This window comes from Chroicocephalus ridibundus, chromosome 2 (genome assembly GCF_963924245.1).
Source record: "Chroicocephalus ridibundus chromosome 2, bChrRid1.1, whole genome shotgun sequence".
NCBI classification, from domain to species: domain Eukaryota; kingdom Metazoa; phylum Chordata; class Aves; order Charadriiformes; family Laridae; genus Chroicocephalus; species Chroicocephalus ridibundus.
Window position 1 is genome coordinate 24,206,247 of NC_086285.1, and position 144,179 is coordinate 24,350,425.

Consider the following 144,179-nt stretch of genomic DNA (forward strand, 5'->3'; position numbering starts at 1 on the left):
AAGCCCACAACTTCACAGACGCTTAGTGGGCTACAAGACTCACTCGGGTGGTCCTGAACTCCGCTGACAGGTACCGAGTGAGAGGACCGGGACGTTTGGCAGAAGGGGAGGGCAAGAAGCCTCCCACAGACGCCCCTCCTCTGCACCTGGCGGAGCGCTTCCCCTTCCTCAGCCGGGAAGGCGACCCCGCCACCGCCATCGCCATCGCCATCGCCACCGCCATCGCCATCGCCATCGCCATCGCCTCAGGTGCCGCCAGCGCGCTACCCTCCCGCCCGCGTCCGTTAGCGGCGCGCGCCCCTCCGGAGCGTCGGCCGTCGGCGGCGCCGCGCCGCGCCCCTCCCGCGCGCTGATTGGCTGGCGGCGCCGGCGCTCTGCGGCGCTGTGATTCCGAGGCGCTCTGGCCGCCCGGCTGCCGGCAGCGGAGCGGAGCGGGGCGGGGGGTGGCCGAGCCGCCCCCGCCGTGGGGACCTTGGCGCCTTCTCGGCCGACTGCCTCGGATCGGGCGGGGGGAAGGAGGAGGCGCGGGGAAAACACGGGGGTCTCCTCCTCTGCGTGCGGCGGCGGGCGCAGCATCCCCGAGAGCGGGAGGCCGGGAACAAAGGCTCGGCGCCAGCCCCGGCGGCTCCACCTGCCCCCGGCGGAGATGGCATCCCTCGGCTTAGGGGGGCTCAACGTCGCCGCCCGCAGGAAGAGCGTCCCGGCTCGCAACGCCGCGGTGGAGAGGCGGAACTTGATGACAGTCTGCAGGTGAGCCGCCGGGCCCGGCCCGGCCCTGCCCTGCCTGAGGGGACCATTCCTCTCGCTCTCCCCGCTCTGGGCGCTGGCAGCCCCGCCTGAGGGGGCCGTTCCGCCTCCTCCCCGTGCAGGTGACGGGCGGCCCCTGCTCGTGGCGGCCGCTCGGGGGCGGGAGCGCGGGCGGCAGCCCCGCCGCAGCCCGCGGCCGCCCTGTCAGCGGGGGCGCCGGCCTCCGGGGAGGTTGTTGCCGGCCTCTGGGGGCACGTAGGGGCGGGAGAGGACAATCTCCTCCGTCCTGACTCAGCTTCTTGGGGAGTGTTTGCCTGAGGGGTGTTGCCGCGGTGCCGGAGCACACCTGGCATCGGGGCCTTAAATGGTTCTTTGAGGGGTGGAGGGTGGTGGTGTGTGTGTGTGGTTTCGGCACCTCGATGGCATTGCTGGGCCAAAGCCGTGTGGCGGGCAAGGCATGGCAGACTGAACTCTCGGCAGCGTTGGGCTGAGGTTTTTCATCTTCGCGCAAATAGAATTTGGGGTTTCGTCGATTTCTCTTAAATCGATGCGGTACGGACGCTTTTAAAATTTAGAGTTGGCACGTATTGGACGTGAAGCGAAACCTAAAACTGTTCTTCCAGGCAGCTGTGGAAGTGTCTCACCCCCTGCTCTTGTTATCGCACTGGTGCCGCAAGAGCGGTCCCAAGGAGGCTGCGTTCAGGGGATATTTTTATCTCCAAAATCTAGTTCAGGAGATCTGCAGTACAGGCTGGAGCTAGTGAATTCAAATTTTTTTTAGCATCTTAGCGCTGAGCTTATAGAAGCATAATAATAATACTTCCTGTGGCTGTACTTCTAAGCATTTCCACTCCTGTCATTGTTGAATTCATGCAGCATTTCCAAGCGTGCAGTACTGACCCATTACATCATGGCAAACTTTTAAATACATGAATATGCTGGTAGCAATGACTTTGTTAGTTCATGTGTTTCAACTACTAAATTCTTAAGTTATCAAACTAGACTATTATCTGGAGAAGGTCTTCAACAGCTTCATACGAGCTATGATATAATTTTTGGTCTCAAAAGTTTTAGTAATATACCAGGACAACTGTTAGATAATTTTGTACCCTCACCACTTCATGCTGTAGCAGTATTTTAAAAAACAGTTTGGGACCCCATATTCTTCTTTTTTTTTTTTTCTTCTATTGTTAATGGGTTTTTAAAAGTGTGACTGTCTCTCTGGCTACTGAAAGAAATTTGCTTCAATACTCCTTCAAGTCCTAGTATCTGGGTTTCAGAGTAGCATCGATACTGTTCTGTCTTTTCCCAGGCTTTTATACATACCTCTACTTTTAATTGTGGAAAATGCATGCAATAAAAACATAGAAAAAGAAGGCTTTTATCAAACTTGCTGAAGCAGAACAAATAGAAGAAACAAAAGTTTTCAGTTTCACTGTTGTTACAGAGATATAGATATTGCTAATGTACAGGCTTTTGAACATACCAGCTTTATCATGTAATGACATCATTGTATAGGATATAAACAGTTCTTTTAAAAGGAGTATGTTGTATTCTGCAGAGCTGGCTATTTTTTTCTGCCTCCTCATTTGAGAAGAACTCTTCTGTAGTCTGTGCTGTTACATTTTATTTTTTAGTTTCTTTATTTCATGTCCTTGTCCTGCAGTTGAAATGATGTTGTAACATATTCAAAGATGCTTAGAAATCTGAGGGAATTCAGTCAAAGACATATGAAACAAAGAGCTACTGCAGAAACTACTTGAAATTGTCATATTTTAATTATTTTCGGTAAAACAATTTCATTTTTCTGTGTCTTCACAAAACCTGAAGTTCCTAGTGTGTGGATACACCTTAAAATTTGGAAGGGATGATGAGGAAAGAAGATTTGTGTTATACTTTCCATACATGTGTTTATATTCTTATTCTGCCAGTATAAGAGTGAATGTTTAAAATATTTCTGTTCTTTACTGTAGTTATCACACATTTTCTATTATTGAAAAGTGTTATTTGTTAGGAATAGCCAAATTAGTATAAAAACCAGTAAGATAATAGACCTTTCCAATCAAAATCCTATGAGAAGGTGCAGAATTTCTGGTAAAAATTTCTCCAATTAATTGATTCAATTAAATTTGGATGGTATGGCTTGCTACCCAGTGAAGGTGAGAGATCACAAGGAAGATATTCTTCTGAATTACCATCTGTTTACAGTGTCAAATAATGAACTATTTTTGTCAAAGCTTCGATTTAGCAGATTTTAACTTAATATATTAAGTTATTATAAATATATAAATAAATATATTAATTTTCTTACAGTGATGATATCTAACTCCTCATGTGGATGTGGATAGCTTCTTATTTTCACAGCTTTGGAAGGAACAGTTTGTTTCCACTAAAATTCTGAGTGGCACTGTAGCCATGGGAAGTAACGTAGTTAACTTAAATTCCATAAACCAATTGCATGTGAAAATACACGGTTATGTTTGTGTTACTGCACAGCTGTGATTTAAATTGCAATAATTCTTAGGATTTTTTTGTTTGAATAAGTAATAGATGTCCTAAGCTCTGTCTCTCTCCCTACCTTTTTTCCCTAAAGTTTGATGCCTTCCATTTTCTAGTAAGTGCTGGGATTTTGAGGTTGTACTAGGTTGTTCACCTTGTTTTAATCTAGTCTTCCCTAAGATTCATAGATCAAAGATCCATATAGCTACAGAACCACCAAAAAAGTAGAGACAGGCCTTGGAAGTGAGGGTCATAGCTCAAATACAGAATGTGAACGCAGAATTGAACAATTGTCAGGAAACATATTTTTAAAATAGTGATTTTGCTAATATGCAGAAGAGCTGTTGCAGTGACATTGACCCTTATCTAAACTGTCTGATTTCATGTCCAAGCCATGTCTTCCAGCATAAGAGATATTAGTTTATAATCTTGGGGATTATTCTATATTAATAGTTTATGTTCTTTAAAATGGCATTTTATGACGTTTCCCAAATTGAAAGCTAAATAAATCTGACAGAATCCTTCCATTCATTTGAAAACTGAGAGGAGCAGAACCTGACAATGAAAAGTGACAAATTCATATAGCAGTCAAATTTTCTACCTATTTGCTTTTTGATTATAGAGGCTTGTTGTTGTTCTGAAAATAAGCCTATGGACCTGGAATATATCCACAAAAGGCTTGGCTTTGGTTTGGAGTTATTCAAGAAATTTGGGAGATCTTTTTGTGCATTTTGCAACACAGTGGAAGAACCTACCCCAAAAAGATTGCTATAAGTCTTTCTTATTAAAGAGTGTTTTCCTCTTACATAATTCAGGTGGTCTTTTTAAGGTTGGAAAATGCTACTGTTTCTTCATCTTTTTTTTTTTTTGTCTCAAGGAAGACTAGATTCATGACAGAAGAATATTTAAAAAACTGAAAATATCAGCGTTCACAAAGGTTGTTTAGATGATATTGGAATCTCTTCAACGGCAGTTACCATATGGAAAAAAAACCCCAAAACCAAAAAACAACCCTGTTGTTGCCATGACACAATGGGAAATGATTGGATAAAAGACGTTTTTTAAAGAGTCTTGAAGCAACAGGTATTGGAGCTATATTACTCCTCTGCTCCTACAGTCCACCAGAAAGTTCATCTTAGAAAATTTTAAGTTTGTTTTTGAGCCGCTTCATTTTCTCATGCCTTTTTGTTACCATTTCTCTGTTAACCTCTGGTGTGTAGGTAGACTGTCGCTCTGGAGGGCGGTGCTGCTGTAGCAGCCCGTTGGAGAGAAGATGAAGGTGGCAGCAACAAAGGGAAACAAGAAAGCTGCTCTAACTCTACTTGGATGTCTTTTCTTTGTAGCCCTTGTGTTCTTTAGACCTGACCTGTTCTCTCTTGACTTTCAGTTCCCATGTCGTTCCACATAACTGTGTAAAAGCATAGGTCTCCTTTTCTGGGGTGCCATACACTGGAAAGAACATAAGAGGCATCTTTCATGACTGAGTAAAATGGCTTACCCAGTGCTTACTGTGTAACCTTTTTTCAAAGGCATCGCTTCTACATACCTTAAATCCTTCTTCCAGTCTGTGTGGTAAGCACGGTGAAGCGTGACTATTATGCAAAATGTGTTTGTGACTTTTAATTTAGACTTATAGATATGTTTGTCTCTCTGTAGTACTGGAGAAAAAAAGAAAACCACAGGAGTATTTGCCTAAGAATTTTTTAAAATATCCCCAAAAATATTTCCTGTAAATCAAATTTTGTATGGTAGCACTGTTATCTTCCTGGTCTATGGAAATTAAGTGTACATACTTGCACTCCCTGTCTGTTTTCTTAAAAGCCAATTTCACCCAAACTTGACATAGCTATAAAAGTTGTTCAGTTTTTTGGTGAAAGTGTAGAGTAGAGAGATGGAAATAAATCTTTCTGTGGAGGGCGTGGTGGCAGTAACATGAGCACTTAAAAGACTACCATTAACGATGATGAGCTGTTAGACTGGCTTTTCTAATAAGACCCTACGTATTTAACAATTGTATCCTTAAAATCTAGGTATCTTTATCTTCAATAGAATTGCAGAATGCTTTAAAACTAAAAAAAAAAAAAAAAAAAAAAAAAAAGAAATTACTTATATGTGATTTTTAGAAATGTATGTGAATTACTTGTTTTTTCTTGAATATATCTCCATTTATGAATATGTGTCCCATACAGTATTAACCTGTGAACTTGTAAGTAGGGCTCTGAATAGAGAAAAAATAGGCATAGCTACATATTATACACTACTTTGTTTTGCAGTTTATGGATGATCGTGTCTCTTGAGTTTTAAGATGATATTCCTATATATAGTCCAGTACATTACACTGCTAACTCACTTGTCTCTCTTGTGTATATCACCAGTGAGTGAGTGATATGCTGCACCTTCTCTTTTTCAGATCTGCACGATGTGGGAGGAGTCTTCTTGTTACAGTTAATACTGTATAGCCTTGCTATATGGTTTTTTTTTTTAATTAAGAAGTTTTTTTATAGATAATTTCACTGCTCTTGTATAGCTTTGAGGCAGCAGTCATTACTGCCATTAGAGTAGACAATAACAATAATACTGAGCAGGTAGAAATTTACTGGTGGGCATGCATGTCTCTCACTTACTCAAAATTGGTTAAAAATGTGGAGGAGTTCAAAACTGAGTCATAACTTGGCGCTGCAGAAGCAGCTTCCTCCCCCACCCTTCTCACTCCTAATTCCTGTCCTGCTAAAACCACTACATCAACAGAAACTGCAGGAAAGGTAGGACAGGGAGTCTTTATTCAGAAGTTTACTTAGTATAGCATAATTGAATTGAAACTCTTGAAATTTACATGACAATTTAGTTGGAGCATAATTAGTTTCATTTAGTAAATGAGCATCAGGAGGCTGTGCTGACTCCACTGAGGATGCGGTTTAGTTACTTTTAAAATACAAAACATTTGAAAATAGTACTGTTGGTTTAAGGAGTCTCATTTCTGCCCATGCCTATGTAGTGTGCTGCTTCTGCAGCTGTGCCATAGAACTGTTTGTGTTGAGTACTAAAAATCTAGATCAGTTCATAGTGAGCCCCATTAAAATAGGACTGGCACAACTGAGGGGACAGTGTGCCCAGGTATAAAGCCTGGGATGAGCCGGCAGAGTGACAACTTCCTAAACTGGTACTGTTGAAGTTTGGGTGTTGTGAAAACCATCGCCTCAGGCTCTAGTATGGCTCCATTAATACAAGTAAGGATTGTTGCAAAAAACACAATAAATAAAATAAACATTATTTTCAAAGTTGAGGACATATGAAACTTGCCTTGAATCTGAAAACTGAAGAACAAGGAGAAGAAAGTAAAATAAAAATGGATTGTGATTAAAATGAGAAGGCAAGAGAAAAATCAATTTTTGTCATGTTTCTTGAGATTTAAACTCTTCTTCTGAATGAGAATGAAATTGTGTAAGTTCAGGTGTAACTAAACACAGTTAACATTGTCTAATTGACATCTTGTCTGCTTTTTACAGTGGCTTGATTCAGCCTTTCCAATTTCAAATGTTAGATCATTTAAATTGATAGCTTTTCTGGCATAATAATGAAATAATATGATGCTGAATAGGGATTACCCCCATTCACAGGGAAATCAGCCTGTCCAAGTTAATGCACAGAGTTAACAGTGCATAAAAATTCACTGTTTTGTAATACGTTTGGATTATTCTTGCATTAGGATGAAGTTACAGTGTTCTCGTAATAGGATAGAGTTTATACTTCTGATTCGTGGGCATGGATTTTGAGAATAAAAGGAGCATTGAGTGAAGTGTCAAGCGAAAATCATGATCTTTAGGATTACAAAGAGAAACTAATGTTGGATGCTTTTGAATGCTTGTTTTTCTACAGTTTTATAACAATAATTTAGAGAAAAGGAAAATAATTAGAAAATAACTAGCTCACTTCTACATAGAAAGCATGGGGATTTTTGTTTTGGTTTTGTTTTTAAGACTTTGTGCTTAAGACCAACAATGATGATTGCATTTCCAGGCCATTTCTCAATGTGGTATGTGTTTGCATTGCTCTGACTGAACTTGAAATCATCAAGGTGCTTTTCTGGTTCTTTGCTTGTTTGATTTATACAAACTACTGTCCTGCTATAGAGGACCCATAGCTATCCATATAATTTATGATTGTCCTGTACTTTTGCTCTAGGTTTTCAGTCAAGACTCTGATCGACCGTTCCTGTTTTGAGACTATAGATGATACTTCCCCTGAATTTAATAATTTTGCAGCCATTCTGGAACAGATTCTAAGTCATCGACTGAAAGGTATGTTAATTAGCTTCCTTACTGGTGATGTTTTTGCCATGAGAATTTGTTTATATGAAACCAGTGTACATCTGTAGAAACTCCTTGGTGCTGAATAAAGGTTTGGCTTGCTTTGTGTGTCTGTCCCTTTGCTGTTGCCTTTCTATTGTTTGCATTACTGTGGAAAAGTCAAAGAAACAGTTTTTGTGAAACGTTTCCAATGTTCCTGTTGGAAGCCTTCTTGGCTGGTAATTAAGCAAGTGGATGTTGCCATGGTGCTGAGCTCTGTCTGCTTTTCTGCTGTATGATAAGGCTTTGTCTTATGAGTCTGAAAGACAATTGTAGTGTTTTCTGCTTTAACAGAAGCTATAGAGAGCGTATGTGTGGTGCTGCTCCCTTTTCTTTCTCCCTTCCCTGCTTTCATTGCCTTTTCCAGATAACTGTGTTTAGGTCCTTTCATGACCATCCCCCCACCCCCTTAGTGAAGCTGGTTTTTGCTACTGGAATGTAATAGATCTGGATTAAGTTGCTTTTGAGAAAGGTCAGTTGTTGATTTTCCTCTTGTATCGGTCAGATGTTGTTCTAATTCAAGAAAATGTCTGTTTGCTTTTTCTGATTGTTCTAGAGGAAGCTTTCTTGCTAAAAGAACAAACTGTTCCTTAGCAGTAACAGTCGCTAGAAAAGGACTATGAGCTTCTCCTCGTTTCTCAGTTCTGTGTATGGTTTCTGAAATTGAGGAATATGAAGGACATCATAATCATCTAATATAGATGTGTAAAATGACAACCTACTCCTTTTCATACTTTTGCTTTTTAATATTCGTAAATAAGCTTTGTGAACAATATTGTGTGTAGGCTGACGTTTGAGTAGCACAATTACTACCTGCTGTCGTTCTGTCAGAGAAGGGTGGGGGGAAAAATCACGCAGTGGGGTTAGGAACATAGTGTTTGTCACATTGTGACAAAGATTATTGAAGTGATTATGGGTATTTAGCAACTTGACACTGCAGAGAAATTGCTCTGTTTTCATCTCACCCAGCTTCAGTGATATTTGAGCAAAAATCAGTATCAAATTTTTTTATTCCCCCCCAACATTCTTTCGCTTCACAGTCTATTATTGAGGACAGGCAGTACAGAGAAGCCTTGATAGGCTGGCAAATGGGTTGCAGGCAAATGGAATTTGCAAGTAAAAAATTATTTCAAATAAGAAATAGCAAAAATCAAAAAGCTAAATTGTTGTTTCAATCTTCCTCTTGTAATTTCCAGTATGATTTTCTAAGTTTGCAGAGTTAAATAAAAATACAGAAAACACAGCAACTTGTGCGTTGTATTGCAAACAGGAACACTTTGGTAATAAGCTAGATCACTATCTATTCTTTAAAACTTGAAAGGGAAATTGAGATAATAAATGTACCGTGACAATTCAAATTTTAAAAGGGTACATATTATACAACACAGGGCTTGAAAGAAATTGCATTTTATCGATGGAAATGACTAATATATTCTGAATGCATACTTCGTGTCAGTACAAACACACTAGAAGCAGACTGGTGATTGCAGCGGGTTGTATAAAATGTTTTAAAGCAGGCAGAACATACATGATCTGCTTGTCTATGGTAAGATAAATGGCTTCATTGTATTAAAGTTGTCAGGGTAATCCCATGGCAGTGTAGTTAAATGGATGGTACAGATTTGAAAGTTTGAGTATATAGACCTTTACTTTCTTAATGCCATGGCAAATAACATTTCTTAATCTTTAACTTCCTTCAGAAGTACTGGGTGAGGAAGGAAGAATTAAAAAAAAAAAGTATTTAATTTGCATTGTAAAGGACTAAGTTTACTTTTATTAGAATGCTTTTAGTGGCAACTGTCTTTTCTGACACTAAATGTAATGTTTTTAAGGAGCAAAGCATAGTCTTGATGGAATACATTGACTGTTGCTGCTTATTGGTTTTGTGTTCAGATAGGATCCAGACAAAAGAAAAGGCAAGGAAGAAGGATAGGCGTTTTAAGGGGAAAAAACATTGAACTCCAGAATTAGAATTTTATGCTTTTTCCTGAAACCATTGCAATTAATAATTCTGAAATAATAGTTTTCCATTCCTCATCCCCCTAGCTGTTCTGCTAAAAATGTCAGTTATAGCATTATGAGCAGCATTTTTAAATTGATTTTTGGTAGGTAACTGATCTGATGTTGCCAGCTCCGAATAGCAAAAGGGTCATGAAACAACATTTATAGTAGTTTGGGTGGTCTTGTTAGTTTGATTTTTTTTTTTATTTTTATTTTTTTTCTTTTCAGAATCATTGAAGAATTTAGTTTGGAAAGTACCTTAGGAAGTCATCTAGTCCAACCTGTTGCTCAAAGCACGGCTGTCTCAGATTGCTCACAGCATTTTCCAGTTGAGTGCTGAAAATTTCCATGACATTTCTTAAACTCAGTGCAGTTTCCTACAGACTTATTTCCCCCACACACACACACACTTCGTGCTTACCTTTCCCTGATACTGGCCACGGTCCTCACTGGATCCTGTGGTGAGCCAGACCATGAAGTCAAACAGGCAGAAAACTAATGACTTTCCCCATAGATGCACTTCTTCAACCCAGCTGCTCATTTTCTTAAGAGTGATTTAGAAGTGGGTGTTTGCTTAATAATAAAATGAGGTCAGCATAAATATATCAGTTCACACAACAGAGATCTGCGAATGCTGCTTGAACACAGGTATCTGTCCATGTGATACAGAAGACTTAGTGCATATGGCACCAAAATAGTTCCAAAAAAGGTAACATAATATGTCATGGCCAAAAGGCTATGTCTGTACTACCTTACAGTTACATGTACATCGATGCCAGTAAGTAGCAGTCAGGAATAGGCTGGTGGTGTTAGAAAAAGCAATCTGGCGCTCAGCCTATTTTTGAATTGCCCTAAAGAAGAGAGAGTAAGCTGTATTAACTGTCTTTCCAGGGATTGCAAGCCATTGACTGCCTTCTGCTCTAGAAAGTGGAGAGATACTTATGCCGGTACTGTCTAATACTGTATGTGTAGCATACCTGGTACTTCCTAGAAGTGTTGGATTTATCATGAATGCAGAGTAGACCAAATATGGTAATGAGGAGGATATAAAGCATGTCCTCTTCCTGTCATTAAAATAAGCTTTGCGGCATGCCTGCTGACCAGATCTGATACTATTGGACAGGACAACTGAAGATCTTGAAAAGGTAGGAGAGAAGGAGTAACAGGAAAAAATATGAGTGACTAATTACTCTCTTCTTCCTTCTCAGGAATAAGAATTTGCATGATTCTATAATACAGCAGAGAGTAAGAGGTATTCTGAGTGGATGCAGAGACAATGTATTTGAAGGTCTCTGAACCAAATAAGATCTATAGTCCTGAAAGGGATTTTACAAATTTGTATACAAATATATGCATGTGTGATAATATTTAAAGCAAGCTGGGTAATTTCAGGAGGCATTTTTTCCCCCAGAGAGTTGTTTGGAATTTGTTCCTTTCTTAACCATTCTGTACTGTGGAGATTAAGATGTATCTTGTAGTTGTCTTGGTGGTTTCATGTTTTCACTGCTGGCCACGGATCTTTCAGGTGTATTTCCTGTGAGTGTCCTTTTTATGAGATCAGCTAAGTATAGTTAGTGCAGAAATGGTAGGGGCATCAAAAAGTGTTCAGCAACAGAACTTGGGATTTGATCACAGATATATCCTAGCTGATTTAAAACCTGAAGTCAATTCAAAGTGATGTATATATTGTTTGTACTAGATCAGTGGTGTATAGTTTTCTGCCTTTTTCTATCACTTTAAATTGGTTTTGAGTTAGTACTGAAGAACATTAATAACTATTGTAGATTTTTTTTCTGGCCATCATCTCAAATGTATTTCTGAAAACTATTGTAATGTGTATGTATTTGTTGACTTACTATGTTTTCATTATAATATCCCTTACAGCAAAATGTGTTTATATCCAAACTGCTAGCCAGTATGCATGCTTAGAAATAGTTTTGGTATATAAAATAAGTTCTGTCACCGACAATGTATATAGTGCATCTTGCTTGTGACTTCTTTAATTTTTGCATGGTTACTGTGAGCGTACTTATCATCTATACACTTAGTTGCATTTACCTCTGTCGCTGCATTTACCAGTATCGTAAATTATTAAATAATTCATTTTTGAACTGACTTTTCTTCATCTGCAGTGCACAATTTATCCCTTCCCTTATGGTTTTTATTTTACTTATTTATTTTTAGGAAGGAGAAAATAAAAAAGAGCACTTATTACTACCTGTTATTTCATGTAGTCTCTTTCTTTTTAAGCAATGAATATAATTTTTATTAATCAAAATTCCGTGAGTTCTAATAATTCAGGTTACAAAGGGAAAGGGTATGAATTATGTCTGCAAAAGACAACTTGCACTTGTAGGTCTAGGTCACAGGTGAGGAAGCAGGGTTCTTGGTTCTTGGAGTAAGATGCAGCTTGTAATGCTGCTCATCCTGAGAGACACAAGTCTGCTGGATAAAATAGTTAAGGTAATGGAGATATAATGGGGGTGAAAAAGGTAGGTTAAGGAAATAAGAGCTGAAGGCACTGTTGTCATGAAAAAGAAAGTCTAAGCATATAGCTGCTGTGGCCCTTTATTTGCTATATGCTATTAGCAGAATAGCTTTTGTTACTAGATTAAACATTTATACACGCATAGTGACCCTATTACTGGTTTTGGCTAAAAAGAAGTAGTAGGGCTCTTGTGTAATTTGTGGTTTAGCCCATTCTCTGTTCTCCTGTATGGAGATTTAATTTATAATTGTCTTGGAGGACTGGCTTTATGAACTACTCTAAATTTTTAATTTTTAATGACCCTTTCTGTAGGCCCAAAATAAAAGACTGGGTATCACAGAAATTCCTCAAAGGACTAGCATGCCAGTTTATTACCAGCAAGTTGTATTAAGACTTATTTTTAGCAGGATAGAAAACTTTGTTGTGAACTAAATAATACAGGGAAGTCTGGAGAAAACCTGCCTATACCTTAGAGCATCCTCATCGTTATTACTTTGTAACTGTAGAACTTTGTAGATATGAAATTGGACTGTGATTGAGTAGGCATCAAACTGTTTAATGTCTTATTTGTGAATAATTTCTTGGGCATGAAAAAAGATCTGCAGCAACTAGTGTTGCAGATGTTCCTATCTAGTTGTCAGACTGGAGCAGAAATGAGTTGATACAAATAGGTGTGTAGCAGTATTCAAAAATGTGGTGAAATAAAAAATTTTCACAATATTATTTCTATTTGCTTTGCAGTTCCATAGACAGGAGTTGAAATAATTTGACAATGTTTAATATTAAACTTGCAGCTTTCATGGTTACCTAATAATTTTGTTTGGCTGACAAAAACAATAATACCATTCCTGTTGGAATAGCTGTCAGTTTTGTATCTTCTGATGACATATAAACTTCACAGCAAAGACGACATACTCTTTGTCCTTTGGACTTCCCAGGAAACTTACTCTTTCCATAAGTATAAGGAGTTGACAGTGTGTACACTAGAATTAGCTTTCAAGTTTATTAGGACCCTTTAAAATTTAGATATGATTTTAGAATCATAGAACAGCCCAGGTTGGCAGGACCTCGAAAGATCATCTGTTCCAATCATTTGCGGGAAAGGGAGCCTAGATGAGATTATCTAGCACCCTGTCCAATTGCATCTTGAAAACCTCCAGCGATGGGTACTCTACCACATCTCTGGGGAGGTTGTTACAGTGAATGATTGTTCTTACTGTAAAAAATTTCTTTCTTAAGTTGAGATGAAGCCTCTCCCAGTGCAATTTTTACCTGTTGCCCTTTGTCTTCTCCGTGTGGCTTCTTGTAAAGAGAGGGCCTCCATTGTCTTTGTAGGCGCTCTTTAAATACCGGAATACTGTGATGAGTTCCCCTCTGAGCCTTCTCTTCCATAGGGAGAGAAGACCTGACACCTTCAGTCTCTCCTCATGGGGCAGGTTCTCCAGCCCTTTGAACGTCTTCATGGCCCTCCTTTGGACCCTCTCCAATCTGTCCATGTCATTCTTGAATTGTGGGGACCAGTACTCCAGGAGGAGTGCTGAGTAGCGGGAGCTGTTTCATTCCTCGTTCTTGAGAGTTCCTTTGGCTCGGTACATTGAGTGCATTGAGGGTCAAATAGAATTTCATACACTGAAAGCTTTTAAAATTGTAGGGAATATCCAGCTTTATATCTTATTTAGTAGTTATTAAAATACATTCATACTATTCTAGGTCAGTTTTTTCCAACATTTTTCTGTGTGTAGTATGATTAAGGAAGTTTTTCTTCGGATGGCATTAATTTCTAGAGTGTGGGCAAGGTTTAAAGTTGTAGGGAGCAAATAGTGAACTATAGAAGTTCTTGGTTTACAAAAGGTCCTAAGCCGGCTGTTACTTTCAAGTGAAGACAATTCCTACTGAAGTCTGAAACCCATCATACCCTGTCGCAGAGCTGGCTGCGAGATGAGTCCGCTGTTATGTCAGAGTATATTGTAATTATGGACAGCTTGCTGTGTTGATCAGTGTAAGTCAAATAAGCGCTATGCGCTGGTATGTATTTCTGTTATAAAGGTATTTTTATTTTTAAATGGTGTGTATTTTTCAGGTGTTCATTAGTAAAAGGAATTGCTTTGAATTGGTGATTTCAGAAAACTATAGAGTGAAACCATCTGTTTTTTGCAGAATAAATTCTGTCCTTAAGATAATTTGAAAAAGCTGCAAAAGTTATTGTGTGATATGCTTGCCTTTATTAGTTGGCAGTGGAATTGGTGACACGAAGTTATCTTCACACTTAAGTTGCGTTTAATTTTTCAGGTATAATCCCCAGGGCAAAAATGTTTCTGAAATGGTAAACCATATGAAAAATATCTATAGCTTCTCATGTTGTTAAAACGCTGTTGAATTTTTCTTGCTGTCCGCTACACTTGGTATTTCAACAAAAATAGTAAGTTCGTAAGAGTGCTTACCTCATGGAAATTCTTTTATTTTAGTCCTTAGAGCTGAGAAGATCTGAATCTGCAGTAACTGAAGCACCTTGGGATTTTGTTTTTCCTTTGGCATATTGAGTAGTATATATTAATTCTTCCTGCTTGCCTTTTTTTTTTTTTTTTACAAGTCTTTTGTCAAGCTTTGAATTTAATGAATAAATCCATGTAGCAAAGTAAGCAGATGGACCACAAAGTGAAGTTACATGCACCCGCTAGGGAATAAACCCCACCGTTTCAATTTCTTAAGATCAGAGGAGACAGATCTTTGACACTACTCAAAGTATGCTTGGAGCTAAGATAAGTCATGCTAGATAAAAATATCCTTGTCATCATACTTTGGCATTTTATGTTCAGTATGTACGATTTTCAGTATATATGGTCCCCTTTGTCCTTTGGATGGTCACACTCAAAAAGTTGCAGTCAATGGCTTGATGTCCAAGTGGCAACCAGTGATGAGTGGCATTCCTCAGGCGTTGGTATTGGGACCGGTGCTGTTTAACATCTTTGTTGGTGATATGGACAGTGGGATTGAGTGCACCCTCTGCAAGTTTGCCGATGACACTGAACTGTGTGGTACGGTCGACATGCTGGAGGGAAGGGATGACAGGCTTGAGGGGTGTGCCTGTGCAACCCTCATTAAGTTCAACCAGGCCAAGTGCACCTGGATTGTGGCAATCCCAAGCACAAATACAAGCTGGACAGAGAATGGATTGAGAACAGCCCTGAGGAGAAGGACTTGGGGGTGCTGGTGGATGAGAAGCTTAACTTAACCGGCAATGTGCACTTGCAGCCCAGAAAGCCAACCACATCCTGGGCTGCATCAAAAGAAGCGTGGCCAGCAGGTTGAGGGAAGTGATTCTGCCCCTCTACTCTGCTCTGGTGAGACTCCACCTGGAGTACTGCATCCAGCTTTGGAGGCCCCAACATAAGAAGGACATGGACCTGTTGGAGTGAGTCCAGAGGAGGGCCACGAAGATGATCAGAAGGCTGGAGGACAGGCTGAGAGAGCTGGGATTGTTCAGCCTGGAGAAGAGAAGGCCCCAGGGAGACCTTATAGCAGCCTTCCAGTACCTAAAGGGGGCCCACAGGAAAAGTGGGGAGGGACTCTTTATCAAGGATTGTAGTGATAAGACAAGGGGTAACAGTTTTAAACTGAAAGAGGGGAGATTTAGATTAGATATCAGGAAGAAATTCTTTATTGTGAGGGTGGTGAGGCACTGGAACACATTGCCCAGTGAAGCTGTGGCTGCCCCTTCCCTGGAAGTGTTCGAGGCCAGGCTGGATGGGGCTTTCATCAGCCTGGTCTAGTCAAAGGTGTCCCTGCCCATGAGGGACACTAGATGATCTTTAAGGTCCCTGCCAACTCAAACAATTCTATGATTTGCAGTATCAGTCTAATATATTCTTTCTTGGAATCTGAGCTTTCTAACAGGAAAAGAATTAAAGTCTTTCTGATAAATTAGTAAAGCTTCAGAACTACAACTCAGGACTCAAAATAAAATAAAATTAGCTTAAAAATAAGATCTCATGTTATATGAAGAAAAGGTTTTGCATATACATAATATGGCAGTCGCCAGAGGGCAATGTTAATCTTACTTTTTACATACCTGTTTGCAGTTGTAAACTGTTCAGTCTGAAAAATGGGGCTGAACTGTTCCATCTGTGATGAAATTTATTTTGTATGGACCAGTTGCAAGTAGTATGTAATTTTGCCTTTCATTTTCTAACTTCAATACATTGCAAGCTGGAAAAAAAATTGAAAGATTTTGGTTAAAGTGCCAGAAGAGATATTGATTTGCTCAATTCATTTTGGTCAGCATCCTAAGGAATGTTCTGTGTCTACTCAAAATAAATTGTGACTGCAAAACATTTTGGTCATGCATCAATTTCTCCTTCAATGAAAGCCCATTTTGAAAAATTCCAATCTGCTCCTAAAATAAAGACAACACTACCATAGCAAACAGTGGTCTCTTATTTATATATATGTGTGTGTGTGTGCGTGTATTTTTTTAAAAAGTATTTTTTTTAAAGAACAAAAGTCTCTTTACTTGACTGTATTGGTGAAACACATGGTACTACCTAAAACAAATAATACAAATACTTCTTGCATCATATTTTTTAGTCACAATAGCGTGTGCTCTATTGTGATTTAAGAGTCCCCTGAAGAACTCTTGAGTATTATTATACCATACTAACAAGGAAAAAAAATGGCAAAGTACACAAAAGCCCCAAACTTTTCTTTGTGCACCAGTGAGCTGCATAATGCAAACTTTTTTACACTTGTGAGCCAGTTTTCAGTAGGAATTTATGGTCTTGCTAGTGTAAAATCCTGTCAGCGCAGGCAACCTATAGGGGAGTATTTTAGTTACGTTTATCTCAAATAAGCACAGAGGGAGGTTCATAAATCTTTACATATCTTGTATTTTGATTTAAGGTCAGATCACCTGGTTTGGCTATGAAAGTCCTCGTAGTTTCTGGGACTACATCCGAGTAGCTTGCCGAAAAGTCTCTCACAATTGCATCTGCAGTATTGAGAACATGGAGAATGTCAGCTCTTCTAGAGCTAAGGTAGGGAAGAGAAAGGTTAAATTGACTTTTTTTTTATTATATTGTTCTGTGTAAAATATAGATGACATTTCTGTACCCAGAAGAAAAACGTATTACTAAGCTTGCCCCGCAAAATTTTTCATTGTTTGAATAATTATTTTTTTTATAGGTACCTAGTAAATATTTACTTTAAAAACCCCCACTCTTAAATCTGAATATGTTTCCTTTTAAATTTATGTTATTCAGTAAAATAAATCTCAAATTCTCTATTTGGTGAGCATGTTGTATTATAAAATTATTGCCTTCACATTTTTGTAAATTAGGTTCACGTGGGCATGCCTAACAAATACTACTTTAAAATTGTAGAAATGTGATTTATTTTTTTTTCCCTAACCTAAGTTTCATTTTATTTTGTAAATAATTAATGCGCTAATAGAAAAGGTGTGATCAGCTCTTGAGTTTGTTGGTGTGATTGTGCAGAAAGCCTTGAATAGATTTATTTGCTAACAAAGATCCATAGTTTTAAAGGATCTATATAGAAATAACATAATTTCTGATTGTAGGTATGATGGAAATGTTAAGGAAGTAACAATTTAATATGTTTATATGCCTATGAATTGAATAAGAATAAGCTTTAAACTGACCTATCATTAAATCTTAATAATGTGAGATAGTATAGACCAACATCTTAAAAAGAAAAAAAATAAAAAATGCTGTTGGACAGAGTTTACGAATTCTTTTTACTAGATTAGAATGCTTTTCAATAGTTTGTATTTCTGTGTAAAGCAGCCTTGATTGATAACTGAGAACATTCTGACTTGAAAGTATAAGTAGTATAAAAGGATACTCAAATAACAGTCTTAATCCTTTTTATTCCTAAACAAACTGGAATAATTTGTTTGAACTAGTATCCAAAGTGTGTTCCATGGCTATTCTAAAAATCCTGTAGTTCCAGATTTTTACGATACTCTGGATTGTTCACAGTTGGTGTCATTGGTCAGGTGCAAATATTTAGCTCATTATATACAAAAACTTCTTAGGTTTTTTCAGGGGCATGACTGTGTGGTTAGTACAATTTAAATTATAGGTATTTACGCAACCAGTTTTCTTCAGTAAAAGATGATGCTTAGATCAAGCAGCACCATGAATCTAGTAGATTTTTGAGTAGCCATTCTCATGATCCACTGTATTGCAGAACAGCTTATTTGCTATGTCTGCTGTTGCCCCTTTCTTCTTTTCTATGGACTCAGTTTTAAATTTTATATAATAAACATACCTGTAATTTGTGTGAAAGCTTCGAAATACTTGAGATGCTATGGCAAAAAGCTATCGATTGGTTTTCCTATCCAGAATAGCTCTTCCTAGCTCTTGGTGTACTGGAGTGGCAAACTGATAATTTAAGTCATGCAGCTTTTCTGCTTGCTTATGTTGAGATCCGGAAATTCAGATAATTCAGAGAACTTATTTCCAAATACTTTCTGGAGAGACTCATGTTCTTGAATCTGATGATTGTATTGCTTATATTCAAGATTTATTTTAAAGGTATTTCTGAATGCCAAGATTTTAATAGATATGAATGTTTGAATTCAGTAGATAGTAAAAAGCAAAGCTGTTTTCTGAAATACTCTTGTAAATAAATTAAAATTTTCTTTTACTCTGTGGAAAACTCCATGCCAAATAATTAAAAAAAACACTCATTTGTGCAACAAGTGTGGAGAGCAGTGCTGAATTTTTAAAGGGGTGTCTGTGAATATTATGGATGTCCATATCTGAGAAGGTCGGAGGCATGTTGACATGAATACTAGTGGTATTCATCAGTTTTACTGGTGGTCCAAATGGGTGTCTGCTTCAGCCCAGTAGCTGTTAGTAAGGATTTGCCAGTGCTGGTTACCCCTGCTTTCACTGGAGCTGCTTTGGCTTTAGTTGTTACCTAAGCAGCAGCGTCAGGGTCTGACTGTTTTGCTCATGTTGTAAATAACTGCAACATAAAGGCAGCTATCCAGATAAACATCTTTTTAATTTTAGTGAACTCTGTGTTGAAGTTTTTGCTGTGTTGTTGGTATTTGTGAAAACAAATTTTTTTTTGTTATTTAGCATCTGCCTGTCTTATAATTTTAATTTGATCTTGGTCTATATAAATTAAAAGTAGAATTATAATCTAGGACAGGTGATTTTGGTAGAATGTCTGTAGTGATATTCAGCTAGATGTCAATAAACACCAAACACATTAAGCAAGAATTCATCTTATTACTTATATAACTTTTTTGTAAGTTTATGTGGGTTACAAGAAATGTTCCTGGTGTTCTCAAACTGACAGTCATAACTATGCAGCCATTTGAAATGTCTCTTTCGTGTGAACTACAATCCTGTGCACTAACTAGATCTATAAACATAGTGCAACATACATACCTAAAGGTTATTTTTGAAGCCATTGCTATTGTTTATAGAACTGTTTGAATGAAGTTTTGCTTTTGGACTATAAGTTTTAGGCCTCTTAGATTTGATTTCATCAGTATGTTATGTGCACCTTCTATTATGATGTCCTTACTGAGGAGTGGAAATAATTTATGCAAAGTACAAAATAAAAATACATCACTGAGTTATAATTTTTCTTATTGATCCCACAAATATTTGAATGAATGCAGAGAATTAGTTTTTTACTTAAATGACCTTGAGAGTAGGTTACTGCTGCTTTACAGTGAAACTGATTGTATGCTTCCAACACCATTATCTTTAAAATGAAAAGCTTTCTGCCCTGATCTGGTGCCACTTATGCACATGAAATTTTCAAAAGGCTGGAGCGTATAATTAAAGCCAAATCCTTTTTTTTCCTTCAAATTTTGAAGAACATTTGTAAGAATGCATTTTCTGTTTTTATTATTATTATTACAATGAAGTACATCCTAGCAACAATTTCTGTTTAGAGGTAATTCTGTTAATCAGTTCATTTCACCCAGGTAAATCAAGTGTATTCATTTTCAGATGTAAAATTAAATGTTTCATTTTATAATACTTAAACAATTGATGTCTGTTTCTTCTTGCAGGGTCGAGCCTGGATCAGAGTAGCACTTATGGAAAAGCATTTGTCTGAATATATTTCCACAGCTCTGAGAGACTTCAAAACAACCAGGTCTCTAAGATTTTTATTTTTGCAATATTTTAGCAAATTTTGCTTAAGTGAGGGACTTAGGTTTGAAATGTTCCACTTGATTTGTATAGGAGGGGATGTCCCTAATAAGAGTTGTAACCTAGTAAAAGATACCTGGAGTTGGTAAGGGTATCTGGAGTTTATGGGTAAAACTGCAAAATTGAAAAGCCCTTTGTGATTTTAAAAATGTAGAAATAAGTCTGGAATTCTCAAAAGGTCAAAAGAGAAGAAAACCTCTCTAAAGAAGGAAATAATTCTGAAACTGTGGCACGATAAGGGCAGAAGGTGTAGTGTTCCTTTCAAAATTGGCTATGGTTGACAGAAAGCCCTAGAGACTCCGTAAAAAATAATTTTTATTGGAACTTTTCTTGAAGAAGAAAGGAAAAGAATTCCAGGAAACTTTTGAGAAATATAGAAGAACAGAATTAGTGATCAGGCATAGCTAGGATTCTTGATGTAATATGAAAAATGTATCCTCTAATGATAAGAGGTGTTATGGACAACAATATGCTTTGTGATAAAAAATACTCTGGCCATTTTAGACTGGTTCTAGATAATGTGATTGTTATACGATGCTTTATCCTGTAACAAGTGGATCTTGTAGATTTATGATGAAGTCATCTTAAATATGAGTGAGTCTGTAACACATTGTGGTGCCTTCTGTTGAACTCTAAAAGTTTTAGACATACTGAATGGACTATTCAAACAATAAGAATTTTCTCTGTAAGGACTTCTGGACTTCTGTAATTCTATTTGTCCATAGACCTCCATATATTTTGCCAATATTAAAGTGACTTTGAAACACAACAATTAACGTCCCATTTCATTGGTTTCCAATAAAAACTGTCTTTATTTTACCCAGATTTGCTTGCATTTACAGTAGACAAGAAGCTTATAAAACAAAGATTTCTGGAAAACATTTACTAGTGTTGGCCTCAAACTGAAAAGTCACTTGGGTTTTTTGAGGGGGAAATGAGAAGGAAGAGGAGGCTCACAAACTATGTAGTTAAGTAGTACATTCCTTGTCCCTGTCTGGTAGTGCAGTCTGTTTGCTAGTGGATAACAGTGGTATTGTTTTATTAGCAGTTTCAAGTTAATTTATTTGAACATGTTAATGTTTCATATATTTGAATGTTCTTTCAGTGGTATAGCTTTTGGAAACAACCTGTCTTGCATTCCAAACATAGTAAGTGCAAAGTGTTTTTTGAAGTAATGTTTCAGATCTTGGTAGTGTGGATTTCAAATCCACTGGCAATAATGGGCACGCTCTCTTTTCCTGTGTGGGATTTTGTATACCTAATAAGTGGCCTGATTTTTTTGGTGATGCTTTGCACCCTTTATTTAGCACTTCAAATTATGTATTGTGCTATATGTATATTTAATAATTATTTCTATAAACTACAAATATCATATGTTACACGTGTGTATGTAGAACATAAGATTCATCTATCATACTGCTAGCTCTTTTTAAACCTCACTGTTGTGTTTAGGTGCTGATCTTAGGGCTAGTTTTTTAATGAAGCAGCACATTATTATTATTGGATCTGCATATTACACTTGGAAGGAGTTTGGATAAAGCATGAGGACACAATTATTCTTCTGACAAGTTGGTCAGCACAGACTGTTAAGTTAAAGTAGACTGTTCTGTTGTGAGATATCAACTGTGTAACACTGAAAGAAGATGTGTGAGTTTTCCAAGGGGACTGTGTTTTGGCTGGATTACCGTAGCTGGTGTAAGAAACAATGCCACCGTCAGACTAATATCTGTGTCTCACTATTACAAGTACGCCCCGTCTTTTTTGTGTGGTTACTTCCTAGGCATCATTTTACAAGATAAACTGAACACAGTACAGGCTGGAACCTAGCAGTGATTTACAAAACAGTAGGAATGGTTTGTAATTGGCTTGTACTGGGAGCATTGCTGTTAGTTCACAAATAAGAGTAACTGTACTGAATTAGACTGTAAATCAGACTGTCCATCTAGCTCAGTATTCTGTCTCAACCAGTGGCCCGTATCGCCTACTGGTGCCCTTCTTGAAATCCCAGGGTAGAGAGCTGAGTCTGTACATCATAGCCTCAGTGTTAGAAATATAATCTCTGTCTTCTCAGAGGAAGTCTTCCAGATTTCTTGCTTCCACTGAGAACATGCAAGGTCTTGGACAACTTGTTTCCTCACAGCAAATGGACGTCTGTTATGAAACTGCAGAAGTGGGACGTCTGACAGTGTGCATTATAACACAGTTCAATCTTTGGAGCTGTGTCCCAAAATGTGTCTTTTCTGGATGTTGGCCATGCAGCCAACTTGAGCTCTCACTGAGCCATCCCAATGATTTCGAGCAGTTCTTAAAGCAGATGGAGCTTTTGTAGAGCAGTGTTGCTGGTATTTGTCTGAGAGAGAGGTTACATTCAGTAACCTGGCAACTTCTTGCAATCATACATTGCTAGAATGGATAGGTGGACTGTGCGTCCCGGTTTCTGGTGAACGACCTTTCAACCTTGTCTTTGGTACTGAACAGCTCTTGTTTCGCTCTTTCCACGTATAATGCTCAGGTGAATTCTAGGGACCTTTCTGCCTCTGCTGCCACCAAGACTCCTTTTACACAGGAATTGAAGTTATGTGCTACTTTGCTAAACAGAGCAAATGCCTTTTACACAAGGCCATGCGTAGCAACTGTGGGTCTTATTCACCTGCCCTGTGCATGGAATATTTCTGTCTGGAAGTAACTTCTGTGGTAGCTAGGAGGAGAAAATTAGAATAAATGGGAGAGAATGGGGAGGTGGTGAGGGAATACAGATTTAAAAATTGTTCCTTTATTGGTCACCGTTCTCAAGCAGCCTTCACAAGTCTGCATATACCAGGGTATGTGAAGTGTATTTTGAGATCAAGCTATGGAGTTCTAAAACTTTGGCCAATAGTTGTTTTACAATTAAAAATGGTGTTAAGAAAACACTCCTTCAAATAATGAAAATCTTAAATCTTGGAATAAATAATAAATAATCTCATTATTTTAAGAAAAATTATGCTACCTGCTAAATAGCTGATTTGTGAAAATATTTTTTTTAACGTAATCACCTACTAAGAATGAAGACTGAATGTTGAACTTTAAAAGAGCCTGCAAGTACAATTGTGAGAGAGAACTTTTTTTTTTTCCATACTGTGGAATAATTATTTTTGTATGTACCTGACACAAATTCTTCTTTTCAGCAGTAAAGCATAAGAATCTTCATTTCCTTTGCATTTTGTCCATCCTGTTCTACTATTTCTTAGGGCTAATATTGTGAATTCTTTTTGCTTCTGTCTAAACTTTTATGTGCTCTAAGATTGTGGGGGTTTTGTGCTGTGCAGTCTATTGGTTTGCTTTATTTGAAAAGAAATATGAATGCCTTGGGGTTCAAATGAGATATTTTCATTTAAACTAGACTTCTTCAGTTTTCTGTTAACTATGAAAAACATTATTATTATTTGAGAGAAAACGATATTAACTGAACAAATTTCTTTTCTATTGAAGGAGATTTTATGAGGATGGAGCAATTGTTCTTGGTGAAGAAGCAAATATGCTTGCTGGTATGCTGTTGGGACTCAATGCAATTGATTTCAGGTATTATATTTGCGTGCTTCATAACAAAATGCTCAAGGAAAGTACTTATAAATTGATGCATTATGGAAAACATTGTTAGATTCCCCTGGTAGTTTGAGAGACAAAACTTGGAGGAGGGTGGGGGGAAAAGGGGGATGGAGAGAGAGATATCTTGAATGGCTTTTCTAGATAAGAGCGAAGTTATGCCATAGTTCATGTAGCTGCATGATTACACTATCTTTCTTCAAGTATCAAAATCCTGAAAGCAATCAGAAGTATAATTGCAGAAGGTATATCAAACCTATGAAGTGAAGCTTACAGACAATTGAATCTTTTAAAGTTATTTTTAAACTGTAAGGAAAACTGTGTGATTTACACTCGTGGTTATGCCCTGGTCTCAATGACAGCATTGTAACTGCATGTGTAGAAGGTGTAGGTATTTTTAACTTCAGCACTTCTAGATTTTAAAAGCTTAACCTACAAATGACCGTTTAAATTAGTGTTATAATTAACTGCAGCCAAACTGCAAAGTGTCATCAGATTACATGAATTTACCTTTGCAATCTCTATTGTGCACTTTGTTATGTGATTAATTCTGTGTTTTGGGGTAATGAAGGTGCAAGCATGCCCTCGATAACATGAAAAACATCTTGATGATGTATAAACATCAGCAAGGTATAAAGAGTAGAGTGCCTATGAAAAGATCAAACCTGGCTGGTGCAAGACCCTGTTCATATGCCTGGCGGGGCCCACTTAGCCTCATGCAGAGCCACTGGGGAAAGGGTTCGTTACACAGCACGGGGAAAAGAAGAACAATAATGCCTTTCTCTAGTCTCCTGGCAGTACACTGTTTAAATTTACCCTGCAGCAGCATTAATGCTTGTCACACACCATTTTAGGAGATAAACTGGCAGAAAACAGCACCCAAATCTCACTGGATGCTCTGACTGATTGACTGTTGCCAAAAGGCCTTTGGAGATTTACTCCTGCTTATGTACCCTTATACCAGTTTTGAGGCTTGTTGGACCCTTCTGTGAACCAGCTTAACTTGTTAGAGTTAAAAAGCATACTCAATAAGAAGACAGGATAGTTCTTTTGTTGTTACCTAGTTTGGTTCACAGAAGCATCCTATTAGTGGCAGAGATGATGGGACCATAAGGCTTATAGAAGAGAAAGAATAAAAAGGATTGAGTAAGGTCTTCCCTTTCTGGTGGCAGTGAGCATTTAGTTCAGCTCCCTGCCTGTGGAACTGCATTTGGATGCTAAAGGGGAAAAAGCCCTAAAAATTCATGTCTCGATGCCTAAACTAGATCATGGAGTCAAATAAGTGCCAAGGAGGGGAAAGGAAATGTCTGGTTGGGGTTTAAAAAAAAAAAAAACAAAAAAAAACAAAAAAAAAAAAACAGGGAGGGAGATGTTGAAAATGCAGGATGCCTTCTTTTGCCAGCATTTAGTCATTAGATTGGCTTAACTGCATCCTCAACATATGTTCTGGGGGGACGTAAGTGTGCTGCAGGATGATAAGAGAGCTAGCCTTGTGTACAGCAAATTCAAACCTTACCAGATTTTATTAGTTTAAGCTTTACACTATGTGAAATTAATACAGAAGCAGTTTAGCATTATACTTGGAAGGACTATAGCTATAAATGAATAAGAAGCATAGCAAGAGTAGGTCTGCAGTATGTAAATCCTTCCATAAATAATCATCAATTTACTGTGTTTGTCTTGCATAAGCATCAGTGATATATACTACCGGTATGAGAGCTTAGTTGTATGAGTGTGCTTGTTCTTCCTTTCTCCTCTGATTTCTAATATAACCATATTTATAGATATCTGTTAATAGTATTCAGAGTAATGATTGATTCTCATTGGAGACATTTAAGGTTTTGTTAATGTACCTTTTAAGAGCCTAGAAATTTTCTGGCCAAAATAGGAACACAGTGCTACCAAAGCACTTTTATTGTGCCACATACAATTCATAGTATTGTGGTTTTAATGGCTGAGAAGCTGTAGCCATTCTTTGCGTGTTATATTTGAGATATTTTTTTTCAGTTCAAGGAGTCTCTTATGAATGTTCACTGACTTATATATGTGGAACTGTAAATAAGACTTCGGGGTGGAGACAGGGAACCCAGGTGAAAACAGAATCTAAATATTTTTTCCCCTCTTGCAGCAATGTGGAATTGTGTATCTACTTAAAATAATTGTGGTTTTGCAGGGGTGGTTTTTTTTGTTTTCTTTGTTTTTCTTTTCTTAGCGGGGAAAAAAAACCTTTCAGATGTACTTTCCAAATACCACTTAAGTGACTGCATTGTCAAAAATGGCACGTTGCAATTAAGGTAGCAAAAGCTGTGTCTTACTAGAATCTGTTTTTTTGCTGACAGTGGTAGAAGGAGTAAGGAATATGAGCCTTGTTGGAGGCAAGACTTTAATTTTGTCACTTCCGTGATAATTAAACATTATTCACATACAGTCTTTTATACCTAGTACAAAAGGAATACAGTGTAGATGAGAGCTAATCCATTTAAGAACATTTTCTGAAAATTAGTTTCATTAATGTTCCTCATCTTCCTGCAGCCCAACGTCAGAAAGTATCTGAAAGGAGAAAGACTCTGAAATATTTTTGAGAACTGGTTTTTGACTTACAGTTAGTAGGATGGTTGCATAAGCACTCTGCAAACACTTTAAATGAGCTTAAATACTGAAGATTCCAAGCTCGTCCATAGCTCTTCTGTTTCTCTTGCTTCAGCTTACTTTCCTTTTCCTGTTATTCCCTTGCAATCCATCTGTATTTTCAGAATAAAAGTGAATATTTAAAAATTAGGGTTTGTACCACTCGCCCTAATCTATTCCCTGATTATTCGGAATTTATTTGTTGTGGTTTTCATTATCCTATAATATCCTCAGTGACTCTCATTTAATATTAAACAGTCTAGCTCAGCTGAGTAGGATTTCAGTGTTTAATACTTTATTTCAGTGTTTAGGCCTTTCTTATTACCAAAAAATGAAGAAAAATCAAATTTCACATTGGTAAAATTAAACTGTCACTGTCATCTAATTTTCTTGTTATAATCTTACTGTTTTTCTTTTTTATCAGTTTTTGTCTGAAGGGTGAGGGACTGGATGGCAGCTTTCCAGCTGTCATAGATTATACACCGTATTTGAAGTTCACCGAAAGGTACTTTTATCTTTACATTGCTTTTTTTATTTCATTGGCAAAAGTTTATTTCATACTGGGCCTCTTACTTTTCATTTCATATTCAAAATAATCTCCATTGCTAAATACAAACCTGTACACTCATCTGCCTTGCTCTTTCAGACTGGTGGAATTATTACGTGACTCATCAGAGTGAGTCATGCTAACTTTGTTTACTTGGATTAGAACTACGGTTCAGTGGTAAACAAATATTTTATATCCTTTGAAGATCACCAGACCAAGTTGTCCTCTCTCTCGGGCCTTTTCTGTGTGGCCATAAATTTAAAAATAGTTATTTTGTAAATAAAAATTAAATATGCCCTGGTAAATGGTGAGATATGACAGAAAAACAGTATACAGTACAAGCAGTTAGCACATAATAGAAAATCATGGCCAGCTGCGTATATAATCTGACCTTCCAGATACATTTTGGTCTTCTTATCAGCCATATGATTAATAATAAAAAGAATGATCACTATCAAACAGATCAGATAGATAGCAATTTGGAATCTCCAAAAAAGCATGGAAATTAATGGGATGTGTTCTATTGTTAGGTTTGCCAAAATGAAGAAAGTAGTTGAAAGTCAGGAGTAGTCTTGAAGATGTACAACCGAATGTGAAACATCCTCGTTATTCTCTTGAGGTTCTTACTAGCTTACAAGTTAAGGACAAATTGCATAGTTCAGTTAAAGCAGAATTTGTATCACAGCAGGATCATGGGGTCGCAGGAATCACTACTTAAAAAACTAGGAAATGCTATTAACATAGTGCAAAGCATAGTTGTAAGGGAAGATTTCAAATGGGTATTGGGATAAATGAAAATTCTTGTCTTTGAGACCAATCATACAATCATAGAATGGTTGGAGTGGTATGGAACCTTAAAGATCACCTAGTTCCAACCCGCTGCCATAGGCAGGGACACTGTCCACTAGACCAGATTGCTGAAAGCCCCATCCAACCTGGTCTTGAACACCTCCAGGGATGGGGCATCCACAGCTTTTCCAGTGTCTCACCACCCCCACAGTAAAGAATTTCTTCGTAATATCTAATCTAAATTTCCCCTCTTTCAGTTTAAAACTGTTACCCCTTGTCCTATCACTGCATTCCCTGATAAAAAGTCGCTCCCCATCTTTCCTGTAGGCCCCCGTTAGGTCTGAATTCTTTGGCATACATTGATTCTGGATGATATGGAGATATTTTAAAAATAAATCTCTATACTGTGTAGGGAGATACTTACGTTCTGCGAAATAACAGGCATGTGGTCTTCACTATAACCGTAATGATACATTCTTACTTAAATTTATCATGATTTAATATAATAAGAATCACTTTTTTATTTTTCTGCATTTCTGGAAACAAACATAATTTATTTTCAGATACTACTCTTTGCCCTGAATTTGTGAAGGAAAGATTAAGTCACCACTTCTTTAAATAGTATATTGTAATAAATTGTCACTTTGTATTCCAGGAGAGTATCCCACATGCAGTTGTCTGACTTACGTAGGACAACTTGACTAAGATCACTAGCAAATCTTTGCCCATTCTTTAGGTGGCTATACAAATAGAAGCTTGAAAAATAAGTTGTATTTGGTGAGCTGTCCCAACATTTTGATTCTTTTTGGTTTACAGAGCTTTAGATATCTTTAAGAACTGTGGTGCTTTAATTTCAAGGGGAATTTGCATTTTAATAAACACAGCTTTTCACTTGGTTAATAAATATGATCCTCCAGTTCTGACAGCATCAGCAGTGATGAAGAAGAGCTAAGAACGCTGGGCAGTAGTAACAGTGAAGGCAGCACTCCAGAGAACATTGGTCCTCCTTTCATCACGGATGAAAACAGTTGGTACAACAAATGCAAAAGGGTAGAACAGAAGTACCGGCTTGCATTGGAACAGAAGGTAAATGATTAGTTTGGGGGAGGGGGGGGCGGGCGGGCGGATGGAGCCAAAGCCGATCACCAGCCAACTAGTGACATATCCATTTAAGTAAAGGCAGAAAAACATATTAAATGTTATTTAACTTCATGTAAATGGTCTTAAATGTTATGATCCTTGGAGCATTTAAGTATCTTTGCGCATTGATTTGTGGGAAAATAGGTTTGGGGAGAGGGGGAAGAGAATAATAATTCAGAGCTCAGATTTCACAATCTAATGTAGAAGCTTTGGCTCCTTTTTCCAATCTCAGAGTTACAGGCAGTGTATCTCTGAAGCTGTTAGCTTGTGAGCTTGAAGTGAACACGACTGTCCATGGTTTTCCTCTTTCTTAGAAGCCATATAATTTTATTGATGTAGGTAGACTGACAGTTGAAGGTTTTTATATTGATAGTGATCTTATATTTGACATGTAGTCTTACAGTAAACAAAAACGATCAGCAAAGTAATCCCTCTAGGAATGAAAAGCAGTACAGTCTTCTCGGTGATACTGAGGTAGGTTTTTAGAAAATACATAGTTTTAAGACCTCTTTCAAGCTAGAATGGGAAAGGGAAAAAAAAAAGAGTGTGGGTATTTGATTTTAATAATTTAGGTGGCATATTGAATGTTATTATAGAAACCAAAGGTAGGTTCTCCCTCTTCAACCCAAAATACTGTAAGTTAAAGGTGAAGTGAAGTATGTGTCCAAACTTTTTAGTATTTTTAAAAGCAAAGCGTTTGTCAATTTTTCATAACGGCATATTACGACTATGGAGACAACAATGTGTATGAGCTAGTGGCAGAGAGAAGGGGAAGACTGTTCACAGACACTGAAGAAATAGTGCATAGAAAAAGAAAGGAGGGGTCCGCAAAAATAAAAGAGAAGAAAAATGAAAGACAAATGGTTAATATTTTTAAAGAGCCTTATTAGTAATTTTACTGTTCTTTTTTCCTAATGTCAGAATTTGATTTTGATGAACCTCTGAACACAGTAAACCATATGAAGGGCTGGAACTACATAAGGGTGCTTGGAGGTGTAATTACTTCCCTTAGATTAGGGCATTGGAATCACAAGATTATGTCTGTGTCTTTCTAGTTTTTACTGTACTGAGAAGAAAAAATATTTTTTTAAACTTTTAAAAAAAAAAAGGAAAGAAAAAAGAGGGTTGGGTGGGATCTAGAATGGATCTTCTGCCATCCACAACAAAATAGGCCTTTCATTGATTCACGAGTCTATGATCCAGAAACATTTCTGTTCCATGGGAAGTTATTCGCTGATCTGAGTATTTCCAATTTTTGAGCATTACTGTTTTAGTGAGTCACATTATTCCTTCTCGCATTCTTTTAATGAACTGCCAACTTCTATAGTCAGCTAATGTAGGGGTGAATTCAAGTCAGTTTTATGATAACTTTTTGAAAAATTTGGTACATTTAATACAATTTTCAAAATTATAGCTACTCTGACAGCCCTTGACACTTTCCTAGTTGTCCTCCTTTAAAATGCCGATTGACAATTGCAGCAGCAGAATAACTTTTTTTCCCCACAGACTGAAAATTTTCCATTGTCAAATTTCCATTTGGCATGTGCCTTCCAAAATTTTATTTAATTCACTTCAACTACGCTACATCTGTTCTGTACTCTGCACATCTGTACATCTACATGACTTGAATGAATGACCATTAAGAGGTTAGATCGACTATGGACTAGAGCTTCTTTCCTGACTGTGTCTTTCCTTCCCTTTTTGGAACCTTTTTCATGGCAGTAAGTTGCAGCAACAATCAAGTTGCACACAGTGCAGTAGGTACCAGTTAATAAGAGACAGTGTTTTCTTTCAAACAAAGGGGCTTTCTGACATTCTGTGTGCTGGAAAACTGGATGTTTGTGACGAGAAGACCAAGTGGAAAATAATGTTTTTTTAGTAACTGATAGAGTGAGTCTGACAGATCCTTCTTTTCCTCTGTTGTCATTCACTTTGTGCAAACAATGATAAATTCCTTTTGTGCCTCCTAAGTAAGTATGTGCAGTCATTAATAGCACAGCTGAAAGAAGTTTACCAGGGTCACAATATGACAAGTGATTGGATTTCAACTAAGATAAAGGTATCTGCATCTTCTGAGTTGTTTGAATGGTAGGATAGGGTCAGGTATTATTTTAGTAAGGTAAATCATAGCGTTGCTTTATTGGATCAACAATGCTATGCTGGTTTAGACCAAGAATCCTTGGTTATCCTCCTATCCTATCTTGGATACTTGCCCGAAGCAGATGTGGAAGGAAGAATAAAAACAAAGCAAATGTATATGCACTGTTTTTCTTCTAATACTTTCTTGGCCAACGCATATCAGCTCAAGGACTTCCTTGAGGCTGATAAGGTTTGTCTGTTTAATAAACCTGTGATTGATCTCTCTTCCAAATACTTGTCAAATATCCCCTTGACCCCATGTAAATTTTTAGCATCCAAATCATTTTTTTGGCAAAGCATTCTGCATATCTACCATCTGTTGTGTGAAAAGCCACCTCCTTTTCTGTCTTTTGAATCTGGCTCCTACCAGCTTCATTTCATGGTGCCTAGCTCCTGTGTTTTAAAAAAAACGATGAACAGTCACTTACTTCCTGCCTTCTCCAGGCCTCTCTGGAAATACGATTAATTTGTCTTTTCCAAGTTGTCTCTTGTCCAGATTAATGAGTCATAGTTTACACGTTTTTTTTTTACTTATGTGGAAGTTATCTCTTCCCTATTTTGGAATGGTGTAAACTGTTCACTTTTGTGTAGTAACCTCCTAAATTCTTTGTGTACTGTTTATACTGGAGTTTTATATGCTTTCACTCGTGAGATGATGCATCTCCATGTGATTAATGTAGAGGTATTTACTGTTTGTAGTATTCTGTTTCTGATACTGATGTTTCACATTGAAAATCTTTTTGTAAAATGTTTGACGTTTCTGGGAGGCAGAAAATTTGTGTATGTCCTAATGCATCATTTAGTACTTTCAAAGCACTACTTAGAGCTCCAAGGAGTACCTTAACATTCAAGATAACAGTAATATTTGACGGGGCAGAACTAGGCATACTGAAAAGCTCTCAAAATTCCTTGGAACTTGTACTGAGACTAAAATAAATTCCTATCAAATATAAATATATCCATGGGACAGAACTGTATGTAATCATAGAATCACAGAATAGTTGTGTATGGATGGCACCTCTGGAGATTGTCTGGTTCCACTCCCCCTGCTCAAAAAAAGGTAGACTAGATAGCAGGTTGCTCAGGGCCTTGTTCAATTGGGCTGTGAATATCTCAAGGATGCAGACTCCTCAGCCTGTCTGGACAACCTGGTCTAGTGTCCATTTAAAAATTAAAAAAAAATAATAATTAAAAAACCCAAAACCTGGTGGGTTGACCTTGGCTGGACGCCAGGTGTCCACCAATCCACCCTATCACTCCCCTCCTCAGCAGGACACTGTGGGGAGAAAAGAAGGCTGCTATAAGGTCTCTCCAGAGCCTTCTCTTCGCCAGCTTGAACAACCCCAACTCTCTCAGCCTGTCTTCACAGGAGGTGCTCCAGCCCTCTGATCATCTTCGTGGCCCTCCTCTGAACCCACTCCAACAGGTCCATGTCTTTCCTGTGCTGAGGGCTTCACAATACTCCAGGTGGTGTCTCACCAGAGTGGAGTAGAGGGGTGGAATCACCTCCCTCCACCCGTTGACTTGAAACCTGTTTTCTTACTCAACAGGACTATGCCTGTTCTGTGTCTATGAAAGCTACCTTTTTAATGTATTTATTTTTGAATGGGCACCTATGAAAGAGTTACACATTATTCCACAGGCTTTAAGGAAGTTTTATGCAGTATAGACTTATTGTATACAGCTTTAACTAAGAATTGATAAGAAGTTACTAGCATCTGACATGCGGGGCTCTGCTTGAATAAGAAAAAGAAATAGCTCCTTGTATTGTAACCAGATGTGTAATTTGTGAACATACTTCACGACCAGCCTGCTGTCACAGCTGCTGTTAAATACTCACATTGTGGATTTTTGTAAATGACTAAGTAGTTGAAGTGTGATTAGGACTGTCCCATGTGTTTTATAGTATCAGCTGGAAAAACAATGACATAAATACACGTGCATGTTCCAGCTGTACACATCCAATGTTATGAAAATAAGTGACCTTCACCAGTTGTTCTACCTTATGCTTTACTGTAGATGAATATTTATTTCCGTAACTTTCTTCTTTGTCATTTTAATGTGTGATGTGGTATTGCAGTTTTCAAAGAAACTTTAAAATAATGTTGGATATTTTTTAGTAATAATTCTGGATCCCTTTCATTTACTATACAGATCTATATAGACTCATTCTACTCTTGTCCTTCTTAGGCAATATGTAACATCCTGCATCAGTCAAGTTGTAGAGTTCAGATATTTTTCTTATACTAGTGAGTGTTCTATGTTGTTTTCGAAAAATGAATTAGTGTTTCATGCTGGTGGCGTTCCTGTCTCATTGTTTTATCCATTATTCTATTCCCCCACAGGAATATAAATAAGTACATCATTTTCTTGGTAGTTATTAGGAAACATCACACTAATCTTAAGTCAATTTACCGGTCTGTTTAAAAAGAAAATAAAAAAATCCCTACAACAACCAAAGTAGAACTGTATACATCTTAAACCAGAAAAATGTGAACATACATAATGAAATTTTTTTTGGTAGTTTGTTCTTTAAGGCTTTCTAACGCTTATATTTCCAGGGTTACCTTGAAGAATTGGTACGACTCAGAGAAAACCAGCTATCTGAATCTGTCTCACAGAATAAACTGCTGTTACAAAAAATTGAAGATATGCATCTAGCCCATAAAATGGAGAAGGAACAGCTGGAATATATCATTGTGGAACTGCAAGACCAGTTGTAAGTTAGTACAATGGAGAAATGTTTTCAGAGCAGTATCAATTTATTTAACTTATTTAACTATACAATATGAAGAACTTCTGGTCCTGTGGAAATGGGTCAAACTTCTTAAAGAAAGATGTATTGTTAGCTTTTTTTTTTCCCCCTGACAAGTCTTATATTCAGAAATGGCTCCCCCGAAAACTGGAGTAGTGTACAACAGAATAATTCTGAGATTAATTTTTTTTTTAGATCTGAAATGGCTTACAGTAAACTTGCTTAAATTTTTAACACATTTTTATAAAATGTTCTTTATATTTTATGACTTCCAGCTTTAAGGCTACCTTTTAAAAAAAAAAAGTGTATTGGAAGAGCTTCCTTTTGAACACTGTTTTTAAAATGTTAGGCAAGAGAGTATAAATAAATATTTCTTTTCTTTGCATAGATTCTGTTTTATCTGTGTGGGGCTCAGACACAGTAGAATTTCATCTGTTAATCGTAAAAATATTCAAACCGATGAAATAGTTTGCTACTCGCCCTTTCTTCAATGCAAGGCAAAACGCTAAAACACAGAAAAGACTTAATTTTTTAATGTAATATGTGACTCCTAATATGATAAATATTCAAGTATCTTATGATCCTTGGGTAGTTTATCCTCCCAGCCCTGTCTGTTGGGTAGAGAGGTACTGTCCTTTCGCAGTTTAAAGACCCAGATAGATAGAAGACTCGCTGTGTGCTGATAAACTGCCACAGGACTGCTATAGTATGCATGTGAAGTAATTGCGTGTTCCTTTCTGTTCATAACAAATACAAGATAAATTATTTTACCCTGTATCTGGAGTAATCTGTATGTGCCTGAACCCCGAGATAAAATGGAAGTCATCTATGGCCTTTGAAACAATCCAGGACGAAATTAATATAAAGATGGCTTTGGGGTACTTCGGTTCCCTCTCCCTAATGTCTCACAGAGACACCATCCAGAAGGGTCTTTCCTATGCACTAAAAAGTGCTTCTAGCTTGTGAACAAAGCTTGGTTGGCGAAGGGAGGGGAACTGGGTTGTCTTTTGGTGGCTGTTTTTTATTTTCCTTCCTCTCTCTGTTTTGTGGTAGTTCATTTTATTGACAGTGCTTGAAATGGATTTTATGAAAGTCCTGAGGAATACAGCATTTGCATTTTATTTATGCCAATTTCAGAGCTGAGGAAGAAAAAAGATGTTTTTCTGAGTCTTTTTTTTTTCTTTCTTTTTCTTTTTCTGATTGCCTGTAAGCTTTTGAGAGATAACCGTTCTTTAGTTCTTTACTGAATTTACCAGTATAGCTACTGATTCATGTTATACTTCTTTGGCCTCCCTGATTATTTAGCAGGGGGGTGGTGGGAGAAGTGTGAGCTCATTGAAACCCACTCTGATACTTGGAAGTTTTAAATGTTCGGACCTGCTGTTAATTTTCAGTTGAGATATATGCAGTCAGACTGTTCTAAATATCTCGGTCTTCGGGGTTTGATTTTGTTTGCTGGCGTTCTTATGTAAGGCTCAAGTTGTGGAGCAGTTTCTGTTGTATCTTGACAGTGTGTTTCTTGTATAGCTGTTTATGAGACACTGCGTTTAGGAGCCTGGACTACACTAGATATTTGGGGAGAGAGGTTTAATTTTGCATTGTTATTGCTGTGGGTGTACTGTGTCTCTCAGATGAACTCTTCTTAAAGTGTATTAGGAACTTAGAGTTCCTTTTTAGGGAGAGGGAAGGGAAGAAATATTCCTATCAGGTCTCTGATGGTGAACACCGATCATAATTAACATCTTGTAATCATTCCTCCATACTTTTTTTTCCCCTTCTTTTTTTTTCTTTCTTCCCCCCCCCGCCTTTTTATTCTGACCAAGGCTGATGTGGCAGGACAATATGTTGTATTACTAAAGTGTCTGTAATGAGGCATGAGTTTTAGCCAATTGCTTTTTATGGTCCAGCTGTTTTAGAATGGTGTTCCTGTAATTACAGATCTTAGTGTTTTGCTCCCCTACCATTAGTAGTATTTGACGTAGTGAATGTATGCTGTAATCTTTTTTTAATTCTTTACCAGCAGCTAAGAGCAAGTTTGGGATTGTAATTCTGCCTGAGGCATATTACATTATTGTTTATAAAACACTTTGAGATCTGATTTAGGATCATTTGCTGTGTAATGGAAACTATTATAAATAAATATTCTATATTTTCTTTTTAATGATGCTTTTCTATTCCACTGGTTGTTGTTGTTAAGGTAGCAAGTTCTACTGCTTCAAATTTCTGTTGAGTAAGTATTTGTTCGTGTTTCCAGAATGGTCTTTCACAGGCTGCAAGTCAAAATGTTTTATGTATATTCTCAATTCTCAGATTTGGGCAGAATCTGAGCCTATGTTTAGGCCTGTCCACACACATATACACACACAGATTCTTCCCTCCTACCCCTTCCCCCTTCCCCGCCCCCCCCCCCCCCCCCCAAAAAAAAAAAAAAAAATAGTGGGAGTGGGGAATAGGGATGTGTTATTGCTGCTGACCTGCAAACCGGGCAACACTAGGGATCAACAAGGCCTTCAGGTTATAAATTTGATTACCTACAGAAAAACTTTTCCATATTCATATTTTATAAGGCAGTTTGCTATAAAGCATGAAATAAATATGGAGATAGGAGATTGGAGAAGCTTGGAAGTAATATTTGTTTTACAGCTGCTATGCAAAACTTAGTGATCTACAATTTTCAGTATTCTTAACTTTGTCTCACACACTTGAGTCTCCAAACTACAATGAACAAAACAGTTTCCTATTTAGTTAAAAGCCATTTCAAGGATCTCATGAATACCAATATCTGGAAAATAATGAAGCTGAAAATTCATCAAATTAGTTATTCACAAAAGAGTAACATTTTTTTTGTGTCTCAGCTTAATTGGATTTTGTAGTAATATGCCCATCCATCTTGGGGTTGGACATCTTGCTCTGCTGGCAGGTGTCTGATGGCAAATCAAGTTAGAAAAGGGAAACTGCAATACACCACCTGATCATCAGTCAGATGCATTTAAACTAATGCACGGCTGATCAAGAAAAAGGTTCAGACTAGATATTAGGAAACACTTATGTACCAAGAGGGTGGTCAAACACTGGAACAGGCTTTCTAGAGGGGCGGCTGATGCCCCAAGCCTGTCAGTGTTCGAGAGACATTTGGACAATGCCCTTAATACTACGCTTTAACTTTTAATCAGCCCTGAAGTGATCGGGCAGTTGGACTAGATGATCATTTCAAGTTCCTTCCAACTGGAACTATTCTGTTCTATTCTAAGAACAGCTTGCTCTTTTAGCGCACTTTCAGCATCTCTAGATGAAGGGTTGCCTAGTGATATGTGTCAATTGTAATAATGATGAGACATATTCTGGCTTTCATTTGCTTTCTTCAGAAGTGTTTGCTGTCACTGGGATGTATTTTTGCCTGGAACGTGTTGTAGTTGAATATTAGAGAATAGTGCTTTTGGCTCCACTCTTCTATAGTGTATTTTTACAGTGAGGGTGGGACAGTTCTTAAAGTGCTTAAAATTAACAGCTCTTAAGTGCTTAAAAATAACAGCTCACAAGAGGACAGCCAAGAGAAGCCTGTAATCCATGATGTGTGTAACTGAAGAAAACAGTTTGAATTCCACAACATTCAATATGTGATGGGAGAGGGATCCCAAATCATCAAGGAACTGTATCCTGGAGTATTCAAAACTGAGAGGCAGCCATTTCTTCCTGCTCTAAGATCCTGCAAAGAAGTGTTGAATGTCTTTTGGAGCAGAGACACATTTGATTGCGCGTCCCATCAGTAAAAAAATTATGAGCACACCACCCTAATATAGGTATACTTATTTATTATTTACAAATTATATACATGTACTACTTTACTCATATGTACATTATAAAACATACACAAAAATATAAATTAAAAAGGATGAGATAAAAATGAAATAAACACTATCTTTAATTTTTTTTTCATTTATTAACAGTACAAAAAGTGTTTTTTCCCATACCCCAAAGGATTGTCTTATACACCCCACTTTGGAGACCACCACCTTGAAGGACTAGTTAGCTCAGTCAAAGAAGTGGCTGGGCAAAATCTGGAACTGTTTGTCCACAGCATCTGTGCATTAAAACTCTCAGCTTAAACAGGCTTTTTTTCCACCTTAGGGTGATTTGTAGTCTTTCTTTTGGCTTACGCTGTACCTGTGCTTAAGGCAAACTGCTGACCTTTGTCACTTTAAAGTTCAGATTCTGCATTTGAAATTGATATTTATGTATGTTAAGTATTGATGTATGATTACAAGAGAGATTCCATCAATTTCCCGAATAGTGACTCAGCTTTTAAGTAAAGTTATAAGGAAAAAGGAAAGCATTGTCTCCAGAGATAACCTCAAAATGTTTTAAATTTTTTTTTTTTGTTCTGCTGTGATTTTTGTTGAAATTACAATAGTGATTTGCATAATGTTTACCAATACGGGTTTCCGTATACCAATAAGGTATTTCTCAGGTGTTCAGACTGATGTGCCTGGTGTAAGATGGTACAGCCCCATTGTCCCAGCTGGTGCAATATTTTAATTTTTATTTTTGTTTATTTATCACATGTATTGAAAATATATTTCTTAGATTCAGTAGCTATGCTAAATTTGATACTGCTCTGTTTTTTATCCCCCTCTGCTGTTTCTTCCTATATCCTTGTCCCAAAACACCCCTTCTGGTGTTTTGTGGAGGGAAGAGAAGTCAAGAAAACTCTTCTGTGTTTGAAATTCTGTCTTTGCTTATGGCACAAATAAGGCTCAAATTAAATTGTAAGGACGCTCACATCTTACATTGTATTAAGCCTGTCTGTATAATTAAGAATTTTTTTGTATGTTTTAAGAAATCTTAAAGATAGATTTATTTAATTTGTCTGGCTGTTACTTCAGAATTGGTTGGTCTTTTCAAGGCCCAAACACTGCTTGTACTCCATTCTTAATATTTTAATACAGCTGTCTGATAGATCCAGCAATACTGCAGTTCCTACCTGGATAATACAAATGTCTTTGTAAAGACAGGAAATGACAGTTTAGTTGCAACCCTGAGAGACTGTTTGCATCAGTGACACTCTTTAATTACAGTAAATGTTCTGTGTCTGTTTCCACTCCTGAGTTGTACACAGCCTGTCACTTATGCATCACTATTTTCCAGGCACTGACTGTTGGAGTAGGCTGGCCACACGCCTGTTTTTCCCTATGCTAGCACTGCATTGAGCTCAGGTTAATGCATCCTGCCTTTCAGAGGAGTCCATCAGCTCATTCTCAGCAGCCCCTGAACATAGCCACAATAGTTCTGTGAGAGCAGCATGCCAGAGTAAATTCAATTTTTAAGTCCAGGCAAAACGAGCTTCTCTGTTTCAAATAAACCGTGTCGTATCACTTCTATTATGAAGTACTTAAAGGAAGATTTACTATATTCTCTGTAGCAGAGATGATTCCTTTACAAAGATTGATCATGACACATTTGGTTAGAAAACTTGCTTATGAAAACAGTATCTGTGCTTTTCCTTGCTTTGTCAAGATTCTGTTTGTAAATGCTCTGGAGCCTTCAGAGTGTTGCCACAAATATTCTGCCTGAGAGCAGGCAGGCAAGGGTCACAGAAGGTGGCACAAAGTTGTGGAGGATGCAGGCTATAACTGTGCTGTCAGGGACAAAGCAGAGAAAAGCTTGTCCAAAGAAACAGAAGCAGAAGGGTCTGAGCAAAGGCTTTGAAATTTAGCCCGTGTTTTGTGTCTCCTTGTGAGTAAAACTTAAAATGGGGTTTGCCTGGCTGTGTAATCCTCCCTCAAAAACTAAATCTGCAGCAATGGGCTGGATCACTTCTTTGGCACTCTTACCTTCATTTTCAGATAGTCCTCTTGTAAGACCTTTTTTATTTTTTTTTTTCCTTTAAGAAGCTGAATTCCTCAACTGCATAAGTACAGTAAATCCAATTTGTTGTAGCTGCTTTATTTTCTCACTGAAAAGAACCGGGAGATTAAAATTTAATGTTTGATCTTGGCAAATTTCTTTCCTAGAATGTCAAAACTGAGAACGATAATCCTTTCCTTTTAAAGCTTTCATGGATCCTTGCTATCAAACCATAATTCACATTAGCCGTGCTTTTATTTGTAATGCTTCCTGTATGTCCTCTGTCTCCCTCAAGTTTGCAGCAGGAGTTTTAAATCCTTAGTATTGGAGTCTGGTCTGCTTTCAGCTCCTTTGCTCAACTTGTCTGTACTTTTTTTCTTTTTTTTTTTTTTTTTTAAACAGTGTAGAAGAAACATTACACATCGACACATGTTAAAACTGTTTTGTTTATGCAGTGGTTTGGATTTTGGTTTTGTGGAATTCTTTCATTTTAAGTTTGCTGCAATATTGTACACCTGTTCTGTTTTACAAAGGTGTGGATAGACAGCAAGAGGGAAAGTTCTGTTTTTAGTGAGGTGGAAGCCTCTGAAGACACGGGAGTTTCCTTTTTGCTTGAAAGTATGTCTAGAAAAAGTTCAGCTGGGCGTAGCACATGGACAGCCGGACTCCCGCAATTCAGAGCAGAATGTACAGAATGAGGCACAGCAAAGAAATATGCAGAATTAAACAAAATTGCGGACAAGCCTCCAACATGATGGAGGACCCGCTATTCTTAGAATCCAGAGGGATTGCGTGGGTTTATTATGCAGCAGGAAGCCAAAAGTTTCTGTATTGATAGCAGCCTGAAGAACAGGACTTATTCTGCAAGATGCATTAGATAGGGAGGGATTTATTTTAAACCCTCATATTCTAATAACTTGTTCTGAACTTTTAAAAAAAGGGGTTTAAAAGGACATATATATTAAAATAAACCTCAAAATTTAACAGCTTTTGAATTATTGATGGTCTTCAAGGACAAGATGTGTTAGTATGTTTACAGCAAAATGCTGGCTGACTCCAAAGTGAAAAATACTCGGTTTTGTAAGGAATCTCCTCTCTACTTTCTCTTTTATTTTTCTTTTTTCATTTTATTGGGGGGGGGGTTGGGTTTTTTTTTTCCTTAGTGGGTTAGAGAATCACGGGGACTTTCCTTTTGACCATTTTGCATATTTAATGACATTAGCATGGCAATGTGTCCCCTTCTCTGAGTCTCTAATGTGTAATACTAAAATCTGTTTTTATAGTGGCATCCTTTCTCTTTTCTCCCATAGCTACACTTCTATGGATAAAGGCATTGCATACAAGTAGCACGCAAGAAGGCTTTAAGTTACTTGGACATTAGCAGTCCACGCATTCCAAATTCCAGAATCTTTATCCAGCATAGAATTAGAAGGTTGGGAGCAGGGGGATATGGGGTCTTTCAAAATAATAATGAGAAGTATTGTATGTTTGAAGGCCTCAATGCAACACAGTTGCAAATGATGTGCGTTCCCAGTAGTAAAGCATATTGTACTGATCGTGGAGTTTCTTCATCTGTTAATATTACCTGAACTTACCTGAACTGACAGAAAAGGTATACTTGCTTTGACATAGTAATGCTAAAGGACCTATGCAACAAACATCAATATTTTCCTCTTTCAATTCCACAAAGAGAATTATCTCATGTCTAGAACAGGTGAACCTGAGGCTTTGATTTTTCATAAAACAATTTGAATAACTTCATACTGACTGCGATGGAGGGGATAGAGAACATCAGCTAAAAAACAGGGTAAGTCAATCACGGTGCATAATCATTAACTCCTGGAGTACAATAATAGAGACTGAATTTGATCTTTTTGTTCTTTACCCATTTAGATAAACAAACTTCCATTACCGTTTACTTCTGAGAGTCCCAGTTTTTCTTGCTTCATTTCTTAACCCTCACATTCATTTACTGTAGATTTGCTTCTATGTTCTGGAAGATACTCATGGCAAAAGCTGGTATTTGATAGTGCTTATACGTAAACGAGAAGAGTTGAACAAAAGTTACTTTTACATTCTTTAATATATTTAATGCAAGTTACATGAAGTTCAATACCAAACCAAATGGAATTTAAATGACAAATAGTGGAAATAGAACCAATTTTTGTGAGGGTGGAAGAATAGTGCCAGGTTAGAATGGTGAGGAGAGGCTAGTTCTGTATTTGCAGAGATATTGCGTTATCGTTGATCTATTGTAGTGATCTAAGATTCTTTAGACAAAAGAAATTGATATTTAAATTATCCTAAATTTCAGATTCATTTGGCTATATTTATTGATTTAAGTAAATCAGATAGAGAATTAAGTTTCATCTAGTAAAAAGGAACAGAAAAATCCACTTTATATTTTCAAAACAAAACTAAAAGTTGCTCTGAAATGCAAATAGTTTGACCAAAAGAAAGATGAGTTGCAAGTCAGTGTGCATACGCAGAGTCACATAAATGGTTTTATTTAAAAAAAAAAAAAAAAAGATGGCATTTGTAAATTTATGATACAACTTATTTTTTCATTCTTTGAAATTCATTTTTAAGGCTAGAACTTTGTGTCTTGGGTTTTTGCAATATTTTGTTAAAATAAAACACAATTTAAATAATTTCTGGAAAGGCTTAAAATAGAAAAAGTGAAATGTCTGAAATTATAACCAAGAAAATACAGTGTAGCGTGTTACCTGATTTCTTGAGCAAGAAGCTTTCATTAGCTGCCTTTCTATTTGGATAGCAAGTGGTTGAGATTTGAATTGATGCTTTTTCTGTTTGTCATTGAGATATTCTTATGCAACCACTTAACGTGATAAAATTTTCAGTATTTTCTTATTACAAATTACACTTGGCAAAGATTTTTATTTGCTGCCTGTTTTTCCTCCCCAGTTCTCCATTTCTGCTCTTCTTTTTTCTGTGTGTGGTGTGGAGGGTTTTTTGGGTCGTGTCATCCCCCGTCCCCCCCTTTTCCCCCACCTCTCCCCTTGGATCAGATTTTCATCCTGCATTTTTTTTTTTGTTCTGCAATTGCCTTAGGCTTTGAAGCTCTGTCTTACTGTTTGCATAGTTTGGTACTTGTATTAATTCTGATTCAACTACCAGGAAGAACTTACATTACTCATGGCTTGCCGCTTTTTTTTTTTTTTTTTTTACTTTCTTGCCTTTTTTTTTTTAATGAACATGGTCTACTATCCTTCAAAGTAAGTCAACATTCGTATATTTGCTATTTTGTAGTTAGAAACATGGCATTCTGAAGGAGGCTTATAGACAAGTATTTGCCAAAACTAGCATATATAGAAGATCCCTCTTACAGTTACCTTACAGTTATAATGTCGGATATCTCTGCTGAAACTCTTGCTGGTTTAATATGTGAGTGGAGGTTTAAAAAAGTGGTTGTTCTTCAACCCAAAGTTTACCCAACCACTTTGCGGTTCATACTGCTGTTTTTACTGAATCCAAGGGAAGCATAGTAAAATGGCAAAAAATTATGGAGAAGACCACTGGTTTCGGGGAAGTTTTCCTGATCTGTTCTGAAGGAAGATCTTGATTTATCTTCACCCCATCTCTCCCCCATAGAAATGTTCTTTTAAAAGGAGTTCAGCTGTAGACAGATAATTTGTATTTACATGACTGACATAGAAAAAAAATGCCTTGAATGACAAGCTGTGTTTGAGAACGTACTTACTAAAGGCAAATTTGATAATGTGTCAAAAAAAGCTGTTTGCTAAGAGTTCTCCATTTTGCAGCAGAAAGGATCTGATACTTGAAGAACAGAATTAAAAGCTGCTCTTTACTTTTAGAATAGTTTGGTTGCTAGTCAAGTTCAGTATGTTTCATATTTTCAGTCAAGACCCACTAGCTGGGGAAACTGGTTGTGTTCTGCCTGCTGTCTTCCTCCAAAGGAATCAGGCCCGGTTGTTTGTCCAAGGACATGAAGAGTGTCCATCACGTGCTGCAGTAACATTTTAATGAGCACACGCAAAGTTAACATATTGTGGTGTGTTTTGATGCAGTCTGGATGTCTGTATTGTGAAATAAAATCTCCACTGTAATTAGGCTAGAACTCAAGAGTCAAGCTGCCGGTATTTCTGCCGATATAAGCTTTCCAAGTTACTCCAAAGGTCAAGGAGATCAAAGGCTGTATAAAATCGATGACAGTAATTTTATTACTGGAGGATACATTTCAAGATCTCCAGGAGATAATAAAGGAGGACTGAAAAGATTGCTTGCTGAAGAAGCTTCAAGGGGATCTGTTCTGTGGCACAACTAGTACCATTGCTGTTACACATGAAGATCTGTTGCCCACAAAGAGTAAGAAAACGTGGTGTGGTAGGACATGCCTGCTTTTTTTCGCTACAGCCACTGCCATTAGAAAGTCTGCTGGGATCTAACTGCTCTGGCATCTAATTTGGGGAATACTGTGTCTGTGCACAGTGCACAACCCTGAGAGAGGTGATATATTGCAGCATCAAAACCTACTGGTAAGTAACTCATTTTCGTACCTGCTGATCTAATTTCTCAAAGTCCAATAACATACCAGTCCAGACAGCTCACTCTTGCTACGTACTGACAATTTGAGAGTTCCCTTTTATTTTAGAGTTGCTCTTACAGATTTTAGTTATATTCATGTATGCTGTCAATTTCAGTTTGCATTCCATATTTCTTGTCCTAAATAAAGGTTTTTAAAGCTTGTTCTTTCTTATTCAAATGTTTTTATTTTTTTTTTAAGCTTTTATTTTCACTTTTACTTTTCACTACTCAGGTAGTTCTTGAACTGGAGCACTCATCTGATATAATTCCCTTTCTTAGGGAATTAGTCTGTTTGGTTTATTTCCTGTCTTCATCTGCTGGTAGGAGGGCAAATTGCCAACTGGACTGGCATTTTCTGGATTTGGAGAAATTAAACTTGCAGGTAAGAAATTACTGGTTTTTCATAGGTATAATTGGAAACAAAACTAACTCTTTGTCTATTAAACAAACAAATCTGTGTAAATGGGTCTTTCAGAATAGGCTTCCAATGGCGTGAATATGGATTTGATCCAGGGGAAAGTGGAAATCCAGTCTAGCTGAAGTGAGACCAGGAATTTTATGTGGTTACAAAGATAAGGCTTTTCTATGTTACCTTGGACTAAACTTTCTATATAATTTCCATTTTGCGTGCAGCAGCCTCACGTATGTGCTGTCTTTCGTGCCCCTCTGCCCTATGAATGAGCGAATCGAGGCAGGTCACAGTTTCAAGATGCAGAATTCTTAGATGTGTTAATTCAAAGGACTAATTTCTTATCCTTTTGAGAGGTAGCTGCGCTGCCAAAAGTGATGCTAGTCCAAACAGGTTTGTCAGGTTAAGTTATGAATTAATTAATTTATTTATTTTTAAAGAAAGCTTCTTTAAAAAAATAAAAAAATTGACCACTTCGATGATCCATTTTCTGAGGGGCTCTCACGTGATTGTACCAGAACAACTGAAAGGGCAGCGTGCGCTGGAGCAGGGATGGGAATGAGCAGCAGTTTGTCAATTGCATTTTATTATTATATGTGATCCATACATTATGATAGTCTGCTTGTGCGTAGTAAATAATCTCAAAATAATAAATCAGGAAATAAACATCTCAAATAAAACAATAAACGTTGAGGAAATCAGCAAGTAAATATTCTTGAGAGTACCTGACAAAGACAGGGCCAGTAAACACTAGTGGAGAAGGATGTTCATGGGAAGACTTCACTGATCTCACTTTTCCCTACTTTCTAAATACACAATTAAAGGACTGAAAGTCAAAAGCATGCAGAGGCGTTTCTGGGAATAGCTGTATAAACCTGATGTTAATACTCTGTTGCTGTTATTCTTGAATAAAAGTAAGTAAATTTACAGGCCTGGCGGGAGCGTATGCGTATCTGCACTTCAGGCAGACACTTATTCCTGTCTTGGGAGTATGTTAGTATTGATTAGTTAATGAATCATCAGTATTTTTTTGTAGTGGGCAGGAATTCATTAGCAGGATGTTTTTACTGAATACTTTTCTTCGTGTTCTAAGAGGAGCTTAATTTAAATAGCAGTTTCTGACGTAGAGAACAAAAAAATATAAATGTAAGCCAAGTATTTGTTAGCTTTAATGAGAATGAGGTGCTCTAGTATTAAGATTACGTTCTCTTCTCCTTTGCTGCTTGTTGTCCCTAGCAAGTTACTAGTTGCAGTAGTATTTTGAATCTGTACGGAGTTTTTCTTTCATTAGACGTTAAAAAAAATGCACTACAATTTAAATGTCATAACTTAAACAGGGTATCCTGGGCCAACATAATGAGACTTCTCTTACATATGTGTGTATGGAAAAATCTGTGCCGTGAAGTAATGCAAAATATATTCGATAATTTTAAAAGCATTTTTTTTTTAAATATATCCTGTCTCCAGCATTACAAACGCCTATCTCCTGTAATAAATCCCAACAAGCGTTTTGCTGGGTTTGCCTCATTTATCAGTATGGAAATAGCAATTCAACAATTACTTCCAAAGGAATTAGAAATAGTCTCTCTCTGCCTGCCATCTCTTCAGTATTTCTGGCTTTTTGTAATGTTTCTGAGAACTTTAAATGATTGTACGTAGAGAACATACCAGTTTGTGGATGGGCAGAAAAAGTTCACAGGCTTTCAGACAACGAAGAATTTTTTCGTGCCTAGATTAAGTGATGTACCATAAATCAGTGTAACCCCTCTGCTCACATAATAAATTCTTACATATTCTCCCTACTCTACACAAAACTTCCTGCACCCCGCAGTCTCACTGTGTTAGTCCAGGATACCCTCTTCAGCCAGATCTCACACGCTGCCTTTCTTTCATTCAAAAAATAATCATACAATCTCTTAATAAGATCCACTGTATTCTCTGTGTACCAACTATCTTTCTGAGATTGTTACCTTTGGAAGCCATTGGTTTTATCTTCTTTTTGGCTTTCAAGTTTTATATTTCCAGTGTGAAGAAAAGTAGTTAACAGCTTGTTGTATATACTGGTTTGCTTGTTTTCACTCAAACTTGATCATATTCCCTTCTTTCTTAACTTCTCTCTATAGTAAACCCTTTTGTCTCTCTCTTCCCTTTTTGAAATGTCCTTGCTTTTACTCCTGTATTAAGTGACTTAACATGTTGTCTAAAACCTTATCTTGCATCATCCTTAAATCCTCACCGCTACAAAACCAATAGAACAATATTTTATTGAATTTTAATTAAAAATAGAACTGCATACTTGTGATCTTCAGTGTTATGATGTATTATGCTTAGAAGTCATGTGGTCATATCCTTCATAAAGTCTAGGCTTTGAGTCTTGGTCTGCAGGCATTCAGGTCATTCTGGTTTTTAATTGGTTTTTCTCACCAGCGGTTTGTTCTCGGGAACGGAAGCAATAGAATAGAATCTGTTTGTACGTAGGCCATTCCAGTTCAGTATGTTTTACTACAGACCAGCATTTTATACAGAAGCTTATATATGACATTACATTATTTTTATATGAACTTTTGGTAACACTTTTGAAATATTTCCTAGTCAAGGCCCAAAGACTTCAGTAGTTCCTTTTTTCTATGTGTGTTTAAATAACAGAAAATACTAATTTTACATTTTATTCTTGAATATTTTGTGAAACTTGTAAATGTCACAAACACCCCTATTTGCCATTTGTACCTATCTACCAATTCTTCATTTCTTATTTTTGCTCTATGAAGACTTTATTCTAATTTTTCCTATGAAAGCTTTTATATGCCAAACTTATTTTGCTATACCAGCAGATAAATAAGTTTTAATAGCAATATTCTTCTTTTGGTTAAACAGCCTGACAGTAAAGGTATAGAGGAAAGCTCGTAATCTTCATTGCACTCATTGTGATCATTAAGAAAAGTCCTACTTCAGACCGTGCAGTATCGCAGCCTGGATTTGGCCAGCACTGGTGACAGTGTTTGCATTCTGAGGAACAAAAGTGCTACTGTAGAAATTCAGTTTGCCTTGGATAAAATAAATTGTTGTCTTTTGAGAGCTCTTAACTTCTAGAAAGAGCTCCTCTTGTCTATCAAGAGTAGGACAGCATTCAATAATCTTGTGCAGTATTTTTTCACATTGAGCGTTTTGAAATTTGTATGCTTTTGTCATTAAAACTTGATCCTGTTTCCTTCCCTTTTAACTCTTTTCTATAGTAAAGGCTTTTGTCTCCATTTCTTTTCCTCTCACTGTTTTTAAATATTTGTATGAGGATCACTTTTGCCTCATGGTGATTAAGAGTTTCGGGATGATGGATGGTGTGTAGACATGGCTCTTAGGCACATGGTTTAGCGGTGGACTTGGCAGTGTTAGGTTCACAGTTGGACTCAATGATTTTAAGGGTCTTCTCCATCCTAAATGATTCCATGATTCTTAGTTTAAAAGTTTAATACTTTGACTCTTAAGATAAGTCTGGTAAATATGCATAATTTGATACTGCCTTTTTTTATACCTTGAGAGAATTGCTGTTTGCAAGCAGTGCTTTTAATAAGTCTTTGCTGCAGTGGAATCTCATGATACTTCAGAAATGGCGGCAAGAGAGCAAACAGCCAAATAATCTACAAAGTCAAAAAACAGGTGGTAGCTACCAGTACCTGCTATAAATATTTTGTCTAATTTCCTGTTCTCTATACTACTATTTTATATATACTGAATACTGTGTTTGGACCGATTTCATATATTCAAAATTATTTTTACGTATTTTTAAAGATTCAAAATAAAAGCGGAAGAGTTTTAAGAGGGGAATAGTTACTTTTGTATCCTACTTGATGCCTGTTTTTTTTCTTCCTGAGCATGCTGAAGTGGTTAAAGTACTGATCTACTGGAACTGTCTTTAAATGTTGTTATGCTAAAATCCTGGCAGCAGTTTGGTTAGGCTTTGTTTCAGAATTACTTTATCCATACAAAGGGTGAAATTTCAGGTTACTATAGTGTAAAGATTTGTGGGAAAAACCTCAGTATCGAAACCTACGTAAAATGCCAAAATTCCACTATTAGCAACTTGCCTGTAGCTGTGTGGTTTTGTCGTCTTTGCTCAGCGTGTTTATTTAGCCCTGCTGCTGAGTCGTGTGGCGATAACGTACAGGAGTTGTCCACATGGGCATTTACACGTACGGGTCAGATGGGTATGAATTTGCACTTAGTTACCGTGTGCATAGTTGCTAATACTTCTTAGTAGAAAGTAGTTGCTAGATACTTCTTAGTAGTTGTTAATACTTCTTAGTAGAAGTTACAAAACTTGTCCTTCTGAATAAGGCAGCGATGTAGTGTAGCTGGCAAACCTCACAAGAATTTGCCAGGTCAGTGTTTCAGTTTCCTCAAATCAACAAGCCTTTCACAGACCTGTTTAATGCCCCGCATACCCCCTGGCATTAGGGGAATTGCATGGAGGAGTGAATGCCATACAAGATATTTGAAATTCTTGAGAGCTTTGGGTTATCAAAGTGGTTATTCTTACAGACCCCTTATTGAGGAGGGTGAGGGGGGCGAAAAGTTGATTTTTTTTTTTTGATTTTTTTTTTTTACTTGCATGAACACTGGGGAAATTCGTCATCTTGAGAAAAGTTTCTTGAACAAAAAGTTTTGTTCACTGTGGTGCTTCATCACCTTCTCTTGCAAAATTGCTGTACATCTGTCTCCTCTCTGAAACTCGGCTACTAAAAATTCCTTACTGAACTCACTATTGTCTTACCTTGTTTTATGGGAAATTTGGGCCCTTTGGGTGGTGTTATGTGCCCGTACTGAGGTACTTGACTAAACAGTTACCACCAGAATAAAAACCGCACTGTAAAAATAGACCCGTTGACAATGTTATTTGTGAATTCACATAAATGTATGTGTACCATGAATAGGTATTGAATTTGCTGTGCAGTTTGGCATTTCAGATAACAACATGGCATTTGGCTTTGAACTCCTGAGTACATTCAGCGTGGAGATACGTGACATTAGCTATTCGCTTCAAGCCAGAGGTAGTCAGACTTGTTGTAAAGCAGCATTTTACTATTGCCTAGTATTTAGTGGATTGGAGGATTTAGGGGTTAGCAAGCAATATTACTTCTGTTTCTAGAGTTACTCTACAGCAGTATGAGGGTCGGTTGGAGGTTGCCTTGTACCATTGGAAAAAGGCTGATCTTGTCTTGGAGCCTGAAGAACCACGTACTTTCCTTATTTCTGTAGGACTTTTGGCAGATGATTTCCAATATCGGCATATTAGCTTCCTCGTTTCCAGAATTTTAGAAAACCGGTCTGTTTCATGGGAATATGAGGCAAAACCACTTTGAACATGTTAACACGTTTTCTGTAATTTAAAAACATAAATTAGTAGAAACTGTAAGGGGGTAGAAAACAGAATAACTATGTGTTGTATTTTTATTCCATGTTAATGGAATTAACATGTCTGGTTTTTAATTCATTCTGCAGAAGTATTGAGGAAAGGGCGGTGTGTTCAAACTGGGGAAAAAAAAAATTGGTGAGGGAAGGACATCACATTCCCATAGTCGGCCTGTAAATTACCATCATGTTGGCAGAAAAAATCATTAGCGTGCAGCTGCCTTTTTATTGCTTTTGCAGAAAGATTCTAACTTCAACTTTTTGCTGTTCCTAAATACACCTCAACAGGTTTCTAAGTTGCTTCCCCTGGGGAAAAATGAACAGTTTACGATGAACAGTTTTATGAAAATTCCAACCTCTTGACCACTCGAAGTATCAACTTGGTCAGGACTATTTGTCCTGTTTTTCTTTCTGTACCTTAAGGAATTGCATTTAATAGACTGAGATTTACTGCGTTTTGTATTCACAGGACTGTGCTAAAGAATAACGACTTGAGATCAAGACAAGAATTAACTACTCACCTCACCAATCAGTGGCCTTCCCCAGGAGCTCTGGATGTCAATGCTGTTGCCTTGGACACTCTGCTCTATAGAAAGCACAATCAACAATGGGATGAGTAAGTTGAATATTTATTTTTCTTCACCTTTAGAGGAACAGTAAAACTAAAAATTATACATTTCCCTTAACATACTCTCAAATGTGTCCTATTGGAATTGCCTATTACAATGTACAAGGATCAGCTGGCAGAAAAAAGATCAATTTCTTTTGTTTACCATAAAAGTTTCCTTCCTTTGGATTAATTTGTGACGGGGGGGGAGGAAATCATTGCTTTAGGAAAAAACTGTTTTAGGAAACAAAGAAACAAAAAAAGAGAGCGTTTAAGAGAAGAAAGATTAACTGCCTAGATTTGGGAGGTTTTTTAGAAAACTTTTTAAGGATAATTGAAGCATCTAGTTAAATCTTTAAATGGGTTGCTTGCTTTGCAGGAAAAGTTTTCAAAGTCTGGACCAGCTTTCCGCAGAAGTTAGTCTTTCCCAGTCCTCTCTGGACCCAGGTCACTCGCAGGATGGGAAGCAGGATGGAATGAACTTGTTAAACGAAGGTACAGAGCCAGTCTAGTGACTTCATTTTATTTTATTCTTCCTAGCTCTGATCTTCAGTCCCTGTGGGATGAAATTTCAGTGTGAACAAAATACGCGTTGAAGAGCATATTTTTTCATTGTTATGCAAATTGTTTCAGTTTCCCTAAGGACTATACTTCAAATAAGTTTGGATTTATGAAGACGCCCACCCCACCCCCCAATAATTATAAGACTTTGTGCTGTATTTAAAGCTAAGCTTCAAATTTGTTGCTTATCTTCCTTCTCCATCATAGAACCAGAGACAGCTCAGCTACAAGGAGGATCTTCTGTCATCTTTCTGATATAATTAACTAAAATCTTTTGAGTTCCTTAAGTTTCCTTTTTTGTTTCTTAAAAGAAGGATTAAAGGGACTGGATTTGCAACGACCACTGTCATTCTTACATCTTGCGTTCAACGTTTATGTGTGGAGATGCAGCCTGACAGTGTTTCTATTACTAGAGAGAGAGAGCAAGATGATACGAACCGTGCTAATATATACATGTAATAGACACCCCCCCCTTTCAAAATCTGTACGCCTAGCAAAGTTTAGCTGCTCCATCTTGTGGGCAAGTGTGAAAAGCAGAAAAATGCTGGAAGACTTCTGAAATAGAAGTATTTGGGGTACAGAACATAAATTGCTATAAAAAAAATCCTTTTTGTATCTCATGAAATGTTAACTTTAAATAGACTTGACAATACAGAGCCTTAGTAGTTTATAACTGTAAAATTTCTTGTTTTTAAAATATTAAGGATGTAAAATTCAGAACTTCTTCTAAAACTGTAACCAGTCTTAAAATCTAAATTATTTCAAGTTAGCTTAGAGCAAGTGAAATAGAATGAGCATGGATATTATGAAGAGTTCTTGTGCTTTCAACTTTTTTTTTGCAATATTAATCGTTTGAATTTATGCTTTGTTTTATCTTTTGTAAATTAAAGTGTGGGAAAACCGCTGACAATAATAGTTTAGGTTTTGATTTCAACACTCTGTCTTTAAAGGTCACACAACATCTCACTTCTAAATTAGTGAGGTTCATCAGTACCTAAGCTATAATATAATTTTGTAAGACACGGCATGTGATTCTGCTGTTAAAATACCTCTGGTCTAACTCTCAGCATGGCAGTTTTAATTAAAAGATTGGAAGTAGTAAACTTTCACGTTACTATTAAGCCCGCTCATCTGATGTGGTCGGATTTTTAGTTCACATTTGTTGAAATTGAGGGCTGTGCCTAAATAGTGTTACACTGCTCTTCGTGTCCTCAAATTGAATGTAGGCTTTAAAGGGTATTTTTAATGGGAATCACGACTTTTCTGAAAGTGAGGACTTTCTAGAAGAGCTGATCTAGTTCATTCTTTAGGGAAAGCCATTCAGTCACTTAAAAAAAGCTCAATAGAGGTAAGACCTAAAATCTACTGGAAACTGCTAATAAGAACCATAAGTGACGCAAGAGAACTACGTGTCACTTTTTTTTTTCCATAATTATTGTTGTGCATGGCGCAGTTTGGGGTTGGGGTTTTTTTTATTACATCCTTTTCATGAGAATAAAACTTTTCTGTCAGGAACAGGAGACACAATTTTAAGAAATGCTACTTTATAGATGTGATTTAAAAAAAATCTGGTAGACTGGCTTATTGATAAAATCTTGTGCCTGTGTGACCTTTTTAAGTTCATTTTAATCTCTAGTTTAAGGCATCTTTTCTATTCTGCAGGTGAGCCAGGAGGATGAAATAGGGACATGCTGGTAGATCAGGTTCTTTATAATGTAATTTATTAGCGGAGTTCGCACAAAGTGATTTGAACAGGTATTCTGAGAAGGGAAGACATAAAATAAGTAGAGAAATTGTCCAATGCAGTCTGGTACTTGTACGTATGTTTCCTATTAACTGTGAAGTGTCTTTGGATGCCAGGGCAGATACGCAGGGCTTATTTCCAGTGGTTGGAGCCTAATGCATTTCAAATTAGCAAGGTTTAAAAAACAAAACATGCTTATTTTTAAAGAAATATATCCTGATTCCAGTTAATTCTACTCCTTTCCGAGAGATGTAAAATTAGATCTCTGGTACTAATGTTGCATTAGGAACGTCACTTCCCTTTATATATAATGCACTCTCAGAATCACAGAATGGTCGGGGCTGGAAGGGACCTCTGGAGATCGTCCCCTCCAACCCACCTGCCAGAGCACGGTCACCTAGAGCAGGTTGCACAGGAACGCGTCCAGGCATAAAACCAGTGCTTGAATTAATAACTTCAGTCCACCGTGCAGTCGGTGGAACCTCTGGGTCTCCCTCTGCAGGAGACTGACTCCAGCCCAGCCTCTAACGCAGGGTAGGGATCTCCTTACCACCTGGACAGGGAAGGTATGGCATAAATTATGTCTTCCTAATTGCATTTATGAAGTATGCAGGTGCTAACACAGTAATACGTAATTCATAATAGCATAGATGCAACGGTTTTTTCTATTCCCTCTTTTTTATTTTTGTGGTCAGGTCATCTTGTGCTGTAAGAATTATTAGCTTAATTATTGTCTTTCTTAACAGGGAAGGAAGACACTCCATCGTTGCTTGGTCTTTGTGGCTCTCTTACATCTGTAGCAAGCTACAAATCTCTCACAAGTCTGAAATCAAGTGAATATCTTGCAAGTCCCACAACAGAGATGACGAGTCCAGGCTTAACACCATCTTGAGATACACGCAAGAAGAGCTTTGTGTTGTATGCATTTGGTTTATGTCCCATAAAATGACTTGCAATGAAGACTGCTAGTTCTGAGTTTAAAAATAAGCTGGTTTATTTTTTTCTTTTCATGGTTACCTGTTTAATTCACAAATTCTGTCAGTTTTCATTCAAACTTTTTTTCTCCCCGAGAGGACTCTTCAAATTTTCTATTTCAGTCTTGAATTATTTAAAGCTCTTGGTCAGGTACAGGACATATATCTGATGCCTGTGACTGATTTTTAAAATGAAAAAGTTGGAAATCAGTCCCCTACTTAACTGCCCATGACCTTTGTTTCTCCTTGCAATGGCCTGGCCCTACTCTAGCCACAGTGCTTCTCTGCAGTGCTTTCAATATCTGTCAACTCTTGCAGAACAGGCAGGGAAGCCTTAGCGCCAGTCTTTGTAGGCAAATATTTTACCTAAAAATCCAGCTTTTCATCTGTGTATGTTGCGTAGGACCTCAAATAGCGTATTTAACCTATCAACAGCTCTTCTCAAGTTGACTCAATGTTAGATTTTTGCATTCCTGTTAGCATCATGGCACTTAGGAGATGTCTGAATCGCACTGAAGAGTCACACTGAAACACTCTTACTAATCCTTGAAGTTGCATGTGAATAACAAATGTAAGTCGATCATCTCAATCGAGCATATTTAGCAATTTGTAAATGTTGAGGAAACTCACTGAATGCTTTTGAGTCACCTGAGTTACAGATATACGAGATCATAAAAACAACAACAAACATTATACGAGAAATTTCTTGGTTTGTTGGCCTTGCTGAAAAGATGGGGACTAAGGATGGTGGGGTTAGTGCCTTGGGAAGCTTGGACTGTGGGTTTAGTGGCAAGATCCCAAGGAAAAAGGGGAAACAAAGACAATGTAATGACAGTATTCTCATGTTAAAGATTTTTCTCATTCCTGTAGTAGTGCAATAGGTATTTTTCTTGATTAGGTAATATGGCAGAACTTATTTAAGTCAGTTTTCTCAAATTACTTGCCATTGATTTAAATTACTGATACAAAAAATAAAAGGAGACTTTTTTAAAATGGAAATAACTTTCCAAAATACCCTACAGTTTCAAAGTTTGCAAATTAATTTTTGAATTGCAAACTATATTCTTAATTCTTTGTAAGATACAATGGATCCTTTATCTATGAATTTTGCTAATCAAGGCAATGCTTATCAGTATGATTAGTAACTTTTTAAACAAAACTTAAATGCATGTAAGTACGTTGTATTTATAAGTGCTAGGGAAAATGCTTTTTTGTGCCAAAGAAGTTTCATAAATTGTTTACATGAGTAGCTGCAATACAAGACAGATTTTTAATTCTTGCTTACTCTTAGATGTTTACAGTATGTCACTACGCTCTGTACGGTTTTAGTTGATTTGCCTCTTGCAATGGTACCTTGGCACTACTACTGTGATCTGGCCATCTTTGGGTGGGCTTGAAAGAAAGAGAGGATTCATTCTTACCTTTACTGACAACTACAGGAAACGTTCAGCCTTTGTAAGTATGAGGCTCCGCATCTCTGGAACGTAACGCACTGTTGGATTTAGCTGGAGGAGGTTCAAGGTGCATCTCCTCAACTCTCCGGTCCACGGTGCTGGAGGTGACTGCATCCATGGCAGGGTAAACAACTCCTGATGCCATTTTAATGCAGATTTTTTAAAGCAGCTTACCAAAATCCACCAGACCTTGTCTTTCAAGCCCTCGTGTACCCACCCAGTTAATTTCTCTGTAATAAACTCTGACCATCAAATCCTTTCATACACTGTCAGCATGTCCATTACTGCATGTAACTGGGGTTTTTTGTTATCACATTAAGCACCTGTTCTCTCCTGGCAGTTGAGGAACATTATTAAATACTAATTTGTAAAATAGAGATGCATTTTTACTACAAATACAATGAGGGAATATGGATTCCACAACTTAATATTCTACATCAAGGTACAGTGATTTAATAGGTCTTGTTTGCTGTTGGACACTTCTCCCACTACATCAGTTTTGGAGGGGGTATAATCATGATCTTCAGTCATGTTCGCTGATGGCTCTTTTCTTGGAGCTACTGGTGTGAAATTCATGTGTCATTTAACTGAAGTCTTTTATGTGGTCTGACACCACTGTGAGTTTTGGGGTGTCATTTTGTGCATGGGAAATCAGTTGTGTGTGTCTTTCTCAGTTTTAAACATTAGTCATTTTTCAAAAATAAATTGAAAAAATGCCAAAACTGTATGTTTTGTTGCCTTGACGTTCCATAAATGTTGCATGTAAATTAAACATTTTGTATCATCACTAATTTCTAGTTTTTGTCTCTGTTTTAATCATACAGGATAAAACAAGACTATTCGTCAAATTACAGTATTACTGAGCTTATATAAATTCTTTTCATGCAAAACAGGGAGACTTTGGTTTTATTGCTGCATTTCATTCAATGGGGTCCAAAAATCTGCTGTTACTACTTTCTTTCTCTTAGGCCTTATTTTGAAGTCGTAGTGTAAAATTACTTTGAAAGTCACAATGGGGGAACAGTGTCAAGTATCTCCTGTGGCAGTACTTCTGTCCTGCACCTTATGCTGTAACTTTGTACCGAACATCTTTCCAACTAGAGCTTTTTTCAGCACATGATGAATCTTCACCGAGGCTGGACACAGGCTGGGATGCCTTCTTCATAGTAGAATAGGACCAAAGTCCATTTCTTGGGTAAAGCACAACCAAACGTTGGTGTCTTAATGACCTGACTACTGAGTTGCTTTTGTATCAGCACACCCCTTGTTAAAATATGCAAAACATAAAATGCAACCACTTGGAACCACCTGTGCTTATGCCACCAGACCTGGCCTTCAGAACCAGGTGCTCCCACACAAACCGTGTATGGGGATGCTCCCCAGCAGGGAGCCTGGCCCTGCCTCGGAGCTTTGTGGCAGCGACAGCTTGTGCTGCCCAAAAGTGTGCGAGGAGGCGTTTCTCCAGAACACCTGCACAGGCACTTGTCCTCAGCGCCTGGCTGTGCTTTAATTTCTTAGAGCGTTACCTTAAACGAAGAAGCCACGGCAGCGTCTATCAATGTATTCACCAGGCTCTCTGGGTTTCTAATGAGCACAATGTATTTTTTCCAGTTTGACCTTAAAGCATTTTTCATTTTAAATAAACCTGAGAAGATGCCAAAGACTATTTTATAATATGCATTTACACAAAACATAGAGCTGAAAATAACAAACATGCACAGAACTAAATATGTATTAAGCAAGAATAAATAAGCATTTATTGAATTCATTGTATATCAACCTCCTTACAGAGGAATAATCATCTATAATTGGAAGCCCAAAACATTTCTAGACATCATTTTAAAAACCCAAGAAAAAATCTTTTGTCAGACTGAAAATTAATACAGTGGAAGTTATTTTTCATTGCTGTGTCCAGCCTGAATTTTTTCACCTGTTAATCATCACTGAAGAACAGTCAGAGCACCTTTTTTATTATTTTTCTTTCTCCTTTTTTTTCTTTTTTCTCTCTAGCTGCAAGAGAAGTTACAAATCTCTGAAGATAGTTTAAAGGTCATGTGTATTTTCTTTGTCTCAAGAAAAAAGTAAATTTATCCTTTGTGAAACAGTTAAAAATGAAGTTGTATTTAGTTACGAAATGGTAATGGCAGAAATTTACTGTTAATTCTAGAAAATGCCTTGACGGATTCAAATTTGGCACAATACGTTTCACCATAGATTTTGACTTCACACAATCGGATGAAGGAGAATTAAGGACGTTGGTTCATTTTTTCATTTAAATGAGAAAAGAAAGACTTTCCATATTCATATGTGCTGATCATTATGGCGCAAGCAGGAGCAACTTTAAACAGCCGTGGAATAATACCTGCCCAGAAGAGAAAGGAAAGCATTCACTGTCATTTCACTGTCATTTGTTTTCAGACTGAAGTGCTGCAGTACTGTTCAGTGGTCGTGATATGTTGATACCATAGTGGATCAGGGTAGAACTGGGATTCTACCGCTCCATAAAATGCTGAAATGACTGGCTGTAGGTATTACCACTGTAATAACCTTACGTGCTCACCTCCGCCGTGCTGCGTGACCTGCCTGGCTAAAGCCCATTGTGCCTCTGTCCCTTCTGCCTCTCCACGGAGGTGGAGCACCTTGACCTGCAGGGTTCCTTTGCTCCAGCACAGAAGAGGTGGCCCTGGACACAGACCGCGTGCCCTGTCAGTGGGGGCACTGTGGGATTTGTGGCACTTGTCTCACGTGGGACAAGCATGTGGCCTCTCGGTGGGACAAGAGGTTCAGGAAGCCCCGAATCCTGAAATGGCTAAAGTTAGGGAGAAAAGGGCTCAAGTACCATGCTGGGCTGGGCCCTCTGCCATAGGTATGTGCCCCAGCCCTTCAAGCCAACTGTTAAGTAAAAAGAGGGATTCCCTTGCCACCGGCTCCTGAGACCTACAGCACCTTTACTGAAATAGATGGATCCTGGTCATGTGTATAAACAACAGGATTTCAGTGTTAAATGTCTCCCATTACAATTGTCTGTGATCTTGTCAGCAAAGTGTAGGAAGTGATTCAGCTTACTTAGAGGTAGGAAAATCAGGCTGAATCCACTTGTCTGCACACAGCCATCTACTCCCATTTGAAATGCAAAGACGTTTGCATGGCGCTAGTGCAGATGACACGTAACCTACGGAAAACTTGTGTCCCTTCGGAAGGAAGCGGGCAGAATACCCTCAAGTCATCTCACCTACACGTGGGTGACTGAACTGAGGGGGTGGCTGATCAAGAGAATGTCTCTACACTCCGTTACTCACATGTCAAGACCTAAAGGTAGGTATCCGAAAAATCTATGAACTACATTCCACCCAAAATATCTAGTAATATTGATATTTTGTAATGTCGTGCATTCTGCTGGCAGCAGTGCTCTGAAACACGCTAATCCTGTTACCCATCTATGTCATCGCTGTACAGCAAGTAAAGCCGTTTATTCTCTTTCAGCAAACATAAACAAGTCTTGCAAGTCTTCAACTATGTGGCCATTCACACGAGGAACCCCAATGAAGCAATGCAGTGCTGTCAACACTGGTAAGCGTCTTGGGCTTGGAACGTCTCTTGCAGTTGTTTAAGTATGAACTGCTATAGGCTTTTATCTCAGTACCATTTTAATCTCAATATCTTGTCATTTCCTCCTTAGGCTGCCAGGCACGCAGGACAACACCTGTGCATCACTGAGGACTTCTGTGCATGGCAACAGCAGAGTATTGCCTCAGCCATTCCACAGACCAGGACAACAGCAGCCTTGGCCATCAGGTAGAACTTGCTGAAGATAGAAACGTATGGGAATGTCTTCCCTGACAGCCTGGGAGAAGGGTGTGCGGGGGGCTGAACGAGCGGTACTGGGAAATAAGGAACCTTAGGGAGCTGAGCATCCTGAAGTGGGCACACAGAAAGCCAAGAGCATTTTGTGACTATGAGCATTTTACATACATTCAATGTTCAATTTTCAATCTCTGGTTGCTATACATAGAAAGGAGGTTATTTGAAAGCAAAACACTTCAAAAACAGTTTAGTTATGAAGTGATACGGTTTTAGTCTGGTGATACTTGTGCTAGTAAATTATTGACAGAACTACCTGAATGTACATATTCAACAAGGCAAAGTTTCACACCCAGGTAATGATTTGCTTTTGTTTGATCAATGATAGTAGTTCTTCACAAAAAGATATGAACCAGTAACTAGAATTCCTGAGGATGTGTAATCAGCTTGAACATTCACGCTGTGAATATCCCTTTGCACTGTGACAGGAGGCTGGAAACTCTTATTCTCTCAGTCCCTGTCAAACGTTGTGGTAATGCCAGACTGCCTTTGTGCATACTCAGGTGCACAGAGTGGGAAATGCCGAGCACCACCTGCGTTTCCTCTTAATTCTCACTCAGTCACAATACAGGAACGGGAGAGAAGGTAGATAGCGAGGGCACTTGTGGAGGGCAGGTCTCAAAGACCTCCGTTAACTGATAATCACAGCACAGCATACCTGCACACTCCCAAACTGGAACACAGTAACCTCCATATTCATATTTACTTGGATATGAATCGTGGACTGAGCAGTATGGAGCAAAACTTATAAGCACTCACCATGAAATGCATTTCTTTGAATGGTGGAAGAATGTTTAGGAATAGGTAGGTTGGAGGAACTTGGAACCTCGTATCAAGCCGTCATCCAGGAAAAAATACTCTATTTCATTTGATATGGGCTGAAATGACTGCAGACCTCTTGCTAAACACTCTGATGTTTATTAAGACAAATTTGATAATGGTGATGAACCACAGTGAAGCACAAGTATTTTGGAAGGTATGATACAAAATATGACTTTCTGTAAGGTACAAAAAAACCATCTAGAAAAGCCAGAGGACCATATCAGCTTTTCTCGAATGGCTCCGTAGTCACCATACTACTACTCTTGAAGCCAGGGATGAAAACTTTCAGCCTCCCCCATTCAAATTAGGCCTCAACACCCCCATTCCTCTATGAAACAACAAGGCATAGACAAATCTACTGTAAAAATGCCCTCCATTCAGAACACAAGCATTTCCACTTGAAGTAGACTCTCAGAAAGAAAAAACTGAGAGATCAAAAAGGGATAAATTATATGATGTAGAGTTCTTTGTGTCTCAAGAACTCAGGATATCTGCTGGGATGTTTATTTGACATAATTACTCCCACCTAGCAAACAAATACTAATATAACTGCCATATCTTAGAGTCCTCTGTAAAAAACTGCATCGAAGTCCAACTTAAAATGAGTGCATCATAGGATAGATGGGATCTATCCTGGGCCTAGTATTCACAGGCCAATTATAGTATTTTATTATGTGAATTCTACTTCAAAATATCTATTCCGTACTCAGATTTCTTGGTTTCTCAATAATGCATCTTCTTTGAAGACTAGGAAGGGGAGACAGAAAAATACCACTGAAGCTTAAACTCTGTTTCTAAGACAGAAAGAACCAAAAACATTGAGCGTAGAAACTAGTATGAGATGAAGAACAAAAATTGGCATGGCTATTCCTAAATATAGGTGCTGCAACAATAGTGACCGTTTGGAAATTTTTAGCACTGGACTAAAAACTGCATCTAAGAAGCTTTCTCAGCCTAGAAACACGTCCATACTGTAGCTTCCAAACCTACAATCCATTAAACTTCCTTTGTACAAATTCTTTCTGAAAAACCCAAGTGTTATAGTTTATGAAATCAACAAATTATTTCAATTTGAAAAGACCTATTTCCTGAACCTTTTCCCACCATTTTTAATTGCCAATACAGCCATATTTGTCAAGCCCAATACCTCTATTTTTTAAGATATCATGTCCATCTTTGACAGCTGTATTTTAGTAATTTGTGAAGAGATTACCAAAATTCTCTCTGTATGTATGCATGTCTGTTGCTTTATATATACAAACTAGTCCGTAACTAAGAGTGTTCACAGAGATGGAAATACTACATAATTTATGCATGTTAACATCTATAATCACTTGGTAGTGATTAAAAAACTTTCTCTCTAGTCAGAGTTTTTTTAGAAAGATATAAAAAGATTTACCAGCAAATAATCCAGTAATCCCATTTTTAGCGACAATTTTCCTCATAGCTGCCCAGGTTGATGTACAGTCCCTCTGTGGAACTCAATACAGTACAAGAAAACAGTGAATTAAGCAATATATACAATGCCACAGAAAAATATTTTTAAAAATCAGAGACAGTCACTTCAGATGTAATTATTAGGTTTAATTAATTTTATGTTAATCTTATCCATACTATTCATACAGGATGTTAAATTCATACAGTATGCAAATTCATACAAGACTCAAGTTAAAACAGCATGACATGGAAGAACCTGTAGTAACGCCTGGAGTAAGAGGTATGAACAGAGAAAATATTCCTTACTAGAGTAACTGATACAGTTGAAAAAAGTCACCTAGCTTTCAAATGAGCCGGTCCCTCTCTATGTCACTTTACACGTGCCGCTGGAAGACCATCAAAATTCAGATTTTTAATCAAGAACTTGCCTTTATGGTAAACTAAAGGTAAATCTAAAGGTAGGTTTTGAGAATTGATATCATAAGAATAAATCATAAGAATGAATATAATAATTAAGCTAGGACACTACACCTTATGCCTGAGTTTACAAAAATCAAATCCCCCCTAAATTTATAAGTTAGTTTAAGAAAGTATGAGGTGTGGATCACAGTCCCTTGTAGAGCTAAATCAGATACTATAAGCAACCTAAATGCAGCAGCATCAAGAAGCAATCTGCATTGCAGACATACACAACTGTTGTAAATGGAGGAATTTTTTTGTGCTACTTCACTCTGCACGTACTGTTTTCATTGATCCATAACATGAAAGTGGTTAAGAAATTTTTTCCTAGATGAAATTTAAAACAGTTTCATAGGATCCACTCAGCAGGAACATCCCACAGCATCTGGAAGCTGCAAAATATTTTTGCAGCCACAGAGAGACAATATGTAGATGCATAGTCAGTGTCCAACTCTAACAGTAACTGGGTTTGGAAAGAATTAAACTAGTACAAGTTACAGATAACCATAATGAAATTTTAAATATATATTAATCTAGTTAATATCAGCCTAATAAATATAGGGCAGCTTGTGATTCAAAGTGGTATTAGCAATGAATTCTTACGTTCATCAGCACAAGGAAAGAACTGAAACACAGTAACTATTTCTATTTAAAGCTTTTTTGATCTTTGTCTGTTCTGCAATGAAATATAAATAAGTTTTTTCAAGAACTATACCAGAAAAAAATCATTTACCTGAGAGAATGAAAGCTCATGCCAAAAACTGAGCACTAAGTTTTCATAAGATCTTTGTGAACTAGGGCCTTCAAATTAGTTTCTAAGCAGAAACTGTTTGGGTACTCAGCCTTTTTACTCGTCTGTAATCTTAAAGCCATGATCTAACATTAATGAAAGGCCCTCACTGGTCCAGGCCCCACGCAACGGAAGAAAAAGTTTTTAGATACAACTTGAATTTGTATAAAACACAGTGGTGCTCTACTGAACGCAGAACAAAAAAGACACTTCATTGCTCTTTCATCCTTTAAAGCTGTTAGGATATTCACTAATATGCTCTCAAAAATAAGTTATTTGAAATCACACAAAAAGGAGGTAAAAATACACAACCTGAGCACAGTCCTTTCTCCTCTAACCTAATATTTAACAAAAGAGTATTGTTATGAAGGACCAAGTGGCAGTGAATGTGCAAACATTTTATCATGTTATTTTTATCAACTCAAAAGTCTTTTTCAATAGATCGCTGTTCACCTGAATATTTTCTAAGAAATTAAATTTTTCCTATTTAAATATAGCTTGCTTAAATGTATACAAATTTGCAGTTGGTCTGCCTAAATGTAATAGCTATGGATTTTGCAGTTTATATTTTAAACAATCTTATTAACCTAAATGGTACTGAACTCCCACCTTTTCCCTCCTCCATGCCATTAATGAAAAATACTGTATTTATCCCAGGAGATAAAAAACATCCTACGAGATATTACAACTTGGAGAAGAAAAAAGGCCTCAGTGATAGAATTTTTAGATAAACTTTAAAAGACAAGACAAATATTTAAAATTCTTACCGAAAGTCTATATATTCAAACACTAGGTTTTATTTTTCCAAATGTTATACGCTTTTTTTCTCCTTACCAGCAACTTACTTTTTAAGGTCTCACTCTCCCAAAGTTGAGTCTGCCTATGCGTTTTCACTACATCAAATGGCAGAGTTATGACAGCTGCAATCTATCAAGAAAAGAAATCAGTTTTAAAGTTAGAGCACAAACAATTAAAATTTAATTAACATTTTTAAATTAAAGTGCACTCAATTTAAAACTAGATTTGATATTCCATGCACCTGATATTATTAAAAGTCTTGTATTTCAGAACACTGTAATTCATTGAGATATACCTAATCAGCTTGAATGCCAGGCCATGTGTATTTGAAGTCGGTGCACCCGAATACATACACCATTTCTGAGAAATTAATATAAAATCATTCCTCTTTTAAATACTTCAGTAGTGGCAATAAGGAGTAGTACTAGAAACAAAAATATATACTTACAGAGCCAGATGCTGCTCCTGAAGTAAAAGCAATAAGAAATGTTGGTTCATGTGCACCAACTTCCTTACACATCTTCTTCTTGAAACGTTCATAATTATACCAATATATTGCTAGGGTTATAAAAAAAATAAACTTGCTTTACAACACATTTGTATGTCAAATACTGAAATTCTTTTATCAAGTACGGATGTAAGAATTCTACTGCGGCAACACAAGAAACAAGAGCTGAAAGTAAAGTAAAAGTATTCTCTGTGATGATCCATGGACAGACTGCATTGTTCCCCTCATCCCCATATTCCAAATTTCTTCATATGATACAAGTTAGCCTACCCATTTTGTCATTCCCATGAAGTAACCCCTATGATAATACAACCTAACCCAAGCACTACAAAACTCACACACTGATTTTTTTAAAATTCAATTTAACACAAATCAAAACGTAGGCTTCTAATTATTTGCTATGTTTTCAGGCATATTTCACACATTTCATAGATCTCACTAATTCTACAAAAACGTGTTTCACACAAAAAGAAAGGTTGCTCCAGATTGCCTCATACTCTTCAGGGGGACAGAGTGTCAAATTTAATTCTGAGAGAATCAAGAAATACAATTTTCCTCTCTGAAATTATCAAGGGGGGAATGCCTCTGTGAGGACTGTCAAAGGCAAGTCTGACAAACAACTATTAGGAAAAACATCTGTTTCTGGTTTTGCCTTCTGCACTAAACTGCACTCTTTCTGTATTCTAACTAAAACTCTTTAAACTATATGCTACAGGGATGAATTATAGAGTGATTCCTTGTGGCAGTTGGTCAAATAAACACTGCAAATGACGGCTGCATATCCTGAAAGATAACTGTGCCTCATTCAGCACTGAGTTCTGCCAGTTGTGCCAGCAGAGAAATATTAAAGTATTTTCTTGCATGAAGGCTGCCAGCACATATGCCTGGCATCCGACATTTTGCAAAAGTAAATGTAGGCAGTATCTCAGAGGCATTCTCAGGGTTTGAGGAAAACCTGCTGTTGAAATGTACATAACCCTAATTTAATATATATTATCTAAATCCAAAACTTCGCTTAAGCACCTGCAGGACTCCTTTCCTTTCCTTTTATGTTTATATTCTCTGCAACTCTGCTTAAAGAATGACTCGAGTATTATTGTTAACCCAGTTCTTATGCTTATAAACGCTCAGTTTAATTTTTATTCAGTCTAGCTAGCCTCCCAAGGTACACGGCTTGAAGCTTATCATTCATACTTGTGCTAGTAACGCAGCAGGATTCTAATCACGCTGTGCTGCTTGAGTCATGCTGTGCTGTTTTCACAGAAGAGCTGCTTTCTCAATACAGATTGTTACAATAATTTTAATTCTCCTTGAAAGAGTGAACTTGAGCTAACTGCAGCAAAGGCGCAGACTGTGCTGTAAGAATACCAGAAACCACGATGCTCTTGGGCATTCAAACAGAAGAGCTAAGATTGAAGGTAATAAGGGAGCATATCTTAATGCATAGAGTATTTATAAGGAAAAAATAATCAGAAAACACATTTGGAAAAGGCATTAGGCAGCATTAGACACCCTTAACTTTATATTATCACAGTTTTGTGGCATTTAATTTTGTGGGATTTTTAAATACATTTCCCTTTACTCAGGCGTCAAATTGCCTGCTCACTTCTGGCTCTTTATCAATAGTCCTTTAGTCCTTACCCTATAAGGCAGTAGCTGCCTGTTAACCCGTGTCTCTACCTTTCCAGCACCTCATGATGTCTACAAAGTACTGGGCACAGACAAGTGCCCGCTGGCTGTGAGGTGGATGCCAGAGCAGTGTGGAGACGGACTTAAAAGCGAGGATGTTTTGGACTGGTAGAGGAACCACAGGCATGGCTGCAAGAATCTGAAAAGGGCTGAGAAGAACACACTCATCACCACAGCGCCCTGCCTTATACACTCTCTCACAGTCCTCTGATCTTCCCACTCTGTTAAAACCAGTGGAGGGGAGGAAGATGACTAGCTCCTGCCACGTTGCAACAGACAAAAAGCAGTAAGAGAACAAGAGTTTCTACTTGAAGTCAAACAACCAAAATTAGATGAAGAACTTCAGGGTTCCCTTACAAAGCTTAGCAGAGCAGGCTAAGAGAAAGATGCCATTTGGCAGAGAAGAAAAATAAGTATATTAAAAAATAAATATTGAACAGGAAGCACTTGGAGAAAAAGGTTCAGATGAATTCCGACAGTTATCTTTAGCCTTAGAGAAGGCATGTTTCCATTGGTTCAGAAGCCTTCCCTATCACAGAAGGCTAAATTAAGTTCCTTCAAGTAACAGGATCCTTAAGCAGGAAATACAGTCCAACCACAATCTTCAAACACCTACCAGTATCAAAGTGAAAGAAAACAGAGTATTATTTATTCTGAAAATGGCTGAAATAACTTAGTTCTGTTAACTCACTTAACTGCTAAGTGCAATTTTTAACTAAATATCCTAATCACCTCCACCTGCCATGCATTGGTTTGGTTCACAGCCAATTTAAAATGTACTCCAGGTGCACACCAGAATGTGCTCAAATCCCATAGGAGTCCAACCCAATGATTGGTTCACTAGACTGTTTGGAACCACAGATTAAATTAGATGTCAGATTATTTTAAGAATGAAGTAGGAGAACAAAGGTAGCAGATCAAATATTTCAAGGGTTCTCTACCTCCAAAAATGGGTTTGAAGCATTCTTCTAAGCCACCACAAGGTGTTCAAAAGTGTTATTCCTGGTACTATCCAAAGGACAGAAACTGCTTCAAGTACAATTGATGCCTGATGATCCACAAGCGTCCTGACAAAAATGGGCCTCAAAGAGGCAGGGGCTTTCACCGCTGGCATTAACAAGTCCTTCAGCAGTCTCCTCTCTAGCTCACGACATAGCAGAGTTGTGACAAAAAGGGAAAACACGTGATCTTCTCTGTCCTAGTTATCTTAAGGAACAGCCCTAGCCATGCTCTGTATCAGACTTTTCTTCTTCTAGACTTTCAGCTTTGGAGCTTCACTAACAAGTGGTAGTCTATGGTGCTCTAGCTTCATGGTTTTTGGAGCAATTATACAAACTAATTCATCTTGCTAACAAAAATTCCTGAAGGCACTACTGTGTCACTCTCTATACATATTTTCAAAATTAAGTATCAGAACACTTAGATACAGCATGTTTCTCTATAAGGAAATAGCCATTATACATATCACAGAGAAATTTTCCTACTCAAACTCTTCAAAAACAGTCATTGCATAAGCTAAAGATGAGAAGAAACAGCCTAAGTACAGAGAAAGGGAACACAACAATGAATCCTAGCTGGTATCCACAAACAAAATGCGGGGGAAGGGGGAAATCAGGTCCTCAAAGAATTTATAAATAAAAGCACTCAAAAAAGAACAAGTAAAACTCAGTTATTCTTAAAGCTAACTATTAAAATTACCTAAAAGCAGAGAAAAAGTCTAAAAGAGTTACACATAAACAGATCTTCTGATATAACACAAATTTGCATGGAAAATAAATCCTACCTGAGAAAGGAACATCTCTCAGAACAGTAGAACTCCAGCCCCTCCACAGGGAAAACCATCCGTCTGTAGCCACTTTACTGGTGATGCACGTGTACAGTTGATTGTAGGACAAACTGCGATACTGCATTCTAGTTCTGATCAGCTCCAGGGGGCTCACTACAGTAACTGAACCAACTACAAATGAGAAAAATATGGGCTTTTTTTAAAATCAACATTTACTATTAATATTTTCGGAACACTAAAGTCAGGTCTCACTTTGCTTTATATACTTTATTCCTTTCAACATTCCCATTTTCCTTGAAATAATTCCCAAAGTAAGTTTCCTTTACAGATAAGAATACCGTATCTATTCACAGTACCTAAACTTTCTGGGCACTCAAGCTACCTGCTGTTTTTCAATACTGGCACATTGTAATCCATGTAACATGTTAGGAATCCTCATTTCCAGATTTATTATAAAAATAGGCTGAAAATTTAAAGTACTTATAAATATTAATTTTCAATAATTGCAGTTTTTAAGTGTAACTTGAAGAACATCAGCTTGGGGGTTTTTTTATTAAGGACAGAAACGATGGTTGCAGATTAAGCTTTTATTGATTTCTATTGATTTCTTTGCTATTCTTATTTTAATCTCTCAAGAATATTTAGCAGGCAATCTGTATCTGATAAAGCAACTCCCTTGCACCTTGTGGAAAGATCAGTGAGTCACCACCACTAATGAGCTCCCATCACACATGTAACAGACTTTAACGATTTTACTATATCCAAGAACTTATCTCCTGTTGCTGGGATAAGGTTTCTTTGACATGTGAATTTAAAATCTGGAGCAGCCTAATAAGAACGATTTGCCACATCACTACAGAATAACAATTCTTTTTCCACTAGTCTTTCAGTCCCCCTCTTAGCTGTCACAAGTGGAATATGGAACTACATCCTCTGAGTCCTCTAAGAAAGCCCAGAAATATATGACCTGAGCTACTTCTACAAAAACAGATGAGGAAAAGGATAAACAAAAGTAAGAAAATAAAAAAACAAATTCAGTCCCCTTTACATCATACAGCAGTAAAACCAGTACAAGCTCAATTTCATTTTCCTTGTAATTACCTATGTAGCTTCCATTATAAAAAGAATTATGTTTATTATTAGATTCACGACAGAACAGACTTAAATTAAACTGTCCTTGGTAGAAGTCTAGAAATATAAAATTTTGAACAAATTACAAACATAGTGAAAGTGTAACAGCACATTATTACGGGTCAGAAGGTTATGTTGCCCAAGAAATACTGCGTAATTACAGTATTCCTTCCTGTGCTCAGCTCCACGTAATATTATCCCCCATTTAAAGCCACAGCAAATTTACTTTAAAAACAAAACAAAACAAGAAAACAGCATACAGGTATTCAGGTATTTTATTTCAGTTTTCTCTTTAACAGATGACAACTTACATCTGCTTAAGGAACCTGCAAGAACTGGAATGTGTTCATCATCCTTTCCTAGTCTAGATTTCAGAGCTTCACTCAGTTGGTCATAGCAGGTAAAGTAGATTACTGTGGTAGGAAGTGCCATTATTCTAAAATATAAGAGAGGGAATCTAAATTAATACGAGGAAAGCAGGAGCATAAAGTCAACCATCCTGTAGGGATATTTTGCTTAAATAAGGAAAAGTTAAATCTCCAGCTATGTGTTACGGATGAAGAAAAAGCATTAATCCCATGGCTTTGATTCACTGCCTCTAGTTCAGAGTTTCAAATTCATGGATTTCCCAGTTTTCTGGTTTTTCATTTCATTAGGAAAAAATATAAGTGCAATGCTGGTGGATTATCTCAGTCAAAATCTATTTTATGTCAGCTTCAGAACTATTTTGATAAAGGAATGGAATTGAAAGATCTGAATATGACGCAACCAAACAAAACATTATGGAAGTAGCTACTAACCTTAATGTTTTATTCATTTAACAATTGGAGAGTATTTTCTCTATCTTAATCAACACTTAAAATTCTCACTACTTGAAAGACAATGTGGGATGAGTAAATATAAGCTTTTTCCATTCCAGCATAGTACAGACTATAATAACAGCAGCTAGATCTTATAATCATTCAGCGTAAGGGTAACACACCACACCTTACTATAAAATGGCAATTACATTTCTGCATTATGTCTGTGCCAATATAGCATGTACCATCATTACCAAAAAACAGTGAAGACTCTCATGCTTGGAAAACCAACAAGCCATAGTATAGATTTTCTTTTAAAAACTGTATACCTCTCTCCAGTCAAGAAGCTGGTTCTTTGCTGGAGTACAGAACACGAGTTGAAGGAAAAACCTCTCTGTCATGGCTGAAATACAGACCTCTTAGTTCAGTTAGGCCTAAAGATTTACATACTGAAATTGCCACATGCTGCAGGATAAATAACAAGGCCTGAGCTCCACCATGCTTTCCTTTTTTTGTGCCTATATACTGAGCACTGCAAATCAGAAATGTACCAGTGCTGTCCCACTGGGCAATACTTCGTGTCTTACAAGAATACAACTTCAATATACGTGTTAGATTTGATCACTTTCTTGGACTGTTTATGGAGGAGGACATAATGATAGAGGTATTAATTACTACCTGTATCAGGTTAATATAAATAAAAAGATAAAACACTTGGGTGGTGTTTAGCCTAAAGAGAAGAGCAGGAAGAGATCTGATGACAGTGTTTAAATACATAAATTGTTCTTGTAGAGACAAAATGAATGATCTGTTTCCCGTGACAATGTTGGATAGGATAAAAACCAAAAAAGTTCTCTGGAATAAAGAAGATTCTAGTTAGATATTTTAAAAAAATTAAGTAAAGGTAATGAGGTGTAACGCTAGAGTGTCTGTGGAAACAGCTGTGTTGCTTATTGCAAGTCATTAGTAACAAGCTAATAGATAGCACTTATCTATCAAACACTAGCACTCTCTAACAATCAAGTTCGATCCTATGATTCGATGATGCTATCAAGGGGACAGGTACAGTAAGGATGCCATCTCTAAAAGGCAGAATGAAAAGTCTTTTTGCTTAACTCCTGAGAATATATCAAAGAACTTGCAAGGAGAAGTCTCAAGATGTAGCAAAAATTACACTGTCGCTAGATGTTTCTGACTGAACTGATTACATCATTATCTGTAACTTCAGAATTTACCAAATTTTTAAAATCACTTAGAAATAAACACACTAATTTGTCTAAATAATGAAGTAATTTTTCTTTTAATGATAACTTGTAACATGTTACCAAAAAAAAAAATATTTAACTTACAGTGTTGGGGGAAGTCCACTCCACAGTGACTTAATTCCCTCTATTTGAATAATTTTCACAAATGCATCCTAAAAATACAACCAGGCAAAGAGCAATAATTAGCTACAAACTTTTGTACTCAGTAATATATTTTATCTGTCAGAACATAAAATTAATGTATTAAAACATATGTTTCTAAAATGGCTTATCATTGCAACATCCCAGTTTTTAAACTGCTAACTCTAGCTATCATATTTAATGACACCAATAGTTCCACTGACCTGAAGAGAAATATTTGTATGACTGAAATTAAGAATTTCCTTCCATCTTTAAAAGACCAAAGTAGCAAGTTTTTATCAGTAACTGACAGCCCTGTGAATAAGTTATTTTCAGAACTAATACAACATAGCAGCAACTTGTGGAAACTTTCTTAAAATAATCCACTAAAATATTTTTTTAATACATAACAAAAGTTCTAGGCATGTAGCAATTAACTCTCAATGAGTAAAAGTAGAAGGTATCATTAATCACCATATCAATTACAGTGTAACCACACAAACACCCTCTGTAATGGTAACAGATTCTACCAGAACTTGAAAACAAACAATAAATTTCCAGTATGCCACTTAAAAATGTTTTTAACATACAGTTTTATATAAATGTAAAATGTTCTTACCAACGTCCCTTTGAAATGCCCAGGTTTTTTATACCATGCTTTGCTGTCCCCATTCTCACAAACACATATATGATCCATAAGGCCATTGGAGTATACAAAACACTTTCCTAATAAAATGGTGTATAAGAATATAGTTAATGCGTAAAATTGTTTTTACTCAGCAGCAATTTCAAATTGGATATAATGGCAACACAGATTTATTTCTGGTGAGACACTGAGGGGCAAAATAATTTTGGAAAGTCAACGATAACAAATTAGGTAAAAGGAAAAAGGGAACAAATGTACTCCTCAGAGTGCCAAACTAAATGAAACTGCCCTCACAGGCTCCAGGGAACATGTTTATGTTATACTACTATCTGCTCAAGGCTAAAAAGAACACAAGACCTGAATGTCACTATTGTATGTAAATATGTGAACATCTTTCAGACTTTTAAATCTTTTATTAAGTATCCTCAGCATCCACATTACAAGTGGAGGCATTATGTCTTAGGTCAGACTGTATTCATACCAGATCATCCTCTCTACTTGTTTTTCATTTCTTCTACATCATGTACTTTTAACCTGTTTGATAAAATATTATTGCCATTACAAAAACATACTTTGAGCTTTACATTTTCAGATTTCTGAAGGGTTTAGAATTTACTATAAAAAAAAAAGATAGAAGGCACAAGTATGTTTCCTGATTTACAGCAAGCGTGACTGCAAATATTCATCTCCGCATACAACATAGAGCACCAGTCATCTCCTATCCTTTTGAATCTCATTTATTAATTACAACTAATAGTAGGAATCATTTGCATATCTTTGAGTGCACAATGTCTTCATCTATTTAGAACCCAAGTGGCAAGTGGCTTAGGTAACTTACCACTCTTTTTCAAAAGTCTCTGGGTTATGGAGGAGATGAACTTTGATATAGCATCCTGATCCCATAAGCCCTCTGATGAAATATTCAGTTATTTATAATAGCTTTTTTTAAAAACTCAACTCAGTAATAGTTGTACCTTCTGACACAATGAAAATACTAAGACAGACAGAAAAAACCCCTGTTTAAAATAGTATGTATTTATGGGATTATTTTTTCCACCTGTGTCTGTTCACTAGCACATTCAATACATACTGCTGTGTTGCTTTTTCCCCCCCACTTACGCTGAAGAAACAAATATAACTATTGCAAAACAAAAAAAAAACATTCTGTAGCTCAGCATTATGACAACTATTAGCTAAGTACAACAGCAAAAAGCAAACTGTGTCCTCCATTACAATACACATTTATTTACCTTTGGAGAATGGATTGGTTTGGGCTTGCAGTCGAGTTTTGATAACATCAAGAGGAGTTACTAAAATGAAACAGAAGTCATTTAGAAGCACCCTGCATGCCTTGAAAAGGTACAAGTGTACAGATGCCTTACCATGAATTTCTATGACTTTTTTTTTTTCCAGAAGGAAAAAAAGAGACCTGTTTTACAATGTTATCAGACAGAGGAAAAAAAGGAGAATTACAAATCCCATATGGTTTGCAAGTGACCATATGTATCTTTTCTAATTTACTAACAGTTGCACAGACAACAAGTATTAGAGATACACAAAGCTCATCCAAAAACCATTGTGTCATCTTCTCTGAAAGTGCTAAAACTTGTGCTGTTTTGCTGTGCTGCTAATCTTTTATAAATGGTATACCACAAGGCATACGATATCAGATTTTGGTCTCAAGCACATAAAATATACAGCATTTTTCATGTGTTTATTCTTTTCCAATAAACTGATCGCAATAGTGATGTTCAAAAGAAAAATGTTAAACTCATGACGTACTTTCCTTCTGTGCTGTATGTAGACAAGATCTAAAACTTCAGAGTTGTTGAAAAGTTAAGTGAAGGTTTAGTGAACATTTCAGTGCTTCCCCTCCAGCCCTTAAAATTATTACGGGCCTAGACATGCTGAACACTGCAGTGGCTGGTCAGCTGGACCAGCCTCTACTGATTATACTGACTGAGGGCTCAACTCAGTTGCCTACATACAAGCAGCTAGTGCCATCTGAATCTCTAAGGTATCCAAAATACCTACACAGTTGACAGAAATGATACAGGCTCTACAGCCTTACTTACTAAGCAGCAGCTAGAGGCTAAGTCAAATATCTACGACGTCTCACTGAACACATTCCTATGCACAGGCAACAGACTTGCACCTTAGCTCTCTACTGGTGCCTCTCAGCTGACTAATAGGAGGTTGAATACTCAGCTCACATTTCCATATCTAAATGCAGGGATCTAATTGTGATTCCTGCAGCTCAATTCAGTGGCTTAAAGTTTGGCATCCAGCAGCATTTTAGCCACTTGCACATATTCTGCATCGTCTCCCAGCTGTCACTTCAGAAAGGTGCCAGTCTCCTGTACCTCATGAGGTCTCAAATACCAACACCTTACACTGTTCTAGAATCCTGTGTACACACAGTTGAAATCCATGTTGGTAATTCCACAGGTCTGATGTAGCTTTGCTTGCTACTTTATTTAACATCACAGAACACATGGTAAAAAGGCAGAACGAAAAGACTATGAATTTGACAGGTTCCTGGTAAGATCCTGTTTTGTAAAAATTTCGAAATTTTGTGGGGGCAAAATAATGTTTAGAAAACTGCACATTATTGTGCAGCATAATCCATGTTAAAAGTCAGAACGGCTAGCTAAGCCAAAACGCAACTGAAATGTGACGTATAAGCTAATGAGCTTGGAGAACTCCAAGGGACATGAAGTGCTGAATCTAACCAACCAATGCCTCCTTAGATACGCATGGGGGAGGAGGTCCTGAGTGAGATGACTGAATATGAAGCAGAAGATGAATTCCACAGACTATCCAGAAGTTTAAAAGACTAACAAAAAGCTATCCTTAAAAGCAATGTTCAGGGAGAAAAAAACCCCAAACAATAAATGGCTTTGACAGTGTAAGACATCACAGCAGAATAAATTAATATTACTACTGAAGTGGTAACATGAAGGGGATATCTCACAGGGACCAGCCTTTCGGGATTTGTGTCTTGTACTGTAAAGTAGACGTTAATATAAAATCTATTTTTTAAGCAGCGGGAAGTATGGAAATTAATTTTTGTTATTAATTTTGTTTCTTGCAGAAAGAAAGCAATGAATTACTACACCAAGAGAAAAAAAGACATAGAAATTAAAAGTTAATAAAATTATTCTTATTTTCAAAAATGATTAAAGATTATCAGGGACAGAAAAGATTTCAACTAACCACAGTGTTAAAATACAAAAAAAAAAAAAGAGAAAACTATCCAAAAAGATCCTTGTTTAACGTATTAGTGGAAATTTATAGCCCATATATATGCAGACATCATGCTGAGTCAAACTGAAGAGTAATGACTTTGCAAAGATTCTCTCTGTGGCAAGCTTGATAGTTTGCCTTACCAAATAATGATGTAATTATAGCTCCACAACAAGAGGCTATTGCTTGCTGAATAATGGTTGGTTTATCTAAATTGCTGTCACTCATTTCAGCCATGGCTTTATCTCTGGAGAAGAAAAACCTGTTAGGGAACAGAAAAACATTTTTCAAGACTATGCTCAAAACTTGCAGAAAAATCAAAGGAAAAAAATATCTTTAATTTTCATTAATACGTTATGTAAAAGGAGCAAAAATGTAAATATTAGTTTTCTATTGGCATACAAGCATCTCTGTAATTTTTTGAAATTAGAGTATTTGTGCCATGTTTTGTAAATAATCTAAGTTTTTGAAATGACAATAAATCATTCAAATTGTTCTTACATGAATTACAATGTTTATATTTTTTTGTAAACCACATTAAATATTTAACATGTATTACCTCTTTCTGAAACAAAGGGTTTAGGAGCATGTAAATAATCCGTACAAAGACGAATTCCCAGCCTGCGGCCCATAAACTGTAGCACAGCAGAATAATTCATCTAGTCCTCCTCTCGCTTCTGTCATTCCTGTGAGAAAATCCAGAGAGGTCTCCTTGATCCAACAGTCACGGCCAACTAGTGATGACTATATCCCCTGGCAAGCTCTTCACGCAATGAACAGCAACTGACTAGTTTTAATGCTACTATTAAGTACTAATGCCTTGAACAAATCCTGCTGCGTGGCTGCACAGGCAAACTTGCAAACCCATAGGAATGTACTCACAGTATCTAAAAATAAGGAGCTGATATATTCCCAGTATTTGCAACTAGCCAGGACAGAATAAAAAAAATAAAACATTCCAGGACATAAAATCCTCAGTAAAGGCGTATCTTTCAAAATGCACATTGTGCATAAGTGCAGTCGTAATTTTTGTTAGTTTACATTGATCTAAGCTTTTTATTTGATCTACAGGAACACGTTTTGCTATTTTTACTAAGTTACAAAAAAAAAAGATAAGGAAGATTGAGCTTCATCAAACAAGATCCGCCTCTCAGATACTAACAACTTCTGATTCGGGGGGGGGGAAGTATTTTTTAATATAATTTTTAAGTTATTTTATAACAAAACCACTTTCCAGAACAGCATGTATCATCCGTTTATATGCACCAACCGGGCTGTGATCTCCAGAGGCAAAGCAATGGCAGCGCGGAGCTTCCTCAGGCAGGCCCCCCCCAGCCCCGGCGCGGCCGCGGGGGGTGAAGCCGGGCCCGCCATCTGCCCTGCCCTTGAGCCGGGGATCGCCCGGGGCGGGGAGGAGGGAGCCTGCGGACCGGCAGCTCGCCGAACCGGGTAGTTGCTCCTCGGAAGGCCCTTCCCCACCTTGCCGGGGCCGAGCGGAGAGGCTCTTCCCCTAGATTCCTGCTGAGGAGGGCACCCACCGGCCCGCCCGGCCCCTGAGGTGAGGGAGGGAGGCGGCGCCCCTCTCCCCGCCTCCCACAGCAACGGCCCCCCACACCGAGGGACCCCTTTCCCTCCCGCCCCCTCGTCCCCTTCCCTTCGCAGCTCCGCGCCCCTCACCCCGCCGCGCTCCTCCCTCCGCCCCCAGCGCTCGGCCCCCGCCTGCCCGCGCCTTACCGCCCCTCGGCCTGGCCGTTGGTGGAACGCTGTCGGCGGCGGGCGCCGCGCTGCGGGAGGAGGAGAAGGAGGAGCGAGGCCCCGCGCGGCGGGCCGGGGCCGGGGCCGGGGCCGGCGGAGGCGGGAAAGCCCCGTGAGGGGAGGTCAGGCGCGGCACCGCTCGGAGCTCCGCGCCGGCCCCGGCGGCGGAGAGGGCCGGGAGCCCGGCGGGAAGGGAGGGCTTGGAGCCGCCGGTGGAGGGGAGCTGAGCGGCCCTGCCGAACCCTGGGCGCAGGTCGGCCGGCGGGTGGAGAGGAGGATGTGACTCCGCGGGAAGATGAAAGCGAGCGCTGCGGAGGCCGGCGACAAAGGAGCTCGTCCCCGTAAGCGGCGGGTGGCTGGGACGGCCCGGGGGGGAGCTGCCGCGTCCCGGCTCGGCGTAGGGGGGGTTCCGTGCTTTCAGTGGGGTGGCTTCCAGTCGCGGCCTGGTGCCGGTGCCGCCTCCGTGGCTGTCGTTGGGAGCCACCGCCGTCAGCCCGGTGCCGGGTCGGGGCCTCCTGCCTCTCTCAGGCCGGCGGGTAAGCACGGCTCGGGCTGGCTTTGTGCACCCGACGGCACAACCTTTGCGGGGTTTGGGGAGCCAAACGTAAAAGTGTGTAACTAAAACAAGGTAGCTGGCTGACTTGTTCTGTTTTACAAGGTGCTTGCGGTGCAAAGGAGGCAGTAGGGACGCCGAAATTCGGTAGGCCGCTGCCGTGTGAACTGCCCCAGCCGGGCTGTGCTGGTACCGGGAACCAGGGTGGTGCGCTGGGAGAGGGAACTCCCGGGCACGTTAGGCCCAGGGTATTAAAATGCGGTCGCTTTACAAGGGAGAGAGAGAGAGCCTTTACTGCTGTTGCAGTACTGCTAACTCACTCCAAACTTTTGATTATCCCTAAGAAGCTTAATGTGTATTTTCCAATATTAATTCCTCTATTTAGCATATCAATTTTTGAGCTGCCCTGACCATCACGTGTGTGTGCTGGGTATAACACCATATTTGATCCCTGGTCAGCTACGGAATTTCACATGCACACCTGCGTATCATCCCCATTTTTTTGTTTAGATTCTGGATCAGTTTCACTGTCCTAAGCCTCCTCGCTTTCTTATTTCTCTCTTTTGGTCTCCTAGATTCTACAAAGCTGATTGCTCTTCCTGCTTCGCTTATGTGTGTTCATAACCATTGCTTACAGAAGCTTGCAGTGTGAGTGGTGGTTCTGCTCCCTCTCCCATCTAAGACTGGTTCAGGGTCTTCCAGAGAATACATAACAGAGGGACTGGTTTGCCTGTTGGCTTTTTGTCTCCAGAAGAGGCCTGCTCACTTCCTGCAGCAGCCCCCATTGTCTGTTTTGAGCTTCTCCAGAAGAGAAGCAACCAGGAGTAGGATGTCAGTCACTGAGGAAGGAAAGACAATGTAAAACCAATGATGTGTGATTCTTGGATGATTCTGTCTCTGTCATTGGTTGTAAATGGATTCCTGTGGAAGTATCTAAGAACAGAGAAGGTATAATTACTTTAATCTAATAATATTATTCTAGTTGCCAGCTATGTTTAGCTACAGGGACTTCATGGGTTGCACTTCTGTGCATTCAGGACCCCTCAAAATATTCCTCTTCCTCGTACTTGTACAGCCTCCCCTAGAAATCACATCTTAGTACTGACAGCATTCTTAGGGGTAAGCTACATGGGGCTGCCCTGTTGCATAGAGAGTCAGTTCCTGTTTTTCATTTTGTACTTGATTCCTGGTTTTGTTTGGTGCCCCATAGCTCTTCTGCTAGAACAGGCTGTTTACCCATTCTCTCTTATGTTCTTCTTGATTTTGTATATCTGTATTCTTTTTCCCCCTAAATCATTTACTTTACAGACTGACAAAGTCTTAATCTACAAGGTCGTTCTTCATCCTTGTTACTCTTTTGCAGGCTGTATTTAAGATGTAACTGAGTCCTGGATTTATGAAGCGGCATAATAAAATTACCCATTTTCTTTTCTGGTTTTTAGCAATTATTTTCCTTTTTGATTGCTACCCAGTATTGAGCTGATGTTCTTTTAGCTCTGACACACTCCAAGATTTCCCTTGAGAAATGAGGCTTATTTCTCAGCCAGACTGAATTTTTTGTATTTGCTTATTTAGATATCTAGTCTAAGAGTTAGGCCTGTGCGGATAGCTCTGTGTTGAGCATCAGGAAAGTTCATCAGCAGAGTTTAGTTGTAAGCGGTTTCTTAGTTTTAGAGTAAAAATTCACTGGGACAGAAAGAGTAGCCGTAACGAGAATAGTTCTGAACTTTAAGCTTAGTTTTCCTGCATCTCAGGTGGGTGCTCAAAATTCAGATTAGGTCTTGTATTTTTTGTCGTTTCAGTTACTTTAGACAGTTTCTTGTTCTAATGAGTCTATATGAATCCTTTTTGTCTCAGATGAATAAGAGAGAGAGGCAGATTCTGTTGTAAAATGGTGTTCTTGTGACGGTACAAGTAGTGGTACAGAAATAGCAAATACTTGCCAAACTGGGTGAGAAAACTGGTGGCATTGCACAGCAACTGAAATAAATAATCCATTTTAGGATACAATTTTAAGAAGAAACTGTTAAGGGCTATATGTGGTATTACTATTAATGTCTTGGTTTTGACATGTTTAACATACAGCTATTTTTTAAAAGTCCTATATTGCATAGAAGCTTGCCTCGTCCGTTTCTGTAATTTTGGAATTTTCCTTTTTGAAAAGAAAAAAATAAACACAGTTCATAAAACGCAGTCCTATTTAAATTCCCTTTTCTTTTTGCAGCAGATGGAATGCGAGCAAAAACAGAAAAGATAAGATCTTCTCTGAAGAATGTGAAAAGAGATACAGGAAAACCAGAGAAACTTAAATATAAGCCACTCACTGGGAAGGTGTTTTACCTTGATATTCCATCAAATGTGGTCTCTGAAAAAATAGGAAAGGACCTTAAAGAACTGGGAGGGGTAAGTTAATGAACAGAGACCTTTATGAAACTAGAAGAAAATCTGCGCATGTGCAATGCCGTTCCCATGTTCTTTATGACTGCATTTTAATGTTGTTTGTATTTTGTACGATGGGATTTTATTTTTTTTTACGTTTGTCTTAATGTTTAGTACAATTAGCTTATCAACAAACTATTTTGTGTGTTTTTGCTAGAAGCTGCTTTACTAATTGTAACAAGTGTTTTATCATAAAGGTTTGTTTTCAGTTGATTATTCATTTTCTTAAAATTTTATCCAAATTTAGTAAGTTTCATTGTTAGAGGTGTTTGGGTTTTTTTCTGCTGCTTCTGACCATGTTGACAGATTTATGCGTTACAACTAAAGTTGTTCATCTGAACCTGGAAGAGATTAGAGGAAGTGTTTTGTATATGCTTCCTAAACGTCAGTAGCTTCATTAAGTACTTTCTGCACAGAGTATGTTAATGAGTATTATTTTTAAATACTCTTATTTAAATCATAAGTTTTGTAAGCATCTTAATAGTTTGGGTTTTTTTTTTCCTAATTCACTATTCTGTATGGAAGAAACACTTTGATACAAGCAAGTAGAGGATAACGTAGTAACACACAAGCAATGCAATTGCTTAATCCACTTTAAAGTTGAATATTTTGAATTAGTGTAGGGGAATCTTGGCAGTTAAAGTATTAAACACCCTTTAACCACAGAAGCAAGGGGGATCAGCTTAGATTGTTAGCTATTCTCAGTGTTGCTTTGGCAAAACTTCTGTGACTTCAGAGAAGCATTGAGCAGTTTTACGAAATTGATGCTCATAAATCAAGATGCTCTCTGAAATTATCGTAGAGGCAAGGAATAGCAATAACAAGGTTTCAGGTTAAATGCATCTCTTTACATTTGGCATTAAATGAGTACGTGCAATCTTTTGTCTTTCTATCTATAACAGAATTTTAGGAATTCATATGTGAAAGATAAGGTTGCAAATCAAAGACTGAAAAGAAGTTTTACTGGTTTATTCTGATGAAATGCCTAAATCTGAGGTGCCCAGCACCCTCAAGATCGACTACTGTATGTGTTTCGTTGTCACTTGTATGGAGTGCACTCAAAAGTGCCTGTCTCTGTGTGTGCCATTTCTGAAAATGGTACTTGGAGCAGAATTGGAAGGCACGATTTCAAGCTTGTGCCATTTGTGCTTCCCATACTGAGTAGTGGAGGAGAGGAAAACATTTTAAGCTACATAAACTGGCAATAAGTAACAAGGCAAATAGAGCTGATAATCATACAACTGTTGGTAACGAATGGAGGAAAATGGAAGAGAATAAGTATAGGATAACCATATATTTTGTCTTGCTGAGTATGAAAATATTTGTATGACGTTTTCTACGTTTATGAGAAGTGTTCACACTGTAGGTGTGAAACATGGTAACTATCCTGAATTTTTAATTTTTCTATATTTTGAGTGATATACATCACTAAACTCAGTGAATGTATAGCTTCTTGCAAAGTGTACACATGCCTTTCAGTTTATCTGAACACTTCTATGTAATTTTTGTTACATAAAATTATCTAAACTGTGATTTTTCCTTTAATTATTCTGTTAATTCTCAATGCAGCATTTGAATTCCTCTATTTGGAAAGTATTACAGCTAGATAGTTGCAAGAATTATAATAATCAAAACAAAGCAAAGCTCTTTTGATAGAGATTATGAAATTAAGAAATTGGAATAAGAATTTGTGACTTGTAAGAGGCTACTATAGCTCAACTGTAATTGTCATCCATATCTTTAAAAAATAGCTTCTTGTTAATTCGATGTTTTTGAAGTTAATTATTCTAGAATTTTTCTCACTTTTCTTTCAAGTATGCAATGTAAAATTGAGTACTAATTTATTGTCCTGAAATAAATATTTGCTTTATATCTTTATATTTAGAGAGTGGAGAGTTTTCTTAGTAAAGATATCAGCTATCTGGTGTCTAATAAAAAGGAGGCAAAATTTGCACCAGCTCTTGGTCAGATTTCTCCTGTTCCGAGCCCAGAATCTGCACGTAATGGAGGAAATAGTTCACCTCATCCTAGCAACCAAAAAGATCGACATGATGGAAGTTCATTTAAGATAGTAGATACAGTAAGTTTCTTAGTAATAATACTGCATATCAGATACAACCCATGGGATACGCTGTTACAATTTTTCTCCTATTTTGTTTTCTAAAGATGGCAACAGTTCCTTGTGTGAATAAGGTTTTGGGGTTTTTTTATTTTATTTTATTTTTTAATAAGTCAAACTTTTAAACTACTTCAGGCTAACTTAAACTTAACTAACTCAACTAATGAAGCAAAGTTTCAAAAACCAATTAAAAAAGGAACCTTTTCTGCAAATAAGCAGACTATACTAAAATCTGTTCTAATACTGTATGCCTGATTTATAATTAAACATTTACATTGTTATGTTTGACAGCTGGATCAACATGGATAGGCTTGCGATGGCATCCAGTGGTTCTTGTCTCTTTAGCAGCACAGCCTATTAATATCTGGCTGCTGTGACATTGTTAATGTAGATATCTACGGAAGCACTCTTTGATAGTAGTTCAAGGAAATAATTAAAAACAAACATTATGAATATTAAGTTTTTCTGAGCTCTTTTTTAGAAGATCACACTAATTGGAACAGTTAGTATCTGAATTTGTGCAGGTTTATGTGAAGTTTCTTACATGGGCAAGTCTTGCGTTCTTTCAGAATACAGCTGGAAACAATTAGCTGTACTATATACAGAGTGCTTACTTAAAAACATGACTATAGGCCGGTCTGTGGACTGGTCTTTGAGTCGCGTAGGTGAGATCACCTCATTTTGCAAATAACCTGGACAGGTAAAGGCTTGCTCAACAAACAGCATGCAGTGCAAAGGAGATGCACTGGTGATAGAAAAGATGGGGATAAGATGGCGGCTATTATTATATTGATGACTGTTAGCTTAATTTGGCACAAGTCCAGCTAACGGAACCTCATTTTTCGGTGTGTGCCACTGGCTAATTATTCCCACCATATTTTTTTGTTCCAGCACCAACATTACTTCAGCCACGCAGTGACCTACTTTGGCTGAAAATGACTACTTGTTGTTTGGGGTTTTTTTTCGGTTTGTTTTGTGCCCCCCTCCAGTCGTATCAACACTAACCTTGTTGGGAACATCTGAATTAATGAAAAATAGCAGTACAGTAAACAAAAGACTGTCATAGCTAAAATACGTATTTGTTACCAACAGTGTAAATTGTTTTACGTTCTGTTTTTTTGAAGTGAGTTCTAACTTGCTACAAATGTGTTTCTGTTTTAATGTAGGTACGTATGAGCAGAGGAAAATCCTTAGTTGAAAAAGCAATCAAAGAGCAGGTAAACCAAGTAATCAATGAATTTGTGCTTGAGAAACTCTGGTTTTCCTCTTCTAGAAAACAAGCAGTAGTGAGAGTGGTCTTAGTGATCTAAAAGAGAATTCCCTCATGGAACGTTCAGGCAGAAGTCGAGGGATTTTCCTAAGTAAAACTGTCAGGTCATGCTCTCTGCCTGAAAAATTGAAAGTCTGGAGTCTTGTGACCAGTGTTATAATTTATCAGGATTGCTGATACAGCTAGCATTTGAGAGGTACTCATGAAGTTAATGTATAAATTCACTGTCTTCAAATCTTAGTTACTATATGTAGTATATATAGTACAATATAGTACTCTCTCTCTCTTTATATATGTAGTACTATATGTAAACTAAAATGTGACAATACAAAACAGTTTGGACTTTATGAAAGGTTAAATATAATCTTTTGGTGGTGAAGTGCTGTGATGTGGAGATGGAAAAAGCTGAGGAGAGCGATAGTCTTTTGGCAAGAAGCAAAGTATCTGCGCTTTAATCTCAGCTTTCATATTACATGTTGTAATATCTTTGTATTTTACATAATCTACCATATATTGCTTAAAATTATTAATATAATTTATTGTTTGCAGGACTTAATCCCCTCTGGTAGTGTACTATCCAATGCTTTGAGTTGGGGAGTGAAGATACTTCATATCGATGGTAAGTATTTTTGTTTGATGAAGCCTAACTTGCACTTATAACATTCACTTATTCGTTTAATGAATTCAAAATATTAAAAATGACAAATTGCTTCACACATACAAAAATGAACTCAGCTGAGTGCAATTCTCTCTCTTTTTGCCAGATGTTAAGAACTACATTGAACAAAAGAAAAAGGAGCTTTACCTAATCAAAAGAGCAGGGAGTTCTTTTAAAGATGTGGTAAGTGATTCTTTGCAATATGTGAAAATGCTTCATTAACTGTGAAAATGTTTCATTAACTGAAAAAACACAGGTGTACTAAATACTACCTACTGTGAAACTTACAGATTTTATTTTTATAAAGTCTTGCTCGTGTTCAGTTTTTCACAGACTAGTATATTTTAGAATTGACTTAAAAATGATCTTTGAAAAATAGAAAGTATTAGCTATACGTTTCAGCATTATTCGAAAATAAATTCCATAGTAGCATTGATTAAATAATGTGTCGACCTTTGCTCTTGCAAAGGATATCTAACAATCAGAAGTACTGAACGATCTGAAGTTTCCATTCTGCCTGCCTCAAAAATAATAAATAATAAGAAAATTGTAGCTTGGTTTTAATGTAGTGTAGACTGTGGTTAAGTTGCCTTGTATAATTTTTCCCTATGACACAGTGATTAGAAACCCTTTTCTTTTGATGGACTATTTTGAAGAATCACAGTTAAATTTTCTGAAGAAATATCTCTGAGGAATCTGTGTCAGTTGCTTGACTCTGCATCTTTTCCTTACGAGTCTTTTAAAGAACTAGTATAATGCATCTTTGAGCTATTCTGCTGATAATGTGCAGTTGGCATGTGAAAATCACGATTTCTCCAGATTTTAGTGTATGATCTAGCGAGTCACTGAAACTATTTTAGCTGCTTGTATGCTCCTTCTGCAGTTGCTCTGTAATTGAAATTAAACGTAAAGTTGTACAATTGTCTAGTCTAGGCAGGGGGCTGTGATAAGTAAACGGAAACATACCATCTAGTGTATGTTATGTTAGTTTTGAATGCAATATTGCGTAATTATTGAGGCCACATGAAATCCTCTGCTACGTCATCAGTGTTCATGGATAGCAAGGTCGGGTTTTTTTTGCAAGTAGTATAAAATAGGAGTTTCTACCTTTACCAGAGCCAATTACAGCTAACAGTTAATGCTTGAATGTAAACCTTACTTTTTTTCTGAAGACAAAATACTCCTTTTAATCTTCATTGCTAAAAAAAAAATAATAAAGGCAACCTGTGTAAACCCATTCAAATGAGAAGAATTGTTTTAATTGGAGAATGTTGCTATCTGCAGGTTTTGGTGGCTTTTTACAGCTTGTAGTTAATTAGCATTTATAAAGTGTTGTAAAAATGTTGTCCGTATTTAAGAATCAGCTTTCAACCATGGCAAGGTATTTTGGGGGAGCAAAAGAGAGTAAGTGAATAAATTTACCTGTGTGGGGTTTTGTTTAGTTTTGGTTTTAGGAAAAATAAATTGAAACATCTCGAGGAGAACACTTCTATGGCGTAGAAATAAATATTTCTTTGTGAAACATGTCACTGTATTTCTGAAGTACTAATGAGCTTATTTTCCTGCAGAATTTATTGTGACTGTGTATGAAGTCATGATTAGCACAGGGAGACCCTCATAACTTGAAATTAGCTACAGCTAAATCTTTATTAAAATGCAGAATAATATTCACAGGAATTTTATACCTTCTCTCTTTTTTTCAATAGGGAAAACAAGGTACTGCTTCAAAGTCAAGAAGTAAGTATTTCAATATTTGTTTTCAATAAGTATTTAAATTTTTTTATTTTGCCTTATGTTCTGAATGGTTAAAAATGTACTACAGTTCTCATCTGGTCAAGTGAGCTGCTGTATTCTAACTTGTATGTAAAAAAACTTAATGGAAACCAAGAGTTTGACACAAACATGTACATAATGAGTTCTAAAGTAGTGTCTGCTTATTTATTCAGCTACTGGAGTAACTTTCTGAATGAAGAAAAGTATTTCTCGTAATTTCCTTTTCTGCCCCTTGAGCAGGTAGACTGAAAAATCCATTTGTCAAGGTGGAAGATAGAAGTCGGTAAGTGTTCTCTTCATGCGTTCAATAATGTGGGTCTCAGAATAATTCAGAAATATTTAGTATGGCTTGAGGAAGTAGCCTTGAGATGTCAGTTTCCTTCGACTTCCTGACTTTAGGTGCCAGACATACTGACCTCTTATAGTAAGAGACAAAATTTTCATCTCTGCATGCTCTGGGTAGGTATCTATGTTTAGCCACTGAAGGAGACTGAGCAGGTAGTAGTATAGAAAGGAATATTTGTAATAGATTATGGAAGTGGAAAGTTAATGCATAGCTCCAGTTTGTATTGGGTTCTTTGGGTTACTTTATAAGGGCCGTATGAATGAAAAGGAAATCTGGAAGCTTTGAACATCTTTTCATTGATCCAAATTCTATAGCCCAAAGGCCAATAAAACTTCGTAACTAAATTCCAGTCCTGTAGTCCTAACTCAATGATATTAATCTCCTGCAGAGACTGTTTAGATGTAAGGAAAGGGAATTTGTTACAGTTAAAATCATACATTGAAATTAGGTTTTAATTTCCTGTTCAATCATTTCTTTTTAAAGGAACAAAAAAAAAAGCTATTAATCTGATTTCAACATCCACAGTCACATGAAATCTGTTATTTTCAGGCTTTAAAATTTTGACATCTTTGTGGTCCTGTAATTGATCTGACCTGGTTGTGTAAGGAAATACCAGTTTGCCAGAAGTTGAGAGAACAATGAATTATAAAAAAGTGCAGTTCTGCACAGCATGTTTTGCACCTTATATTCTTAACTTCTGCTTTATGATGATGTTTATAAGCTCCAAATTCTTTGACCTGATTTCTTTGACACTTTCCTGAATTAAGAAAACAGCTTTAAACCTGGTCTTACGTTGTGAGTTGGTGTAATAGGTACGAGGGACATGAGGGTAGTGGGACAATTTGGACAAACACAGTTGTAAGTACAAGAAATTTGTATATAAATATGTGTGAATTTGACTTCTGAATGTAGCTGTGTACCAAACACCCGAAACACTTTAAAATGTTTATGTAACATAAACCATGTGTTTTTTAATGTTTAAATGTTTATGCAACATAAGTAACAGTTCAGAAGCAGAACAAGATGCTTAGCTGTCCCTATTATGTTTTCCAGATGTGCTCTTTTTCTTCTGCCTGTGTAGCTTGTAATAGCAATGTGGGGAAAAAAAAAATGAGACTGAACTCTAGCATCGGCATTTCAGTCAAATGATTCAGTATGTGAACTTTTGGCATGCCCTATTTTAAACATTTTTAATATATTAGAGCAATGGTACAGTTACTAGTTCAGATATCTTTCTAAGTTCAATGCTGTATGGGAAAGCTGTCTTTCTGGCAGATGAAAAGGTCAGGTTTTATATTTTGAATGGTGAATTGTTTAAAACTTGTCAAAAAGGAAGAAAATGGTAACATGGAAAAAAAAAATGTAATGCATTGTATGTTAGGAACTGCTGTTACTACTTCTCAGGAACACACATGCACAATCATCCAGATTTTTCTTAGTTTTATTGGTTACCCAACTCTCAACAATAAATAGGCATGAAAGCCATATTCCAGGGAATGTGTAAGACAGCTGTGGCAATTCAAGGCAAATCTTATTTTGAGAAAGTATCAAGTTTATATGAGGGAAGAAATGACTTACTCTAGGATGTTTATCTACTTAGCATTCTGTGTACGTTATATGTAAAAGAAAAACACTTTTTCAAGATTTTTGACCTGATTGTAGTTTGTGCTATAAACTCCTTTTTCCATTCTGATGGTTCTAATGCACTTGTTTTGTCTAATACAGCCACTACCGGCCGTTTTATCTGCAGTTACCCAGTTTTCCTGTTCTGAACTACTGTGTTCCGAAACCGTATAGCCCGTTTGAGGTGGATAAGAAGCATCCTCCTGGTCAAAAGCAAACTCAGTATAAGCAAAGGTTTGTTGAAAACTTGTTACTGATGTGTGGATAGAGGAGAGGGTGGTTCTCTAAAATAATTCTAAAGTAATTGTTTTCGAAAATAATTGCTCTGCTTCTAATTTTGTATGATATTTAATACTAATATCCATGTCTTAGCTGATGTATTTGCTGCACTGTAACTGTTGGTGTCTGTCTGTCTTTCTGTACCCTCTTTCTCCTGTCTTTAGTCCTTTTTTTGGACATACAGATGCATACTTCAAAAAATGCAGCCTTCTCCTATCACTGTGGGTCAGCATAAGATTTTTTTTTTTTTTTTTCCTTTCTGCCACTGGTTTCTTCTTTGTCCTCATCTTGGATGCCATCCAGTAAGTATTTTACAGGAAATGGATTTCTTAAGACTTCTTTTGATATTTGTCAGTATAATGCCAAAGTAGGCAGTTAAAAAATTTTTAAAAGTGATATTCAGTCACAGTGCAAAATCTTTGTTAATAAAGAGCGTACATTGTTGATAAAGTCTGATTTATAGAAATTAGACTCTCCAAATACTGCTTCAACTCTTCAGAGATGAACAGTGGATGCCAACTGCCCAGTAGAATTGAAATTGGTCTTGCAGCCAGCGTTTATGATACGTTTTGGCATTTAGCCTCTGTTCGAGCATTCCAGATGTAGTTAGGACTTTTTGTAAATCAATTTTGTGATTTGAAGCTACTTAGGAGTCTTAATTATCTGTGGGTCTTTTTGATGAATCAAACTATTGTTTTGAATTTCTTCTACCTAGCATATCTGGAGTATTAATGATTCTTTCATTGACTTCTAAAATTGATTCACCTGGGAGACGAAAGATATTAGGTGAAAGCTAGCTTTGCTATATGTGGAACTTGCTGTATCTAGTAACTTTTGCTGCTTTTCAGTCCTCATGGTCTAAGACTTATTTAGGTTTGATACTTGTTTTCTTTATAAAATAGCTTCTCCACCAGGGTCTGCGTCCACCTCTTCAGGTTCTGTCCAGTCTTCACCATTATTATATTACTGGAGGTTTTCAGCTGAGGTTGCCGTGATGAATTTTATTCTTTTATTTTTTAATTGCAATGAATGTAGTGGTAGAAAAAGCAAAGCAACTATAATAGAGCAGTAACTCTTAAAACAATAAGACAATTTCTAATGCTGTCTGTTCAGAGCAGGTTAGAAAGGCCCGTTCTTTTTAAAGCCTTAAAAAAAAAAAAAAAAAAAAGAGAGAGAGAGAGGGCGACAGTTTTCCTTTAATTTATATGTATTAAAGAAGATGATATATTAAAAATTTCAGGAGTTATGTTTGAATATTCCTATTTAATGTTTCAGGTTGGCACATGCCAAAGAGATACTTAGGTGGGAGATTATTTCATATTCAGCAGGTAAACGTGTAGAATGTCAGTTTCAGGAAAGAGAAAAGGGAGCGTTCACTTGTTTTGTCTTTATTTATGAAAAAACTTGTTGCAACTAAGTTGCCAATTCTACTTGCTTCTGTGTCAGGCAAAACCTGAGGCATTATTCAATTTTCAGATGATAAATGCTGTTGCTAATATCCTGCTTTACTGATTCTCTTGTGATTTTTACAGTTCTGAGGATGGAAGGTGAAAAGAGGAGTGTAATAGTAAAACTAGACAGTTAGGTGGAGTCTATCCTGTGGAACTCAGCAAATGCAGGTGCTACCAATTTAGACTTGTGTATACTTACTACGCTGAGCAATACATTGCTATGCTTTGTAAGTTAGAGATTTTTTCAGGAGAGATTTTTTGATGTAAAGTCCTGAGAGTACATCTGTGCAGATACTTGGTAAAGTCTGTCAGAATGATTTTTGGCTAGACAGGGAGATGGCACTATTTACTCTGAAGTAAAAGGGAAGTAGAGATCGATGGTTTTGCTTTACCGCTAGCATATCATCCTTGGGTCGCTTAATAGTGAATTGCAGCAAAGTAGCTCTCCCCAGACGAGGACTCTGAAGGTCATGGAGCAGCTATTGAAAACCGCTTATTTTAATCTCCAGGAAGAACTTAGGGTTCATTCCCTCGAGTTTCCACTAGAAACCTAGAAAAACTGTTTCCACTGTACATAGAAAAACAGGACAAAATGGCATTTGGTCAGCATAGTCAAAATATACATAGAACCAACAAATACGACTGTTCTTTACTTTTACCAAAGAGTGAGAGTTCATCTGTTAGACCAAGTGTTTTTGCTGCGTGTTTCCTTGGCATCAAAAATACTGGCAGTTGATGAGATGTTAAAGACTTTTTTTTTTTTCTATTTTTGATTTTATCAAGCCTACTTTTCTTTTATTGGCTATGTACAGAGAATTGCAATATGTCCTTCGATTTGTGAAGTGAGGTTGGGTTTTTTTAGTGATTTATTTCTTTTTTTTCATTGTTTATTCTGAGTCAGTGATAGTAGTACATCTGTACTAACCTGGATGCTTTATGCATATATATAGTTCCACTGGGTCTGCCTGTCTTGTTGCAGTAAATCTTTTTTTAATTAATGTGTAATTTTTCTCTTGACTGACATAATGTAAGTAGTTTGAGGGGAAATACAGAGGTGATTGTTTTTTCTTTCAGTTAGGGGAATAAGAACGAACATGCTGTGAGAGGAAAGTACAGAGCTCAGCTCCATATTTGAGACTCATTAATACATCTTTTATGTTAACAGAAACAAAATAAATAGTGACAAGGACTGTGGAATTCCCGTTCAGCTCCCTCAGAAGGACAAAAAAAAGAGAGGATATTGTGAATGTTGTGGGAAGAAATATGAAGATCTGCAAACAGTATGTGAAATGTCAAGTATATGCTTTGATACAGTCATATGTCTTAAGTGTGGTATCAACAATGGTTTGTACTTGCTAGTGTAATGTATTTTTTTGCCTTAAAAGATTTCTGAATATATCTCCTAAAAAGCAGCAAGTGGCTATTTTTTTCCCTTAAAGGTTTTAATTCTTGATTTCTGCCTCTGTGTGGTAGCTGAAGACACTAATAGCTCATGCCTGAGAGACATTGGTAATAAATTAATGATATTTACTTACTGCTCCATATCATACTGTTGACTCATGTATTCATGGCTGCAGCATTAAATCTGTTTCATGTTTTTTCTTTAATTCCAGCATCTCGAAAGTGAACAGCACCGAAATTTTGCACAAAGCACACAGTATCAAATTGTTGATGATATAATCTCAAAGTTTGTTTATGAGTTTGTTGAATACAAAGATGATGCAAAAAAAATAAAAAGGTAAGTTAACCTTTTTACCTAAATTTTAAAGTCTCTGTGAGCTAAGACATCAAACATAAGGATACTTAGTTTTGAAATTCTGGACATCTTGCTCTAAAAACTTTCTGATGTTCTTAGTAGCCTAAGAACAGCAAATGATATCCTCCTTGGTTAATCTAATCTCCTTACCAGTGGAAAAACTTTTCCCAGTCTGATCTAGATCTTCCTATCTATACTCTAAACCTTTTAGCTTCTGTCCTGCCTGTGCTGGACAAAGAAAGCAGATTTTCCTTTCTTCTTCATAGCTCAAAAGCTTAAATGGGAGAGAAGGACTTGTTTCATGCCTTGGACTGTAGGCACCAGTGTTTTCATTACTTGAACAGTAATTCAGTTCAAGGTTGTTCTGGTTTGTTTGCGAATGAGTCAGGAAATAAGGAATAACTTTCTTATTTCTTTTAAAAGAAAAAAAAAAAGTATTGAATAAATAGATATTCTTGGTGAAATCAAAGGAAATGCATAGTCAAACAACTGATATCCTAATGAAGGCAAGCCTCTATTCCTTTTGTGGTTTAAAAATACTGAGTGGTTAGGCTTGAAATACTATGTCAAGAAAAGCATATATAATTACGCTAATTTTGTGTGTATATATCATAGAATATTTAGAAGTATTTATAGTCATTAGGTTATATTCATTAGCTTCTTTTGTTCTTAATACCACTGTTAACTGACATTTACTGAAATAGTAGACTGATTACTTCATGTATTTTTAAAACAATTGCATTTTTAAAACAGTTGCATATGGAGTTATGTTACCCATGTTTCTTTCAAGTGTTTGTTAATAATTTTAAACAATTTCATTGTAGGACAAAATGTAGTACAGGATATTTTTCTCCTATGATTGGAAAGATAACCAGAGCAGATGAGCTGAAAGAAAGACTGAAAAAGCAACGCGTTTCACTGAAAAGTTATTCGTGGAAGGATACGGCAATGCGGGCACTCAAACTGGATCGCCAGCCTGCAGAAGTACAACCAAATTCTGTGCCAATACCTACCCCTGTTCCTGGATCTGTCTGTTCAGTTCTTTATTGTCACGAGTCACAACCTTCAGAACTAAAAAGTAAATTCAGAAATAATGATGAAAATACTAAAACGGATTGCTCCTGTGCTGCAAACTTAAGAGAGGCTGTTGTATCATCAAATTTCGTACAACCACCCCCTCAGAAAGATGACAAAGCATATACGGAGAACTTGTCTCCAGCTTATGAGCCATTCAGTAAAGAAATACTGGAACCAGAAGTAAATAAAAAGAACATACAGTGTTTTCAGGAAGGTACGTGTACTTTATATTCTCATACACAAGTCACAGATTTCAGTGAAAAAGACAAACACCTATCACAGACAAAACGAAAATTAAATAATGCAGTAGTTCTACCAGCGAAATGCTTGAAAAAAACAGATGCCAATCCTACATTTGTCAAGAAACAGGGTGATTTATGTGATAATCATCAACAGATGCAGCACAATGTAGTTCTGGAGGCTGAGGTATCTGATAGTGCTATAAACAAAGAACTTAATGAATCGGCTGCCAGCCCTGCACATAGTTCACCGTCTGGAAAGCTGCGCAGAAAAGTGAAGCTTTACTTGGGAAGAAATAAGAGAGAAACCCGGAAACAGAATATGGAGTTATGCGTAAAGTGTACAGATGGACTGTCTGTGCCCGAAGAGAAGAGAAGTTCTTGTAGCTCACCAGTGCAGGCCCTACTGGAATTATTTCAGACAAGTGAAATAAACTCAGAATTTGGAGGTTTTTCAGGTTACACTGAGACCAAAGGTTCGACTAGCATAAAAGATATATGGGAAGGGCAGAACACAAATGTTATGTGGTCATTATTTTCCTCCTCATCCTCATCCCCATTTGTTGGATTTTAATGCTGCTTTATTTAATGTAATGATTTTCAAATAAACTTGCAAATTTAAGATTTTATTCATGGAAACTTTAATTGCTGTATTATATGTACAGAGGGTTTTCAAGTTTTTTAATGCAAAAACTTCTGTATATGTAAATATAAAAAATAAAACTAAGGTGGCGTTTGTTTTTTTCTAAAAGTACTGCTTTATCACAGCTAGTAAAAGGCTCTGACCCCAGATTTGGGGTTGAATTAATTGCTAGGCAACCAATAAGCATGATGTAGCTGCATTTGGATAGAATAATCTTCTAAAATCATTGATTATGGTATGTTCTAAATAACCACATTATAAATTAACTGGATGTTCCGTTGTAAATAAGGCAGTGCATTACTTACAGACTACTGATGTTTTGTGGAGCTTTGGTTGCCTCCCTTCCTATTCCTTCTGCTGTTGCTTTATTAGAGAATGCAAAAAACGCACGCTTTCCTAAAATTTCTTCTGCTGAAATTGTCTCAGGGAACCTGTGTAATCACAAAGAAATAGGATTAGGAAAGCATATATTATATTTTTTGTCTGCTCCGTCATAATTTATTTTTAGACTAAAACTAGCTGCATTGTATATTTCGGCCAACAGGAGAGCAGTAGATGTATACTTGTAATTTTTCTTTAAAAAAAATCCCAAACACAACAAAACAGCCAATAGGTTTCCGATTGACTCAGGCAATTTGTTTGGTTTCTCTTTCAGAGTAGCCAGCCTGTCTGACGAGCTTACTCAGAGGCAGAGTGAAAGACACAAGTGAAAATTGGGAAGACTTTCTAATGCTTTGAATCTTTATCAGAGCCGATCTCTTTCCAAATTTTCATATCTGTCGATCAGTGCAGGTGCACAAGTATAGAATTACAGTGGGGGTAATTGCAAAGCTTTATTAATAAATGTAAGTGCCTTAAGGTCATATAAGAGATCTAAACCAGCAGAAATTGCTCTCATTAATTTTTTGCCAAAATTACTTGTTTGCATTTTTATCTTTTGCCCATTTAATATTCTCAAACCTACTCTGTCAGTGTTCTTATGGTTAAAGTGCTTTCAGTTGTTGCATAGTATTGTTTGTCCTTTCTAGGATATTTTCTATGAGGGGCAGGTAAAGCGTCTTGATGTGCAGGAACGGGTGAGGAAAATGACATAAAATTACTTTCCTTTAAAGAGCGTGTGAATTGGAAGCTTAATGATGAAAGTAGCTGCTTAGGGCATTGCTGTCACCTTAAAGGTGACATTCCTTGTTCCACTATACATGTAATTGCCCGTACAGTCTGGTACGAACTGCTGTTGGTTCTCTTCATCTTACTGGTCACTTGCGTGATTTATAGTTTCTTCTGGTCTGGATTCACATCAAGAAAATTGTATGGAAAGCCATTACAGAAATGAGCAAAATTAACATTTTAAAAAGGAGTTGACTACGTATGCCCATATATATTTTGCATGTAATTTACTGATACATAGCGTTTTAGGAATTGAGTTTTGAAGTAGAATATTGAAGCAATTACTTTGTTCTTCATTTTGAGTGACGCTTTAATGATAAAAGGATTGTTCTCTGATTTGATGAACACAATCTATTTTAGGAACAAGTGTCCGTTTTTCTTGAGAAATTTTTTTTGTTGTGTTTTGGTGTTTTTTTTATGTTGTTTCCTTTAGCTTTTGGTTCAGTACTGAAGTGAAGTCTAAGAAAAACTTGCATTTTCCCCCTAACACATTGCAACGATCTGTCAGTAGGTATCTGCTGTGGATGTCTCCATCCTCACGTCCCCAAGACGCATATTCTCAGTCAGCATGGTGGCCTCCGTCCGACTGGAATGTGCCTGCATGGTTATTTATATATATAAAGATCATTGCAATAGTTGAATGTTATGGGGAGAGGTAGTCAACATTAGTAAACCTACTCATCAGATAACCTATGTGTATGTCTTGCATATTTTATGATTGGATGCAATATTGGAACACGTTAGCTCGAACGGGCACTGCAGAGAGATTTAAACGTTGGAATCTGGCTTTAGAATCTTAAGGGGGAAAAAAATTCAGAGGCTTGTCATTAAAACATGAAGACTACTAGTAGTGTAGAACAAGACAGAGTCACTGCTACTGGTTGCAAAAAGTACTTTTATTGGTGTCGAGGTGATTGCTGACATTAGCGCGTGCCAAGAGTCCCATTTGTATGTAATATGTTCAGATAGCCACAGTAAGCCTATTAACTATTTCTAAACAAGATTTATTCAGCACGTTGGGTGCAATTTTCATGGATTTATTATCTTTCAAGCTTCTTTTTTTCTTTTTTAAATTATTTACAAACACTTAAGAGGAATGATATTACTATTTAAAAAAATAATTAGATGTGGAAGGGCTAGTTATTAGAACATTTGTGCATCTCCGACTTCCTCCCAGAGAAGAGAATGAGTATTTTCAAAATACGTGGCAGCGATTCTGAGAAGTGCCAAACACTTCAGACAAACGCTACCACAAGTACCTCTGTGGTCACTAGAATAAAGGTTTAGCATTAGAAGTGTATTTTGTCTGTAAGTACATCTTTGTGATAATTGCATATTATAGAATTACAATTTGAACTCTCTTCATAGGTACACTAATTTCTTCTACTGCACTTAATTTTTTGATTGATTGGATTTCTGTGAATTTGCGAAGCTGGTATGGTGGGGTTTTTTGTATACTATTCAAAAAAACAATTAATATACTAGTTGTTGCTTCCTTTTTGTGGTGGTTAGAGAAACTTGTGTTTCATCTCATGAAAATATTTTTTCTGAAAAATAAGCTATTTTCTTTCAAGTGCTTACTGCCATTTAAGGTTAGCTTTAACCTCTATATGCATTAAATCCTCCCTCTTGAAGACAAATGAGGGGAAATTTTAGCAGCCAATCAATCCAGAGCAATTGTACAGCTTATTTCCACAGAATATGCGTAGGCAGACTAGAAATTGAATGCCAAAATTTATTTCTTAGCATAACTAGTCCTCTGGACTATGTAAGGAGATTGTTTACGCTATCAAATGCCAGCGTGAGTAAAAGTAAATACCACTGGCGATACCAACCAATAATGTCACCACTGATACCTTTAGCAAAGTGAACATAACAGTGAACTGAGTTTCTTAACCAGATTAACATCTCTGAAGGTGATATAAATATTTTGGGGTTTTTACCATGTATTCTCTAAACGTTAGTGTCTGGCTTCTGATATTCAACAGTTTATTTGCTTCAGAGAATGCATCTATCCAAAATAAATGCTGAGCATCCCAGGCATAGCACCATAAAAAGACTTGGGATGCAAAGCGCGTGTTTGCCTGGAGTCCAGTTTCATTTGGGATAAAGCAGCTGTAGATTCAGGTGACTATCAGATTCAATACAATTTTTTTATCATTTTTTTTTGAGCTGAGGGGGGATCTTACTGTCTCCAACATTCTTTCAGTACCTAGTTGGGCTTCAAAAAACAAGCTTTCTCTGTGACCTTTAGAACGGTTTCGCAACATGGTACTCCAGTGGAACAGAGGTTGGGAGCCGCGCAGTGGAAGTCAATTTGCCGAATGATGGTAGTCACTTGTGTGGTTCAAACCACCAGGTGGAGTAGGAATTGGGATGTGGGTCTCCGACATTTCAGGTGCAGGCGCACCAGCAGATGTCACACGGGCTTCATCTTTCAGGTACAAGGTCAGGGAATGGAGCCTCAGAAGGTTCATGGCCCTTGGAAAAGGAAAGAGTCTTCTGGCCACAGAAAGATGCGTGGATCTCCTGGATCCTGCATTCAGGCTGGGTAGCTCAGTAGCTATTTTGCTTGTTTCTGAGGATAACTTTTAACAAATAACTTCCCTGACACGTTTTAAGGGTTACTACAGAAGATCTAATGTGGAAGCTCCTAAATGAATGCAAGTTTTGTATGTTGTAAAACATGCATGAGATCTCGGAATGCTTTCCACTTTACTGGTGCCCTGCCTTCTAAACCGCTTGCCGCTGAGCCAAATGTGGGGTTTTTTATTATTTGATAAATAAAAACCTTAGCTTGCTTTATGTCACCAGATTTTCTGAGCAACTGCCAAGACTAAATCATGTTTAGGATAGGTATCAGGAAGAAATTTTTCACTAGGAGGGTGGTGGGACACTGGAACAGGTTGCCCAGAGAAGTCGTGGATCTCTGGAGCTGTTCAAGGCCAGGCCGGATGGGGCTTTGAGCAGCCTGGTCTAGTGGGAGGTGCCCCTGCCCATGGCAGGGGGTTGGAACTAGATGATCGTTAAGGTCATTCTATGATTCTATATATATAGGTAGCCAGCGCAATGTCCTAACTACGAGAGTGGCGAGCAGCAGTAATGGGAAGTACAAAAAGGATCCTGTGCAATGATGTGGGGTAAAATTTCCAACAAAAAAAAATCCTATTTGGAATTAAAAAAAAATGGGCAAAGCTGATGAACTTTTGTCCAAAACTGGCTCTTTGTCACTGCAGATCTGGATGTTCTCTCAGTCCACGAGAGCATCCTGTCCCTCTTCACACCGAAAATTTTGAGAGATTTCATCAGCAGCCTAAGTAAAGCGTTCAGCAGTCTAATTACTTGTTGAATGAAAGCATATTCCTTCTTATCAGCTTTAAATTTACTAGGTTTTCAATGGAATGTCCTCTTAGTCACACCCCATGTGCGTGTCACTTTATTTCGTTCCTGTCTGTTCGTCGCCATCCTGAATGATCCTGATCTTTCTGGTTTCTGTCACTGTCTTTCTCTGAACTTCGCAATGTCCTCGCTGGGAATGGCCGCTGCAGCGCTCCAGATCAGGCTGTGCCACCCGTTTAACGTCAAACCGGATTCTGCGTGATGTGCTCTGTGTTTAGATTACAATTGCACGTGCTTCCAGTTTCGAGGTAATATTTGTGCTCTGGACTCAACAACCTGCAAAGCCAAATGTTTTTATATACATCAGTCAAAAAGTCACGGCTCTGAATGCACAATCGTGCAGGCAAAGCGCACAGTTGTCTGTAATCGGACACGTAACTGCTACTGACACAAGGAAATGTAATTACCATGCATTCAGAATGTAAATGTGCTTTTTTCACATGGAAACGTTTAGGGCAGTACGCTGATGGTCATAGGTGGCCAGATGAATAGAGACAACTACAAAATATCATAATCTGCCATTTATTGGGAAAAAGTCTTAATACGTTTTTTACAGACTTAATAAATCATGACTGAATATTGACCACCGTGAATGTGTTTGTTAAAAAAGTGCCCTAGATTTCAGTTACAATCTATTATATTTGAGAAAACAAAAGTTGCTCTGTGTGAGAAGAAAAGTTATACTTTCCATAGTATTAAGTCGCTGTAATGTTCCATAATGGGAGTCGGTGTTATTTTTCCATCGTGTCTGTGCATACACAAGGCTCCATTGTGTATTCCTCAAAGCAGAAAATTTAGATTTTATCAAAATTATAAAAATACAAAGCAATTCCTGTAGTTTTCTTAGCATTTAAAAATGTGTTCAAAAACTCTTTCAGCATTTTAAAGTAGGCTAATTAATTCAGAGCTTTAGAGTTTAAAACCGTAAATCATGATTGCAGTCATTACTACTTACCATAGTGATTACAGCAAAGCTTCGGTTGTACAACTGGGAGGGAGTTTTCAAGAAGATCCCAAATAAATTAGAAGTACAGTGTCAATGGGGCTATTCTGTCCATGTGTCTTATTTTCTGTGGAAAGGAGAAAAGTAACATTTAGATGTTAAATTTAAGTGTTAAATTATGCCTGGTAATTAATTATGGTTCAAAAATAATCTTCGGAACGCCTATGGTAAATCAAAAGCTGAATATCTACTTATAAATCACATTTTTTCCTCACTTTCTTTTTCCTGATCCTTTGAAATATTGGCATATGTTTTTCAGGCTTCATTTTTCTGCAACTGTGGTTCAGATAGTCATATAGAATATGCCTGTGATGTTTGGCAAGTCATGAAGACACGTTGCAACATAGGGTAGAACTGTTACTGCTCAGTTAAAAAAGAATTGGCCTGAATTTTCAGTGTAATAAAATTCCACAGAATGTTAACTGGCAAGAGAATGAACTCTGGAAGTTGGCCTTCCTTTGCAAGCACTGATTTCTTTGGGTGCCTCAACACAAGAAAGACATCAAACTATTTGAGTGTGTCCAGAGGAGGGTGACCAAGACGGTGAAAGGTCTTGAGGACAAGACTTACGAGGAGCAGCTGGTCACTTGGTTTGTCCAGCTTGGAGAAGCGAAGGCTGAAGGGTCTGCAACTTCCTCAAGGGGAGAAGCAGAGGAGGAGGTGCTGATCTCCTCTCCTGGTGACCAGTGATAGGACACAAGGAAATGATATGAAGCTGCATCAGGGGAAGTTCAAATTGGACATTATGAAAAGGTTCTTCACCGAGAGGGTGGTTGGTCACTGGAACACCTCCCCAGTGAAGTGGTCCTGGCACCAGGCCTGTCAGAGTCAAGGAGTGTCTTTCTTTAGTCATAAACCACGTGGTTCATGGTTTAGTTTTAGGTAGTCCTGTGAGGAGCAGAGTTGGACTTGATGACCCATTTGGGTCCCTTCCAACTTGAGATATTCCATGATTCTATAATTTGCTGGAAGAAGACAAAAATCTGCCCCCTGATGTGAAAGAGCTCATGGCTCAGAGGTGGGCCGTCTGCCCCAGTCCTGAGCAATGTCAGGCAGCTTCTGGTAAGGTCAGACCAAGGAAGTAAGTATCGACCTTCTCTGACTGATTTCCCAATGAACCTGGAAAAGCCATCAATAAATTATAGTAGTATATCTCTGAAGGATTACGCTTGTCAAATCATCCGTTTCTAATCAATGTGTCCAACAAAAGGGGACTTCAGACATGCAGATCGGGATTTCCTTCATCGTGATTTAGATCCTTCAATGTGATATAGAAAATTTCCACAATTTATTTAAGCTTTCTCTTTTTAATTAATCTTGAGTATTTACCACAGAAGTGTTTTCCTAGGCAAATGGTAGAAGGATGTAGACAAGAGAGGTCTGCAAGGGGAGGGACATAAAAACATTTTCAGCTCTGTTTTAGCTAATTGCTTCTAGTGCAAATACTGTTAAAATGCTTCTATCTTTGTATTAGTCGACTGGATTTCTAGAAACAGTTTTGAAAGTGATTCTTAAAATTACTGAAGAGTTGGCACACTAAAAAAGTGCTGTATTTATGAAGCTACTCTCATCATACCTCACCACATCCCCTGAGCCCACAGAATGGATAAAACTCTGCATAAAACAGTCATTGCCTTAAAGCAGCCGTGCCTCGGCTGGCGCTGGCTTGGTGAACCTTCCATGTGTGACATCTACACCAAATCCCCCACCGTTTCTGGACCAGGATAACCACAAGAGAAAAAAGAAATACATAATGTACCAATCCAGGAGATGAGCCTGTAAGCGTACTGTGTATCGACTGCATAACGGATGTAATATATACCCAATGCCATGAATTCTCACAGAAATACTGACACGAGGAGCTGTGACACAGCGCGCCAGCGGGGACAGTTTGGTCTAACTGAAATAGCTGTAGAGGCTGGCTGCAGCCTGAAATGTAAGGATTTATGACTTTTGAAAAAAGATTGAAACATCATATTATCATACTGGATTTTCTCTCTATAAATAGTACTTTCTCATTTTCTTTATCCCCACCCCCCACCCCCGTGGTCATTTTGATACCCTGCAGCGGAGTTTCATAAGCTAATTGTGAGCTGTTTGAGCAAGGGCTTGAGGATTTAATGGGTGCTTTGGGGCAAAATTCTGTCTTGCCTGGAGCGTATGAATGCAGTGTAAGCAGGCCAGTGCAAAACTTAACTTATGCTTTTTCCCTCAAAGTTGATATCCATTTCTAGATGCAACATTGCACCCTTCAAATGCCTGTCTTGTTCCCATCTTCAGCTTATTGAACCGTCGCTTTATATCGTGGGAAACTGGATTTCCTTCACCTGTCCTCTAATTGCTTCCTTTAATAAGACAATCGATGTAAGTAAGGGATGACCCGCAGAAGAATCAGGCCAGGAGCCCCAATGGGTGGCTCCCTGGGGCTGCCCGGAGCGGGGTCCCTCCCGTGGGAGGCTGTTGCCAGTGCAAGCAATGCAATTAATATTGACTGCAAAATGGTTTTAAGATTATGAAAACAAAGATTTATTTTTTTAAAATTTGTTGTTGTTCTTCTCATCTTCCAAACTATGGTAAGCAGCAGCTTTCAGTGCCATTTACTGCGGTGCCACCTCTTTACGATGTGCGTACAACTGGTACAAGCCCTTGCCGGGGGTACTTCGACCTCGTGTTCTCCCACTGGGCCCGTACCGAGCTGCAGCTGCTGCTGGGCTGTTATGACATTCCTCCTCCTCCTCCCTCGGCTCCCCTGAACTGTGGGCCATGGAAGCCCTTCTTCTCGCCCCTTCGGAAAACGTCGTGGGAAGGGGGTGCCTCAGGCAATTGCCACTTTTGTCCCATTTTCATAAAAAAATGTTAAGACAGGTGAGAGACGCAGTGCTGACAGAGGCAGTTCTGGTGCCCTCGGCTTCCCGGTAGGTGTGAGTGCGGAATTGGGCTGCAGACGCAGCCATCCCTCTGCTGAGGGAGGATAATCTGCGAGTTTTGGGGAACGGACATCGCGGGGACTCCTTGACGCTTCTGCCTCTTGCTGCGGCCTTGCCCCGTCCGGCAGAGCGTGTTGTCGCTCCAGATGAACGACGCTGCGTTGTAATCCTTTCCCAACTCCCTCTCAGCGGAGAAAGCGGGGCAGGAGCGGGAATTTAAGAAAGGAGGGGAAAAGGTCATAGCGAGGGAGATGGAGGTTTGCTCGGAAAACCCTGCACAGGGCGGGGAGGAGAGAGGGGCCGGCGGCAGAAGGCGGCCGGAGCGTGGCTGGGGGGGGCCCGACGGGCAGGTGGGGAGGGAAGGAAGGAGAGAGAACGCTCCGGCTGCCCCCGGAGAGGCAGCGAGCCCCCGCCTTTCCCCGGCAGGAGGGGCTGGCAGCAAGTTTCGCAGCGGGGGCTCTCTCGGCCCCGGGGCGGTGCGGTACCGGGGCTGCCCCACGGGGCGGGCGGGGGCGGCGGCGGCTGCGGACGCTCTGCGGGGCTTCACCTCCGCGCTCCCTCACGCCCCGGGCGAACGACTACATTTCCCAGCACTTCCCTCTTCCGAGCGGGCTCTGCGGGGAGCCTCGCCGGCTCTCGCCATCTCCTTCCCTCGCAGGGGGGCTCGGCGCGGCGGCGGCGGCGGGGCGGAGCTCGGCGGCCCCGCAGCCTCCCCCCCCCCCTCCCCGCGTACAGGCGCGGAGCCGGCGGCGGAAGCCGGGGCGGCACACGGCGGCGAGCGGGGCGGCGGGCAGCGCCATGCGGGCGGCCGCCTGCCTCCTCTCGCTGGTGCTCTGCGCCCTGCCCGCTGCCCCAGGTGAGTCGCGGCGGTGGGGAGGAGGAGGAGGAGGAGGAGGAAGAAGAAGGGAAGGGAGGCGGGTGGTGGAGATGCTGCGCCGAGGGCCGCTGGGGAGCCCCGCGGAAACGGAGCCGCCGCTCCATCCTCGGCGCCGGGGGCGAGGGCGCAGCCGGGTTGACGGGTGCCTCTCCCCCTGCCCAGGAGGCGCCGGGCCCGCGACAGCGGCGGCGGGGCGGCGGGGCGACGACCGCTTCGCCGAGCGACAGAGCATCAGGCCCCTGCGGCTGGTCTCCGGCGGCGGCGGCGGGGCGCGGCGGCCGGCGCTGAGTACGCGGGTGCGGAGCGGCGCGGCGCGGACACAGGTAGGCGAGGCGGGGGGAGCCCCGGTACCTGCCGCCGCGGGCTGGCGGCCGCGGGGGGCGAGGACCCCCGCCCCGAGAGGCAGCGGTGCGGTGTCTCGCCCGCAGCCCTCCCCCGGGCGTGAAGGATAACGCTTGTTTTAAAGCGGTTTTTCCCGCAGGACCGTCATCGGGGGTGGCGGTCCCGCTGCCGCGGGGGTTAAGATGGTCCCCCCCCACCCCCGGCCGCCCGCGGGGGCTCCGGGCGGGCAGAGCCGGCGGGGGGTGGGGGCCGGGTGGCCGCGGCGCCCCGGTTGCGGTGCCTTTGCGACAGCCGGAGTTGAAACGCTCGCGGCTCAATTTCGGTTTCTGGCTGGAGCGTGGGCAGGGTGGGTTTGTCTGCTGCGGCCTCGGGTGGGCTTTTAAAAATAGAAATTGGAAATGGGATGGGAATGGCTTGAAATGTAGCACGTGAACTGAACGTCGCAGTTTAACTTACATATTACTACCCCAGCCGGGCTGTGTTGTCAGATTTCTGTTATGTGAAGACCGATCCCTATAGCTTTTAACAAATAGCTACCCCAATTTATATTAAAGTGATTTTAGTCTTGATCACTAAGCATCATATTTGAGGTGGTATATGGCTCTTGCGTCTACAGGGAAAAATGTTGAGTCTATGCTGTTACAGACAAAATATATAAGAAATTTGCATTTGAGGTAACTGCTGACATCCAAGATGAGTTGCAGGCCTCGGCTGCCTCCTTTTCCAATTGAAACAAAATTCTTCCATTTAAGAAACAAAATAGCTGAAAGAATTGTCTCAGATTTCGTTTTTATAGTCCGTAAAGTATAAGCACTGACAGCTTGCGTTCTTTTTGTGTAGTTAAATAATAAACAGTCTCTTCACAGCATATTTATTTGCCTCTGAATATAACTTATTCTATGGAAAGATTTTTCAGATGTGAAGGCCGTATTTATAGTCCAGTGAAATAGGATTCTAAAAAATGGGTGCTTTGCTTAAAAAAAGAAAAAAAATCCTCTCGGCATTTTGTGATTCTTTCAAGACGCTTGGACACTCTCACAAGTTCAAATACTTAGTGATATGTCTGCTTAAAAAGTAGCAATGGTTGCATTTCGACCTAGTATTAGGATTCAAATACTGGTCATAAAGAACAAACTGTTAGTTAATGGGTTTCGTTTTTCTGAACATCTCAAACTTTTATTCACCAAGTCTTAAGCACATAAAAAATTTTCAAGTCATCCTCATTTAGTTAAGTTGTTAGTCAGTATTAGTGTTACTTCTACCAGAAAAGAAGTGATGCTAGTGGGTGAAAAAGGGTTAAATGCATTTATTTCACAACAGTCTCCACATTAAACTGAGCTTAAATATTTAAAGCTCTGTGTGCAACCAAAACGTTCCTCCTGATCAAGCAGTTTCCCTCTGCTGCTTAAAACATCCACAGCCTCTCCCATGGTATCTGATGGTTCAGACCCCGCTGAAGGATGCAGTAGCTGGCAGTGATTTGGAGGAAGAAAATTCCGAAGCGAGATGGAACGGAGCTGTACCGATTGTCTGTGCTTCGCGCACAGGGCATGGTTACATCCTAATTGCAGGGCACTGCATCCCTCGCCCGGAGATCTGAGTCAGCTGGGCAGTACTGGACCAGCAGCGTGACTGCCTTTGCTTAATGGAAGTTTTGCAGAAGCTGCATTTAGGAGGGTGTTTTTGCGGTAGTAATGTTAACTGTGGCAGTTGAGTAATTTAATATCCCGACCCTTCAAGTCTAGCATCCCGTAACAACCCTCCTCCCGCATCTCTGCCGGAATGTTTGTCAAAGCCACGGACTGAGTTAACTTTCATGGCTGCTTTTCGTGGCTGGTAAAAGTCACGTAAAGTATGAAGACATGAAGTACTGGATTCTGCTCGCACATGGAGAGACACCCATGCCTGCCCTGAAGAGTTAACAGCCCAAGATCAATGGCATATAAAGGGTAGGGGAACAGAGGCATCAATAAAATTTTCAGATGTATTGGTTTGTTTTATGATTAAATGTACTCTGACTGTCGCCATGCCCTATTCTATCCATTGCTAGTAGTCTTTGCGCAGCTATGTGTCGGAGTTAGAAAAACTGGTCTTGAATAGAGATTTCAAACCAAGGCTAATGGCGTTGTGGATTAGTTTAGGGAGGGTGCTTCTTTCAGGAGGCTGAAGCATTGAAGAAGAATCCCCAATGGCTGAAGGACAAGCAGCTGTGTCTAGAAAAGCAGATACCTGAATGGGATGGTGCAGTCCTGACTAGGCAGTGAAGCTGTAGCTGTTGAATTAATGTCAAACAATGTAATTGTGTTTTGAATTGGATAAAGATAAAAGGGAAGAGAGAGAGATAAGCTGGAGAGAAGGAAGTCGCGTTAAATTGGATTGGGTTCCTTTAATTCCTGGATGAAAGCTTTGGCTGCAGAAAGGGCAGAAGTCGTACAAGAGGGACGCAGGCCTGCGTTTGGAATTGCACAAAGGGAAATGCAGATGATGGTTCAGGGGAAAGCAGATGCAAAGCGTGGCCTTTGCAGATCAGGAGTTTCAGAACAGGCTTATAGTGGAGTTGAGCCAGAGGAGTGTAATATGAGAAAAGGAGGTGAAAGAAGGGAATTGAAGGCAGAAGTGACTGAGAAGTGATGGTTGGCAGCTTTCTAAAAATCTGTGGTTTTTTTCAGCATTTGTTGAGGTTTTTCTCTAGCAACCTCCTTTGTTTTGTTTGTTTTGGGGTTTTTTTTGGGCCGCTGTCATTGCTGTTACTGTTGAGTGACTTCTCTACATACAGGCTTTCCTATTAAATAGTAAATGAAATAGTTGATTTACTCATCCTAGAAACGCAGAACGTAATTGCTTAAGAAACAAAATCACAGTTGTAGTTCTCACAGTTGTAGCTGCCCAAGATTGCAGGGCTTCAGAGCACACAGCACAAGGCAAATGTTCTAGGCTATTACATATTCAAGTCATTACAGTATATAGTGGACGTTGGAGAATTCACGTGACTTTGGGTTTCTGCTTTTAAGTCCACCGCAGAATAGAGTCACTACCAGTATCCGTGACGTTCCTGTATTTCAATTTCTCTGTTCCCCAAAGGGGGACTATTAGTAGCTGCACAGCACTTAATCTATAGAGTAATCAAGATAAGATATATCTGAGAATACGCTAATATTAATATTATCATTAACGCAATCCAGGATCTTAGCAATGGACACTTCATGTACTGTTGCATAAATAAGCCGATTAGAAGATGAACTTCCTCTATGGCAGGGGTGTTCAGTGAAGGCTAAGCTTAAGATTTTTGTGTTTAAAAGAAAGAAACATTTAAAAGAAAGTGGATGTTTATAAGGAACCTTTTAACTCTATGCCTTGAGCCATATTTTGGTATTGCAGGAATCATGGAATCGTCTAGGCTGGAAGGGATCGTTAAGATCATCGAGTCCAACCATCAACCTAACTCTGACAAAACCACCACTAAACCATCTCCCTAAGCGCCGCATCTACACATCTTTTAAATACCTCTGGGGATTTAAATGCCTTCACAACTTCCCTGGGCAGCCTGTTCCAGTGTTTGATAACTCTTCCAGTGAAGAATTTTTTCCTAATATCCAGTCTAAACCTCCCCTGGTGCAACTTGAGGCCATTTTCTCTTGTCCCAACTTGTGAGTTGGGAGAGGAGACTGACCCCCACCTTGCTACAACCTCCTTCAGGTAGTTGTAGAGAGTGGTAAGGTCTCCCCTCAGCCTCCTTTTCTCCAGCCTAAACATCCCCAGTTCCCTCAGCTGCTTCTGGTAACGCTTGTTCTCCAGACCCCTCACCAGCCTCACTGCCCTTCTCTCGGCTCGCTCCAGCACCTCAATGTCATTCTCGTAGTGAGGGGCCCAACAAAGACATTGACAAGAAGCACATGGGAAATCACAAGTTACTTAATACTTTCCTTCAGTCAGTACTATGCGGGCATGTTCTTCGTTGAAGTGTGGGAATATGTAAATGTTCCTCCCGGCTTCCTGTATGTGTTCTTCCACCTACGAAGGAGAGCAAACTATGGCTCTGCAAACGTGAGTTTGTACTCTACATCAGCGCTTGATTTGGAGGATCATTTTATGGAGGATCCTCCATTCATTGGAGGATCACTTAATCATTTTCAGTGGATCAGATGTTCTGCTTGCAAAGATGAGATTCATTTTCCAGCTGGAGATTAGAGTACCAGACCTCTATGTCCTTCACCCAACAGGTGCCTTTCCTCAACCTTAAGTAGAACTTACTAGTGGTCGTGCTGTGAGCTGGAGACTGCTACTCAACACCAGCAGAGAAGAGTCCCAATTCTCGTTGGGGCCAGCACTTTGTGGTCCTGCGAATAGGTCTGCACGCACAATCTCAGACACAACATTGTTCCTTTTGTGGCCTTCATTGCATTATTCATTTTTGATATATCTAGGTGTTGGTATGGGAGATTTGCCATGATTTTCAGTGGGAACAAGGTCCTGACTCAATGACCTGCTATGGACATAGACTCACTCATCTCTGCTGGTTGTGAAAATGTTCATACCATAGCATCTTCTGTTTCTCAACCTGTTTTTCACTTGCTTGTAGCCCGTTGGCGTGAAGGTATGCCAGATTCCTTCCGAGTGAGTAAAAGGAGTGACCTGGTTGTAGGGAGCCTGGCGTGAAGGGGCTCCAGATCCGAACTGTGTCTGGTGATAGAAGTACATGTTTGTAGTCCAGAGTGACTCAGTAGTTTTTAGCAAAGTATTTATTTGTCTTCCGTAGCCTGCATTTCTGAATTGTTTGTGACCAAACGATACAATTGCATACATCGATTTGGAAGCATGGCTTACAGTTTTCTTAAATAACTTCTTATTGCTGATAATCAATTGCAGAGAAGCTCTGCTCTGTCATGCTGAGCTCGCATAGCTCTGCGCTTGGAGTTGAAATCTTCATTGGTTGTTCAGGTGTTGCCTAGCCTTTGCTATTGGATTCTCCGACTTCTTGGCCTCTCGCTCTAGTCTCCAAACAGGATATCCCTGTTCTTTGCAGGTGCTTCTGAAGCTGCTGACTTTGTTTAAAACATTCTCGCTTTCTGTTCTGATGCTGTCAGCTTCTCTTGGTATTACAAGTTCCCGCGTTGGGTAGCTCAAACAATTAGTATTTTTTTTTTTTGGTTAAAAAATGAGTTCTGACTGTTGAGTGGTTTATGAAAAAAAAAAAACCAAACCAAACTCTAGAGTTTGTGACTGATGGATGATGACTGTTGGAAAGGGAAGTGTCATGAGAAATCACACAGTTTTAAAAATTCTTTTCTGCCCACCTAATCAAATGACTTTGGTTTCTTGGAGAAACTTAGGCACAATTTTTGATCGACCTATCACAAAACCAAAGGAGGAGGAGGCAAAACTGGGACTAAGTTTGTAGTGAATAAAAATATGCATTTGGTTTACTGCCAAATTTGGTTTTCTTCCTGCCTTGTTGCCTCTTCTACCTCTTTCCTTAAGGTTTATAAGGCGTTAGGCAAAATGTGTGTGATACTTTACTGTCTGTTCAGCGTACACAGTTCTGCAATATTCGTGTGAGGGTAAGATACTTCACCAACCTAGAAATATTTTATGAATATGTGAATGACAGTTAAAATATCAGTACTCTGATGCAGGTCCTACCTTCCTAAAGAAGAAAAGAAGTGCTGAAAGCCAAACTTTGCTATAGATTGCTGCATGCTGCAAGGGTGCTCTTTGATTTCTGATGTAGGAGGGACTATGAGATACACTTTTTTTATAAAATATATATATTTGTACTGTGTATTTGTATTTTATAGGCAGAGAATATTTCAAATTTCTAATACATCCTTCTTTGCAAGCTCATTTCAGGGAAAGTCTTTCTCTACTTTATATTTGTTATGACAGTAAATGAATATGTCCAAAAAATCATCCAGCAAAAAAGCCTCCGGTGGCTGCTACTTCAGAGTTCATATTGCAGAAATATCACACCAGGACTCAGATTTCGAGGGGTGATTAGAAGACACGGGAACCTTTGAAAATCCTAGTCTGGGTAAAAGGGCTGTATGGGAAGTCGTTGTTTTGTGATATCTTCTCTTGCCTCTGCCATAGCAAAGCTGAAAAGAGAGATATTAAAAAAGCTATGGCTTAATCTCATAAAACAGGCTTATATGCAGTCATGGAGGATCTTAAAGGCTCAGATGTAACAATCCTTATAGAAAGTATTTTTCTGAACACTCGCTCTTTGCCACGATCAATGTAATAGCTGCATGTTTAAGATCTGAGTCTGATAGGGAAGTCCTTTCTTCCCTAGTAGATACTCTGGTAATCAATATCTACGTTCCCTCCTGATCTGTGTTGGTGCACCTGAGTGCAGGATCAAACTGAATATTCTTGCTGCTACTCTTTCACTGAGGATACCTTGTTTGGGACCCTTGTTGTGGCTAATGGTCTGCTATAAAGCATTGGTGATGCAGAAGTGTGTTGCATTCAAAATAGTGTCGTGATAAATTTTGCTGAGGTTTATCCAAATTATGGAGGAACTACATAGGAAGTTAATGTTCACTGTAGAATGTTTGCCACAAGACCATTGTGGATCTGCATGCAGCACTGTCATGGTAGATCTGGTATTGTAGAATTCTTCTGGTAGTTCAGGTCCCCTTTGTAGTCTTCTCAATAATTGTACCAGTCTTTAAGTGACTCAAGACTAACAACTTTTCTTAGGGCTCTGCTTGTTAAAACGTTATTGCAGTTATCCTGTCAAACACTGCTTAAATGCCAATTGAACTGTGTAAAACCTTCAAAAGCCTGATACGGTTCTGCTCTCTAAATTGTGGGTCCTTCTGGCTAGTGCTGTCTCAGTGCTTTTCCCTCTTGAATCAGCTCTGCTGAGGTTTGTGATCCTTCCACTTACTGCGGCCGCCTCCCTCTAGGTTTCTCCCCTCTGAAAGGATGGAGATCGTTGTCTTCAGCTCCTATGGGTTTGAGCCAAAGCTGCTTCTCCTCCCTGGTAGACTGCCCTTCTGCTTCAGGGGAGGAGGCTCACTGGGTTGTTATCAGATGGTCTGGTTGCCAGCCCAGGCCCGTGTCTATGCTCTTGAGTCTGGACAGCTGCGGATGTGGAGAGTGAAGTCCAGTACTATCGGAAGATCAAGCCCCACCCCTCTTGGACAAGGAATTGTGGTGTCTTCTTACACCATATCTCTTCCTCATTCACCTACTGATGTGGTTCATTTTTTTAGTCCCTAAATAATCTTTTTTTTCAGTAATGTATTTTCTGGAAGAAGTGTAATTGTTGTCTTCTGGCATGTTAACCATAACTGCTATATTTAACATCTCCAAAAATCACTGTGACTCACATCCTGGCTCTCTTCTCTCTAGTTCTGACTTCTTTATTTTAAACTACGTCAAATTTGCTATGACTGTGAGTGGAAAACTTTCAGGCAAGAAAGCCTTCTGAGCCCTTCTCCTCATCTTCTTCCCTTTGGCTTGTCAGTGGCCTCCTGGGTAGTCTGTGGCTATGCTGTTCTGTGGAGATGTCTTTTGGAGTGCATAAAGGATAACAGAGGCCTGTCAGATAAAGTTTTGCTCTTCATAGTCACAGATGCTCCTTGATAGTATTCTTCTGAAGCTATTGCAATATTGGCATTTATCTGAGGAGGAGAAATCATTGCTGCAGGGATGAACCGTGCAGCGGCAGCTGTGCTGAGCCACAGCCAAGTGTGGAACCACCTCCCTCTCCTCAGATGGAGGCATGCTCAGTGCAGAGGAGAGCTTTGTGCACAGAAGACTATGTCTGTGCAAGCTTTTTGATACTTTAGTGGGATGACTGTGTGAGGGAAGGCTCCTGTTTTTTCCCCAGAAACTTGTGTGAGGGTTGAGCAGCGAAGGTGGCTGAAGAGCTGCATGGGAGTGCTGAGCACGTGGACAAGGATGGGTTCTGCCAGGCTGTGGTGTGCACTTCCACGATGGGGGTTGGCTGGTCGGGTAAGTTCCAGTGGAAAGCCAGTGTCACCTAAAATTAAAGATATGATTATGTAGAAATCAAAGAAAGTGGCAAATGATGTAGGGCTATTTAACCGTTCAGTCAGTAGGAGTCCAACTTGAAAATTGGATTCAGTTAAAGAAAGTCAAGAAGCATGGCATTGCTGCTGGGCGTTTGCCATCAGAATGTGACATTTGGTGATTCCTCTAGTAATTTGGCCAGCTCTGATTGCTCTACCTACACCAAATTCACTCTACAATATTTTTCTCTCTCTCTTTTTTTTTTTTTTTTAAATGAAATTAATGTTATCAGAAGACTGTAGCAAGTGACCATCCTTTAGAAAAAGCATATTCCAGAATGTAGTATTCATACATGGTTTAGAAAAAGTTTGTGTGGGTAGATGCCTTTTAATGGTACCTTGATTCTGAAAGCGTGATGTATTTCAGCATGGAGGCTACAGCCCTGACTTCAGCTCAAAAATTGCCCAGAAGAATAGCAGTATGTAGGAACACGGTCTGTTCCAGAGATGTCTCCTTAGAGTATTTCAGCCCCCTGAAATTCTGTGGGAACGAACAAAATACATCAGCTGTTTCAGAAGAAATATACAGTGAAAATGTTGATTCATTTTGATCTCCTAGGCTGTATCAAGAGGAAAAGGAGTTTTGAACTGTGCTTTTCGCGCACTTCTCAACTTTAAACAGGACTTTGATACTTGAACGTAGAGGGTGAGTCATATTTATGAAGTATTATCTGTGGAGTTGATTGAGCAATGTATTGGCATGCCTAAGAGTCCGCAAGTTTCGTCAAGCTCTTCTTAGCCTGCGGTGCTGACAAAATGTTAGTAAACTTTTTGCTGTTGCCCGAGAACCATTTATGGGAAAAGTTAGCCATGTTGGTAGGCTCTAGGTGTCAGAGTGCTTGTTACTTCCAGTGGGATGAGCTAATCTTTTGGTAAACTTTCTTCTGTATACAAACTAAACGTAAGGCCAGTTGACATTGTGTTGCTGAAAAATGTTTTGCTCATTGATACTTGTTGTATAAAGGAGCAAAATTACTGTGCGCTCCTTTTTATTACACTTGAATGCTTTATATGTAATGTAAAGGTGGTGTTAATGGAGGGGTTTTGCAGATTCCTGTGGTAGTGGAACTCTGTTCCTTTGTGTCTGAAGCCTGCAAGAGATGCTGAAAAGGGGGCCTTTCTCTAAATGTTATTGATTCCTCTCGAGCTTGAAAAACATACAGCTAAAAATGACCTCAAGGCGCCATCTGCTTTGGCAGGGGAAATGCCTTTGCTTCTCTTGACTGTTAGATCCGTTGAGCTTTCCTTCTTGCCTAAATGGTGTCCTTGAGACAATAGTCCTTTCTGCAGCTGAATGACGCAGTGACCCAGATGGGTCCATCCTCAAGTGCTCCCTACGGCGCATGCGTTGCGGCCCTTGTTGTGTGTCCTCCTCCCTCCGCAGATGCGTTGTTGGCCTCACGCTGCAGCTGTGCAGCTCGTTTGGCTTCTGCCCACTCAAAACCGCCAGGCATCCCCAGGAGAAGGGGTTTATCATTGAAGAGGGATTTTCCTTGTTTGAGTCTGACCTTGTGCTTCTTCACAAGGAAGTAGGTTCACCGCCCAGTTGCACAGTGAAGTCCTGTAGTATCTAGTGAGATGGATGGAAGACATTGCTCTACTGCTGTTGTATCTGGCGTTGCTCTTCGTTTTGTCCTCTGAAACCTACAGTGGCTGTGAGGGGCAATGGAAACTGCAGTGGCCCTGTGTCACAGGGTGGGTCTCTGCTCTGCTCCCTGTCTTGGTTTTAGAAGTGTGACCTTCAGTGGTCATCAAAGTTTTCGCATGAGTTATGGTAGGAAAACATTCTGAACTTCACAAGTTTTCATTCATGACTTAACTTTGTTTCCTATTTGTAATGGAGTACTTTATTAATCACCCTTATAGTAACCTATTTTATCATACTTTTCCTAGCCATTAGTCTTTGATGAAGAACCTCGTCAAATGCATTTTAAAAGCATGAGGTTGAGCAGTCACCAGTTTTTCTGGTTTTGCCCCCATAGTGATATATTTAAGACCTTTTGCACATTAGTTAAATGTGACCTTTTATACACGAATCTTTGCTGCTTCCCTTTCAGAAAAAGGAAAAAGAAAAAAAAAACAACCCGAAAAAGGAGCGTGGCTTCCCAAAACTTCTTGCAGTTCTTCCTTTCACTGGCATATGAAGACTTTCACAACAACAGAGGTTACAGTAATTAGTCTCGTAGGAAATCAAAAGTTACAACTAAAATATTCTTAAAGTCAAATTAACGTCATCCTCTATACATAAAAGCACAGCGAGTGTAAGATTTGGTACCACAGGGTTTTTCTGGTGCTGGAAACAAGTGTTAGATCGCCTCTTGGGAAGCAGCATCTTGCCCATTCAGTTACTGAAATTTGTCCTTTTAGATCTGTGAGATCAAACGGTAGTTCACGCTAAATTTGCTCGCAGTGACAGCCTGATAGTTTTTCTGTCTTCATCGCTCCCTCATTTGACCTTGGGTGAATATTTGAGAAAGATGAAGTGGAGGCGAGGAAGGAGAGCAGCAAGAGAAGTTTTCAGGGGAAAATAAGAGTTATTTTTTCTTAGTTTGTTGCAACTGTTCAAAGATACTCATGGTTTTGTGGTGCCCAGTGGAGGTCTAGGGACAGGCGCGTGAGCGGTTACAGCCGAGTCCATCGGAGCTTGGCGTCACACACCTCTGCAGGACCTCAGGAGGTTCCCTGCTGCTACCCAGGCGTTGGATCTGCAGTACTGACCCCTGTGCAATATGTCGCATCGGTTTGTGCTCAGGACTGCTTCTTCCTGGTGCTGTTCCCCTCATCCATATTGAGTAAATTCAAAAGCCTCTGTTTTCAAACCCACAAATAAATAGTGAAAGAGTTTGTGTTGGTTTTTGGTGTGGTTTTTTTTTTGTTTTTTACTAATTATTTTTTCACTATTGAGAAGAGTAATTACTGGCATTTTAGAGGTACAGGCAGTCCCTGATTCTGACTCTGATTTCATTGATACTATGATGTTTATGCAGAGAAAAGCTATTTTAGGTCATGTTTATGACTTTGTCAAGATCTTTGTTTGCTGAGAGCTGGCAAAACCCCACCAAAGCAAGCAGGGCCACGGCACTGCGCTCCAGCTGATGGTGTGTAACTCTCCCTCAGCCCCACCCTCGTTTGGTGTGGAGAACAGAGATGTGATCCAGGATTCCAAAATGAACACGGACCTCTTAAAATCTCTTATTTCTAGCTTTTCCTCAGAATAAATGACTTACTTATTTACTAAATGTACCCCAAAGAGGCAGCTGTAATAGCCTTTCCATTAAACCATTAAATCATTTCATCATGATTCTATTCTGCATTTTTTTCATTAAATAACTTCGCCCCCTCAAAAAACCCCAAAAAACCAAAAAAACACAACAAACCCAACAAAACAACCCCATAGGTACTTAGATTTACGCAATGGATAAAAAGAGAGAGCTTGCACAAAGAGTGACAAAAAATGATGATTAATATAGTAAATGAGTGCCTATTAATATTTTGAGAATGCTAGGGAAAGTAAAAAAGAGATTTTGCAGTTCTTTAATATGCTGTGATATGTGAATCCAGCTCAGTGATGCTGAACTTTTGATTAAAATTAGATATTTGCAAATGGCAATAGAGAGGGCCTGAGGAAATCATGTAGCATTCATATTTTATTGTGTATTTTCAAAAAAAGATTCTTTGGCTTGGAGATATTTGTTTTTATCATTAGATCTAGGATTATTTCTGAATTTTGTCTCCGAGCAAAGTTTTTATTTTTTTTTTCTTCCCAGTACAAGTAGAAAAGTAAGTTTTTGAACAAATTTTTTATTCTACATGCAGCGACAATACACTGCATAACTCTGGATTTATTACACCACAACTGAGGCTGAAAATTGTCCTTTTGTAATGTGTACCTGTGCTAATTAGCACTGTATTCCTCTACTGTAGCATAAATTTAAGTCTAACAATTATTTTCAAAGCCAGTTAAAATTCTTTTTAGGTAAATCTATATAAAATGTTTAGTATATTTTTCATTTAGTTTTATTAATGTATTTATTTTGATTTCCCATGGACTTACTTGTATCCTTACTGAACTTAAGGAACGGTCATTTCATACACACATAAAGGATTGTTAACAAGCTGAGGTTTCTGTTCCCCTGTTAAATAGAGAGGGAGGGAAAATTAAATTAATATCTAAGGAATCTATTATTTTGTAAATGCGACCGACTCCCAGAATGTCTGCTATAAAACCTCATTGTTCTTACAAGCTCTGAAGCATAGCTTTTAAGTTCTCTCTTGCTATAACATTCTGTATTATTTTCTCTCTTGATTCTCTTGATGCGTTTCTTTCAAGTCTGCAAATTTGATCGGAATCTTTTAATTAGAAACCACAATGCTATAAATAGTAGTAAATATAAAATTCTTTACATCAAAGGGCAAGCATATAAATAGGATTTTCTCAAAAATTAAAAAAAAAAAAAGACATTCTTCTCTTTTGGTAGAAATTATTGTTACATTTTCCAGCAAAACTTGACTAAAAAGTGTCTAAGTGCTTTATGAAGGATACTGCAGAAGTAAGAAACGTGTATTACGGGGGAATTGCTCGTTATATCACAATATATTTTTTTTATTCTCTTTTTCCTTACTTTAATGAGGAAAAATATTAGTCATCGTGTTACTATGCTCCTTCTAGCACCCAACCAATTATACACGATGCGAGGAAGATTTCTAAAATATTTCCTTTCAGAATTCTTCTATTAAAGGAAGTGCAGAGCCTGTAAATGTTTCACTAGTGATTGAAATATTTGACCTATTTGAAATGAAAATCTTCCAGACATATTTAAGGTTACCTACGGAACAGTGCGGTGAGGCTCACTGTTGGTCTGCGATGATACACGCTGGTTGTAGTTTATGTAGGTGCGTATTCCCTTTGCAGGTGCGCATTCTTCAGGGCCAGTTTCTGGAGAAGGCTGGTCCCCAGCAGGGGTACTGAGGGGACCGGATCAGAAATCATCATTATTTTGTTGTGTTTCTTTGTAATAATAAATAGTCATCCTTGGTACCGATTGCCCATCTCCTCTGTTACTGCAGCGATCCCTGAGGCACGGGGCAGGTGATTTAAAGTAATTGGAATCTCATCCCTCTTGGTTTGGCAGGAAGGTTTGCGTACTGCTTTTGGTTTTATAGCATTCAAGCTTTTAATATTTGTTTTAGATGAAATATCTTTCTGCTTAGTGATTTGAAATAACCCTTTCCACTCCATTTACTTTTGATTCCTCTCAGACATTCACTGAGATTCTTAAACTTTGCAATCTCTGACAAAAGCTAGCTCTCCCGTAGTTGCATTAGATGCATGGGATGCTTAGTATTTTCTGTAGGGGCTTACAAAGTAAATACACTTTATGTGCCACTAGAAAATGCATCTGAAAGTATTGCAGCTAATTTCAGAGTTGTAATCGATATTTTCCTTCTTCAGTTGCACTGACATTAAAATTTCAGAACTTTTTGATTGTGTTGGAGGCGCGGCACTGTGCTCTTCCATTAAGTTGTTAGGCCTTTCCTGGCTCTTGTTTATGTTCCGCATTGAGCGCATCTCTCCTGGTCTCCAAGAACTCCCCTTTTATGACTCAGTTGCTGATGTGTCACGCCTGTGGTTGTTGAAAAAGCCTCGAATTTTCTGAGAAAGTTCCTTCGTTTGAGAACTGGATGACACAAGTGATTGTCTTGCTTCAGTGGTTTAGAGGAGCCTTTGCAGGTGTCTTTCTTGTTACTTCTGCTTGAATGAGGCGGTATAGATGGCGTAAAAGTGCTTATTTCCTTTCTCTGGGTTCTTTTATTGACATATGCCTATGAATCTAAGCTTCCCTTCCAGCTGGCCATTTTACCTATTCACTGAGCAGGCAGGTGGGTGTGCTTAAAAATAATGTAGAGCCAAGACTTTTAAAAATCTGTTTCTTTATTTTGTGGTCTTTAACCAGATATTCAGAAGAATTGTTATCCTAAAAAAATGTACCGTCTGGCACTCTTAAAGTGCAGTTTTTCGTTACACTGATTGAGATCTGTTAGCTGTCATTGAAAGGGGGAATCTGTCTTCGTTCTCTCTTGAATGTCCCCTGTAGCTTCTTTCCAGTGCATCTACTCATCGTGTGATTATATAGTTTATTTGGATCAGCTTATTTGTCCAGCAGAAAATGGATCCACTCCAAGGAATGATTAATTTTCTGTTCCTGATCTGGTTTTCTGGGTAGTCACATGAGCTGAAAAGGGAGAGTAGGTGGGAACACGTGGTCAGGATGGGGCAGAACTGTTTGTTTTTGGCAGCAGTCCACAGTATGCAGCGTTGCCGTGTTCTACAGTCAGGTATCATAGAATCATAGAGTTGCCCAGGTCGGAAGGGACCTTTCAGATCATCTAGTCCAACCATCAACCCAAGACTGACAAAAACCATCACTAAGCTATATCTCTAAACACTATGTCTACCTGTCTTTTAAATACCTCCAGGGATGGTATCGGTGTTGGAGGAAGGTCTGTGATTTCTGGAAAGGGATAAGTTAGGCTGGCTATCCAAAACAGGCGTCTTGATATCTCAGTAGGTTTGAGATACATTTGAAATGCGCTTGATTGTACTTGAGCTTCAACTTAATGGTGAGCTTCCTGGGTTTGCACCACTTGGGGTGGTTACATCTGTGTAATGTTTTTTATCTTAATTTATTAATAGGCATTTTGTCCCTTAAATCCACATTAACAGCTTCTGTCAGGGAATAACTGTGGTCCAGGGTCACCTCAGAAATACATTAGCCTTGTAATTGTTTATCTTAGAGACACGTTCAAGGGAGGAAATTTCCCAGACCAAATCAATATGATGCGATACACCTAGCAGTTAAAAACAAATCCAAACCAAAAAACCCTAGTCACTTTTGCTCTTACAATGAATGAGGTGAATACATTTTAATGGCAAAGCCTACATTCAGTATATGTACATTTAAAAATTGAAGTTAAGTTTTTTATATTCTTCCTTACTGAAGAATTCTCTTTTGGTACCAGTGTACGGTCATATGGAAGACTTGGTTATACTTTGTACACAGAGCTAATTGATGGCATATGTAGCTGTGTTGTTAACAAACAGAAATAATAAAGTGCTGTAGAATGTTCCTTGCGTTTAATGATGAAAAGCAAACAACTGGGCTGCCATTACTCCTTTGATCAGAAAGTGGTGGTTGCGGCGCGGATAGGTAAATAAATGAAGGTTAGTTAAGGTTAGCAAACGTGCTGCAGTGGAACAAGGGAATGACAAAACTAACGTTGGGCCCTTGTACCTCACTCAGTTCTTGGCCTGTCACATCCTTTTTATGAGCAGCAGCCTGAAAATTCACATCTAGGAAGAGAAGACTGAATTTTTAAATCATTCAAAGCAAACTCTGCTGCCTGAAAGTTGGAAAAGAAATGCAAATGCTAACATGATAATTTGTTGATGGTTGTTTTTGCTGTATTTGTGGATGCGGTGGCTGCTGCAGGCCAGAAACAGGTAAATGGTGGTCCTACGTGTGGGTGTCTGTACCTGCTGTTGGGTGTCCATCGCTGCCTTGCAGGTACCAGCCGCCTGTGTCACGGGTCATTTGGGGCAAGCCTGAATCCCTTAATGTCCAAAAGGGATCAAAATGGGTGAAATGGGTGGTGTGAAGAAATTACTGCTTTTTTTTTTTTTTCTTTTTCCTGATGCTTTTTTGGATAGAAAGTAGGATTTTTTAGTATTGATGGTAATTCATCGCTGAAATTATTTACCCTGATAAGGTAAACTATATGTCACATTCAGTGAGTGGTCAAAAATTGTACATTTGTGCAAAAGAGATGCTTTTTAATCATCCAGAAATTACACGAACCACTTAGGGAAGATCTGTGGCCTGTGTTACAAAAGCAGGTTAGATATAATGGGGGTCGCTGAAAGGATATCTAATTCTGCGAATTGAATCTATTGAGGGGCCTTCTAAGAAGCTTTACAGTTAATACTGCATCCTTCTAAACAGTAATTTAAATATCTGTAATTTCTGGTCATGCAGTTTTGCGTGCACATTCACTGCCGTGGCACAGCGAGGCATTTTTATAGAGGGCACTCAGCCTGAGCATCCTCTAATAAGAGAAGCTGTCTTGACTTTTTTTTTTAAAAGGAATCAGCTGCTTGTAAATATGTATTCATGGTTGGGTTTTTTTTTTTTGTTTTATTAATACTCATGCTTATATATAGAAATAAAACCACATTCCATTGTAGGGCAACTCAAAAATGTGATAAACAAAAAAGTCATGATTCCCTCAACTTCCCGTTTCTTTGTTGCTGTTCTTTTCCAGGGAAACTGGTATTCTCAGCTCTTCTGGATTTAATGCCTATTGAAAGCCTGCCAGTAGTTTTAGAGAGAGTGAATTTGATGATTCACATTATCCCATCCTGTCCTGTGTTTCCCAGAGTTTTCAATAAATCGTTTGTTACAGTTGTACTATCCTGTATTGTATTTATTTAGAGAAGTGTAGTTTAGAGTTGTAAGTGGTTCTTCAGTGTTTGTTCTTAGATTGCTCAGTCTACATGCTTCAAATCTTAATGTGCAGATTTCAATGGAAAGAAAATAAGAACAAAGTTGAAACTACTCCAAAATGTCTGAAAGTAGCTTTTCTTATTAATTAGCTAAATAACATGGCTGTTCCGTTTCTTGGGAGTTTTCTGGTCTAGAAACAACTGTTGCATTTCCATTGGAGAGCTGAGTGTTTTCTTCCACTAACTACTAAAATAAACGTTCTATTTCTGGCAGATCGTGAGTTACAGAGTATTCCCATGTTTGTTCTCTATAGGATTGAATGAAAGCAATTAATTCAGGGAAAATATATGTCGAAGGGAGAAAGACAGAAAGAGAGAAAGAAAGCAATGTTTCTCTAGCACCCATTTTCCTTTGGTTTTAGTGCCTGCTCAGGGGGCTGGAGTTTTGGGAGCCTTTTTGGAGGAGATGGGTGACAGGGTGGGGAGTCAGAGCTTTACAGAAAATGCAACTAATGAGATTGTAGCCCATTGCTGTCACCTCGCTATATGGGCTGAAATGAGAGTCTCTCTGAATGGACGGCTTCTTTCAGGTAAAGCTGGTGAGATTTGTGGGTGCATCCCGGTCTGACCAAGCCAGTAATGTCTCAGCTCTTCTCCACCCGTCTGTCTCCAGAGGCAGGTTAAGGAACGGGCAACACATTAGCCAGTGGAAGTCTTCCACTTCCCTTTGCTCGGGGTTTTGCCCAGCATGGAAGTTCAAAGAGAAGAGCCGTTTCCTATGGCGCGGATGGGTTGAGATGGGGGTTACTAAGGCAGAGCCTCCCAGTCACAGGTGGTGTTGTTGGGAATTCTTGAGTAGGCCCCGTAGATTCAGGAAACGGATCTTTTATTCATTATCACAGACTGCTTTGTCCGTTTCAATGCAATTTTATTTGGTTAATGGCATATTGTTACTTAGTAAATATATTCACTTTCTGCATTCACAAACCTGTATGATATGTTTTGTTGTGGCTGAATACTAATTCCAGTCCTTTCAATATTGCAGTCTACCCACATTGCTCGAGCCAGCTTCCAGGTTGATGCTTTTGGATCATCTTTCATCCTAGATGTGACACTAAACCAGTAAGTAATGACTATATCTTACTCTATGTTTGTTCAAGACCTGATGCCAGTGAAATGTCATTTTTCAGTGGAGGTTTTAGAGGTTGTATTATAGCACAAATGCTATTTCTAGGTATTGAGTTCATCTGTGGTAGTATATTTTAAGTTCTTTTGTTATTTTCTCAAGTACCATTGTAGGCTTTGATATTCCCATTGTTACTACTTAGTAGCTATTGCAGTGTAACTAACGTTTCAGTGTTATAATTTCATTTGCCATCTTTCAGTTTACTATAAAGGCAAATTACTATATTCACGCAGAGCTTCCCTGGATATTAAAAGATGGAGTTGCTGAAAACTGGTAGCTGTTAGCATTTTATTACCCAAGTGTAAAGTACTGGAGACACAGCAATTGCACTACAGCTAATCCTCAAAAAATGAATGAGATGGATAGTTGGGAATGAAGTTTCTCCAGATGTGTTTATCGTCTTTTTGGAAAAGAGAAGCGTCATAAGGCAGTAGCACACTGTGAACGTCAGTCTACAAGGAAAGATTGTACAATAGTAAACTTAAAGTGAAATCTGGTGTGTGGCTCTCAGTAATGAGTTTTTGAAGTAGCTGTTTGGCACAGCTGTTTTAAAATAGGAGTTACTTTGCTCATCTGCTGTGAAATTAAAAGAGAATAAATAGTATCGTAAATAGAAATACTTCGTTAAGTAATTCATCTCCTAATAATTGAACACAGTGTTGTGTGGTTTGGTGTAAGAGTTTGTGCTCAATTGCTACAAGTTCTTCTGCTATAAAGATGAACCATTCAGGTTGCAATGGGAGCCACTCAAATGTCAGTTTTTTTTCACTTGTAAACACGTTTTAAGCAGTAGCAATTTCTTTCTGTGCACTGACATGAGTTAAAAGCCACATGTGAATCCTTGCTGGTTACAGCTGGCAGAGACACTGGGCTGCTGGAAAGTGAGGGAAAGGGGCTGGTTTAGAAGTATGATTTTATAACAAATGCATTTAAAAAGAACTCTAGAGGAAGAATTTCCTGCTGAAAAGCACCAAGTCTACAACATTGAAGTGTTTGTTGGAAATAGCAGTTTTGTATACATATTTATAACTTACTGAGACTAGGCTGCAGAAACCTGGTTTTATTTTGGGTGACAGATTAACGGTGTGGTCACAGTTAGTTTCTGAAAGATCAGGATTTACCTTGCAGTACGAATTTCAGGTCATCTTAATAAAAGTAAACACCTCTACTAGTGGTATATGAAAAGACAAGTTAAGGATGTGAGTTTATGAACTGCAGCAGTTCTCTGTAGGCGGATTTTTTGTTTATGCACGTGTACACATGAACATAAACACAAATATATATTTAAAATTCGATTTGGGCTGGATCCTGTTTTTATGTCATTCTTCTGTTGTCTTTAATGATATTAAACCAGTATTTGTATGAGTAACACTGTCAAAATGTGTCCTTATTGTTCTTAAGAGTGTCAGAATCTAACTTAAATATGAACTTTTCCTAAGAGCGATGCTTTTTATAGTGTGAAAAAAGTCCTATCACAAATTGTGCAAAATGGAAACAAGAAGGCTGCAAGGAAATTGTAAGATGTTTGGCTTCTATCACAATATTTAAATCAACATTTAAACTGCTTCTGAAATAGCATTTGCAGATCATCAAATAAGAAAAGGGCCAAGTATGCCGGAGCAACATTTAAAATATATTCTTAATTATTATTCCTGTGAACAAATGCGTTCTATTCAGAGGGCGGTATATATTTTTCTTCTCTTGCAGTTCTTACTCTCCATATTATAGTCTGTATGTATTTTCTGAGGGTCCCGAGAGAAGAGCACTGATTTTTTTGAGGAGTGGTTTGCAAATTTGGCCCATAGTAGCCTTATAATTGAAAAGTAGTTGAATGCTTGAAAAGAGTAAGGTTCAAGATTTTAGTTTTCCTCTGGAAAAAATATCAGCTTACTATTTATAACTGAACCTCTGCTAATATTGAAAGCACGCTGAAGCAGGCCTCTATGGTAAAATTAGCTTTTATGCATGATGTACATTTGAGAATGTTCAGGGAAGTATGGGGGATAGAGAGGGGAAAAAATAATTTAAAATACGTAGGTTGTCAGAAAGGAGAGATGCTCCCTGCCTTTGTCAGCCTCCTTTCTTGCAATCTCCCTGTTGTGTAGAGGTTGGTGTGTATGACTCGTATCTCTGAGTACATCTGAGCATCATCGCTAGTTACAAATTCCATGGTGGACAGTCACAGAAAAAGTGTTAATTCTTCCGTATGGATCCCCAATTTATGGAGGAGAAAAAAATTTTCAAAATTAAAATTACAGTAGCAGGCAGAGTGCTTTAAAAACATCAGAAACTAAAATATAGCCCTGTTCCCTAATGTCTATCTGCAAATAGATTTTCTTTGTTTGCTCCTTTCCTTGTGGGCAGTATTTTCTCTATCTTCTTCAAATCGATTTTTTATCTGGCAGTCAGTTTCTCAGTTTCCTCCGCTGCATTTGCCCGTGCTTTGTTACACAACTCCCTGGCATGTATCCTTTTGTATTTCACATTCTGTTGTGTTTGTGTATTTTCCATCCCTGTTCTTACTCAGTTCTCTGAAGAGTCCCACATTTCTTCTTTCTTCTTTTTCCATCAGGAATAATTGTCCCCTCTGCCATTGTCATAGGTACCACACAACTTGATTTTCTTGCAGCCTTTTTCTTGACAACTTTTTGTACACTGGCAGTTGAGGCCAAGAAATGTTTATGGTCTCCTGCATGTGTCTCTCCTCCCATTGCCTGATACCCTCTGTTTTAGCTCTTCATCAAAGGAGATGTCACTAGAGATGCTACTGTTGAATCTGGGTGTTAGCTGAAGCAACTTTCCTTTCCTAGTCCCTTCCTCTGCCACCTCTCACAACAGTGGCCTGTCACCAAAGGCTGATCTCTGCCATGAAACAAGCGGGGGAGATACAGGACGTGGGCAGGGAAATCAAAAAGCAGAGCTTACACTGACGTTCCAGACATGAGGAAAACTGAGGCCCAGGGTGGGATGTTCTGCCAGTCCTGGATGCAAGTGAGAGGAAGAAAAAATAATTTTCTAGGTGGCATGTCAATGTGGCAGTTTAATTTAACATTGAAATCTGCATGCTTTCTTCTTGCTTGTTTTGGATCTCAACTAGTGAGATCCAAATGTGGATGTTCACATGTGTGTGATGTTCACATTAAATGCAGATGTAAGATACACTGAAATATGACCTTGAATGATAATGAAAAAAAATAATAAAATAAAAAGCTGATATAATTACAATGTAGTTTCCTTTTTTTCATTAGTGGTATTTTCTCCATATTGCCATTCTTTCTCTTCCTTTTTTCCCCCTGAGCTGCCATAGTGTCTCTACAATGAGCTTTTTTTTAAGATACACTATTTCTTTTTTAACTTTTTTTTGCCTGTTCAACTGGCTGGAGTATTTACAAAGGAGCTTTCAGATTGAATCAGCTGTGTTTTTAAAAGGTTCAATCCCTTAGGCAAAGGTTAGGGATGCATTAGTTGCATCGGCGTGTTTATGAATCCATTGCCTTGGACGCCTGGGTTCAGACCGGCATCTAATGGAGCTGTTTTCTGTGGCTGTCCTCGTTAACGTCGCCTTCAGCATTAGCGAACCTGGGGCCTGACGGCTGGGCCGGGCAGGCGGGTGCTGCTCGCAGCCTTCCCTCCTCCAGCACGAGTCCAGCTCTGGCCACCAACCCAGACCTGGGCCAGGAGCTGCATAGCAATTAAGTGTGCTTGCTTGTTTATTTTTTTTAATTCCTTCCCTGTGAAGTTTTTAATGCTGTGATGGCATCTGTGGCTCAGGAAATGGGTATTTGTTTTTTCAGGCAGAATATTTCTTCTTAAATGTAGCCACGTGACCATTTTGGGTTGTAATTATGCGATTAAACACCGGAGCTCAGCAGGAAACGGGACGTGTTTCTGAAAGCCTCTTTGAGGCCCTTTTGGTCCTGCAGACCACGTGGATCTGTCTGAGGGGACTTGGGCCAGGGCATGTTCATCTGCATGTGAGGCAGCAGAGACTTAACGGCATAATGGGCCAAAGCAAGCTGTGATCACGGGGTTGGATTGCGAAAGAGCATGCTGCAAGGTGGTTTACTGAAAAACTGCAGTATCTATGTTTGTCTGGAGTGTGGACAGGCCCCTGGCCTGCGGTGACCATCCCAGGTTCACTTTGTGGTAGCCACAAGAAAGATGATCAAGACCCTTCCTAGCTTGCAGCATCATCTTTCATATGGGGGGTCTGGTGTCTCCGATCACAGAGATGAGCTGAGAGCATTTCTTGAGCCTGAGTCTGAATTGTGGTCACTTCTGAGGTGCAGTGCGGACACCGGGTGCCCTGCTGAGGAGCCTCTTGACCTTCATAAAGCTCCCTGGAGCATCTCGCCACCTGCACGCGCCCTGGCTCCTCATGCTGTAACAAGAAGAGCCTTCCCTAGTCGTGGCTTTTTTTGTGAGAGCGAACACATTGATAGCCTGAGATTCTCAGGTTCATGGTGATGGGGAAGCGCTATGAAGGGTCATGAGCATAAATGAGGATTTCAAGTTTATATTCAGCACTTCAGGACTGCTCTGACCTTCCTGGTGATGCTCAGTCACTAGGATGGAGCATAATCGCCACCTGTTTTCTCTTCTTGCAACACAAATTTAATTCCTCTGGTCTATGTGTTAGTGGAAAATAATCTATGAAGTAGTAGGCTGGACAAGATGTGCTCAGAAACCCTGTCCTGTTAGGAAGATCACACATCTGTTCCCGTCGAGTGCCTGACCATGGCCAGAGGAACACTGTGTGTGTTACATGGTGTGTAAATCGATGAAGGCTGAAAGATTTCAAATGAGGCATATTTTATACGCTTTGCAATCACTCTATTCTCTCCATGGAAAATAAATGCCTTTTTTCCTTAGTTTATCAAAAGGTAGGCAAAACCAAAGAAGCTTCTTCAGAAAACATTGACAGGTATTTTGTATATTTCAGTCTTAATTTAAATTGTTTCTGGTTAGTGATACTGGAAGGTTCCTGGCAATCCAGGAATTAATTATGTTGCCTTGCCACTGAATGGTTTGTGCAGCTTCTGCTGAGAAGGGTACAGACATTCCTCATGTCTTGTGGGGAATGTTTATTAAGAATTCCTCTGAACTAGAGTTTTGCAAACCTTACAGAATCAGACTGTAAACTTCATCAAAAAATCCTGAAAACAGAAGCAAAATAAAAAGCAGCTTGACAGACAAGTGCCAGCTTTTTCATAAGACAAACTGCTGAAACCTTGCCTGTAATTTCTCTTGGCAAATGGTCTCCAACACTAATATCAATGTGTCATGTAAGCTGTAAATGAAAAACATATTCCTAAATTTGTTTTAAATTGTAAACATTTGGCTGTGTGGAATTCAAAAGGATTAGCTTCCTGACGTGGTTTTTAAAATGCAGTTACACCATTTCTGACTATTATAATTTCTGGTACCTCTTTTGCCCCCATGAGTCTCGCTCTCCTCCTGGTCACCTGTAGGACAGGTGTGTAGTTGAGGGGCTCCACGTGGCGTGACGTGACCTGCTGGGTTGTGCTGCTGGGTGTGAGAGGACCTGTCTGCCATTCCTGCTCTAAAAGCATTCCATGTTTTATGACCTTCATTAATCTTGTAATGACTCCCAGTAACTGGGTGACTGCATGTGGTAAGCGACGGTCAGATCAAACCTGAGGAGGAGCAGCTCTTCCTTTAAGCTGTTTTGGGTCTCTCTGAAGTCCAACTCAATCCCTTATTAGTTATTTTAATGAATGCCTTCGCTGCGCACAGTCCCACTTGTGCTCACTAGCAGCTGGAATTTATTGGGATCGAGGGAATTCAAGCTTTGTTCACTTTTCTTATTCATGCCCTGCGTGCTTGGGTACAGTCACATTTTTGTAATTGATTCTTACTTAAAATAATGCCTTTTTTTTTTTTTTTTTTTTTTTTTGCACCGTATGAGAGAGCTCTGAAAATTTAATTGTAATATTTCGTACCAATTCACAGGTAGCACGATATAAACTGGTTTCAGGTCTTCTGAATGATGTACTGAATCATGTTCTGCACTATTTTTGAATTACTTGTTAAGTGATGTTCATCATGTCTATCATGATCAGAAGCCCAGCTGACCCAACACGATTGTTCTTGCACAACCCCATATTGCAAAGTCATTCTTTCCCCCTCCCAGTCAGTGGTGGAAAAATTAGTATGGTCATAAATGCAAACCAGACTTATGAAACACTGTCTCCCTGATATTGTTGCTTAATTTCAGAGGTTGATTTTGTTTTGTGGGAGGCAGTTATTCAGCACCTCCATTTGTGTTAGCATGCTTTGCTAACACGTATTTTGTACAAACTGGTTTTTTTTGCATGACTTATGGTTTTGTTTTTTTTTATCTTTAATGAAAAATGTCAGTTCTGCAGAGATTTCTGCAGACTAATTCTGTTTAGGCTAAAAGACAAAGGTAAGACAAGAATTCAGGGTTTTACTAGTGTATCACTAAACATACCCTGAGGATAGGGAGAATGTCTGGGATTATGCAGTTAGACCTGTGTAGCATCATCACTAAGGGTTCCTGCCTTTTAGGGTTGGTTTTTTTTTTTTTTTCTTTTTTCAGTTTTGTGTTGAGAACGAAGAGTTTGTCAAAATATAAATTGTTTGAATAGTTAATTACCCTCAATGATAAAAGTTTGAACATTAGTTTTAGACTGAAAAAGCCCTGTAGCATTGAGTTTTCCTCCCACCTTGGTGTGTACAGCGTATCAGCCTTCTTTTTGTTATATGAAATAGGTTGAGTTTCTGTATCTTTGATAAAAAGGCATCTTTTAAGTCCTTCAATAATTTCAGTGCCTTTTTGCTGACCTCCCCAGTCTATCAGTATCTTTGCTGAATTACAGACTCAGTACTGCATTTTGGCAGTGTCACCTATAACGCCAGCACAACTTTCCCATTTCCATTGGGAACTCTTTACGTAGTTACCAAGATTTTCGCAAGATTTTTTTCTTCTTCTTTCTTTTTCCCTTTTGTTTTTTAAAAACTTCCTTCTTCCAAACTTAGAATTGACCTTTTAGTAAATATGAACTGTGTTCTGTGATCTTCTTATATCATCACTATTACTATTATTACAATTACTGAATTTGTAATCCAGTACAAGAAAAATATCAAGTTACTTTGGGAAGAAAAATTATATATAAACCTATGTTGATTATCAGTAAGTTTATTGCCTTCCTTTAATTTGTTTCGCGTAATGTTCCGTTATGTTTAAGACTTCTTTTGAAAAGGGTAAATTGCTTTTGATAACTCCATTACATTTTATTTTTTAATATTATAATTTAGTTTTAGGTTAACAAATTTCTGTTACTATTATTCTCTATTATTTTCTGTAGATTTTTTTGTTGATTTGGTACCAGTTACTGGTAAAGGCTGTTGAAATCAACAAAAGTTTGCTACTGACTTCAGTTATATGGGGTTATGGAAAGTTTAAGTGGTGTCTGTGAAATGCTTGCAAGTGCTTACTTGGCATCCTGGTTAAAATGAGAACAAAAAAGTGTAGTTTGTTTCATTCATCTATTATTTCCAAGTGTGTACTGTAAGGTAGTTCTAATCACCTGCAAGAGAATTCCCCTGATGTTTCTGAAACGCCACTTTAAAGCTCAATGGTTTGTAACTTCTAAGAAAAATAGCATTTGAAAGCATTTATATCTGTGTACAAGATCTGTGCATCCCCTCATAAGATACTTTCCTAGACCATTAAAAAAGCTTCTGAAAATCTCAGTTCTTTGTTTTCCTCTCAATGGATGTGTTAAAGAATATTTGACTGCTTTTAGGTAACTGCATTCACTGGAAGCAATATTTGTTGTTTTCTAGTAGAGTAATTAAAACATATGGGGTTATCAGCACTGAGTAAATTGCCTTTCCATGGTCTGAATTTTTTTGACACAAAAATAATTATGGAAAATGTATTACTGTGTATTTGTGAGTGCCTGTGTAGGGAGAAAATGATTAAGTATTCTGGAGAGATATTATAATTCTAGAATGTTTTTCTTTCTTGATGATATTCCTTAGATTACCAGATCACTTAGGAGCTATATATCTTACACACACATAGAGAGAGATACCTCATATGTACATGTCAATCATGTGCTATATTTAGCATCTTCTTTAAAGTAAAATGGCTTAAACTAGGGAAAGAATCAAATTGCCTAACATGTTTCAGTGCCTATGAATTTGTCTTCTAAGTGCCGAGTATTTCCAAGTGGTAGTAACTTTAACAATCAAATGACCTTTAGCCATTATAAAAGATTTAAAAAGAAAAATAACTGTATTTTTGATTTAACATTTACAAAATGACTATAGTCAAAGTGTAATTTCTGGATTTATTGTTGAAATGGAATTGTATCCTCATAGGCTGACATTAGTTCGGGCACCAGAGTTTTTACTTGACTGTTTGGATTGTATATACATTGCTGCCACTTCTGTAAATAATACAGAACAAACCATTGACCTTTCCAACTATTTCTATATTTGGTTATGGTTTGGCAGCTAGAATAGAATTTGTGTTTACAAAAGCACGCAACAGCCATACAAGTTGGTGTAATAGAAGCGATTATCTTGCCTTTCTGTCCCTTAGATTCTCAGACCACGGTGGTGATAACACTACAACTGTCCTATGAATAGTTACATGTAAATCCTGGTCAGAGTAAGACACGTGAAGAGTAGTAAACAGGAAAATGCATGAACTGGAACGTGAATAGCAGGTATTTTCTATGCTGTCGTTTATAGGGCATCTCCTCCATGAGTCAGCAGCCTTCCTGCTGATACAGTTCCCTTCATACGCTCCTCTCTGTTGTCCAGCAGCTCTGCCCGGTTTTTTACTTTCTCTTTGAGAACTCCTTTGGCATCGTGGCTTTCTATATGTGTGCTTTAAAAATAGTACTTACAGAAACAGAGGAAATGCCATGGGCCTTTAGCTTGGAGCTCAAATACTTTCCTCAGCTAAGCAGTGAAATGAATTGGAATCTCCTTTTCTAGACAAGGAGTCAAGTGATGCATGGAGCTAGGAATGAAAATGTGGAGAATGAAAACAGTAGAAATTATTAGGCTTTCTGGGGGGAATCGGAGGACCTAATGGATGGCTAAATAACCATCAGCATATATATAATTCTGAAAGATCTTTACATGAGGAATAGGTTATTCAATGTTCTTCTACTCAGGATAGTGGTTCTACTTAAGAAATGTGGTTTTAGTCCAGAGACTGAATGAACAGGCAGTATTAACACAATATGTTCTTAACATATGGAGCATCTTACCCAGCAAATAACAGTGCTGGACTTGCACACACAAATTCTGTTGTGTCGAAGCAGTGGACTCATTTGTTTTCTTTGCAGTATCTGTTACAGAGGTAAGGTGCTACCTATGAAGGCTACAGACATTTGTTTCTGTGCTTGTGTGAGGTTTATGTAGCATTTTTTAATTTGTTTTTCTAGTAAGATTCAAAACGAGTGTGCTCACTTTTCCTCACTCAGTGGCTGGAAACAGGCTTTTTTCAACAGACTTTCTGTATTGTGTGTAGTCTTTAATGTAATTGTTTTCATTTGGTTGGGACCTGCTAGTGGGTAAAACCTCATTTATAGACGGTTGTGTCATTTTAGAGCAGAAAGTTCGTTTCCTTGAAGAAAAACACAAACAACCCAAATTCTGCACTTTTCTTCGAAAAGCTTCGCACACGTTGCTCCAATTCTCTTCCCGGCTGGATTAGCATGAGAAGCGCACCCAGCCTAGTGATGGTCCCTATGGGGAGACTTCTTTCCTCTTCCAAAACAAGCGCAAAAATCAGGTTTCCAAATCCTGGAGCACCAATGAGCAAGTGTGAATCTGGTAGGAAACTACCGACTCTGCCTGCAGTCCTCTTTCCCTTTTGTCGGGGGTGCTGTGGCCAAGGCAGCTGAACATGCCACCTGCTCTTTGGGGTTTGTGTCCTGTCCCGCTGGTACCGCAGCATCCCATGTCACCCTGGGCCGAGTCAGGCTCGATGCCTTTTGTCAGGGGTGTCCCCCACAGAGGATGCTGCTGTATTGTAGACAGACATGTTAAAAGATTTTTTGATAGGCAAATGTCCTACTGGTGAGCCTTTCACTCGTTGCAAATAACCCAAAGAAACTCTTGGTCTGTTGACTATAACCTGATCCTCTCCCAATTCAAGCAGCTGGACTCTTTTGATACTTTCCAGGCTTTTGGACTTCACAGTCCGTGATTCAGCGTTACTGTGATGCTTCTGTAATGCCCCATCTAATTCCCTGTTTTTTTCAATTATACGATAATCAGATTTTTCTTTTAAATAATCTTCCGATTTGAACAGAACTCATTTTGTCCCTAAATTCTTCAAATACCTAATTGCTTCCTATTTAGTTTTTTTCCTTTATTGTCCGAGTTCCATTAAGAAATAGTAGTAGATGAATCAAGCAATGAAAGATACCTTATTTATACTGTTCATCAAACAGGGCATTAAAATCTGTGTTTTATGGAAATATGGAACAATTTAATTGCCTGCATATATTAAGAAGTTGTTTAATGAAATGTACCATCAGATAATCCTAACAGAAAAACTGAGCTGTGTTTTATGGTACGTTATTGAAAAGAGCTCTCTTTTTTTAATCCCTTTTCTGTTTCTTTTCCTGTTTTTTAACCAGGTATGGTAATAGTAATATATAGTACATTAGTAATATACAGTAATGCTTGCATTACTACAAAATACAAATAAATTCATGTAGACCAGAAAAGATCCCTTTGTCAATTGACTGAAGGACTGGTTGTATGATAATAGTTCTATTTCTTTAAAAAAATAAATGACAAAATGATGTTTGAGAGTATTTATCATGTGTCCTCATTCTGTTCCATTTACTTTATTTCCACCATCCCAAAGGAAATAAAATGCTGTCATTCGGTGTGATACACAGCGAAACGAAGGAGAAGAATCATCTTGTACTTTTATTAAAGATGACCTACAAAGAGGTATTTCTTCTAAATTGGGCTTCTGCCCTTTTTGGAGATATAAAAGGTCAATTGAAAAAAAAAAATTTTTTTTCCTCTTGATCTTTCTTCCCTCCTTTCCTCAAAGAAATAAAACCACTTAAAATCCAGCTTTTTAACAGCCACATTTATTTTCATGCACCCTTGTTTACCTCAGATCCGATCTCCTTGTCCTTGCTGAAGAATCTTTTGGGGAGGGTATAAATGTACAGGAAGAGTTACAAACGTACAGGATGTGCTCAGCCCCTCAAGTAAATCCCCTCCTGATGATGTATTGAAGGTTGGCCTAAATATCAAAGATGTGAGATTTGCTTCAGAAAAACAAAACAAAAGCGTTCACGTCCAAAGGGCATGACAGATTTTAAGCCCCTGGTTGCATGTTATCAGATACACCGTTGTGACAGTTCTGAGACTCTAAATCATTGTAGAGGTTACTTAATACATCATTTTAAAAGGAAAAAAAAATATCACCGGTCTTCTTGAAGATTGTGAATTTTTGGTATCTTCTGGTTCTGCCTAAGCCAGCCAGCCAAAAAAGCACATCTTAAACATTTTCCTTTTACAAAGCAGTTCAGTTAGAGTAATAAAACTGTGCCTTTTCTCACCGTAAATGTGGTGCTCAGCGTGGCACCCATTCAGCCTTCCTTTCACAGAGACAGCCTCGGCGGCAACAGTAACATTATAATTGTCTCTCTGCTTATTATTGCTCTTATAATGAATCACACTTTCCGTTTGGTCTGTCAAATCTTCATAGCAGTCAATAAAGTTACGCTGAGAGAAAAGGAGGAAAAAAAATGAGCTTGACGTAATGTTTCGATAACGGAGTTACACATGTTTGCAGAGCAAAGAAGTAAGGAAATTCAGATGTATCTCTGCTTCCTAAAGGGACACTATTTCTAAGTATCAGTGAAGGGATAAAAAGCTTTTTGTTATGCTGCCATGTGTTCTAGCATCACCTCTGTTTTTACTGAATTATAGGAAGCAAAGGAATTCTCCCAATGACTTTAGAGACAGCAATCCCTCCAAAGGTGTCAGATTATCAATGCACTTCTGCCCACGCCAAGTGGCCGATTTGATTATAGAGGAAACTTCCTAGAAATTAGCCAAGGAATAAATTTGGTTTATTGTACTTCACTCTGGTAAGCTGCTCATCAGTAAGGGGAAATCACAAAATGCAAAGCTGCAGAGAAACAGCAAGATCAAGCTGAATATGATACTGTAACGAAGCTGCCAAGTCTAGCTAAAGAGATTAATATAAATACATTTCCAGCGTTAATGAAAAACGATGGCTGGAGCTTTTAATTTATATATGCACAGCCTTCGCTTTGGTACAAAGTTAGAGGGTTTCTTTTGTCTTTCTCTTTTTGCAAGAATTGTTAAATCTTACCCTACAATGTATTTTCTGGGTGAGCTTGCTGATCTTTAGCCTGTACTTATCCATAATGATTCTTTGATCTTAATTTCTTTTTTTGTGTAAGAGGATGTATTTCTCTTTGGTGGTTTGCCAGGACATCACTGCTAATGGATTTCTGGTGCGCTAGAAATCGTACAATAGGAACAAATATTATAACGTTCCGATGGCCTGCAAATATGCGTTTGCCACTTGAATTAGGCGGCTACGCTGTACTCATGCTTTGCTCTTCCCTTTGCCTGTCTCCCTCGATAGACAGGGGGAATTCAAAAGGTGCAATTCATCACTTCTTGAATGTGTGTGTTTTCCATATTTGGTGGTATGACTGGAATAATTTTGCAGCTGTGGGAATGTGAAAGACTAGGAGCTGATACTGGTGAATTTCTGCCATTCCCTTGATAATCAGGTTCTTGGTGTATTTTTACGGGTTTCGAGCTGTGAAGGTCATTTGAGTTCACCTTCATTTCAGTCCTGCTCCGCCTGGACAGCACGAATGAAGCACTTTATTAGGGCCAAGCATACGGGTTTGCTGGCTGGTGCTATTTCTGCCCTTCCCATCAAAGTCTGATTTAAGTTAGCCTAGTAAGGTCTTAACCACGTTTGAATGGAGACCTTCAGATGCTGAGTGTTGGATTTCACATGGTCAGTTGCCGCTTCTCACTAATAATTCCTGCTTCATTTATCCCACGCGTTCACAGAGGGTTGTTTCACCAGCATAAAAACTGGAATGTGACCTGAAGGGCAGAAGATGAGCCTTTCTTTATGTTTCTAACAAATGATTGAATGTTTCACGTGAAGGCCCTGTGTGGTTCGCCCCCAAAAGCTTGACAGATAAAGGTACTGCTATCAGATTTGAAGGACAGAGTACAGAAGAGGGTTGGTGGTAGATGTCTGAAAAGAGACAGATGATGCTGAGGTAGGGAGAGGTGGTATCATTGTAATCTTTTGCAGTATCAATGCCAACAAAAATATGGTGAGATAATAAACTTGCTTTACTAAAAGTGTATCTTTTGGGTTTGGGGCTGCATTATCTCAGCGCTCAGGCACTTACTGCTATCTTCCCACTGATCCCATCTTCCTGAGAGGCTGAAGTATTCTCCTGTAGACTGAATACAGATCGGTGCTGAGACATATTCCTCTTCTTCTGTACATGAGGTGTGTTGAAGAACTGCTTCAACAATTTTTTTCTCTTCCCCGGTGATCTACAAATACTTTGCTTTGGGTCTTTGCTGGGGTGAGAAGAAGAGTACTCAGAAGAAAAGGAGAGTATGACCCATATCCATGCCTTTCTCCTGTGGAAGCAGGTAGGGTTGTCCCCACTGCCCAACCCCTCCTCCCTGCAAAAGCAGATGTGCAGTTGGGCTAGACAGGGGTGCATTAGACATCATGAAGTTGCGAAGGGCACAGCAGCACGAAACTAGTGTCCTGGAGACCTCATTTCTGTTGACATCCAGTGAGTTTGGTATCACCTACATTGAGAATTGAGATATTGCCTGTAACAATGGTGGGAACGGTGGGGAAGAAAGTGAAGAAGTGTAACTTTATTTAGTCTTTGGAATTGATTAATTTTTCTGGGATTTAAACTTTAAAATTTAATTTGTGTTTTCAGAACTTGTTTCAAGAAGTCCTTGTTTCCTTACAGGTACATACTAGCATATAGCATAGAAGAATCTTAGTGATAAAGTTTCAGATAACCCAGTGTGTAAATATCCCTGTGCCTGTGCAGGACTGAATGCTGTGTGATATATAGGTCACATGCTTTAAAACCAGATTTCACTGAGGCACTGTTGCATTTTTTCCCAATTGACCTGTTAACTTTTTTAATGTAACTTTTTTTCTTTGTAAACTTACTCGGGCTCTTATTCCTGGAGGGACTCATCATTGAAAAAACAGTCACAAGAGCTTGTCATTAACTGTTTGAAAAGTTTTATTTTCTTTTCCTCCTTCCTTAAAATCTCATAAACATTTACTAAAACAAGGTTTTCATGTGTACAAACAAGGAAGAAAGTGTCACTGAATGTCACCTTAAGCTGCAGTGCAAGTTGAATTTGAGGGATACCAAGCACTCGCTGCTTCTATTGACTTTTTTGGTCTTTGTACAGAAAATGATCTTCAATCAAAGCAAAAAAAAAAAAAAAAAAAAAGAGCAAAATTTAGGTAGGCCATTGATACTTATTTATCTTTGAATCATTGTGATAGCCTTCATCTTGGTCCATGCTGTAAAGCCAATGGATCAGACCAGTACAGTTCTACTATTAGCTAATTGTATAGTTCAGTTGGAATATGCAGAGGCTGTCAAACAATCCAAAGAAACAAGTGTTGTCTGACAGTTCTTCACAAATAGCAGAAGGAATTGTATTGCTAACTTTAGTAATTTCCTCTGTGCCTTTTTTTTTTTTTAAATAAACCTATGTGTGTACACTCACGCATACACACACACACACACACATATATATATATATACACACACACACGTATATACCCAGAGGGGTATTTCTGCCTTCCTTCTCTCTTCAGAGGTAGGTCTGTGTTTAAGACTTCAAGTAATTCTTGCATGGCTTCTGTTCCTAATGGCAGCACAAAAAGACTGTTATTTACAATAGAATTGTCTAGACATTGTCTGGGCGCGCAGACAATAGAGCAATGTACGTAATGCAAATTCTGGACTTGGCCTCTCATGTGCTTGAACACCTACCTACCTCCTACCAGGATTCTTTCAAATTTCCTGCTTTCCATTTCCGTCCCACCCTCCACCCCAAAATGAGCCGATTGAACAAGAGGCACTTTGGCACTTTGGAGGAGTGAGTTCTTTACTACTTTTATTTCCTTTGCAGATAAATTCTAAAGAGTAGTTGCTTTTTTTGGAAGCAAATACTCTGCTTTTATTTTGGTTTCAGTTCCTGCACCTTGATAATCATACAGATAATTCCCGAGAGCAACTCACATTTCTCATGAAATGAACATGAGAAAAACAAGGCAATTACTGCTTGGTCGTTGCAAAGCCTGTCATAAGAAAGGATTTGGTTTTAACAGGTTTAGGACAGTATGACTGAGATTATTTTTTTTTTTTTTTTTTTAATTCTCTCCGCATCTCGTTCTGTCATGGAGAAATTAAAGCAGCAACATGCTGACACTTTACTGAGCCAGCAGGAATAAGAAAAGCGCTCAAGCTGATTTTCAATGAGGAAAAAATGTGGACATTTTCGTTGTTTCTGTTATACTGAAAGCAGCCTTAAAGGGTTTTCAGAATCATCTGCAGGTCACTGTAAATCACTGTGGACGTAATTTCTTCACCTCGTGTTGCTGATAAAACGTGTTTCTTCCTCCTCTCGTTGGGAGAAGGAAGACCACCATGGTGCTACCTAATTGACAGCGCGGGACTCTGAGGAATGAGCAAGCGTTGAGTTGTTCTCCGTACTGTTGGCCCACTAGTCCTTCAGTATTTCGAGGCAGAAGTCTGCTTGTGAATTCAGACAGCTGAAAGATGTATTAATACTCTTGTCTTGTGTCAGCTGTGTCACCCCAGCAGAAAAAGAAGGTGCTAACGGAATTGCACATGGGCTATGGCAAACTAAATTATGCTCCTGCACTTGGACAACTGCTGCCTTTCAGTTCTGCTTTATCCAAACCTAATAGCTAGTTTTCAGTTATGCATTTCGTATTTTCCCTATTTAGACTTGTGTATAGCATAAAATAAATGCTATATGTCAAATTCTGCCCTTGGATGAACATTAGTAGTTCTGGTTGACTTCTGCAGGAGCTGCAGGCAAACATCCTAAAAAAAGAACTTTGCCTTGGATCTAAAATCCCTTTTGCTGCATTTTATATTCCAGAAATATGCGTATCTCCCTGTTTTCAGTTACCAGCATTGTTAACAAGTCTCTTTCAGTTGTCCTTGGAAAGCCAAACAGAAGGAGCTGAATACTATATGGGAATAAGAGGCCAATGTTTGAGCACCTTTGAGCTCCCAGACCCTGAGATTGGCTACCACCTATCCAAAGCATTTAGGGTTTTGTAAAGTGTACGCGGACAATTAACACCCTGTCCAGAGCAGAATGATCTTAAACAGCTATAGATATGCTTACTGGGGTAGTATAAGTGTTTAGTATAATTTTTAAGCTCCATTTTTCTCTGTTGTTAATGTATTGTAACTACGTAGTCGCGTTTTCCCTGGGGTTTTGAATGTAGCTAACAACCTCTGCTGAGGGTTATCGTTGTTACTTAAGGGAAGAGGCAGAGTACCAAGATGGGGGAGGCACCTCTCAGCTGTCAGGAGCTGAGCAAGCAGAGGAGCATACCAGAAAATCAAGAATCCTTTCCCCTCCTCTTTGACCATATGGCAACCAAAAATCTTCCAATTCACTACAAAGGAGCCATGAGACAAAGGAATTTAAATTGCCAGTCAAAGAGTAGGCCAGAGAAGGGAATAATCAATATACAGAGAAACCACCTGGAGAAGTTAAAAGGCTGAATCTGCATTAGGTATTTCCCAACAGATACTGATGATAATTTTATGCTGTTGTAAATGGGTAAAGCAGGACTGCCCGCTTGCTGGTAAACTGGGAACGCTGCTGTCCGTAAACTGGAGCTGGAGTGAGAAATGTTTCTGTGTTTCTGCAAGTTTCGCAGTTTACTGAGAAGGAGAATTCCCAGTACCTGATGCAGGGCTTGGACCAAATTTGCCACCCCAGCTTGGGGCCCAGAGTAGTTGGCTGCAGAATTTGCCTTTCAAACTGATGGTTGTTTAGTATGCATAGCAAATCAAAAGCTTTCCAGAAGCCCAGTGTTTAGAGCATCATCCTGGGATGTGAGAAACCTGATTTGAGGTTTCTTCTGCAAATCAGCCTAAGTGGGGATTTTTAAAAGAGGCCTCGTGGCTGCCTCGTTTCCTTAGGCATCCCTTAGTGTGTAAGAGTTGATACTGAGTAGATGCTAAACTGAAATCGAGAAATGCTTCAGTAATCTGTGGCAGCTCTTCAGGGATAAGGCTGGTGTCAGCATCAGTCTGAAGAACAACAAGGATTTGCTGGTATAGTGACCAAGAAAAATTGCATTAAATTAGAGGGTGTGAACAGGTAGACTCCTGTTTATGAATTGCTGTTTTTTCCCTTCTTTGCTTTTCTTTACAGGTACTTCAGATAGGCGTTGAAATAATTGTTGTTATTCAAACTGTGATCCTCTTCAATAATTTGCAAATAAACAGTCATATTCCCAATTTGTATAATGAGTGGGTAATGAGATTATTCTAATATAATACCAGGGTTGGTTTTAAAGGCGTGCGTTGAATGCCACAGTTTGTACTTTAGTTGACCCTTGGTGTAATCATCAGTGACATATTAGAGGATTCTCTCAGGACAATTAGTCTGTTAACAAATGTTTTCAAGTAGAGTTTATTTTTCTGATAAAGATCAGTAGAAGCCCTCTCTCTTTAAGGCAATATCGAGTGGTCCTCTCCAGTCCTCTTTGGACAGTAGTTTTCGCCCTTAGTACAAATTTAATGTCTTCAGGGTTATTAGATTTTCTTTTTTAACTACACAATGTTTTTTAAAAGTTTTTTTTACAAGTTTTGAGAAGTTTTTAAAAAAATTCAAGTTTTAGGAGTTTTTTAAAGACTAAAAAGATTTTAAACACGAAATTTAGATGTAAGATCTCAGCATTAAAATACTGCCGGCACCCCCAAAGTGTCAAGCTGAACATCCAGTAAGAAAACAGGAGAGTTTTAACCACTTTTGAAAGATGTCATCTTCGTTTTTCAGCCAGTGCTCAGTCCTGAATGAAAAGGATCTTACAATTTTCAGCTGACTCTTCTCTTGTCCTTAAAGGTTTGGTTGCCAAAATATCACACAGCTTTTGATCTCTTTCAGCATCAGTGCACCTGTGCTACAGAGGAGGCAGCTGATGCTGCTGTGTTGATACTGTCTTTTCACGCTGGTGCTGCTAGATCTCAGAAAGCTTAGAAAATGGTTCCTTGCTTTTTCTGTCTTTTCTGTAACTTGGTGCAAGCATTTACCTGTTGCTACTGTTGCTTCTTCCATTGCATCTTTCCTATCCCTGTATTGCTTCCATTGATTGAATTTGAATTTTTCATTATCCAATCTTTTTCTTTTTTTTTTTTTTTGGGAGAAAAGAGAGAGTATACATCCTTGATGCTCTCCTGGTATCACTCTGAGCCTGTTTGCTGTTAACCCAGACTGTTTCCTGCTTTGAACAGCGTAGTTGGCGAAGCTTTCTGTTTCAGTGTTTTTCAGGTGCAGTGTCTTTGTGATAAATTCTTCTTTAGCTCCATGATGTCGATTGTGATGGGTCTCTGGGATTAGACGCTTTTCAACTTTAGGGAGAATACCTGATGCAGGAAGGTGTGCCCCTTTGAACTCTTCTAGTGTGAGTGCCGCAATTACTTGGCTTGCCATCAAGAGCAGCATGACATTGCTCTAGCAGTCTCACAAGTGATTTTTTTTTTTTTTTTTTTTTTCAACAATACTCCTCCTCCTCCTTCCCTAGGGACTTTGCCTGACTGTCTTCTTAGCTTGTGTGCTGCATTGTCTCTTCTCCTATATGATAGTTTTTGTCCAGCACATCAGGCCCAGGACATTTGTGTCCTTCAACTTCTTTATGGCACATTAATTTCAAACAGGATTTGCAATTGGAAACAATGACCTGTCTCCATGCTGGAGGGACAGGGATCTGAGTAACCCAAGGGTTTTTTTGTCTTGCCGTAAACCTTTCCTGAAAGTTTTAATGTGGTTCTTATAATTTGTAAATTTGCCTCTTTTCCTTTTATTTTTAGTGTTACTCCTTTTCCTGCCATAAACTCACAGAGCTACCCCTCCAGCCATGTCTCTTCTCTCCCAGTGACTTTCTCCTCTGCTTTTTCTTGCCATGTAAAATCCTTTCTCTTCCACCAATTACCAATACGATTCATGAATTTGTTTTTAATTATTGTGTTGGAGTATTTTTGTTCATGTATTTACAGCGTTGTCTTGGTGTGCTTTATAGGACTGTTGTCTCTATCTTCTCTAAACAAGAATAATATTGTTTCTTAGCTCTTAGACCGATGCAGCTTTTAATGCTGTGTTGGGTTTTTTTGTGTGTCTCCACTGCAGAGATCGTTAGCAGCAGTACCTGCCTTCAGCAACCCCAAATCAATTTGCAGGTACCATGTGGTGTCTGCTGCACTACAGGGTTATTGCACTCTGTACGGATATTAGTCCTGTACCCTTCTGCTAAAATACTGCAGATTATATTTCTGTATTCAAAACGTGGAGATTTCAAGGTGACCATATAGGTATATTTATACACAAACATTGTTTTTTCTGTTCTCTTGTGTCCTTAGCCACTGTTAAGTTTAGGAGCCCCATGGTGTTTTCGCAGCGTGCTCTTGTGCTGACTTCTGCTGCCTCCCACGATTTGGGGGGTTCTTCTACACCGAAGGGATGCTTCTGTAACAAGGGGGTGACTTATATAAGAAATCACCTATCACTTCAGGGGGACATCCATCCTTGCAAACTGGTGTAAGGACTCTCCTCAGTGCATAGACATCAAGCCATTATCTTAGCAGCAGCCCCAGCGGTTTAGTCCTCATCAGCCTCTTGTCTCAGGGTCTTTGTCAGGAGCTTGATGTTGATGGTGGGGGTTTCTTCCTCAGCAGTCTTGGGACCATTTAGGGTTATTTTTATATGTTTTCAAACTGTTTGAACACTCTTGTTACTGGTCCATGGGTTTAATTATACAGTGATTGCTTTGTTTTGTTATACCTTTACCATATAGGGAATTGCCCATACAGGTTATTATTATTATTACTATTACTCTTACTCTATACCTGAGAGAAGGACTACCTATCCCATGTTGAATTCTGAGGTATGTGGACACCCTGCTATATTTTTAGCAGGGTGACACCTCCCCACTCCACCCCCTTTTCCTTTTTTTCCCCTCCTCCTTTCTTCCTTGGGAGTAAACATTCACAAATGCCATTTAATATAGTGTCTAAAACCAGTACATAGCTAAAGTCCAGGGAAATGTTTTGGACTAAAATTAACGTATGTGTGCTGGAGTTGGTTTCTTTTGCAGTGTGAAAGAGTCTTCTGGTTCTGATGTATACATAGTTTTTACATGAGGATTGCTCTTTTCCTTGTTGTTGAGCTCAGCGCCACTACTTTTATAAACAGAAGATTGTTAAGTATTTCCAGGCCTGTCTTCTTCTGGACTTCAGTTTACAGATCAAATAAAGAGTCAGGATCATTGTTGATTTTAGATTGGCCTCAGATACTTCCAGTTCCTTCCTGATGCCCCAGGATGTTCATATTCTGGTCCCATACATCTTTTTTTTGTCTCGGGTACCTGAGGAGGGCTTGATGCTTGCCCCAAGTAGTTGTGTACTGTACACGTAGTGTGTGTGAGAGCTTCCTACATATTTGATTTGCTTTGGTAGCCAACGTGCCCTGTATGTCTAGTGGTTGTCTGCAGCTGAAGAAGAGCAAAGTAGCCAGAAACACCCCTGGGGCTGGGCTTTCCCCAGCTTTACACAGGCTTCACTTACAGTCTCGGGCAAATTCATCCCCCTGTAACTCGGCTTCTGTCTGTCAAGCAGGATAATAGACAATCTCTAACTTGAAGGGGTGTTGTGGGCTTTAACATACTGAAGAGTGTAAAGCGCTCACCTAATAAGTAAACTCAGATCATGGGGGCTGAACACAGAAATTCCAAACCCAAGGGCTTTAACTATATATATCCTAGGATCTATAGTTGTAGTAATTTGCTGTCTGAGTGGGGTACAGAGACTTGTAATATGCACCCTCAGAAATGAGCCATCCTCACATACTTTGATGGTGAAAATGGGTGGGCACATGTCAAAGACAGCTACTAAATCGAAATGAAAATGGGAGAAGGCTGTGATGTCTTACATGCTGAAACAATCTGTGAGGGAAGCGCTGTGGCTTTCAGCTCACTGCTTTTCCCATTTTCCCTTGGCGGGTTAGAGCTATTTTTAAACTCGGTATCTTTTAAATAATGCATAAGTTAACAATAGAGACTTATAGTACTGGAAAACACGAATGAGCTTAAAAAAACCCAGAAAATCCTACCCAGACTGCTTCCAGGAGGGTCTCTGAGAGGAACAGAGCACATTTGTCTATTCAGTTTCCAGACGTCTTTTGCGGAATCCCTTTTTTAGAGCAAATCTCCTGCCATTGAACTGAGATTTTTTCATTTATGAAGTACCTTCCCAAACAAAACAACTGAATAAAGACTATGCTGGGAGAGGTACATCACTTTGCAGACCGTATGTTTTCACATCGCTAGTACCTTCGTACCTTTGCGTGTCAGGAGGAGTGTCAGGAAAACCCTTCTCCTCTGGAAATATATGCATGAATGGCTCAGCTGAGCTGTGCGACTGCAGCTAATCTTGTTTTTCCAAGCAGTGCCAGATCTATGGCCGTGTGCTCTGTGGCTATCGCGTGCACAGGCAGCCAAGCCACTGCAGCTCGTCCTGGTTTGGGGTGGATGCATGTGAACCTCTAAGACCTGAAGCACTAAAAGGCTGCCCCAGGAAAGATGGTTAGCAGGGGTGGTCACGTCCAAATGGCTTTTGCAGCCTGTTTCCAGTGGCCACGCTTTGTCTCTGTAGCTGGCGTGTATCCACGGAGAAGGATCAAGGGAAAGTGCTGGCTGGGAACATTGTCACCGCCAGACCAATTTATCTGGCCCCGATTGCTCTGAGAAAAAAAAGAGGTTGCAGGGACTGAGCCGTTGGGCAGATTAATTATCCCGGCAGCTTGCAGATTTGTAACCTCTGCGGTCATGAGGACAGTGGAAGCCGCAGAAGCCTGTGCTTCGCGTGTGAAACCGCAGAACTGATCTCGGTTCTTCTTACGCGTTAACCTCAAAGTGTTGCTGGGCCTGAGGTGGAGGGAGGGACTGCAGCCGCTCCGCTCCACTCTGCCCGGCGGTGAATTTAGAGACGGAGCAGGACTGCAAAATTAAGAACGTACTGGGGGATTTGGGTCTGCTGCGTTTTTCATGTCATCCAGATCGAGTTGTGCTAATGAGACCTCTAACTGAAGGAAAGGCAGAACGTCTGTTTTCAGTAATCTCTGTTTGCCTTTATTTCTTAAAAAATGAACTCTAATGATCTTAAGGGGAAAAGAGGGAGAAGCACAGAGTATTTAGGGATCCAGTATCAATCATGTAATTTTATTCCCTTTCACTTGTGTCAAATGCTTTTATACCATCATGTAGACAGTAATAAATATTCATGTGGGTGGAAAGATAGTACCTTTTTTTTTTTTTTTTTTTGCAAGTACATTTGGAAATAATTTGCACTCTGGTTGTCTGAAAAATTACAGTTCTGTGCTGGTTTTCAGACACATTATTTTAATACTTTGTGAGATATTTTGGGTGAAATGGCTACCTAATTGGAACTGTTTCATTGTAAGAACTCTCTTTTCTCTCTTTCTTTAAATTTCCAAGAATCTGTAATATAGAAGATCTTACTATTGATTGTTTTCAGAAGAGAAGAGTTACTAATGAATGTCTGTTTCTGAGACATTATTGTCTTAATATTAAAGAAACAAAAGGTGTACTAGTATGTTAGTCGTAGTCCAGTAATTGATGTAAGAGATAAAAATAATTATCAGTCAGATGCCAACACAGAAAATGCTTTTAAGAATATTTGTAATCCCGTTTTGTGTCACTGCATTGAATTTTTAACTGGGTTTTTGGGTTGTTGATTGACAGTGGTGAAAATCTGTGATATCTGTTTCATTTAGAAAAATTAAACATAAAGAGATACAGGTAGTTTTTCAGGATATTGCTTGTAGTTTGTTGTCAAGGGGCGAACTGTATGTGCAAAACACGTACTACTCTGTTTGTATAATATGGCACGTGTGCATCTCCTTTGAGTAGTTATATTCTTATATACTATTATGTGTGCATGGGCACTTCAAACAGCGCAGATGGGTTTTGCCTTTTACGGTCTCACAGGGTGCACTTGTCATGTCTTTCCTCGCGTTGCAGGCCCGAGGACATAAAAGGTGGTGTGTGCTTCCCACTGCGCCTCCCATCCAGCTTTGGCGGAGAACCATATTTTAGGATGCCCATATGGTCTGCAGCTGTTCCCAGAACCTCTGCTTTTCCTCCCCCTCCCCTGCCCCTTTTCTTCTCATCTTGGAGTCTTTCAGAGAGTTGCACTGTCCTTTTGTCCATCTTCAAGCTTGTCGCTACAGGTGAAGCGATACACAACAGTCTTGTGCTCTTCTGTCCTGTGGCCCGGATAAAGAAGTGACACGCCACTTTGGCTTTTCCAGGTTGCCTGGCTTCAAGTGGAGCACTGAAAGTTGTTTAGGTGAACTTCCTCTCCAGGTCATATGTTATTTGTAATATTTTATTCATTTTCAGACCTGGAAAGATGCTTTAGACCAAAATCCCAAGTTTACCTCGAGGAGAAATCTTTGCCCTCAGTCTGTAGTCCCAGAGTGCAGGGCTGTGCATGAAAGCTCGAAGAGTGTGTATTGCCTTCATGCTTGCAGAGGTCTTTGTCTGTGAGGATGTTCCCTAAGAAAGAAAACTATCCCCGG

At 38.7% G+C, this 144,179-nt stretch overlaps 4 protein-coding genes across 18 annotated transcripts in view; 3 read left to right on the plus strand and 1 right to left on the minus strand.

The window, feature by feature from the left end:
* The first annotated feature begins 371 nt into the window (after positions 1-371).
* Positions 372-56,117, plus strand: RUNDC3B (RUN domain containing 3B). Its single transcript, XM_063324779.1, has 11 exons — positions 372-750; positions 7,429-7,544; positions 16,978-17,111; positions 20,135-20,220; positions 23,748-23,837; positions 26,914-26,994; positions 28,743-28,911; positions 33,666-33,823; positions 50,554-50,700; positions 51,071-51,186; positions 53,743-56,117. The coding sequence occupies exons 1-11, from the start codon at positions 647-649 to the stop codon at positions 53,886-53,888; spliced, it is 1,347 nt and encodes a 448-aa protein (XP_063180849.1). The 5' UTR covers positions 372-646; the 3' UTR covers positions 53,889-56,117.
* A 1,043-nt stretch (positions 56,118-57,160) lies between these two features.
* SLC25A40 (solute carrier family 25 member 40) lies at positions 57,161-76,625 on the minus strand. 6 transcript variants are annotated; one of them, XM_063324781.1, is made up of 12 exons: positions 76,517-76,625; positions 75,342-75,468; positions 74,926-75,044; positions 72,787-72,846; positions 71,510-71,616; positions 70,855-70,922; positions 69,017-69,141; positions 67,572-67,745; positions 64,040-64,149; positions 63,628-63,720; positions 61,507-61,579; positions 57,166-57,786 (listed from the first exon to the last, which is right to left on the minus strand). In XM_063324781.1, exons 3-12 carry the CDS (start codon positions 75,017-75,019, stop codon positions 57,671-57,673), a joined length of 1,020 nt encoding a protein of 339 aa, XP_063180851.1. In that variant the 5' UTR covers positions 75,020-75,044; positions 75,342-75,468; positions 76,517-76,625; the 3' UTR covers positions 57,166-57,670. The 6 variants fall into 6 exon arrangements, with proteins under 6 accessions (XP_063180853.1, XP_063180851.1, XP_063180852.1 ...); XM_063324782.1 differs by lacking the exon at positions 76,517-76,625 and adding an exon at positions 76,053-76,181; XM_063324785.1 differs by having other exon boundaries at positions 57,168-57,786; positions 61,507-61,587.
* On the plus strand, positions 57,656-92,749 carry DBF4 (DBF4-CDC7 kinase regulatory subunit). Of its 5 annotated transcripts, XM_063324774.1 has the most exons (14): positions 57,657-58,739; positions 58,908-58,994; positions 59,104-59,219; positions 79,315-79,493; positions 81,415-81,609; positions 82,815-82,865; positions 83,468-83,537; positions 83,683-83,759; positions 85,283-85,313; positions 85,587-85,632; positions 87,421-87,552; positions 90,214-90,328; positions 90,662-90,786; positions 91,629-92,749. In XM_063324774.1, exons 2-14 carry the CDS (start codon positions 58,975-58,977, stop codon positions 92,692-92,694), a joined length of 2,223 nt encoding a protein of 740 aa, XP_063180844.1. In that variant the 5' UTR covers positions 57,657-58,739; positions 58,908-58,974; the 3' UTR covers positions 92,695-92,749. The 5 variants fall into 5 exon arrangements, with proteins under 5 accessions (XP_063180846.1, XP_063180844.1, XP_063180845.1 ...); XM_063324776.1 differs by having other exon boundaries at positions 57,656-58,994; positions 90,229-90,328; XM_063324775.1 differs by having other exon boundaries at positions 57,658-58,994; positions 85,590-85,632.
* A 9,187-nt stretch (positions 92,750-101,936) lies between these two features.
* The window catches only part of ADAM22 (ADAM metallopeptidase domain 22), a 136,779-nt gene continuing 94,536 nt past the window's right edge, over positions 101,937-144,179 (plus strand). For 2 of the 6 annotated variants that reach the window (XM_063324787.1, XM_063324789.1), the window contains exons 1-3: positions 101,939-102,115; positions 102,299-102,459; positions 120,063-120,139. In XM_063324787.1, the coding sequence (XP_063180857.1) occupies positions 102,058-102,115; positions 102,299-102,459; positions 120,063-120,139 (296 nt within the window). In that variant the 5' untranslated portion in view covers positions 101,939-102,057. Of the gene's footprint in view, positions 102,116-102,298; positions 102,460-120,062; positions 120,140-144,179 lie in introns of those variants that run through there. The other 4 variants (XM_063324790.1, XM_063324792.1, XM_063324791.1 and 1 more) reach the window with 3 other exon arrangements.

Coding starts and splice junctions, on each gene's coding strand:
- DBF4 (XM_063324774.1), top strand. CDS start 58,975: ATGCAGTGCTGTCAACACTG. Junction 81,610..82,814: donor CATTTAAGATAGTAGATACA/GTAAGTTTCTTA, acceptor GTTTTAATGTAG/GTACGTATGAGCAGAGGAAA. Junction 90,329..90,661: donor AATATGAAGATCTGCAAACA/GTATGTGAAATG, acceptor CTTTAATTCCAG/CATCTCGAAAGTGAACAGCA.
- SLC25A40 (XM_063324783.1), bottom strand. CDS start 75,019: ATGGCTGAAATGAGTGACAGCAATTTAGATAAACCAACCATTATTCAG. Junction 72,847..74,925: donor TATAATTACATCATTATTTG/GTAAGGCAAACT, acceptor GTTTCATTTTAG/TAACTCCTCTTGATGTTATC. Junction 67,746..69,016: donor TGCAGGTTCCTTAAGCAGAT/GTAAGTTGTCAT, acceptor TCTCATTTGTAG/TTGGTTCAGTTACTGTAGTG.
- RUNDC3B (XM_063324779.1), top strand. CDS start 647: ATGGCATCCCTCGGCTTAGGGGGGCTCAACGTCGCCGCCCGCAGGAAG. Junction 751..7,428: donor AACTTGATGACAGTCTGCAG/GTGAGCCGCCGG, acceptor CTTTTGCTCTAG/GTTTTCAGTCAAGACTCTGA. Junction 23,838..26,913: donor CTCAATGCAATTGATTTCAG/GTATTATATTTG, acceptor CTTTTTTATCAG/TTTTTGTCTGAAGGGTGAGG.